Consider the following 142,891-nt stretch of genomic DNA (forward strand, 5'->3'; position numbering starts at 1 on the left):
CCTGTAGCAGCAGCCACGAGGGGAACTGCTGGTTCTAATCAGAACTTGTGGGTCAGGGCTGAGAAAACACACCAAAAGACTGTCGGGACAAGCCTAGGTCCTGTTAGAAGATACTGTCAACTTCCAAAGGACTGACCTCTACGGACTCCCTTGTCTTGGAAGCTCATCACGGCACACGGCACACACCTGAGATGAAAACATAGCACACTTTGTCCTGGTACAGGGGGTGTGGCCAGTGAGCAGGAAGCACCTCCCTCACTATGAACGTGCATGGTACTTTTCCTGGCTTGAACCATCTGTAGCTGTCCCCTACAAATTTTTTGTTTTTTTTAATGGCAAAGGCAGGCCCATCTCAAGACCCTGCCCCAGGCAAAAAGCTAGACCCAGAACTTTCAGTGTCTGTCTGTCTGTCCTCCTCTTTCCTTCCACAGGCTGCTGGACATTGTTGGGGTAAGCTGGCCTTGGCTGTGTGGACAGACCAAACAGGCTTAAGCTTTTCCCAGAAGCCCAGCCTACAGGGGAGCCCATCTTGGTAACTTCCAGACACCTAGGTTGAGCAATGGAAGATTAGGAAATGTAGGAATTCTGGCTTAGTGAAAAAGCTACAACCTGCTCCTTCTGGGAAAACAAAACAAAACAAAACAAAAACCCCAAAAAGCAAAAAAACAACACAACTGGCCAGGTCACAGTTCCCCATAGAGCAGAACCAGCCTCTCCTGCTGGCTCCCTGTCTCCTGTGTCCCAGCCGTGAAGCCACAGAGAAGCTGCTGACACCGCCAGGGTTCTGATCCGCAGGCCAACCTCTGTTCTGTGTTCCTGCTCTGCCGCCTGCTCAGCTTGGCCCCAGGCTCCCATTGCAGCTTGGGCTCCATGAACCCTCGTGGCAAACCAGCCACTTCTGTTGCTACCCTGTCACCTGAAGGGAATCCCTGGCTCTTCCTGACACAGATGAGCAAGGCGTGTTTACCTCCCTGCAGCCTTGGACCCAGAGCCACACTGACGCCTGTCTAACTGTGTCAGTAGTCGGGGTCCGTATTACTCAGCACACACAAGTGTCTCAGACCAGTAACTTTCTCCCACACCTATTCTCCTAGGCGATGCTGTGAATTCTCTCACATGAAGATGCTACTCACTATACCAGAAGGGGGACACAGTCCTGTCTGTCATCCCACGAACGGGTCACTTGAGATCTGTCCGTGACAGATGCAGTCAGTCTCAACGACAGCCATCTTGAATTGTATGCACCGTGACTACTTTTGGGTGGCCCTTCTCTGTTTCCCTAGCTTAGTTTCTCAGCAAACTGTAAATAGGTAAAAGGTCAGCATGGTATGTGTTGTTCTTGTGCACATGTGTGTGTGTGTGTGTGTGTTCATTTATGCATGCATAAATGCATGAGTGTGCATGTGTGTGTATGCAGGTAGAGGCCAGTGACTTCGGGTGTCTGCTTTATATTTTGAGGCAGGTTCTCTCACTGAACCCGGAGCTCATTGATTTGGCTAGGCTGCCCAACAGGCCACAGGCATCCTCCTGCCTCCACTGTCCTTTTGCTAGGATTGCAAGTGTGTGTACCACCGTGTGTGACGTTTCGTGTGGGTCTGGGAATTGAACTCTGGTCCTCACCCTTGCTCAGCAAAGCATTAACTGACTGAGTCATCTTCCCAGCCCTTTCAAACCAGGGCCCTTGTGGCAGGAACGTACCCTTCCTTCTCACCCAAACTACAACTGTTCACTTGGTGCTGCTGGATCCAGGACCCGCCTTTCTGGAGTAGATCCCCAAATCAATTGCACCCCTTTACAGCCCACTTCTTTTCTTTGCTCCCTTGGCACCCGCAGTCACCTCCTAACATTCTGGGGTGGGACCACGCAGAACAATACGATGTAACAGTGTTGCTGTCAAAATGAATAAAGAAACAATGTATGATTCAACATCCCGGCAAAGCCCTGGGCCCTGAGTGTGGAGGGCAGCTGAAAGGGGAGGGGCTAGGACAGCTCAGAGCTTAGCGGATTGGATAGAGAATGGCTCTTCCTGTACTTTGACACCCACCCTTAGAAGTGGGCAGAGGGCACTTCTGTTGTCCTGAGCTTTAAGCTCTTAGCCCCAGTGCCAGCCTCCGTCTCAGCAGGACACCCTCCACGAATCGAATCTTCCTACCTCCTGCAGAGACGGCCTTTGAGCGGCGGTGAAGAAGCATCAGACCACAGACCCATCTTTCCATTGCTCAGTTTTAAATATTTATTTAAAAGTCCAGAAGGGGATGGGAGAAACAGGACCCGCTGGGGGTTTGAACACACTGACATTTAGACGGAAGTGAAAGGACAACAGGGAATGCACACCAAGGGACAAGGAGACAGCAGGAGACACAGGGAACAGCACTCAGATGGGGATCGGAGGACAAAAAAGCACGTCTAGGCTTAGGGGACAGGCCAGGGCACACAGGCAGTATGCGGGGGAGGGCGGGTGGAGTGAGGTATTAAATAATTAAAACTGAATCCAATTCCCCCACAAGACACGATTTTAGAAACACACAAATATAGATCTTTCTTCTAAAAAAATAATTCCATAGTTATAATAACTTCAAAATCCAATTGGGGTCCTGACTTGTTTAGGTGACATGGAAGACAGATGGGGTTCCCATAATTGTTCCTTTCTTCCCCACCCACATTGTCGCTGATGGGAAAGAACACTGGGTTTCTACACAGCTGTGCAGTGACGGGAGAGCAGAAAGGTCGGCTGTACTTGCAAGGCCAGACTCCTGGGAGAGAAGACTGGGGGACATCACCTGGCTTCAGGGATGGCTCTCTACTTGGTCACCTTCAAGATCATCCCTAACCAAGAGGTCTTCTCTCAGGTTTTCTAAAGGGAACCAAGCCCCTCCAGAAGCAAGGAGGACCACGTCAAAATGCCCCCTCAAAAGACGTACCCTTCAAAGCCCAGAATTAGCAGAAATGTTTCTACTTCTGGTTTCTGGGAGGATTTTTGTTGTTGTTGTTTTTTGTTTTTTGGTGTTTTTTTTTTTTTCTTTTCATTTCTTTTCTTTTCTATCTTTCTTTCTTCTTTTTCTTTTTTTTTTTTTTTTTCAGCGGATTACACGGGCAGGCGGGGGATGCTAGTAACATTTTTAACTCCTCATTTGGAGGAGGGAAGGTAAGTGGGCAAGGCCCTGATTAGAAATTTTCTTTAAAGCCTGTGGCAACAAAAATAGTAGCACCTTCAGAATCTTAAATAAGTTTCTTTTTCTTCTTAAAGAAAATCACATACATTACAAGAGACAATTGTGAGCACCAGCGTTTTCACAGTGGGAGGTAACACAAGCCCCCCAGCCCAGGGGTCAGTGCCCTAGTCTAGGGGCCAGCACCCCAACCTGGGGGATCTGCCTGTCCACACCCCCAGCTTCTCTTGTTCTTCCTCACCTCTCCCAAGTGAAAAAATAGTAACACACCTTCTCTCTGCTTAAATAATATATATAGATAGATTTCTTTCTTTCCTTTTTCTCCTCTTTTTTTCCCCCATGTCTCCTTCCTAATATTGCACATTGAAAGCTCCCTAAGCAGGGACCATCTGGTAACATGCCCCCTTCCCTTGAGGTGGCATCAATGGTGGGGTCTTTGGGCAGTTGGGGAGTAGGGATGTCTACAGAGCTGGGCAGCAGGCCATGGGCTGGACTGGGCTGCAAACCTAGCTTGCTTCTGACTGGCTCTTTGGTTGGTTCTGGGATCCGTGGTTCGCCAGGACAGCCTCAGACCTGTTACCCCTTCTCAACTCCCACTAAGCAGATAACAGCAGGGACCTGCACCAGGGTCCTAAGACAAGGGCCTGCATCTCCTGGGACCTGGTGTCCCTCATCTCTTCCCTTTCCCCACAAGGCTTAGACAAGCCTAGAGGTCAGGGGTCAGAGGTCAGAGGAAGCATGCAGGTCCAACTTCCAGGCGGTACTGCTTCCCTGATGAGACAGGTGGGAGGTTGTCCACACCGACAATGGGCAGCTGCTGGGGGTCCTGGGTCCGGAAGGTGAACAGCGTCCGATGCCAGCGGCCATCTTGGACCTGGAAGCAGGCAGGAGACGACGGTAAAAGTGATTCTTGACATTTACAGATGCATCTCCCACCTTTCAGTTTCAGAAGCAACGGCTTGTAGGTGGCGTATCTGAGCACACTTCTGGCTTGGTTGCTTCCGGTTTATAAAGAAGTTATTTATTTATTTAGTATTTTTAGTTTTTTTTTTAAATATGTCTGAGGTGTGTCTGAGTGTAGGTTTGTACATGTGAGGACAGGTGCCCTTGAAGACCAGAAGATGATATCAGATTCCCTGGAGCCAGAGTTCAAGTGATTATCAACTGTCCAACATGGGTGTTAAGAACTGAACTCCGGTTGCGTGCCTATCTGCCTATCTCTCTGTCTACCAATCTATCTGTCCATCCACCCATATCTATCTGGGATCATAAGTGTGGACCATCACACTGACCTCAATTTTTTACTTTTATTTTTTTTTCTGGTCTTTTACTCTTTTAAGTAATATTGTGTAAAAATTCACCGTGTTTTAACTTTGGGGCACATTCCTATTTATTTCCCATTCTACAAGTAGAGTCTCCAGATCCAAGGACAGCCAGCCTTTCTGAATACACACTTCTTGGATTCATATTTACACAGCGCTGTCTTTTAACGTCCTTTTCTTGGTAGTTTCACGTGGGGAGCCAGTTTTCCCACATCCCGAATGACACTGTGTATCATTTTCATAAAGCTTTACTTTATGAAAGTAGTTTCACCTTTTATGGCTGCCTCCCTAACCCTTAGAACCTATCACGCTTAAGACATTTGAAAAAATGAGCCAAGGTATTCAAAGACAGAAAGCAAGCCGTGCGCTTGGTGGGGCAAAGAGAAGGAACACTCGAAGAGGCCTTTGCAAATAACAAATGTTCCTATTAACCTGAAGAACGTTTAACAGCACAGGCTTCCCCTAGAAGGCTCCCAGAGAGGTTGATCTAGGGAGCACTTGCCTGGGTTATGTGAGACCCTGGGTTCACTCCCAGCAACTTATGTGTGCACACACACACATGCACATACATATGCACATGGACGAGAACACAAAGAATGCCTAGAGAAGAAAGTGAGCAAATCCAATGTGGCTAAATAAAATCATTCTAATAAGATTGATTACATGATGATCCAAGCTGCAGACAGAATAGTCTAAAATTATGACACACCCATAAAGCAAGTTTCTCCTACTGACTCTGCATCGAGGGAAAAAATGAGGGGCTCCAAACAATTACCTTGCAGCCATCCATAGACACCTCTGGCCTGAACTGACCCCCAGCTTCGAAGACCTGTCCGTTCCAGGCACGGAAGCGCACGGCTTGCTCGGCAGAGGGGCGTGCTGATCCCTCCTGCCACACCGTCATGTTCAGGCAGTGGATTGTGATGTGTTGTGTCCCCTCAGAGCTGAGCAAGTGCAAGAAATTCATCTGGACCCGACTGACAGCAAACTCCACCTGTGGGGAAGATGCAGGTGGGAAGCTGCCTCCTGAGGCCCCGAGGTCCCTCACCTTTCTGGAGGGCACCGGAGTAGGCTTTCCTGTGTCATCTGCCCACCCGAAAAGCAGGAAAACTGAGTTCGGTGTGAACTGATCCTGTAGCCTAGTTGCTGCTCAGTCTTAGAACCAGAAGGCCAAGGGTCTTGCTGCTGTTTTCTCTGCTCCCCCAGGTAGATGGACTAAGGGCTCAGCCAAATCCAGAGGACAGCAAGGATTTTGCCCAAGCTGAGTGTGGAGGAAAAGCACAGAGCCTATGAAAGACTCGAAAGTTAACAGAGATGTGGCTGTGGGGAGGCAGGGCTTAGTGGAAGGTGGTTAGTTCATTGAAGATGTGCCCTTCAAGAAGCTATTAAGATCCAGCCTCTTTAGTCTTTTTTTTTCCCTTTCCTGACAGCCAGGGAGTAGGTAGCTTTTCTCTTCTATAGTCCTCACTACAGACCCCAGGGCAAAAGAGTCAACCCATCAGTATGAGACCAAAGAACCCCCACTCCCGTCGGGGTTGTGTCTCTGCTATTTTGTGACAGTAACGCAAAGCTAACTAAAGAAAGCTGTCATTGTTCCCGATGGAGGTGGCAATGCACTGGGTAACTGTCCAGTCAGTCCAGACACATCTCTGCTCTAGTAGGCTTGTGAGAACAGACGGGAATGACCGTGCCTCTCGGTTGCCGCTAGCCTGCTTCACTGTTGAGTCACCTGGCCTCACCCCAAAATGCTTAGCCAAGGGACAGACATGGTGTTCAGGCACTGAACAGGAGTTAAGGAGCACCCGTGCAAGAGTAACATGTGTTTCAGATAAACAGTCTTCTGAGTCTATGCCAGCAATTCACGATTCTCCGGGACTAACTACTCTGCTTTCGATCCGACACAGACTATTCCAAGAAGCTGGAGTCTTCAGCGCTGTGCAGTGTGAAAGAGTTTGCTAATCACCTATAAAGTTCTACACAAATTCTAAGTGAGTTAACTCAGTCTCAAGAGGTGGGTTTTCTCTCCGCCTTTTGAGAAGACAAGCAGGGTTCAGGGTGGTTACTGAAAGGTGGACAGAGCCTGTAGCAGTGGGGAGCGGTTGGTACCTTGGAGGACGTGATGGGCTTCAGGCACGTCTGCCCACCATGTGTAAAGTTGCAGGAGACTTCAATGGTGTCAGAGGAGCATCCGAGGTTGGGGTCCACCCAGTAGGTACCTGTAGCAGAGCAAGACAGAACTGTGTGTATCAGGAAGGAGGCTGGAGCGGGGGTGCGGTTCTGTAGGACCTGTTGTGGTGACTCAACAGGGCTGCAGTGGGGTGGGAAGTTAAGAGCAGGACAGGCACACATAGGGTATCTCAAGACATAGGCAGAGAAGGATGCCTTCAGGGAGAGCTGACATTCGGGAGTGTCTCATGCCCAGGCAACACCCCCGTGTCACCCCCATGCTGCATCTACTCTACAGAGTAGACAACTGGGCTCTCAGCTCCTCGAGATTCTTCAAGGCCCAGGTTTGCTTCCAGAAACTGCCCAGAGAGCTAGGGCCCAGGGCCACACTCTGGCCTCCCAACATCTGCACTCCTGCATACACCTGGCTTCTCTGCTGGGGTTCTTGGATGCCAAGAGCACAGCAACCAAGGAAGGGGTGTCTCAACATCTACTTGTAGCTCTGTGCACAACAGGGAGGGATAAGGGGACACTGTGGCTTGTCTCCACTCACAGATGAGAAGTTAGATGAGGTTAGAATACCTGCTGAACGAACTTTCTGGGGTTCTCCTAACCCTTAAAAGGTGTTTGGTTATTTTTTTTTGGGGGGGGGGGGTTGTTACTTTTTTCAAAGTTCTTATCTTAATCTCTGAATGGACCCAGCTTGTGGCACTGTGGGCTACAATCCTCTGTATAATAGCCTCAAAGCTTGAACCACAGATCTGGCAGACTGTGGAACAGAGGCTGTTTGCTAGCCAATAAATGACACTACGTGTCTATTTCTATGAGAACAGAAACTTGGCTGAGATGTGCCAAAGACCCCAACACTCCATGGACCTGAGCTCTTCTTGAAACTGTGTCACCCCAACATAGGCAGGAAGCCCCTCCTCAGCCTCACAGACCCCCTTACCATCTGTCATCCTCTGTTCACAGTCCATGAGGTCCCGGCAGACCCGCGCTGGGTTCTCCTTGGTGCCCAAGGGCGTCTTAATGCTCTGGATGAGGTTGCTGAGGTAGTGTAAGGTTTTGAAGATCTCCCCTCCCTGGTCTAGCACCAGCTGGTCCGGATAGCTGTACCCCTGCTTTGGAGAAACAGGGCAGTTGGCCCGTTAAGTGCTTGGGCCTTGCCCAAAGTCCCAGACACATTGCTTTAAAATCCTCACTGTCTGGGGGGAAATCTGGTGACCAGCCAGTTCATGGCTAACTTAGACTGGCTACTCCGCCTTATAACAGAAAAGGAGAGGGAGGGTCAGGGACATAATGAAGCAGGGACGATGGCTGATCCCTTGCCCCTGGTCTATGAAACCCACCAGTGCAGATAGGAGGTCTGAACTAGGGGGAGTGAGCTCCCCACCATGAGAAGGACATAAGGCAGCAAAGTGGGCTCTTATATTGGCTGGAGTAAAGAACAACCAAGACCCATCTCAGCCTGAAGCTGTGCAGCAGAGCTGACCACAAACCAGGGCCAGCAGTGCCCTGGGGCTCACGTGCTTCTGTGCAATTCCTGGGTGATCCTGAGAACATTCTGTGAGCTATGAACCAGATGTGCATTCATCCCTGACACAGGCCAGCACACACTAGACAGATCCAGAGGCTTCCGAGAAGTGCAAGGACACCGTGTCTGCATCCAGCCTGGTTCTGGCAGTGCAGGCTGAGGTACCACTTTGGACTGTGGTTCTATTTGAGCCTTAGCGATAATCTCCATCTGATTATGGAGACATCACTAAGAGACTGTCTCTGATGCTCTTGGTGCCAGCCATGGGCATGGCATTGACCTCTGTGACCTTTCTCATTCTCCTAGCACCAGAGGTCATGTGATCGAGATCCTGCCAGTACCTCCGATCTCACTGCTCCATGAACATCCATCCACGTCTGGAAAGCTGCCCCAAGGCCGTCTTGCTGCTGTGACAGACAAAAGACAAGGTATGTGCCCTGTACCCATCCCAGGGGAAGCCAGATTCTGAAACTAGGGGCCAGGGGTCCAAGCATCCTCTCTCTCACCCCACCACACTCACCCCCACCCCACCTCCTGTGACAGGGTCTTGACAAAGGCACACATCCTCTACTGAGCTCTCCCTTCCTTTGCAGAGTCAGTGTTGAATATGTCACTCCCTCCCACCAAGTGTCAATAGTTCCCAATAGTCTAGTAGCCTCAGGGCTTCTTTTTCATCCAGCCTTTCCTATTAGCACATCCCAGGGATGCTGTGCCCACCAGGAAGTAAAGGGGTCCAAATGCACCTGCATGCTTGACTCTCTGGACCCTGGGTCTGAGGAGGAGAGAGCCTGTCACTAACCCATGTGTGTGGAGGGCAAAGACAGACCCTGGGGGCTGGAGCTGGAGCAGCCAACTGGTTCACAGTTGGAGACCTGGATTAGCCTCTTGCTTGGGGCTCTTCCTGTAGCTCAAGGCCCATAGCTCAGCTTAATGGGTATCCTAGCGGCTCCAAGGCTCCAAGCCACGGTGGCCAGAGAAGGTTGAGCTGCATCTCCCTTACCCACCCACAACATCATCTCAGGGGGTCAAAAACAGTGGTGCCACTTACAAACTGGACAGGATGCCAAGGAGGACCCTGGAAAAGAAGGTGGAGTGTCAGTACTTGATAGGGACTTGTGCCAGAGGCTGGCTGGAGACTGAAGAAGCTATCCAGCAGGAGAAAGCCTGCCAGGCCGAAAGCCTGTGGGCATCTTGGATAGCTACTCCTTCTGAGTTGGAGCACTTCTTCTTGGAAGGATGAGGGGGCTCCTAGGGCTCTGAAGGAGTGATGGGGCCCTCCCTGGGGTGGTGGGGGTGGAAGGGTGGGGTGGTAGACGCTCTCCTTCTAGCCAAGCTTCCTGTAAGCTGGAGAGAAAACTCTAGTAATGTAGCTATCAGGAGTCATCACCCATGTCGGGGGGGACTTCTTGATGACACAGCTGCCTTTGAGCCGCTGATGTTCCCGTAAGTAACCCCGATAAGCACATTGGCACACTAAGTTAGACTGGGGTGGGAGGGCTTATATGCTCTGCCAATTTTCTATCTAAGGTGGACAGATGCTGGTCCACATCTGCCTCTCCTGTGCTCCCTACAAATCTGTAGGCAATGGAAGGCATATGGAGGCCATATGGCCTTGGGTCAGGGCATAGTCTGCCATAAAAACCTTGGTCTAGGGGCTGGAGAGATGGCTCAGAAGTTAAGACCCCTTGCTCTTGCTGGGGACCTGGGTTTGGTTCCCAGCCCTCATATGGTGGCTCCTGATCATCCATTACTCCAGTTCTAGGTGGTCTAGCTGCCTCTTCTGACCTCCAAAAGCACCAGACATCTTGCAGTACACTTAATATGCATGTAGGCTAAACAGTCACACACATGAAATTAAAAAAAAAAAATCTTTAAAAAACCAAAAGCAACCTGGGTCTCATTCAGGGGAACCCGTCTCCTGCCCTGGGAAACCAAAATACCCAGCGTGCAGATACCTACCGGTGGACCTGGCCGTCCCCTCGGACCAGGAGGACCCTGTGAAAAAAAGAGGAGTCAGCTCTGGACAGTTCTTTACCCAGGCCCAGAGATGATGTTCCCCTGGGAAAAAAAAGAATACAGGGGAGAAATATCCAGAGAGAGAGAGAATGGGGGGAGGGAGGGAGAGAAGGAGGGAGGGAGGAAGGAGGAGGGGGAGGGAGGGAGGGAGGGGGAAGAAGGGAGAGAGGGAGAGAAAGGAAAGCCTGAGAACACCCTCACTCCCCATTCCTGTCCCCAGTCTCAAATCCTCACACGCACTTTACTTACCCTTGGGCCTTGCAGTCCCTGGAGATAGAATTGAGGGGAGAGATAGTTAGGAGATGTGTTCTGAGCAGGGGCTCTCCACCCATTGCACCATACTACCGCCTGCCAGGTTGTCCACTCACCCAGTCCCCTTGGCTGCCTCTGTCACCTTTGGGACCCTGAAACAAACCGTAGCATTGGGTTAGGGCTCAGAGGGAAGTTCTAGTTCCCACATGGGGAAACTGAGGCTCAGACTAACAACACCGGGTCACAAAACACTTGGTCTCAGAGTACAGGAGACCCCCTTGCAGCTTCCCCTCTGCACATACCGGGAGTCCAGAAGGTCCCAGCATTCCGGGGGGCCCAATGATACCTTCCTTTCCCTAAAGGAGAGAGAGGCTATGAGTCCTCGATCTGGGCCTGGGGAACAGAGGGACAGGAGGGTGGCAGCTGAATGTCCCACAGGAATCTTAAGGATACCCCTTCAAGCAGGGTGGGCCATACATCTTCTGTATGCTGGCGTGGGCTCAGGCCATGCATCATCCCCTGAACTTTCCTGCATGCTTGGGTGGGGTCATTCCATGCATCTCCCGGGCCTTTTCTGCATGATAGGGTGGGCCACAGAGTGCGGAAGGGCAGGGTGGGGTAGTGGCGGGGGGGGGGACGGGGTGAGCAAGGGCATGAAGCTACAACAGCTGCATGTAGAGAGAGGGCTCTAAGAGCAAAGGAGCAGAAAGACACGTGGTGTGTGTTCAACCAGCTGGTGGCCAGCCTCAGAACAGGGGTGACAACCGAGCTGGGACAGGAAGGAAGAAGACTTACCATCAAGCCAGGAGGCCCCCGAGGGCCTTGGATGCCTTTGAAGCCAATGTCTCCAGGGGGGCCCTGTGAGAAGCAGAAAAGGGTTGTGCCTGGACAGTCTGGGGAGTACCTAGCAGCCTCCATGGTCCTGAGTTCTGGCTGGCCTGTGCCCTCTTAATTTTTATGAGATGCCCTGGGAAGAACAGTAGAGGCTCCTGTTTCTTAGGCAGGTACAAGCTATATGCCATCAGGGTGGTAGATCATGTACACCTCTGGTCCTAATGTTTACAGCAGTCTTCTTTACCTTATTGATCTATTCCCCTTTACAGATTGGGAAAGCAAGGCTTATACTGAGTCCTGTGCCTGAGGCACGGAGCCAGGAGGCTGGGCACACTTGCAGCTGGCTTCTGGCCCACCCTGGGAGGAGGGCAGAGTAAAGGCTCATACAGTGAGCCACCAGGGATAGCTGGGGGAGATGGGACACGGTACCTTGGGTCCAAAGAGGCCAGCCACTCCTGGGAAGCCCATCTCGCCGGAGTCACCCTGTGGGGACAGCGGGGCAAAATGGTATGAGTGGAACCAGGTGCCAGTCCAGCAGTGGAGTGGGCAGGCACCATGCCATGCCCTCAGCTCAGAGCCCCACGGCGTTGCTCTAAAGACAGCAGCTCCCGTCCCAAACCGTATGGGAGAAGCCAATCAGACCCACAGATGTTCCTGCCCACCCAAACAGCTCTGTAAAGCACAGTCTCCTGACAGAAACCCTCCGTGGATGGCTGCTCAGAAAAATTTTATACGATGAAGTTTTACTCCTTCCTTTGGGGCATGGCTTTATTTTTCTTGCCTTTTATAAAGCAGTAGCTGGGTGTGTTTATAAAGCAGTAGGTTGCTGCTGCTCTTTCTGAGAAAGCGCCCAGCCAGTCGTCACGATGCCCATTAACTGTAGGATTTGCTCGGATATTCTGAATCAAGCTGAGGAAGTTCTCTTCCATACCCACTTTGCTGAGGGTTCCTTTTTCCCCTCTCCCGGCTCAGAAACAAAGCTGCAATCTCGAGACATGCATTCCCCGCACCTACAGCTGGCTTTTCTCCTTCGGTCTGCAAACTGACTTAGTGTGAGTTATACTGACCCACTTCCCAATCCAAGCTTCACTTGGACTCAATGCGTTACCCTTCTTATGGAGTCTTTACTGATAGACACCACCTCTCAGTCTGACACTAGTAATATATGTATCCTACCTTCTTTTGTCTTGAGAAGCCTGGATAGACATATATGAATTTTATTGACTTTCTCGGAGATCCAATTTTGTATTTATGATCATCATCATGTGCTTTTGACGGCTTATATCATTTCTAATTGTCATAGATTCTTAGGTTGGACTCTGAAGCCGCCACTGTTTTAAATTGCTACAAACACTCCCTAGTGTAACCTGGGCGGTGTCCCACAAATTCTGGTGCACTGCCTTCTCACGTTCACTTGATTCGATATGCTGATTTGCCTTCTGATTCCTTCTTTGACCCAGGGATCATTTAGATGTCAGTTACATGGTTTCCAGGTAGGTAGGGCACAGCGAAAGTGTTTTACAGAAAGAATACTGTTCCTCGGACCCAGGATGCCAAGTTCTACTAATGAATTCTGATTCCCATTTTGAATGGGCTGCACAGGTTCCTTCTTCCAACCCCCTGACGCCTCCTTTCTGAGCAGGAGAAGATAAATGGTGTATGCCTCTGCCTTTGCTATCAGGTGAACAGGCAGCTTCTGTCCCCCATGCATACACTTATGAATATGTGTTTGTGTGTGCGTGTGCGCGTGCGCTGAGTGTATGTCTATGTGAGTGCATTGCACTTGTGGGTGCATGGTCATGTGTACGCCCCGAGTCTGACTCACCGGCTGGCCTTTGGAGCCTGGCTCGCCCTGGTTCCCAGGAAGCCCTGTTCCACCTTCTGTCCCTCGTTTTCCAGGGGGACCCAGTTGTCCGGGTAACCCACTCTCACCCTTCAGAAAACACATCAAAGCCATCAGTCAAAAGAATACATGGTTCCAAGGCCAGTGGAGGGGGGAGGGGTAATCTAGATCTAGGGTAGTAGAGCAGGGATTTCATGAGGTCTCAGGATGGCAGAGGAGACATGAGGATGGTGGGACAAGCTCAGACCTCTGATGGAAGATTGCCTCATGACTCTGGCTTCCTCTCTGTGCCCAGCAAAGTTCTCCATTCACTTCCTCCCCAGAAAGACATGTGGGCTTCGTCTCTAAGCTTGTCCCCCATCCCCACCTCCCTCACCCAATATAGAGGGTCCCAACCTTTCTTCAACTAGACTTAGGGAAGTCAAACACCATATCTGGGGTGTGGACCTAGGCTAGACAGAGAAGCATCCTGAGGGGCTAGAGCATCCCAGTGGCAAGCAACTTGTTGTCCCACAAAGATCCACAAGAGGGCGATCATAGTGTAGCTAAAGCGGAAGGTTACTAGGGTCCAGTAGGGGGCAGTATTTATTGTCACTTGAATAAACCATCCTTTAACCCTGGGTAAACTCGGAGGCAGGGATCCCCAAGAAATATCACACGGGTCTTAGGGCTTAGATGCTCCAAGAACCATTACAGCCAGGACCAGGGCAGAAAGGATAGATTAATGAGAGCTGACCTTGAATCCCGGAGGCCCCTGTGCTCCAGGCAAGCCAGCCACACCTGAACTTCCTCTTCTCCCAGCCGGACCCATGGGGCCAGGGTCCCCATCATTTCCCTGTTCTCCCTGTAAAGGGGAGGACACATTCTTTGATCGGGACCCCCAGGAATTGTAGAAGGAGGAAGAGGGAGGAGGTCATACTTGCCAAGGGGTAGGGCCTAGTGACCCAGGTGCTAACATCGAGGACAGTGATAAGAATCCCAATGGACGAAAGACCTATATGACACCCTGATTCTTTAGTCCCATGGCCTGTGCCCCGAGGCCTGCGTGTAGCCTGTGGAAGTCTCTAACACCAGATTCCACCCAGTGTCCTGCTCACCTGGAATCCTGGCCGACCATCCCTGCCTGGATTCCCATCTGGTCCAGCAATGCCCTCAGGGCCCTGTCTCCCCACCACGCCTCGGGGCCCGGGCAGCCCTTGAAGCCCCTGGAGGAACAGAAGAAGCCGGTCAAACCTCAGGAGAACGCAGAAAGTGGCAGAAAAGCTACGGTAACTCACCTGGGTCCCCCTCCGGCCTGATGTCCCCGCCTTGCCTGGCTTTCCCTTTGGGCCCTAAGAAAGCAAAAAGAAGAGACACACATTAGCAGGGCCCAGGAGCCCTGGAAGGAGGCACAGAGAGTGAGTGTGACACTCCCAGAGTCACCAGGGCCGTCTCTGCCGCTCTGGGTCCTGACTTGTTTCTTTGGCTCCCTTGTTGCTACGACTCTTCAAGGGCACAATATCTGTGCCCAGAGCTGGAAACCAGAGCCAGCCGGGCCATCGAATGTGGGTGTCCCTGAGGAGTGTGAGCCCAGGTTAGCCTAGTGAGGAAGGTTTTTCTCAGGCCTAGAGGAGGAAGCACAGGGGCCTGGGGTCCACAGCAAGGAGTGACTTCTCCACGACCATTTGTCTCTCCTTCCCCTTCATCCCTCAGCTGGCTTCTCTCTCTTCTCACTCCTTCACTGTAGCCCAGCAGAGGTGTGGGCTGAGTTCCTGGCCAGACCAACTTCTCCTCAGAGGCTGACCCCTTCCGGCCCTGCCTTTGCTGACTAGCCCAGGCCCCTGCCCCAGGGGCTCAGCCTCCTCACTGAAGCCCCCTCTTCTCACCTCTTCTCCTTTTGATCCTTTGGGTCCTGGGCGCCCCCGGGGTCCTGGATGCCCCTGCAAACCAAGGTGAGATAACTCAAGGCAGCCCCAGGCCTCTCTCCTGGGGAGGGCGGCCAGTCTCCGCCCGGAGGGGGATGGGTGATGAGGGGTTTGGGGATGCAGGCTCTAGGGAAGTCCCAGAGCTTCCCCGTGTCCTCCCACAGGGCAGATCCCTTTAACTTTAAAAGAGCTTGTTTCTGATGCTCCACCCTGCTTATAGCAGAAGACACAGGACTCACAGGCTGGCCCTGCTGGCCTGGGTCTCCACGGAGGCCTTGAAGTCCCTCTTGGCCCTGAAAGCGGAGGAGAGACAGGTGAGGCCCCACAGACATGGCCAGGGAGTTGATGTCCTTCCTGGCCATGCCACTAACCCTCTAAGTCCTGGCTTCCTTAGCTGCTAGGTAGGTGGACCAGCTAGGAAGGCTATCTCAAGATATAAATGGGGAAACTGAGTCAGTTCCCACCCCTCACCCCCAGAAGAAGTCATTACCCAGGACCGTGCTGGAAGAAAACTCAGCCAAGTTAGCTGTGTGGATTGTTTATATCCCCCAGAACCTTCAGGAAAGAATCCTCAGGGGAGTATGAGCCTTTCCTTCATGGTGTTAACCTGGCTTTACAATGGGGTGCTCTCTGCCCCTTATGGCCGGTGGAGAAAAGAAGGAAGAGGCCTGTGTCCAGTCCAGACTGGCTTCCCTTTTCCCACTATTTCTACCCTCCCCAAAGGTAGAGCTTTGTTACTTACAGGGTACCCTGGGTCGCCGGGCTCCCCACGGTCTCCTCGATCACCCACAGGACCCTGAATGACAGGGACAATGGATAAACATGAGCCAGACCTTCCGTGGGTTCTCAGCAGCCTAGCCCTGCCCAGCCTGTGCCCGATCACATTGAGAGGTCGGGGTGGGGGGACAGAAAGGGAGCTTACCCGATCTCCTGGTGGCCCGGGGGGGCCCTCAGTCTTGCCATCCTCGCCCTGCTCCCCCTGTGGACACCACAGAACCAGCGTTAGGCAAAGGCCACTCTGGGAGTTAGTAAACTTCAGGCTGGAAGGCACCGTCCTCAGGGATGGAGGCCAGCCTCTGTAGGCAGGCAGACTAGGAGACCAGAAGTCAAAAGAGCCACTGTAGGTAATAGTAGCAAGTGTCCACATGCCATATGGATGCTTAGGGCAGGCTGAAAAAGGAGCAGAGGCTACAGCGGAGACCTTGGGTCAAGGCAGGCCACCCTCAGGACCTGGTCCAACTGTAGGATGACCTCTTGGCAGCTCTGCAGATGGTTAAATGCAGCTGCACAGGGCAATGGGACCCCAAAGTCTCAAAAAACACGGTGTCACCTCTCCTGGGAAACCCTTCTGGACAAAAGACTCTAGCCAGGGTACGCTGAGAACCCCGTCGCCCACAGGATTGGAGAGTCATGAGGAACAGGAAGAGGGAAGAGGTCAGAACTCGGATTCACTCTGGCCAGTCTGATCGTTGGTGCCCCTACCCCCAGCCACCTGAGGTTCCCACAGGCAGCAGTTAAAGGCGAGTCAGGCCAGCCTGGGGCTACCCCAGAGAGGTGGCCTAGAGGGTGGGGCACTCTCCCTTCCTGCCCACACTTCTGATTAAACTGTGGATGGTGTCAGGGGACCAAAATCTCCAGTGGGCACCAGGGTTTACTAGACAGTTTTTGGTCAGGCATTTTTAGGTTCATTTTATATATTGTCTTACAGATTCTGCAGCGACCCTGGGATATTAGGATATTTCCCATTTTACAGAATAGGAAAACGAGGCTGAGGAACCTTGTGGCCTAGTTCTACGTCTCACCTCCTTCCTCTGGCCACCTGTATAGACGAAGACACCTATCTACAAGCGCAGGCTGGTTCACACTCTGGGTCGGGGTCTGGCTAGAGAAAATTGGGCTCAGTAGCACCCTCCCCCACTCCTCCTCCCAGCCCTGGCTAGTCGGTGGTTGGCTGTTCACTGTGGGGGTGGTCATGAGCCACACAACAACATTCGCACCAACAGTGAACTATGCATGTGGTAGTACCCCCGGTGCATTATGTCACCTGGAGACGTCATAACCCTCCACTGTATGCCAATCTATGTTGTGGGGATTACTTCTGACCCTGGGAGGTGGTACTTGGGGCTCTGTCTCCACCTGACCCTGGAGTTTATGTCATCCCTGGCAGGCTTACAATGGCTACGGAGAGCCGAGGGTCTGAGTGTGGTCCCTACAGCCTCACAGGGACCATGCCAGGGCCGGGGACACTGTAGATCTGCACTCATGTGGGCAGGAGGAGAGGCTTGAGGACAGCACACCAAGCCAGCGTGACTCACCACAGCGGGACTTAGTCAGTGGGAAGCTGAGTCGGCAAAAGAAAGGACTTTTGGGGAGGCCAGGGACAAGCCTGCTAGGAAGCCTTCCAGCCATGAGGAGAGAGAAGACGGGGAGGAGGGGATGGAGAGAAAGGAGAAGAGGAGGAGGAGAGGGAGGATGGGGAGGAGGAAAGACAGAGAACCCAGAGTTCCTGCTGCTGGGCTCCGCTGGAGGTGTGACCCAAAAGCCATCCTTCATACCTTCAGGTTCTCATGTGCTCCTTTCTGTGAACAGTGACACCCAGCCAAGCTTCCCCCCTGCACCCCTCCCTGTAGTTTCTCCCTATCCTAGAGCCCTACTGGAAGGCCATAGATCCCTGGGGCCCTCCTTCTGAGCCCTCTCCTTCTTCGGTGTTTCTCATCCCCATACTGAGTGAGCTCCCCATGCTCCAAACATGTAGAAATAACAGAGGCTTGGTCGTGACGCAACTATTCGTTTCTGCCAGGGGACCCTAGAGCCAGGAGTGCCATGTCCTGTTCCTGATGCCGCCCCATCCCCAGAGCCCCAGAGCTGACCTTGACTCTACTAGCTACTGCTTAAAGATGCAATACCTACCTTCTCGCCTTTGGGCCCGGGCGGCCCAAGAGGTCCCGTGATGCCCTTATGTCCCTGCAGACAAACAAAATGGAGGGAACCGAAGAGGATTTGAAGTCACATGAGAAAGATGAAAAAGGACAGGGACTCAGAGATGGGGACATGGGACAGTGTAAGAGGATCCCACCCCCATCCTGCCCTGGTTTTCCAGATAGGCCTGTGCCAACTTGGATAGTAGGGCCCTACTGTGGTGCCCTGCGGCAGAGTGGGGTCCAAAGAAGTAGAAAGCTACCTCAGAGTTATGGGGAAAGGACCTTCCTGCCATTGCTGGCCACTCTGAGCTGACACCCCCTTTCTAGCCCTCCCTTCGATTTCTTCTGTTCTTTCTTTCCTCCCCTCTCTCTTTCCCGTATGTCTCCTGCAGTCCCTGGGTCTGGCAAAGGCCACTAAGGCTGGGTGTGGCCTCCACTCCCCAAAAGCATGAAGTTGCCAGGCCTGTTTCCTAACTCTCCGAGGAGGCCCCATTCCTTTCTAACCAAGACTGTGCTTTCTGAGCCTTCATCTCCCGGCTGTGCTTGGCAGATCAGGGAGCACAGCGCTCCCTCTTTAGGGACCTGCACCCGACCTGCAGGAAGGACTCTAGACTTGGGGTGGGGACTGGCTCTTTCTCTCTCTGTCCCTCCATTCCTACCCTTGCCCCACTCTTATCTATGGGTCCAGGAGTCCCCTGAGGCTATGGGACCTGCATCTCCCCTCTTATGGGAAAGACTGAACTCTGCACGCAGAGATAAGGACATTTCCCTAAATGTGTGTCACTTACATTATAACCAGCCAATCCTGGCTCTCCTTGGGCTCCCATCCGTCCCGGAGCACCCTAGAGAGAAGACCCTTGTTGGTATACAGTATGTCTCCCACAGGAGAAACATGGTAGTGACTCCTCCCCTGGCCCCAGCCACTCAGTTCACTCTGCACCTATATGATGTCTTGAACCCAGACAGACAAGGAAGAAGGCAAGAGGCCCCCTCCCAGGCCCCCACCTCCCCAGCCTTCTCTTCCCTGTTCTCCTATGGTTTATGAAGATGAGACGTTTTTGTTGTTGTTGTTGTTGTTTTCAGACACTTAAAAGCATCTTGCGCTAAGCTGCTGTACTGCTCAAACTTCTGAGATTTCCAGTTAAGTAAGTATTAAGAAGGGGTTTTTCTGGGCTGGAGAGATAGATAGCTCAGTAGTTAAGTGCACTGACTGCTCTTCCAGAGGTCCTGAGTTCAAATCCCAGCAACCACATGGTGGCTCACAACCATCTGTAATGAGATCTGATGCCCTCTTCTGGTGTGTCTGGAGACATCTACAGTGTGCTTGTATTAAATAAATAAATAAATAAATTTTTAAATAAAAAAAGAAGGGGGTTTTCCCTACTTGGCTACCTCCAGCAGAATGCTACCATTACCGGAGTCTGGCGTCCCGGTAAAGCACTGTCTAATGGATGTTACTGTGAATCTTCCCAATTTTTATCCATGATATCACACATGTGGCAGGAAACCACCACAGCAGAAGCTCTCACACCACATAGAAGGAGACTGCTCTACTCGCTCAAAGATGCTACAACCCCTCCTCTGCTCCATGATGGAGTCTTCTCTCCCCTCGTGGGCTCTGCCTCAGGATAATCTAGCAGGTCCCTAGGACCTCTCTCCTGCAGCTCCTCATCCTGTACCCAGGGGTCTGGATCCTTCTCCACCCCTCAGCGTTTTTATCAACCAGTGTCCACAGAAAGCTCCAGGACCTACTGCAGCCTGTGGTTTGCAACATGTGTTTTGTCTGCCATGACTGTGTATATTCAAGGCTGTGGCTTTGGGCAGTTCCCAAAAGGATCCGTGTTAGAAATGAGGTGGCTGGGACGGGTAACCTAGGGATTCTGTAGCAGCGGGGTGGGTGGTTCTTACAGGGAAGCCAGTACTCCTCCCCAGTCTTCTCTTTCCTCAGCCCAGATCCTCACCGTCGGTCCTAGGGTGCCCCGGGATCCTTTAGGACCTGGGGTTCCAGGGGGCCCAGGGTCTCCAGGGATGCCCATCTCTCCCAGCTGTCCTTGGTAGCCCTTGGCACCCTGGAGAGAGAGAGAGAGAGAGAGAGAGAGAGAGAGAGAGAGAGAGAGAGAGAGAGAGAGAGAGAAGAGGGAGGTGATCAGCCCGTGGCTGCCCCGCCCAGTGCCCAGGGAGATGAGCTGGAGAGAGGTGTGACCCTTGAAGGCAGGGGACCTACCTTAGCTCCCCTCTGGCCCTTCTCACCCTGCTTGCCAGGTTTTCCTTCACGACCCTGAGGGAACACAGAGGCAAGTGCAGAAGAGATACAGTTCAAGACCAAGGGAACCAGAGCATCCAAGAAGCACTGGGAACCAGACACCCGCCTCCAAACCCGCAATGTCGTCCAGTCCCCGTGCTGTGCAGCCTTGGGCAGAACTTTACTTCCTGGTTGGTGTCTTGTTCTGTGCCATGGACACTGCACCTTAGGTGGCCCCACAGAGCTTAAGGTTTCAACTTGGTGACACTGGCACATTCACAGACAGTGTCACTCGCAACAGGAGTGTGGAGGTGGCTTCTCTAGGTCCGCACCACTGGCACGGGGATGTCCTGCTGTGTCCACCGTTGTCATAGGTGTGTGAAGCACAGGGTCCAGCCTTCTGCACTGAGACCCCCCCCCCTTTGACTGTCATTGTCCCACCCTGCTAGGGACTGCCTTTACTGACAGCCACCCTGTTTCCCAGAGGAGGGCTTGGCCCTGGGGCCACTGTGTGCAGTTGGCTTTGATGCAGGCACTTGGTCTCCTCCATTCCCAGTCTCTGCTGTCCACTCCCCGGGGGTCTCCTCACAGTGAGCATCACGCTGGGACCCTGATAACCTCCCCTCCCAGGTACGCAGGGCACGCCCTCTGTATGTGTAACGTGTGCTCTCAGTCTGCACATAGTTAGTCACAGGTCGAGTGGGCTCAGGGAAGCTCTCATCCGAGCTGGGATTGTCTGTGGGTGGATCTGAACACGTTAGTCCAGAGAAGAGGATTAAAAGAAAGATCCTCTTCAAATGGTTTTTAAATCTTAAAATGCTTACCCTATTTTTTTTTTTTAATTATTCAATTCTGTTCTCGTTCATTTGTCTTTTGTGTGAGGCAGGAAACGCGTGCCACGGGGAGGAGATGAGGCCCAGGGCAACCTGTGGCAGTCCGTTCTCTACCTTCACGAGGTGGGTTCCAGGGACTGAACTGCGGTTCCCAGGCTTGGCAGCAAGCACCTTTACCTGCTGAGCCCTCTCGCTGGACCGTTAATGCCACGTATTGGCGCCATGTTGAAAGACTATTTGGGAACTACTGGGTTAAAGAGATGCTTCCTCCATTCACCCGACGTGTCTGTTTCTCCCTTTTCAGCACACACTGGAGGACTTTAAATTATATGTACGACTCCTCCCATTTCTACCGCACAACAGCCTCGGAACAAGGCTGCTTTGTCAAAATGAAACCCTGGCCAACCTGTGACCCTCCCCACTGCTTCTTAGGCACAGTGTCCCGCCTCAGTGTGACTCTCAGAACTGGTACAGTGGGAGGGGTTGGAACCAGAGCACCCTGCTGTGGGGGGAGGGAAGTCCTGAGATCATAAGAGGCTGAGGCTGGGGCTAAAATCAAAGCCACCCGCTATGTCCTATCATAGGTAGGCACCAGTCAACAACTGCTGGGGACAAAGCAAAGAAACGCGTTTCTAGGCAGTTTGGTCATTGTCATCAGAGAAGATGTGGGAGGAATAAGATGGTGTATGGGCCGTCCCCTTGAGGATGAAGCATCGTCACATAGCGTGTGACTGTAGACACATTTCCAGAAAGGCCCTGGTGCCTTATAAAATGCAGTTTCCAAGTACTCAACCCGCGGAGCACGAAGCATTCCTTGGGCAGCCACGATGCCAAAGAAACCCAAATGCAGAGCTGGTGCCCACAGCCCAGTGTGCACGTAGGCCAGAGAGAGTCTGCCAACCTTGGCATATGAGAACTGCGAGGGACCATGGAACACGAATCTCTCACACTGTTGCTATGGCTACTGCAGCCATGTGACCAACGGCCGCCACCGCCACCACCAGCAGCTTCTACACACGCTCCCCTCCAAACTCCCCTATTTCTGTACATTGTTGTAAACACACTCATCGGACGGAGTATGTAGGGACACATGCCTGCGTGTGCACATGTGGTCAGAGGACACTGAGTGACTTCCTTTACTACTCTCACCCTTATTGCCTGGAGAGAAGGTGCCTCATTGAACCAGAAAGCTGTGCCTCGGCTATGCCAACTGGCCATCAAGCCCAGGATCAAAGTCCCATAGCACTGAGGTCGCCAGCACACACTGGTCACATCCAGATGTTCACAGGGATGCTGAAGATTCAAACTCAGGTCCTCATCCTTGTGGAGAAAACCCTTTATCCACCAGCCCACACCCCCTTTCTCTTTATAACCCAGAACACCGAGGCTGGGAGAAGGGCAGCTGTTTGCCTGACACGCTGCAGGGGGCGTTATTCAAGTCAGGAACCCGGGTCTGACCTTTGAACTCAGGTTCCGAGGACCTGCCCAGGTCGGCTGCTCGCCACTCACCAGCAGAACCACGTGCTCGCCGAGAAAGTGGCCGCGGGACTTTAGAACTCAAATTCACCTTGGCACACATTCTTTCTGAATTTTCAACACAGACTGAGGCCAGAGTGGGCTAGGAGCCGCGGCAAAGTCACACGCAAAGTGGCAAAGTCACACGCAAAGTCACACGAGGGAATCGTGAGGTAAGAACCATCCCCTCCAACCACATCCCCAGGGCTGAGGCAAGCATCAGTAGGCGGGTCTCACAGACACCCCTCCTGCACTCTTGGGCTGGGCAGTGACCTCATCCCCTTGCTTCTGAGGGCTATTAGCACTTCAGCTCTATTTTTAGGTAACAAATACTTTCCCACGGCCAGTACTGTTGCTGGTCAATCTGGATCCCAGACTGGTCATTTCAACGCTCAAGAGCTGTCAGGAACAGGCTCCAAGAAACAAGGGCTGCTGAGCCCACTTAATAGCAAGAACCTGTCAGTGGTGGGGTGGGCAGTGGGGAACTGTAGAGTTGGGCTAAGGCCAAGGCTGGCTCAAAGCGGACACCTGCAGGCCTGACCCTCTGTCTGGTGGCTTGCTGCAAGGTGGCAGGGTTCCAGAGCCCTGCTCCACACACACCCTTGGCTCCGATACACAGTAAAACTCAAAGCCATTAGCCAAATATCAGAATGCTATCTGTCCTTGTCCTCGCAGCTTGTACGGGCTCTGAATTCCAGTGAGTCTAAGCAGACAGACAGTACATACAGGGGTTCAAATCCTGGTTCTGCCATTTCTTACTGTGTGGCCTGGGTCAGGTTTCTTTAACTGCCTGAGTCTCCCAGCCTTCAAGGATGCTAGCTGATTAAAGAACAGCCTAGAAAGCACTAGGCATGCTGTCTGCAAACACTGAATCAAAATAGTTTCTCTCCTCTACCAGGGTCCCAGGGCCCTGGGAAGATACTCATGGAGTCTGTGGTCAAGATTGAATAAAGCTCTCCTAGGGTGAGGGGTAGAGCTGCCTTTTCAGTCATCAATGGGTGACCTCCCAGATGTCACATAAGGAAAACAAATGTAAATCACACAAGGTCCTGGCCTCCTTGGGGACTCTGAATGACCCTGAAAGACAGAGACCTAGTGCAGGGTCAGAGATGGCTTCCAAGGTCAGGAACTGTCTGTCTGTGAGGATGACTGAAGGGTATAAGATCAGGAGAGAAGGGAGAGTCTGTTCAAACAAGAGGGGCAGGTGCAAAGGCCCAGAGGCAGGGCAAGCTTGTCCCAGGAGACAAGAACTCAGGCTGGGTGTGGAGCTGGATCGGATGAAGTTACAGGGCCACAGGGAACGATTTCTGTCTGAGGGCACGGGGCCCGCAGGAAAGCTGAGTAGGGGAGGGACAAAGTAGAGACTCTCAGGAGGTCTGGACACGTATGAGCATCCTTTACCCAGAGTCCATTGCTGCACACTCACCCGGATGCCGGGGATGCCTGGGGGCCCTGGGAGCCCGTCCTCTCCTTTCAGCCCTTCCTGGCCCTTTTCACCATGCTCGCCATCAGGACCCGGGTCTCCCTTGTCCCCCTGGGTCAGAGGGCAGAAGGAGAGAGAGAACATCAGAAGCCAGGTCATCGAAAGCCCTACACCCCCGGCAGCTAGTTGCCGACATGCATTCAGTACTGGGAGTCAGCCTCATCAGAACCTTTCCCTGCGGGTGCTTCTCTAGTGTTTGCCACTTGTGGGGAAACTGAGGCAGAGCTAAGTCAAGCCAGTTGGCCCCAAGTGCCACCATTTGGGGTATGGCTAATCTGCAGCTGACACCAAGTCCTTGAAAGTGGGGTCCCCAAGGGAGGAGTTCTTGGGAGTAAGGAAGGTGTAGTAAGGACCCCCTGAGGCCGAGAACTCTAAGAGCTTTTCCTGCAAAGCCACTGCATGGGCTTCAGGAGCCCGAGGCTCATGCGTTTTGGGTTCTCCACAGCACTGGTTTTGCAGCAAGTCATGGCTGTGACCCTCGTGGATGTGCGCTCTGGCAATGTGACAGCCTCACCGTCTTTCCCTCATGCCCCTGGCAGAGCTGAGTTGCCTGAGCTCCTCCAGGGCAGTGCGGGCCACAGTCCCAGCAGTGTCTGCAGGGTCAGAGTGTCTATCAGAAGCCCACCTCCAAAGGGATGAAGGGCACGGGTCTTGCAGCATGTCGGTGTGGCCTAGATGTGACTGCTGCAGGTCCTAAGAAAGAGGGCAGAGGGTCCCATTCGGGGAAGGGGAGGGCAGGGAGTAGGCTTGGCAAGGGACAATGCTGACAACAGCATGCAGGGCTCGGAGCCGTGGGAGAGGAGCAGAAGGAATCTGGTTTGGCCTGACCAGGAAGAGAGACTCTGGATACAGACATGGTGGCTGGAGACCGGCCTATGGGGACATAAGACTGGCATGTAGAGTCATAGATACTTTCCAGCTTGGCCTGGGGGACAGCTGTAGGTGTCACATGACAGAGGACAGCTCGAACTGGGGGACAGGCCAGCTCAGAGCAGAGCTGGACACTAGGAAGGCTCGCACGGTCCCTTTCCACTGAGCTTGTCAGAGTCCGAGCACAGTCTGGCACAGAGGCCTGCTGGCCCAGACCCGGCTCTCACAGACTCCCCTGGCTCTAGGACCATGCTTCTGGCTTGTCACTCTGGCCACCTGCTGTCTCACTTGTAGGCTGGTTGCTCCAGGTAGCCAAGCTAGGTCTAGGCCCTGGCCAGAACCAGTGACTATTCATGGCTTGACTCCCACGCAGCTGGAAAGGGGTGTTGTGGGGCCTATGAGAATGAGATGTAAGGGAGTCTTCTGGAACCCATGATATCTACCAAGGCTCAGAGAGCCTTCTGGGTGGCCTCTCTCAATCCTCCCAGTACACAGATGGAAAAACTGAGCCCGAGGAGAAGCAGGGATCTGAGCTCAGGGGACAGAGTCTTCCTCATGCTCCAGTCACGATCCTTTAAGCATGCTCAGTAACTCTGTGGCTCCGGCCAGCTAGCTCATTTGTAAACGAGCTCCTGTATAGATGGAGTGTGCAAGACCGTGCATCTCACTCACACTGCCCGTGGCAGTGTGCGCCGAGGGTGTGCCACCTCTGCTGCTATCAACGAGAGTTTTTCAAGTGCTGCGTCCATTGAAAAGGGGGCTGACCGCACAAAGGTGACCCCTGGACAGGAAGTATAGGAAGAATTCTCTCCCAGGACCACTCAGGGATCGGGAAGGTGCTAAGCATCCGAGGGACCACTCTAGTCCAAGGACGGTGGTGTGAGTGACTTCATAAGCCAGAGGCAAGAGTTGAGCAAAGCAGAGGTAGAGAGACTTTGCAAAGCCTGGACCTGCCGTCCTTCCTCCCCTGGGGGTAGAGACTCCAGGAGAAACTTGGCCTTCTAGAAAGGGGTGAGGAGGCTGTAACGCCAGGCCTCGGTTTCTAGCTGAGGGACTGCTGGATCCGCCCGGATGTGTCAATTCGCAACAAGCCCTTTAGGTACACCATGATCGACATTTCTTGCGCGTGCACGCGCTCGCTCAGGTGTACACAAACACACACACAGAGTGCATGCAACGTTAGGTCTGTTGACCACTGGGGTGTGGCCAGCACGTGGCCAATGAGGGCTCTCAACAGTTCGCCCCTGCAGCTGTACCAGGAAGCAGCAGAGATGGGGCTAAGAGCAAGTGGGTAAATGGCCGACAGGGGGCGAGCTTTCACTTGCAAGGAAAACAAGCGCTGAGCAGGCGCCCAGGGGCCTGGCTCTGCTGTGGGGAAATTGAGACTCAGAACAGCGGAGGTGCTTTTGTGAGATGGGGGGAGGGGGAGGGAGGGGGGAGGTAAGAGGGAAGATACACGATAGGGGGAGTCTCTCTGGGGTTATGGTGTGACTGGGAACAAGGCTCGGAAGGAGACTGGGACAGACTGGGGGGTCTGAGGGTGCGGCTGTGCATACTTGTCACCTGTTTCTACTCATCACCGGGCCACCTGGAGCTCAGGTGAGACCTCACAGCTCCCACGGGGAGCAGCAGTGACCACGGAAGCACCTGCGATCAGCTAATCCTTCACTCCCAGCCAGACTCTGAATCCATGCCTCCTTGCCCTTCCCATGAGCCTCATTTTCCCCATTCTTCAGAATGGCTGCTGGGGGATACAGTTACTGTGCTGTGTGTCTACAGCAAGCCCTTTGACTTCTCTGAGTCTGTTTCGCCATCTGAAGATCGAACTCTGCTAGCATCAATGGGGGTGACTCACAGGGCTCTGGCACTCTCCATACAAGTTCCCCTGGAGTGCTGGGGGGACCTCTGGTGATGATCAGAACTTTTCAGATCTCTAAGGGTGTTTTGGGAGGGGGAGATATGAAAGCCCCGGGTAGAGCAAAGGCAGCCCTGGAACCCGGCTAATCCCCCGCCCACTGCCCTCTGCAGGGCACTGTGCTCCGTGGGAACTGGAGCAGGGTTAGAGGCCACTCCCAGATCCTGGCCCAAACAACTCACCTTCAGCCCATCTGGCCCCACAGGGCCAAGGTCTCCTTCCAGGCCTGGTTCTCCCTGGGAGAAAAAGATGGAGAGATATTACTGGGCAGGAGCGCAAGGGTCATTCCCTTCCCCTTAGGGGGGTGTCGGGGACCCACTGGCTCTCAGAAGCTGAACAAGTAGATTTCTGTGGGTCAGAAAAAGGGTCACAGAGCCTTTTGGACCGGGTACCCTGCCTCACTGTTTGGACTGGTGGGTAAAAATGGTTTCCGACAAATGCCAACCTCAGCATCACGGGTGCTTCCATGACCTCAAGTAGCAGCTTCTATAGGAATCCCTTTCTTATCTGGAAGACACGGCTACAGGGAAGGGGTGACCCACTCATGAGCGGCAGCCACCTGAGGCCTCCTGAGAGCTGGAGTGTGTGTTCCTGGAACCTCATCTCAGAAGATGAATGTAAGGCTAATTGGTAGACTTGGGTGGGCAAGTTCTAGAAAGATGCTAAGAAGGCCAAGGCCCCGTCTGATGCCCCTGCTGTTCCTCCCAGCCCTGCAAGAGCCCCAGGTCTCCAAACAGCTGCCAGCCTAAATTGGCCTCTCCCTCTGGTTTTGGAATTCAGAGCTATCCAGCAGTAGAGCTAGGAGGGGGCCCAGGTTGGCAAATGCAGGAATGGGAAAGGTGCAACAAGTGGGCAGATTGTGCCCGTGGCAGACATCAATAATCGATCCACTAGACCATCAGCTCCATTAGACAGGCTTCCTGTTACTCTGTATGCTCCCAGACTGAGAAATATGCTTAGTACACAGTGGATGTTGGGGGAATACTCATCTGCCTCTCGAGCATACTGGATCTAGATGGGGTTTTCTTAACACCGTTTTCTAAAGAGACTCAACTGATCAAGCTTTGTAGCCACGCATGGCTAGCGTTTCTGGACTCTAAGCTCTCTTATGCTGCCCTGGGGCCTTCCTTCTTACTTTGCCTTATTTGTGGAGTCTCTGGAGACTGGGCACGGGGAGCATGAGGCATTATAAGGAAGACAAGATGGAGGCTGAGGGCATGGGTGAGGACCTGGTGCCTTGAAGACTGACTGCACAAACTCATTCACTCTTGAGCCTTCCCTGACTCATCTGTAAGGTGCCAAGGATACCTGCTGTGTCCTCACATCTCCCAGGACTCTACGAAGAGCAGAGAGATGGACACTGGGGTCTCATGGGGCTTCTTAGAGCAAAGCAACCCTATTGGTTTCATTTGGAAAGGTAGAGGCTAAATGTAGAATAGGTTTGGAAGGAACGCATGGTTGAAGGGATGTATTTGGAGGTTAAATACTCGCTGTGGTGATGCTGGGTCCCCAGGGAGATCAGCCAAAGCTGTCAGAACTCCTGGACTGTTTCCACAGTTGGGGAATATGAGAGTTTTGGGGGTTGACCCAAGCCCTTCTCCTGCCCACTGCTCACAGGCGACATGGGGGTTCTAGAAGGAAAATGTACTTTACTTACCCGCTGCCCAATGAGACCTTGCTCCCCAGTGGGGCCCAGAGGTCCAAGGTCACCCTAGGAGAAGCCAAATACAATCCGTGTGGGTGTGTGCAGCCAGCCTTAACCTCTGCCAGACATTACTTCCAGCTCTGACTAGGACTGGAGAAGCCAGTCTTCTTGAGAACAATTGAGAAATTCTAACACTTAAGTCCAAACCCCTGCTCCAGGTTAAGGCCTGGCCATGGGATGGTCCTCCATTAGGCAGCTGAACCACCTTCAGCACCACCTTCATCGGCACCGTTACTACCAGCACTCAGAACACCAAATCAACCATCTCCATCACAGTCAGCATTATAATCACTATCATTGCCACTACCATCCCAACCATCACTACTACATTACCACCACCACCATCACTATTACCATCACAACCAGCAAGATCCTCCCCATCACCACTGCATGACCACCACCAGCAGCAGCATTACCACCATCACTGCCTCACCACCAACACCACCATTATTCCTTTCACCACCATCATTATCCCTACTACCATTATCACCATCCTTTAGCATCATGACTGCATTACCACCATCACCAAAACCATCATCACTACCAACACAATCATTACCATTCCCACCACCATCAATCTATCACCATCATCAGAAACACCAACATCACTGCATCACCACCATCACTGTATCACTACCACCATCACTGGATCACCATCACTGCATCACTACCATCACTTTATCAGTATCACCATCACTGCATCACTACCATCACTTTATCAGTATCACCATCACTGCATCACTACCATCACTGCATCAGTATCACCATCACTGCATCACTACCATCACTGCATCAGTATCACCATCACTGTATCACTACCATCACTGCATCAGTATCACCATCACTGCATCACTACCATCACTGCATCAGTATCACCATCACTGCATCACTACCATCACTGCATCAGTTTCACCATCACTGCATCACCATCACCGCCACCAACACTGCATTGGTATCACCATCACCGCATCACCATCACTACTACCAGCACTGCACCACCATGACCATCACCATCACTGTATCACCATCACCATCACTGTATCACCATCACCATCACTACACCACCATCACCATCACCATCACTGCATCAGTATCACCATCACTGCATCACCACCACCATCACTACATCACCATCACCATCACTACATCACCATGACCATCACCATCACTGTATCACCATCACCATCACTGCATCACCATCACTGCACCACCATCACCATCACCATCACTGCATCACCATCACCGCATCACCATCACTGCATCACCATCACTGCACCATCATCACCATCACCATCACTACATCACCATCACCATCACTACATTTACCATCACTGGACCACCATGACCATCACCATCACTGCATCACCATCACCATCACTACACCACCATCACCATCACCATCACTGCATCACCATCACTGCATCACCATCACTACACCACCATCACCATCACCATCACTCCATCAGTATCACCATCATCACCATTGTCACCTCCATCACTACCATTGGAGTTGGTCATGCTGTTCTAAACACATTCTCATCCGAATGAGCTGGGCCTTTGTAAACTCCCGAGGGAGCAGCGTTGTCCTTCAGAAGCTAGCCCAAATGACAGACTCGAGGTCAAGGTGGGTGGCATGGCTAGGACAGCCGTGGCTGCCGAGCATTGCTGATGAACACCAGCCATCCTTCCTCTTCCCTGATATTTGGTGAGAAACCAAACAAGGGGGAGCCAGAATGCTGTACCCTCCCCTGAAAGGTCTCCAATGAGTCCCCCTCTTTTGGAGACACGCATGCGTACCATGTTCCCTGCTGGTGTCTGGGCACTAGGAAGTGAAGCACGGTACTTTCTATGTGAGTGGTACTTTACACCTAGATGGGCTTTTTATTCCCCGGACGAAATGAGGCAGAGCTGAGTCAAGGCCGGGAGCTCCGAGCCTGGTCCAGCTCCTTTAGAATGACAGGGCACTGGACTATGGGACAGGAATGATTTACTTCCAGCCCTGTAGTCCTTTGGCAGGTGCCCCCGAGCCAGCATGGCTCCTAGGCTCTCAGATCCGCAGGGTGAGCCGGGTCCTCCTCCAATAGTAGAAGACAGATGGGGGTTCCCCAGGGCTGGGTATCAATAGGTGCCTGTGTCCTCACAGATAATGGGGTCACCTGTGCTGAAGTGCTGATGGTATCATGCAGACCAAGAGGGGCAGATGCCCCAATGGAGGAACCAAAGCAGGTGCCAGACAAAACACAGCTGGGCAGGGGACAGCGCAGGGGCTCTGAGCTGCTTGGGAACTCTACAGTGGGCATGTTAGGCCTGCTCCTTAGCCAAGACAGAGACCCCATTATCCCAAGCACAAGAAAGGTCTGTTTCTCCTCCAGGGAGAAGGCAAGGCTGCCAGCTGGGAACTGGTGTCAACAAGTCATTTTCCCATCTCTCATCTTGTCTCACCTTCATGCCGGAGTCCCCAGGAAGGCCAGGTTCTCCCACTGCACCCGGCGGCCCCTGCAAGAAAGAAGTCACTAGGACTCTTGGAGCAAGGGCTGGCCCCTTGCTTCGGGCAAGCGAAGGCCCAGAAAGTGCAAGGGGTGCGCTCAGGTCACACCGGGGAGCTGCAGAAGTGGGGTTAGGCTGCAGCTTCTGAATCTTGGCAGAACTATAGGGTTGGCTGCAGGCTGGCAGAGCCTCACACTGCCTAGCAGCTGGACCCTCTGCCTGCCCACGAGCGCGGTTTACCACACAGGAGCCTTTGGCAGATAGACAAGGAAAATCCAGGATTTGCACGAGGTTGTGGGGAGGAAAAGGCCAATGGTGGGGCAGGCCTAGGCCTGCTTCTTTCTGACACTGGGCCAGGGTGCTGAGGACGGGAAAGGGGGACTCTCAGCAGGCTGAGTTCATGATTGTGTAACAGGTGCAGTCTTAGCAAGGCAGGAGTTGGGGGGGAACCCCCAGGAAGGTCCTAGACCTCATCCTGTGCTGTGAGGCAGGCTCCCTGTCCCCCACCCTGTGTCCTGCATCGATGTGTTGTCTGTAGACTCTCTACCTTCCAGTCGGCAGCACCAACTTAACCATCTCTGTCGATCAGGACAGGGGTTGACTCCTGACCAGGAGGGCTGGGATGCCCCGGTGGCAGTAAAGGACGAACCAGGTCTCCTTGGCACTTACCTTGGGTCCCATCTCTCCTGGAGGACCAACTGGTCCCTGAGGTCCCTGAGAGCCCTGGAGACAGACAGACAGACGGACACGCAGTTAGGAGAAGACAGCCTGGGTTCCCCTATGGGGGGAGCTTTGGCGAGGCTGAGTCACACAGTCTGGCATAGTAACTAAGAGAGAAGAGCCACACACCGTACCTCCAACAATTTACAATTCCTCTTCCCCTGCATTCAAGGAAACCCCAGCGGGGCTGCCCCACCCCCACCTCACCCCCACCACAACATACAACTTTGGAACTTTGATCACTATGTTCTCTCCTGTCCTGCCCTCTCCCGTCCAGCCCCAACTAACTACTCCTGGCCTTCCAGAGTTCAGAGATCCTGGGCTTCCCGTCTGGCTCCCTGCAGCCTCCTTGAGGGGGTTCCTATGCTTCCCCCAAACCCATTCCTGGGGACATCTTCTGAAGGACAAGCTATATGTCAATGGCTCCCCTGCCCTTCACAAGGACCTCTCTACCCTCCTGCCTTCTGCCTTTCTGAGTGCTAAGTGTGCCACCCAGACATTTCTCGGGCCTTCTCCACAGCCACATAGCAAGTACAAGCCATTTAGTAACGGACCCAGTGGCCAAGCGGAGACTCACCCTAGAACTCAGAGCCAAGCCCTCCGCCCCTGCAGGCCAGGCCTAGCCCTGGCCTTTCTATCCTTCCCCATCTGTCTACCTGGCCAACAGTTCCTGCTACCATCAGACTGAAAACAGTCTTTCAGGGCATAGGTACTGGAGAGAGGGGATAGACACCTACCGGTTCTCCTGGGAGGCCCTTGGCACCTGGAGGGCCTGAGGGACCAGGAATGCCCTGTGGAAAAGTGCAGATAACCTTAGTCTTCTCAAAGCTTCTCCATTATGCTTCCCCCTAACCTCAGGCTAGTCCTGTGGTATATCCAGGCTCCCCACTCCACCCTTACGGCTGAGAGAGAAAGTCACCCGGAGGTTCCCGTGACGGTCAGTAATTCATGGTAATCTTTCCCGACCTGCCCCGAAGCCCCATATGGAGAATTTGCAGACTTGATGCTACTTACAAGGAAGCCTTTGGCACCTGAGTGGCCTCGCTCGCCAGCTGCACCCTGGAAGCACAGGGGCATCTTTAGAGGCACGTGTCACACAAATTGATGAGGGACAAGGGACCTACTATAGGTAGGGCCCGACATACCTGCTGTCCTGGCTGGCCAGGTCTGCCCCGAGGCCCTACGCGACCCTGTGGGAAGCAGAGCATAGCGGATTGTGAGGACCCCTTACATAAAGGAGGGGTCCCAAGAAGCCAAGTGTCCTCCTCAACACACGCCTGTGGACATACTTAAGATCTGACAAGGGGGTGGTTGCCACAGTCACCACAGAGGGACTGGGGTTGGAAAGCAAGGACCTTTCCTGTGGAAGGGGACAGTGGAATGCATATGTGCTCTCCCCAGTGGAGTGCGTGCTCTCTCTCTCCCTCCCCCTCTCACCCCACCCCCTCAGCAGCACAAGGCTGGACAGTGGCAAAATGAGTTCCTGGGAACAAGCCCTGATTCATTCTGGAGTGTGACACTTCAGGATCAAGAGTTTGGAGGAGCAATACAGGGATGTCTGTACCTTCAGGCCCTTGGACCCTTGCTCCCCAGCTGGTCCGTCAGGTCCTCGAGGGCCCTGGAAAAGGAAGAAGATTCCAGCACAGGGGACTGGACGGCAGGGGTCTCCCTTGGGCTGTGCACTAAGAGGATGAGACTGCCCAGAGCCTCTGGCTTTCCCTGCTCCTCCTCTTCCATACACAGTCTGAGGTAGGTCACCTGCCATGGCTTGGGTGGTTCCTCAGAGGTCACAGCCTATGGGAGTCAGCTGGAGACCCTAAATGCAATGGATGTATGGGTCATTCTGTCTAAAGGGTCCTGGGTGGCTGCCACCAGCTGACCTGTGTCACAGAAGCGGAGACTAGAGGTCGAAGCAGAGAAACCTGTGGCTGTGTTCCCAAAGCCAGGCCTTAGCTTCCTGCCTCCTACACCCTCCTTCATTCATGACTCAATTCTGGGGAGATGGAGGCAGGCAGGATGAGGGTATCCCAGGCAACAGACGGGGCGGGACTTGAGAGATATTTCTGGTTCTGGGCTCTGTGTGTGACAAAAGCTCACACCTCCCTGGAAGGGCACAGCCCTTGGAGCAGGGGCTCAGAGGCCCCAGGGATGCAGCCCACTGACCAACCTGCCTGGGACCAAAGCCTTTTTAGGGGAAAGGATGAGATTATATGGACAGGGGTCTGGCATGCAAATGAGGTTGACTGTGATTGGTAGTTGACAGCAGAGCAGAATCGGAACCCAAGCCAACCAGATGCCTGTTCATTCCCCCACGGTCTGCTGTCGCAGGAACCAGTAAGAGGGCCAGGACCTCTAAGCTTCCCTTCCAAGAAGGCTGTACAGGGTGGAGTATTGGAGAGTGCAACATCTCGAAGCCAGAGATGTAGAGAAAGGAGAGCCATCTCTCCTGTGCAAGGAGGAGGGAAGAGACAGTGGATACCAGCCACCATGGGTGCCCAGTCATTATCCAGGGGCATGGCACCAGCTAGCCTATCAAATCCCAGCTACCCTCCTTCCCGGTGTCTCAGGCAGGCCTTCCTAGGGCAGGCATGCTAGAGTTCCCATCGGAGCCATGTGATAGCCCCCACCAGGGACTACCGTGGGGTTGCCCTCCAGCTGGGTCCAGTCAGATTCAGGAGAGCCACTCCTGCCAGGGGCAGAGAACCCAGCATACCACAGCCTCCAGAGTAAGGGCTAAAGGCAAGAGAGGGAAGCCCAGCATCTGTGGCCACCCTAAGGACAAAGCTCTTGGGAAGCAACTGGGTCGGCACACCCAACCAAGCTGGCTCTGTTGCTGGCCCATTTTACAGAAGGAGAAGCAGAGGCCAAGGATGGGAAATCAGCAGGCCTTCCCTCTGTCACCAGACCCTCTCTCTAAACATAGAACGCACACCCTACATAGGCAGGAAAGACAACATAGTCTCTCAGATCTCCCATGGCACCCATGGGGAAACTGAGACCCAGAGAACAAAGCTTTGCAAAGGACATAGGACAAGCTTGGCCAGACCTCAGATTTCATAGGTGCAGTGGGTGCCTCTCTAGGTCCTCTGCCCCAAGGACAACCCCATGTCTTGAATACTCTACTAGGAGCCCGGCTTTCCTCAATTGGGATGCATACGTGCATTGGTGGAGGAGTCTCCTAGTTGCTGCTGGGAAGGGGTGTGGGGTCAGCTCACTCGTTGGTATGTGGACAACCCAGGCTGTCATAGTTCACTCTGCAGCTAGGTCAGGGGGCACCCAGAAATCCCTAGGCCTTGTCTCACTTAAGAGACCTAAAAGGAATGGGTACCAGGAGGGACCCTCGTGTCCAAAGCAATGTCGCATTTTCCTGCCACGAGATGGCTGCTCAGGCCAATGGGAGAATGGTATCAGAACCCCTCATGGCCCTTGGTAAGCAGCCTGGGCAGCCTGTACCATCCTGTTTCCTCTTCACCAGCAAGCCATACGCCCTGATACCTTCACACCAGGATAGGAGAGCGTTCCATGTACCCCCTTGTATCTGAAAAGCAGACTAAATTTGGTACGCCAAAGGGCCAGGTGCTCTGGGTTCAGATCTCGGCTCTACCTGTTCTACGGGTTCACGCCTGCACTCCAAGCATTAGGGAGGTTGAGGCAGAACCACAATGAGCTCTGCAGCCTGAGGCAAGCGTCCTAACCAATCTGTGTCGACATTTCCCTGGCAGGGTAATGCTGAAGGTTAAACGAGTCACTGTATGTGACAGACAGCACAAAGTATTGGTGAATCCCCTAGGCTCTTGTCTTAAAGCTTTATGGTTCCCCACTACCTTTAGTGCATAGATTTGACTGTTAAAACCCAGTGTCTGTGACCTATGCCTGGGTCACAAGGTCAAGCACGTGTCCGCCTGCAGTAGTGGCTCCCACAGTGGGAACAGTGGCCGAATGAGTGGAGAATGGCCGAGGTTTGTTTGTGCCCTTTGGACAGCCAGGTGTGGTGCTCAGACACGGGCCGGGAAGATGGCTCTGGTTCAGCCTCCAGCATCAGACTGTGGCTGTGCCTGGCCCCCTGGTCAGCGCTACGGAAATCACAAATCCCAGAGTTGGGTGGGCAACAAAAAGCAGAAATGTCCTTGCTTACCCGGTGCCCCTTGGCTCCCCTCATGCCCGGTGGGCCTCGAGATCCTGGAGGGCCCTGTGGGGAGGAGAGGGCAACTGGTTAGAAGCTCCTTCAGGGGTTCAGAGCATCGGTGGGGTAGGGAGTCAGCAGCCACAGGGCTGAGAAGCAGGCACTCTGGCCTGCTGGGAGAGGCTCCTGGTAAGTGTCAACCCTGGGTGTGGCTACTGTTCTGGGGGTCTGGGTGGTTAGAGCCTCTCTGGACAAACCATTTTCTCATCTCACAATCAGCAATGAGAGGTGACCCAACATGTGACAGGCAACTCCTCTCATTCCTGTGTCCTTTCTCTCCTAAGAGGGCACCTGAGTCGTGTTCCTCATTCCCAACACACACAGCCCTGGGTAGGTTTCCCCAACGTGAGGCATCAGGAGCCTTGGAGAAGAAAGAGGAGGAGGAAGAGAGGAGAAGGAGGAAGAGAAAGAGGAGGAGAAAGAAGGGAAGAAGAAGGAGGAGAAAGGAGAAGGAAGAAGGGGAGAGGAGGAAGAAGAGGAGGAAGAGGAAGAAGGGGAGAAGGAGGAAGAAGAGAAGGAGAAAGAGGAAGAAGGGAGAAGGATGAGGAGAAAGAGGAGGAGGAAGAAGGAGGAAGAGGAAGAAGGGGAGAAGGAGGAAGAAGAGAAGGAGAAAGAGGAAGAAGGGAGAAGGATGAGGAGAAAGAGGAGGAGGAAGAAGGAGGAGGAGCAAGAGGAAAAGGAGGAAGAGAAAAAAGAGGAAGAGGAAGAGAAGGAGGAGAAAGAGGAGGAGGAAGAAGAAGAGGAGGGAGAGGAGGGGGAGTCTGTTGGGTCAGGGTGGGGACAGAAATGGGGCAAGGCAGAGATGAAGGGTCAGGACTGAACTAGGTACAGTGGTTCACAACTGTACTCAGAGCATTAGAGTGGTTGAGGCAGAGCCCAGCCATATGTTCAAGACCAGCCCAGTTCAGTTTCTTAAACTGTGGTCTGAGACCCCATATGGGGTCATGTAACTGAACACGGAGGCTGAGAAATCTGGCAATAACGAGAGGTTTCTGAATGTATAATATGAACCAAAACTCAATTTAAAATGGAAACTGCGAGTCAGACATTTCAGGTCGTGCTCGCCTGTTTTATATCGTGTGGCTCCACAGCAGCCATGGCTGTGACCACACAACACATGTGCCATCTCAGCAAACGCTGCCTGGAATACTTGGGCTCAGACTTGAGATGACGGTCGTTCTGAACTGCAGTGTTGTGACTCATCTCTGCCCACACAGAAATCCGTCACTCCAATAAAGAAAAACAAAGACTTTACATACCCCCCATCACCCCATTCAACACGCAAGTATCAAGTGCCAAATTAACATATCTTTAGATTGTGTTAGAATGTTTGATTTTGAAAATTGCTTTGCTGACTTGAGTTCCATTTTTCTTTAAAAAAAAATCATTGAGCGAAGTTTGGTTTGGAATTAGAACAGCATTTCCAACAATTTCTGAATGGTCCCAGACACACGTCTGCCATTTTTTATTACATATTTATGCAAAGCAGAATTTTCAACATTGGTGATTAAATTTAAAACATCTGCCAATCACCTCAGAAAACTGGCGAGGATGCCCCGGGGTCTGGCAGTATCGGATGTTCGGCCAAGCTGTAATCCTCTATGTAAAAGTTAACAAGCATTCACATCTCAGCAGTATGCAAGCTTGCTTTCAGATTTAACAGATGGCCAAACGATTCAGATACTACTTAGTGTCAGTAGGTGTTTGGCCTGTAGAGCTATTTTATAAACCTATATACCCAGAGTTACATCAAAGTTTCTCGCCTGTGGGATGGTGAGCGGAAAGGGTTCAAGGCTCCCTGGCTTGACCTAGTCTGCGTTCTGGGCCAGCTGGGGCTTCACAGTGAGACTTTATCTAAAATACAAACAGGAAGGAAGGGAGGGAGGGAAGCAGGGAGGAGGGAAGACAGGAGGGAGGAGACAGGAAGAGGCAAGGAGGAAGGTGAGGGTGGTCAGAATGGCTACATAGCTGGGTCCCTTAAACTCGGGCACCTTGGCTGGGCTGGGTTCGCAGAGAACACAGAAAAACAACCATCTGTGCAGCCAGCTACGCCCTGTGAGGGAGGCAGGAGTCTTCTAGACAGGGGGCAGCCGCATCCCCTTGGATCTCAGTGAGCAGCGCAGCCCCATCTTGCTCCCCCCACAGCCCTGAGGTGCAGACATATTAGCACACAGACCCTCTGGGTCTGCCACTGCTGGGGCTATAGGCAAGGGCCAGCACTCAGCCTGACATACCCCAGCAACCCCAGGCTTGCACGGTTAAGCAGGCAGACTTGGCCGGCAGCTGGTGGGTATAGTAACAGGCTGTTTTGCAGAATGCTTTCTCGGAAGGAATATAGCACATCCTCCGAGGCCTCAGGAGCTAGGTTCCACATGAGCTAAGTTATTTGAAGGGCCCGAGGGAACAGCACCACAGAAGGGCACAGTTCCATGGCCACTGGCTGTGAGACCTAGGGCAAATTGCCTCACCTCAGCATCTACAGATAGAATGATGACAGTCCCTCCTCCCTCAGTCTGGTGGGCACTGAAGGAATCTAAAGGGTCCTAGGACCTGCCTCCCTCTATCCAGTCATTGGTCTGGGACTGAGCTCAGAGTGCAGAGTGAGGAAGTTAAATAATAGGTCAGGAAAACGCTCATCAGATGGGCCCGAAATGACACTTCAACGGTAGACACCATCACTGTGGCAAGCATTGTCCCACAAGTAGCCAGTGACATCTGTGAGGTGCTCAGGCATGACAGCACACAGAATACCTGCTGATTCTTATCGCCGTTGTCATGACTGCACGATGCCGGCTGACAGCTGGGGAAACTGAGAGGAAGCCTCAGGTATGAAGGTTCACACAGGCGTGTGTGTGTGTGTGTGTGTGTGTGTGTACGTAGGTACATAACTATGTACATACGTAACTATGTATGTATGTGTGGCAGTCAGAGGTCAATTCTGGATGTCTCCCTCTGTCCATCTCCACTTGATTTTTTGAGGCAGGGTCTCTCACTAAATGTCTAGCTTGCCAATTCAACTAGGCTTGTTGACCAGCTAAGCTGGCCAATCATACAGCCCCCAGGATTTTCCTATCTCCACCTCCCCCACCACTGGGGTTCCCCGTGATTACTACCACACTCAGCTTTTCACACAGATGTTGAGAGTCCAAATTCAGGTCCTGGTGTTTGCCCAGCAAGGACTTTGCCAAAATAACCATCTTCCCAGGCCCAGAGAAAGAATTTGATGGCAGACCCTAAGCACTCCTGGGCTCAGGCTTCAGTGGGCTACTCGCATGCCGGTGGGCTCTAACCATCCCAGCTCTGAACACAGGCTGCTGGACATTGGACTGGAAACTATCCTCTGCCTCCTGCTTCTTTCCACCATAGTCCCGCCCCCAAATCTCTAGCCAGAGTGGCTTTCTTCTTTCACACGTGTCTAGGTTTATCTTATTTGTATGAATCTGAATCCTTTCCTGCAGCTTCTCCTCGGTACCTAATGTAAGTCTCGTACGCAGCAGGTGCTCAATAAACACCCGCCAGTGGCTGAGAAGATGGTTTTGTTGATACTCCAATGGATAGACGCAATTTTTGGAATGGGGTCCATTTCCTGCCCTTTTTGTACCCCCAGGACAGACCATACACCCAGCACAAGCTGGTACGTATGTTAACCGGGGTAGAAATGGACTTAGCTTTTCTCTCTCCCTCAGCACAGAGACCTGGTACATGGGAAACCCCACCACCAGTTCATGCCATCAAAACCGCCCGCATCCTCTTGTTCAACACTACAGAGCTGGCTTTATGAGGACTCATCATTCCCAAATCTGTCTAGGGATGGGGCTGCTCCCCACCTCCAGTCCCCGCCTCCCAACTCTGATTGGCTCCAGGGATGAGCCTTGTCCTTGGTCTTAGTGAGTGCTCTGCATTTCATCTACTTCAAGTACTTATCCCAAACAACAGCAGCCTCTACCCACCCACCAGGGGTATACCCACCTCTGGGGATTCCAGGCCACATACCTCCTGCAGCCCTCTCTAATACTACTCCTCCCAGACTGCCTAGAGTCTCTGGAACCTTCCCATGGCCTCTGTCACCATACCAAGAAGCCTCAAAAACTCCTACAAAGGCACCCCCGGTTTATCAGATTTTCTATGACCTGACCGCTCCTGAGGATGGAGAGCTCTCTGCCCCATTGACATCTGTGTCCCCAATTCCAGAACCTGCAGAGATCACTCCCTGTCTTGACCGAGCATGCGACAGGTTAAGAAGGGTAGAAAGGATACAACCAAATGCTCCTGCGCATCACAGGTTGCTTCCGTAGGGAACCTCAGGCCCGGAGCTCCATTCAGCCTATAGTTCAGTTACTACTGCCTCAACACATGAGCAGAATGTGAGCTCTGAGAAAGCTGTAGTGTCTGCCTTGGGAACCGAGCCTGGGGCCAGCGGTTGGGTATCCACTCAGGTCTGAGACTTGAGGTCTGGACTCCATATGCTTGTGCTTAGGAGACACGAAAGATTTGTTTACCCAGGGTCCAGGCTCTCCAGGGTTCCCAACAGCACCAGGTGTCCCAGGATGGCCCTGCCAAGGAGGAAGGAAAATGACGAGTCAGCTGATAAGGTGCCATATCCTCTCTCTTTCAGCCCTGTGTCAGGGGATTGGTTCCAACCCAGGGTGAGGAGGTCAGAAGTCATGCCAGGCCAGGGATGCAGAGAGCTAGCCATCTTGGCTGTCTGGAGCATGTGATGTGTGGCAGAAACAGGAAAATCATCTGAGGCTGTGTTAGGAGGGGGAGAGGATGCAGACTTACTCCTTACCATCGACCCCTTGGGTCCAGGTGCGCCCGGGGGTCCCATCACTCCACGGTCTCCCTGTGATAGAGACAGCAGGGCACACAGGTTATGGCTGGGGCTGGGGTATTCTGGGTGAAGGAACCCAAAGGGAGGCAGGAACTTGACAACTGTCTACAGAGCCATTTCCGAGCTTACTCACTAGTAAGTTTCCGTGACAGTAAGCCTCAGCTTCCTACCAGGGTAATGTAAAGAATGTCCCTGGATCAGGATGGTCCCAATGAGAGATGGTCCCAATGAGAGATTGCACCACCCTTGGATGCCAACCCATACCATGTGGTTCTCATTAGGCCTAGTAGCCCCTGGACCGGGCTTGCTGAGACAGAAGCAGCCACAGCCACCTTTCTTTCTATTCATGGCACTCTCTCCCCTTGGCACACCGGATGGACAGACATCACTCATGTTCTCTAGAGCAATTCAAACAGGCCAGGGAGTCAAGGGTATCACACGAGGCTACAGCCATCCTGACTGAGTTTCTCCTCTTGGGGTGAAAATTAGCCATCCATTGAATGCCAACTCTGGTATGTATCAGACGCTTGAGAAGAAGAAACAGATCATCCCTATAATGCAAGACACCCAGCGGGGTGGAGAGATGATGAGGACATCTAGAAATGCATCCTGGGACAGGTGCAGGGCTGGGAGGCAGTGCCAAGGGGTGTCACCACCTGGTGACGGGAGGACTCCCAGCAAGTGACTGGAAAAGAGTGGATGTGAGGAAGTCGAGCAGCAGACGACCAGGGTTGACTTTGATGCCGCCTGATAAGCTATTAGCACTAAGGGACATAGAGTAAGAACTCCTGGGGCTCTCCCGTACAAACGTCGCAGCTTTTGGTGAATGGCTAACTGCTTTAAGACAGTGTTAGAGTTAGCGGAAGAGGAAGAGTGTAGGGAGGGTCTAGGAATCGAGGAAGAATGAAGCACCTGAGTCTGCAGACCTACCAGGCCTGCAATGATGAACCTGGTTCAAATCCCAGCTCTGACACTTACGATCTGGGTGGCCTTGAGCCAGCCACCCCTTCTGCTGGAATCTCATTGGCCTCGTCTCTAGGACAGAGCTTCGGGGGCTATAGAGGCAACCTGAAGCAGTGTCTACTGAAGAATAACCCAATCACTGCTACCCATGCTGGGTGATGCAGTGGGCAGCTGAGAGGTCCCGGTGTACACACATCAACTGGTGGCCATGCCAATCTCTGACTATGGGTATGGTTGAAGACAGGGGCTCTGGAATACAGGGACATGGGGTACAGAGACAGGGACATAGGCTCTTAGAGAACATAGGATGCCAGAACCAGAGGGAGGTAGTGCAATTTCTTATAGCCTCCAGCTCACTGGCCCTTGAGTTTCCTGATTCAAAAGTATAAGCTCTGAGGGTCTGTCTCCGACACCCCAACTTACCTTCTCCCCAACAATTCCAAGCTCTCCGACCAGCCCAACGAACCCCATAAGTCCCTGGGAATGAACACATCAGGAAAAACGAGTGAATCAGCGGCATGCTGAGTATTCAAGGTTTTCTCTCCCCTAGGGCCCAGCCCACCCATCACCCCCCCCATCCCCTCCCCCACCCCCATCAGCCCATGCCCAGTGACTCTTAAGGCTGGGACTGCCGTGGCTGAGCATAGCCTCTGGGCTGCTTCTCTCTGCACTCTGCCAGATGGTTCAGATTTGAGAGCCAAGCGGTGGGGCCGCTGCCAGCAAGCCTGGGAGCTGAGCATTCTTCCCGCGCCAGAAGCAGGCTGGGATCCCTACACGCTTGGAGAACTGGAGTGGAGGGGGCGGGGGTGAGCTGGGAAGAGGCCATCTGTCTCCATCTTTGGGGGCTCTGGGGCTGTTTCAGAGAGAAACAAACTTGTTGACTGGAACAGAAAAACCCTAAAAAACCCTAACAGCCTATAGCAGAGACGTGGGTGGAATCTAGGGAGTGAAGGTTTCTACTGAAGGGCTTTCCTTTGCTAAAAGCACATGTACTCAGACACACACACAGACACACATGGATACTTGTACACACACACAGTACAAACACAGACACACACGGAAAGAAACAGACATACACACGAACATGTACACATAAATATGCACACACACAGACACACACACACATATACATACATACCCTATACACAAACACACACATTTGCACACACACACACACACACACATATATACATACATACATACATACCCTATACACAAACACACACATGTGTACACACACACACATGCATATACACAGACACACAGACAGATACACATAGACATGCAAGGCACATACAAACACACACACACACACACACACACACACACACACACACACATATATATATATACACATATACCCATACACAAACACACACACACATATATATATACATACCCATACACAAACACACACACACTCCCCTTCTTTGACTCCTTTTTAAAACTCTTCTGTGTGTGATAAGTTGCTTTCTGGTTCCAGAGGCTTTTCTTAGAGGTCCTGCCGTCCCCCTGAACATGCCTATGTCTAGGGCAGCTGAACAGCCAAGAGTCCCCAAGGAGGTAAAGCAAACACTTGCTGGAACCCACCTTCTTTCTGGTTAGACACATTCTCAGAGGGTTCCAGTGTAGGCCAGGAAGGCAAAAAGAAACTTTGGGAGACCCCAGATGTACAGCCAGGCATTTGCCAGAAAATTAGGACATACAGGAGTGGGTGGGTTTGTCCTGTGAACTCTGTTCTCTGGGCCCCACTTCTGACCTGGGGCTGTTAGCAGCCCAGAGGCCTGGTGGTGCTCAATTAAGCTGGCAAGCCAGGCTACCTGCCAGGGAGCTGGGAGTGGGGGAGGTGCTACTCAGTTCACAAAGCCCATTTTTTCCTGCCTCCCACTTCCCAAACAGTTGTAAATGGTCAGCTCCCAGGGACTGTGAGCATCCTGTGGTAAGCAGCCAAGTGGGTGGAGGCGGGGACTCAGACAATGCCCCTCCCAGCGCTCTTGAACCTTTTCTCCACTGTAGGCCCCAAAGGTATGCATGGGAGTGGGCCAGCACCATCACTACCCACAGGATGGCCTCCTGGCCTGTCTCTGGACTGACTCAGAGGTGATCTAAAGGAGCTACAGTATGAGCTATGGGCTCATGGAGGAGAGCCAAGCACTCACTTTTGCAACAACTACAGAAACACAGGCACGGCAACTCATACCTGCAATCCTAGTACTTGAAAAGCTAGGGCATAAAATGAAGTTTAGGTCTAGCCTGAGCCATGTAGCAAGTACCAGGACAGACAGGGCTACAAAGTGAGTCCCTGTCTCAAAATTCAAAACCAAAACAACCAATAAATCAAATAAACTGGGGTCTTTCTAAGGTGACAGTGACATCAATATGGCTTGTAGTATGCCTAGCCCTGCACTTATTACTAGCATACAAACCCTGAGATAACTGGTCTACCTACATGTTACCTACAGAACTAGCAACCTAATAAAGGTCCCTCCCACCTCCTGATGGTTCTGACTGTTCGAAACTCTGATGCTCTTTAAGGGCTAAAACACCACCAGAACCCCCCACCAGAAAGTAGCCAGACAATTACTGTGGAGAGGAACCAGCCTGGAGTCAGAAATCGAATGGCTACTTTAAATTTATTATTTGTTGAGACCTAGAAGACATAAATCTCCAAGGAGAAGCCTAGAAGCCAGCCCAGCAGGGAATCTGAACGAGCCAACTAGCAAGTGCCTGTTGCCCCGGCCTCCAGAGCCCCACGGGGTGCCTTCCTGGGGGAGGGGTTTGGACTGGCAGTAAGTCACATGGAAGAGAAGCAGTGTTTCTCAGAGGCCCACAGGGCTTCCTCCTGAAAGGGTGGCCAGAGACGCAGCTCCGAAAGTCAAGGGCACAGTCTGCTCCTCTCTAACTGGTAAGATAGGGTGGCATTTTCTCTCCTCACAGCATTCTGTTGGGCATGGGAGAGAGGAGGTTCTAGCTTCTGAGAACCAGACAGCGGTGAGACCACATTGGGACCACCACTCCGGATAGGTGTTCACATGCTCCTTGTCCCTGGACAGGGCTCCGGGAAGGCAAGGCTCACACCTTCTTCCCAGCACCTAGGACTGGGGTCTGGCAAGCAGTCTGCGTTCACTCGTAGAAAAGTGCAAGGGTTCTGGGGAATCAAAGGACTTTTCAATTTTTGTCAGGGCAGACGCTGGGTGAAGAGTCAATTGGTTGCCAGTGATGTTTCCGTCAATGAGGCTTTAAAGAAGCTACTTAATTTCTCAAGGCCTCAGTTTCCTCATTTGCAAATTGGGAGTCCAGAACAGTCCCATCACAGAACTTTTGGAGGGGCCACAGAAGAGTGTGTCTAAGTGCTTGGCATGGAGCCTGGTACCTCATGGGTGAGCAGTAAATGAAGCCGTTACTGTGATTCCAAGCACGGCCTATGGTGTGAGCTTGGGGGATCTCTCCCCAGGAGCCTGTAGTTCTGCCAGGGACAGGAAACACCCACCCCTTTTCTATGGTCACATGTTATGGTGTCCTTTCGCGCTGTAGAGAAAATGCAGAGGCCAGTGTGGAGTCTCAGCTCAGACAGCCTTCCTTTCTGTAACTGTCTTAGTGAGCCAGGGCCGCCCCAGGCACGGTGCCTACACCTCTGAACCACAGCTCAGCCATTGCTCCGTCTGAGCATACGTTGACTCCATCTGTCCTCCCAAGTTTGTGACACAAACTGCCAGCATGGGCCAGAAACCAGAGTTCCTTAACCTGGGCACTCCCTTTAAGCGTCTAAGGTTGGAACACAGAACCGATGGAATCCAGGAACTTGAACAGAAAGGCTTGTGACTTTTATATGCATCGCTTTTCCTACTAAGATGTTGCATCGTCCTCTAAATACCGAATGCATATGCAACCAGCCCCAGTGGTATCTAACACGGGAGGTTCTCCATCTGGTCAGTCACTACAATCATTCCTACACAGATCTCGGGGCTTCACTGCACCTCAACGTGGCGGTCACTGGTAGGCGTCATTGTCGAGAGTATTAATGGGGAAGTCGATGCGTGTGTGCCACATCTAGACAGCTTTTAGCTTTTGTAAAACTGGTTGCCTTCCAAGTCCTCCACTTTAGATACTATTCACTTAAATCTATTCCAAGGAAGGGTCCACAGGCTTCCTTAGCTGGGCAATGGTATCTAAGGCACAGAAAACAGGGCCCTGGAGAAAGAGACTTCCAAACATTCCCTATGTCCCGAAGGTCCCAAGGTTCTAAATATCCATTTCCCCAGGGCTAACCATTAGCAAAACTATGAACTTGACTTGCTGTTTCTTTCAATCAGGAAATCCATCTAGGCAAGTTCCAGGCTTCCCACAGAACGTGCTCCAGTAACACTGAAAGATTTCAAACACGTTGGCCTCCCCTGGTTCTAATTCCCCACCCCCCCCCCCCCCCCCCCGCCAGCAGATGTCACAGGTCTTTTGAGGAAGCCTGTCACATGTGAGTCTCACACCATGGATGGCACTTCTGGCCACCACTGAATCGTTCTGGGTTCCCTGTAGCCTTCCTTCTTTGGCTTTCAAGGTTCCTAGAGGGTCCTCATTTAGAGGAGTAGGAAATACAGCTAACCCCATGTCTGGGCCCTCAAGCCAAGCTGGCAAGAGGCACTGAGGCCTGGAGAGAGGCCCCAAGGTAGCCATCCACCGCAGCCCCCAGAAGTGACTCTAACTGGCAGGGGAGGGTGAGGATCCTCAGACTTTCTTTGATTGACAAGTGGCAGCCTTTCTGCTGCAGACCTTGTTCTTATTTCCAGAACCCAGCGCCTCTGTTTTGAGTTTCTTTTTTACAACATTGGGAGCTTGGACCTTGAGCCTCTGAAGAGTGTATCTATTTCTCTGGATAAGGCAGTATTTCTCCCTAAGGCTGCATCCCCTCGTGGTGTGACAACCTCAACCACCCATTTTTTTTTCCCGTGGCTACTTTATAACTGTAGTCCTGCTACCATTATGGACTGTAATGAAAATATCCGACATACAAATTGTCTTAGGGTGATCCCTGTGAAAAGGTCACTTGATCCCCTGCCCCCAAAGGGCTCGTAACCTATAAAGGATGAAAATCACCGAGCTAAAAAAACACAGTTCTTTTAGGAGAACTCCGGTTTAACCCCAGTTCTAGTAGGTAAAATCACATCAACCATTTGAGCAAATGCATCAAAAATTAAAGAGGAAAGCCTTATTGTTCAGGAACCTCCTTTCTTTCAGAGTGTGCGAGAGGCCTGGCCCCAGAAGGTTTTCAGCCAGAGTGACTGCCAAGCAGTGACAGACTTCACTGTCAGCAGGCAAGCACTTCACAGGAAAGCCCACGCCACTAGCACCGCCACTAACTTACCTGTTCACCCACTGGCCCTGGCCGTCCAGGATCCCCTGGTTCTCCCTGCAAAGGAACAAAAACAGAAGACAAGTCAGGTCAGAAGGTGGGACACTGAAGCCACTCGAGGAAGTGCTAAGGGACAAGTGGTCTTAGGTGTCATCGGCCATGATGAATCAGATTTCCAATTCCGAAACTTTGACCTTGAAGATGCCAAACAGCAGCAACCAAGGAACACTACCACACCACTACAGTCTTCATTCCCTTTTAGCAAAGTTCCCCAGCATCCTGACTCCTTTCAGACACCAAGCAACCTAGTTAATTTTGTTGAGGTGGAAAGGGCTGTGAGGTCACAGAACCAGCTACAAAGAGGGCCAGACATGGGACCTTGGTCAACTTGACTGACACCCATTTCCATGTAGGCTGCCCTCTGTAGGAAGAGTATGAAAATGCAGGTAAAGATCATTAGGAAACTGAGGCTCCCTCCCAAGCTTCATCACCAGCACAGATATTCTTCAGTAGTCTTGTCTCTGAGCTGGGTTCAGCCTCCCAGCTTCTAGTACTTGGTGACTTGGGATGACTTTGCCTGGCAGCCATGGACTCTGCTGAACAGGTATTACTCAATATGTGGCTATAACAACCACAGTCCCTCCACAGGATGTGTAGATTCGTGGTCAACAGGTGTCCTGGGATGAATCTGCCTACCACAGAAATCCAACTGGTCTGTGGCAAGACCTCAGAGGGCAGGATGCAGGCTCACAAGGGCAGAAACTTAGAAACAAAATACAGCTCATGTGTCTGGGCCATAGTCTAGATGTCAGAAATGCTGGCAGAGCTGGGACAGACACATGGCCATTCACTCCCTTAGATGAAGGTTATCACCAGGGCCCAAGGGAACTGTTTCCCACCCTCCTCTTTCCAATATATCCATAGACTTAGCTTCCATGGAAGGGCCTTCCTAGAAAATGAGAGTTAATCTTTGGTATCAACCTGACTGGATTTGAAATGGGCATCAATACACATGTGTTTTTCTCTGACGGTATTTCTAGGGAGGTTTGTCTGAGACAGGAAAATTCATACTAACTTCGAGCCTCACAGTCCCAGGGGCTGGGCACCCAAGTGAATAAAAGCAAGAAAGGGGACAGCCACCTGGCCATGTTTGGTCTGTTGCTGTGTATTGTAATGCTAAGTGTGGGCCTCCAGGGCCTGGTTGCCCCAGAGATGAGAGTCTGCAGGTAGACCAAGGTGATGCTATGTGACCTTACCCCCAAGTTCTTTCTGATTGGTAAATCAAAACGCCTACAGCCTATAGCTGGGCAGAAGTGAGATAGGCGGGGCTTGGTGTTCCTGGACTTGAAGTTGAAGAAAACCACGAGGAGGGGGAGAAAAAGGAGGAGAGAAGAGAAAGATGCAGTGTGTTAGGAGTCAAGAAAGCGTGGCCACGAGAGCTGGCCAGTTGGAGTTAAGAGCAGCCCAGATGAAGCATACCAAGTGATAACCCCAGGTTATCTACAGGAAGGTAGGTTCTGATAGCAAACAGGACGGGTATCTGCCCAGCTCTAGTGCTGACTGAGTAAGGCTTATTGTAAATAATAGAAGTCGTGTGTCTTTTATCCAGGAACTGAATGATCAGCCCCGGATTGAGATCTAATATTGTACAGCAGCCACCATCCCCTGCTTTCTGATCCACACACTGTGGTTATCTGAGAGGAGGGAGCCTCAGTTGAGAAAATGCCTCCATAAGGCCAGGCTGTAGTCAGACCTGTAGAGCACTTTATTAACATTGACTGATAGGGAGTGTCCGGCATATTGTGGATGGGACCATCCTTGGGCTTGGTTGTCCTGGGTTCTGTAAGAAAGCAGGCTGAGCAAGGCATGAAGAGAAATCCAGTAAACACCCCCCTTCCAGGGCCTCTTCATCAGCTCCTGCCTTTAGGTTCCTGTCCTACTTGAGTGCCTGTCCTGACTTCCCTCTTTGATGAACAGGGATGTGGAAGTATAGGTCAGTTAAACCCCTTCCTCTCCAAATTGGTCAGGGCATTTCATCACAGTGTAGTGACCCCCCAATTAAGATGCTCCCTTAACTAGTTTTCTGATAAGAAAAGTAGTCCACTCCCTTACTGGGGTCAATACTTATTTTGATCATTAAAAAAATAATAATAAAAGGCCCACTAACAAACACAATGCATCTACCAGACACCAGAGGCTCAGAGGAGAAGACAGAAATTTCTGTCTACTCCCGTTAAACACTGTCAGACTCGGGCCTGCTCAGTATAGAAAGAAGGCAGGAGACTCCCCAGCTAATGTTCCCACTCACAGCCTGCCACAGTGTCCGGACCCTTGAACAATCCCCCTATATTGGACACCTAGTCTACTTCTTCCCCCACCCTGTAACCCTGGAATGAATGAGGACCACTTTTCCCCATCCCTTTTCATCAGCCATGAGATTCCATGCTTGTCCAAGGCTTTATATGTCAGACCCACCCCTACCCCCTACCCCCCCCCACACCCAGACATGCCTAAGTCTCCTCACCTTAGAGCCATCCGGGCCTGGCCTCCCAGGAAACCCCTTCCTTCCAGGCTGACCCTGCAACAGAGAGACACACGGGAAGAGAGCTGTCGGGGACAGTGCCGAGGGACCCTGGAGCACCTTAGATGTCTAGCACATGCTGGAGAGAACAGCCATGTAAAGATCTAATGGCACCAGGCACCCAGACACAGGAATTCAAAGATACTCTCTAGCTAGGTGGCCTCAGCATGGCTTCCTCATTCCCTGGACTGTTCTGTCATAAATAGGGACAATAACCTCTGCTTTCTATGGGAGAGGATAGGAAGAAGCACCTAGGCAAAGGGTAAGGTAGACTTCCTGGCTGTGGTCTTCCAAACATGGTCAGAGAACTCTGTGATCCCCGGGACCCTTTTAGGGGACTCAGGTGGGAAAGTCTGCCTCACAGTGGCTCTGGGATGTCTGTCACCTGCCTTCCTTACTCTCTCTGATGGATTGTTCAGAGACTGCGTGACTCATGGGGTCATAACAGACCAACACAGACACAGCAGTAAAAAGCCAGCTGACTTCAGCAGAGTGACACTGAAGAGCTTTGCAGTAATGGGAGCACCACACCACTTTTGTCCCACTGACTTGTTCTGATTTAGAAAACATAGCGATTTGGGACAAAAAAAAATTAAAAGATTTCTGCTTATGAGAACTGACTCATTAACTTCCACAGAATTAACGAACACGCCCAGAGTATGTTTGTTCTAATTATTTACACTAATAAGACATAACCCGCACTAGTAGATATTCTTGGCTGCTCCATCATTTCTGAATGTGAAGGGGAACTGAAACCAGAAACCTCACGGGCTGCCAGTCAACACCACGGCTGGGGGTGCAGGTGGAACAGGTAGGGGTCCTTCAAAGCAGCTGGATGCCAGGGAGAGAATGTGTGCCTCTGCTCTGGCAGACAACCCCACGTTCCAGCTGTAGGACCAAGGCTAGACATCTGCTCTTCAGCCTCCGTTGTTCCTCTCTGATATAACTGATCAAAGTGAGAGGTTTCTGGAAAAATACACGAGGAAACGGCCACAGAAAATCCAACAGATCTAAGAGGCAGGTAAGGCCATTGGCACCCGCCTTCAGTTTCTCTCCTTAGGTTCTGTGACTGGCCAGAGGCCACCCTGATGGCTGTTCTCCAGAGCACTAGGCAAATGATGTCCTGCCTCTGCACAATGGCTCAGCTCCAAGAAGCCCCACCTTCCCCTGGCCAGCACTCACCTCCAAGCCCGGGACTCCTGGTGGCCCCATGGGTCCTTCATCTCCCTAGAGTGGGGGAGGGGGCATAAGAAAAGAAGAAAGACAAAGGAGAAAGTTAAAGTGGGATTCTGGGAGAGTTCCTGCTGTAAGGAGAGAAATGCACAGTGTGTGGAGCCCTTGCGAGTGGCTGGCTCATGGCCTTGTTCCCATGGTTTGGGACATGGCCACCAGTCTCCACCTAAGGATCATATCACAAATCCCAGTGTCTCAGCTTTTCAAGAACAGTACCTCAAGCTCCAGCTCAGAGACAGATTCGGTTCTGAGCCCTGCTGTCTACTCCATAGCAGACACTGGCCCTGACGTATGCCTCAGTTTCCCCAGACTGAATCCTTGATGGTAGGCTTCAGCTGAGTCTTAGAGGTCAGGGGCGACATCTTGTTTTAAAGATGCCACACTACCCTGCACGCGGCCCTCAGGAGGGTACAGTGTCCTGGTGAATGGGCCCACAAGTCTAGAGCCTGGCTCAGCACGGGCTTTCCTGGGCAGCTGTGTAAGCACGAGAAGAGAAACCTTGGCTACAATTGTCTCTCTCTCCCTTCTCTTCCTTCTATCCCTATTCCTGGGCCGGACTCTCCAGCACTCGAAAGGTCACAACTGTCTCCAGCCTGATCCTTCTGGCAGCCGGGGCCTGACCACAAGCCCCTTAAAGCCACCCCTGCAGCAAGCATCTGCCGCTTCCAGGAAAGCAGCCCCACGCAGTGGCTTGAAGAGCCAGCATTGGGACTCTGCCAGACCCACAGCCAGCTTAGAGAAAGGCTCACATCAGCAAAGGCCCGCTTGTGGTTGCCCATTCTCCCATGGCTGTGCACCACAACGCCAATAGGCTGAAGCCAGCTCCTCCTGACTAGGTGCAGTTGAACTCTACTGACATACCATCCTGGTAAGGCATGGTACTTCCATGATACCCCAGTGCCTCCCAAGAGCATTTGTGAGAATAGCACAGGATCTGAGTATAAACTCTGGGCTGAGGCACAACTAGATTCTAGTCAAGACCCTGCCTGCCCCTAACATGGGGCCTGGCAGTCCTTTTGTTCCCTGGGTCTCCAAGGACCCACTTATGAAAGGGATCCAACATGTCCTATCCTCTCATTTTGAGACTGGTAAACTGTGAGAGGTGTGGATGGGAAGTCACTTGTCCCACCAAGCCAGAGAAGAACCCTAGGCAGGGTTGTAAGGGAACAGATGCTCTGGTGATGAATCTCAAGTGGCCATGGCCCCATTTGTGGCTTTGGTACCCTGGACAGAGCCAGCTAGGTGCTGGAACAGACTAGAGATGACAAAGAGGGACAGGAGGGAACAGAACCATCTCACCTCAGGCCCCAGCTGCCCAGGTGGTCCAGGCAGGCCTCGGGCTCCAGGCTTACCCTGGGAGAGAGAACAGAAATGTTACAGAGGTAGTATCTCCATTTACATTAGGTTGGGAGGACTCCAGATGCAGCATCCACCTTGAGCCCTGGGGCTTCTCCAGCCAAGGACCTTAGGTGGGAGAGGACTCACCTTCATTCCTTCAGGGCCATTGTCCCCTGGAGGACCAATGTCTCCTGGGAAACCCTGTGGGAAAGCAGAAGGCCAGGTTACCTGGGCTTCTGGTTGGCAGGTGCTCAAAACAAGCCCTGATTGGTGTCCACCCACCGCTACCACTAATTTTGTGTGACCTGGGGTAGGTCAGCTACACAGTCCCTTCTCTTCAAGCCTGACTTTTCAGAGGGGCCGAGAAAATGCAGAAGGCACTGAGTGTGGGGACACATTTCCTTAGTCTTAGCGCTGGAAGGAGAAGGCAGAGACAGGGTGATAAAGAGTCGTGGGCCATCCTAAGTTATAGAGTCTTCCTGCATGGTACTTGTTGAGAGAGAGGTGGAGGAACAGAGATACAAAAGACCATTCAGAAACACATAAGACTGTCACATATAATCATCTGTCTTGGAGAACAGAGTCCCAGGTTCTGGGGACAATGAACTCTGCATCAGCTGCCCTGCCTGAGAAGCCTTACCCATGAGCCACATTCACCCTTTGGGCCATGACTTGCCATGTTGGCTGAGCAGAGGTAAGGGCTAATATCTTTTATCAAGGCTCCTCCTTCCAGAAGCTAGAATTCCTAACGTCTCCTGCTCAGTGCTGTGACACACTCCCATCCTGACCTGCTTTGAGGAGGCTGTCCCCGCAGGTGACCATGCAGTAGACAGTTCAAGTCTGGGGCAGAGAGGCAGAGAGGGCTCCTTCCCCTGCATACTCCGGTGCCTCTCCTGGGGACCCCCTTCCTCACCCCAGAGGTTTGTTTCTACCAGAGCTGCTAGCCAGGGCAAAGTGCTCTTAGGACTAGCTGTCTAGTGGGCCAGTTTCCATAAGCCAATATGGAAACCTCTTCATGTTTTATGTGAAATACCTCTGTTAATTTGACCTAGAAACCCATTAGCTTAGGGCAGATAAAAATCAAGACCCTTCCTCCAACATGACTCTCAGTGGGTGACTAGTATGTTCCCTTCTTCTTTGTCTTCTGAGGTTGGTCTTTTCTTCTTCCTTTTAACTGTATACTACTAATTTCTGTTAGAATCCTTTTGTCTTTTTCCCCCTCTGGCAAAGCCACAAAATGGTCCTGAATATTTTTTTTTTTTGATAGTCTTATTAGGTAGCTCAGGCTAGCTTGGAACTTGCTATGTAGACCAAGTTGGTCCTGAACTCCCAAGAGATTCCTGAGAATGTGGGATTAAAGGTGTTTTTCACCACACTAGGCACACAGTCCTGACTTTGGAAACTGGCACATAAAGCTGACATTTCTTCAAAACGTGACCAAAATCCTGTCCTGTTATTCACTCCCTGTGTGAGGGGCAAGTTGCTCAGTCCCTCTGGCTTCAGCCTATAGAGTAGTTAGTAGATCAAACTCCTCACTGGGCAGTGCCAAGGCTGAAATGAGTGAAGGAAGCCAAGTGCTTAGACTGTCAGCGCACAGTAGGTACTCCTTACAGGCTTGCATTCACAGAGCTTGGTCCCTAATGCTGGGAAACCATCCCTGCCATGGGTTGCCATTTTCTTTGGGAACTGAGCAGCCAGGATGCTCATTCGGTTTTGGTGTTGAATAAAGGCATCCACTCAGTCGAGGGGTTGTGAGCAGAGGTTCCCTCAATGGTCCTAAGGATCAGGTGCTAGCCAGTAAAGATACCAGCATACTCATGGCTCCTGCCTTCCACATCAAGAGCCACTCCTGACTAAGGAACCAGCCAATCAAAGCAATGCAAAGGTAAGCTCGATGGACCCCACAGGGACCCTGAGAGCCAGAGTCAAGCCGAATTGCTACTGAACAGCGACCCTAAGGCTGTCCCTCCTGGGCTTCTGGCCTTGTTTTTCCCATCCATAAACAGAGACAGAGCTCTCCTGTTCCCCACCCACCCCTGCCATGCTGTGGCAGGTTCTCTTCCTCCACTCCTGGCCCACAAAGAGCCTCATCAGTCCGTGGTCAGGAGTGAGCGTTCCTCCTTCACTGGCTAGGCTGCCAGAACAGCCAGACTCCGAAGTCTTTTTTCCACAGTGAGCAGCAGATGGAGGAGAGGCCAAGTTCATTTGTCTAAAGATAGGGCTGTGTCCTGGCCAAAGTCAACAAAGTGGAGAGTCAGACTGTGGCTTTTAGGAAGCACGCCCTCATCCATTGGGGAAGACTATGAGTAATCTTTGGAAAGCTTGGGAGAGCCCGTAAGGCCAGGATCTTCCCTTGGCTGCAGGAATCTCATGGAAGAGCAGGATCCCGAGGCCAAGGAGCTCTGGATGGAGGATGGGAGCCATGGCCAGGGACTAGGTGGCAGGAAGCCTGAGGTAGACAGAAGCCCTGTTTGGGGTAGCATAATACTGTCAGAGGGGAGCAGGTTATGGAAGCCAGAGTGAGCGTCCACTTGGCATCTAGGGTTAGGCTTGAGATGTGTATGAGCACACGCTGCCGCCAGATGCTCTCCAGCCTCTCCCCCAACTTAGCTGGCATTACCACCCTTTCCTGTCTTATGTCCTCCAGCCAGCCCAAACCCAGCAGCTCCCCTCCTACTCTACCACGTCTAGGAGCACTGAGCCTCAAAAAGTGGTCAGGGCAAGAAGGGTTGAGAGGAGACCCCCTACAAATAGACCTGTAGCTGCCCAAGGGGGTGGACAGCAGCCCTGGAGGGCTTTGGTGATGGCTCAGTAGGAACCACAAGTGTTGGGTCAGCCACCACTGGGGAAGGGCTCTGTGATTAGCTTGGGTAGCCCCTGAGTGAGACGGGACGAGCCGAGCCGAGGAGAGAAGGAAAGCAGAGGTCACTGACCTATGATGCTCTCTTTGTTTTCCTTTCAGTTTTTTGAGATAGAGTCTAGCTACATAGCCTAGGCCAACCTTGAACTCCCAGTCATCCTCCTGCCTCCGCGCCCCACCCCATCCAAGTGCTGGGATCTTAGCACACATGACTGAGTCCGTTTCTAGCTTAGGCTTCATCTCATTTTCTATGTGATCCATACCAACTCCTTCACCATCTCTGGGCACAACACTAAGAGCCCTAGTCAGATGGAGAGAGACAGACAGACAGACACACAAACAGACAGACACAGACAGACATCACATACCTCGGGACCAGGAGGCCCAGGAAACCCAAGTGAGCCTTTGTCTCCAGTTTTGCCCTGTGGAAGACACAGAATCACTACACATACAGGATGGGCACGGCCCCACCTTCCCGAATATCCTATCCTAGGCTGAGGGCAGTTCACGTATTCCGGAACTACACGAGTGAAATTGCCTAGCTGGCTAAAAAACAGAGCAGTTGCTGCAATGGTTCCTGCTATGTGTCCCATCCGGGAGACCCGGGCAAGTCACTTCAACCTTCAGACTCTGGACTTCCACATCAAGAAAGGGAAGTCACCATCCCTGTCCACGGCTTGCTCCTGGAGTGTGGCCAGCTTGCATGCAAAGAAAGTGACGACATTTTAAAAAAGGTGTGGCTCAGTGACATGGGACGCATGGCATCAGTGGTGTCCCTGAGCATGTAGAGTTTAGTTCCAATTGGAGAGCAGTGGTGTGCTGGGCCTGGGACCTATCTAGTACCGAGTGTGACTCCTGCCCCTCAGTTTCGGAAACTCTATCCAGAAAATTGGCCTGGGGTCATGTGTGCCTCTCGTTGCTCACGCCCCAGGACTTCTGGAAGACTAAGGGAAGTCTTAGATGTGGGTGAATTCTATCCATAATCCATAAGCAGATGGAGGGGTACAAGCCTCAACAGCCCAAAGCTACATCAAGGTGGATGGATGATGAAGAAGAACTTACCAGAGGCCCTGGCTTCCCCCGGGCACCTGGGAGCCCTGGCAAACCGTGACTCCCCTGTGGAGAAAAAAAAAGCAAACTAGGTTATCTGAGGGTAACCATGCCGAGAGCATGCGCAGTATCCTCTTGCTAGCCCAGGCCTAGAAATTAGACCTTCAGGAAGGACAAGGGCCTCCCTCTTCCACTGAGCTCATACTTGCCTGTATCCCAACGCCTGGGTACCAGGATTGGGAGCTTCCTTGGCCTAATTACGGGACCCAAGGAATCTTGGTCCACATTGCCCTGCAGTGCACTTCAGGTCTCATGAGACCAGAGTCCAAGAGAAGAAAAGCCAGGCCTGCATGTTATGACACACACATAGAAAATGACTGGGTCGAGACGGGCCGGCTGGGAGGAAGGGACAGGCAGAGGAGCTGTTCTCAGCAGGCCACAGCCGGCCTCTGGAGATCAAGGGCATGCTGGTTCATCCCTTGTTCCTTCTGTCGGCACGGCTAGTCCCTTCCCTCTTCCTTCCCTCCCTCTGGCCAACTTGTCCTTAATTTTCACTGTCTGGAGTGCAGGACCCCAGCAGTGCTGTCAGCCAGTCTAGGGTCCTGTTCCTCAAGGCAATCAGTCTGCAGGAGGCCAAGCACAGGTCCCCAAACTAAGGAGAAAGAGTACTCTGAGCGAGCGACAGACATCGGCCCAGGACATCAGAGGCCACGTTCTGTCTGAGAAAGCAGAGAAGATAAAAACAAAAAGGTGTCTGATCAGAGTGGTGCAGAGGCCAGGAGCTCTGTCCAAAAAGCCTGGTGCTCCCAGGACAGTTCAGCGGCCCTGAAACACAGCCAGGGAGAAGAAAAGCAGGAAAGTATCAGAGGGGTCCAGAGACCTGGCTCCCGTGCCACTGGGTGGGGCACCAGGACTTGACCCTAAGAACAGCTGGAAACCACGGGCGGTATATGAACAGAACAAAGGTGTGGCCTCAAAAGGACAATCTGGGAGCAGTGAGGAAAGGCAGACTGAGATATGTAACAAGGGCCTGGAAACACACATCTAGAGGCCATTATGAGGTCCAAGGAGAAGTAACGGGTGGGTAGATGAGAAATGCCACTTGACAGACAGGCCTTGAGGATTGGAGGTAGGGCTGGAGGTCGCAAGTAACAATTACCTTGTCTCCTTGGAAACCAGGATCTCCCAATACACCCGGCACTCCTTGTTCACCCTGAATACACACCAGCAAAGAGATTAGGACAGGTCCATGCAACCCGGAGGCTCGCCCCCACCCCCATACCCCGAGCAGAGGACCCCAAGGAGCCTTGTGGAGGCTGTTCTTGTGGCCAGAAGTTCTAAAGGGGTCAAGGACCCATCCCCTAGGTAGAGCAAGGGGATCCCTCCCATTCGGAAGCTGCTCAGAGCACGCTGAAGGCCACCTGGCCCTTTCATAGAGAACACTGGGTTTCTCGTAGGACAATTTCTTTATCCTTCTGCCTCTTGAGCAGCCGATGATGTCAGTGCGAAAGGGTGAGAGCTACAGGGATGACAGCCCAGGCACTGCCCGCTGTGAGTTCTCATGTCTTCCTTCCGTACAAGCAGCCGGCTTCTAATTAAATGCTCAATCAGCGATCTCGGGAGACACCCGAGAGCTGGCTTCTTAAGACTGTGTGCAATGAGAGTCAAATGGGCCCTGGCTGAGCTCTGGGTGGGTTCCCTTCTAAGATGGATGGAGAATGTTTGGTGACAGGACTGGCAATGGGAGACCTCCTCTGCTCCTTCCTGGTCCAAATCTGGTAAGTAAGCGATGCCCAGGTCAGAGGGAAAGGCCTCCCTTTAGGGCGGGAGCCATCTTGACAGCGCTTCCTGGTAGCTTACTAGAGCGGCTCACGGAGGCCTCATCCAGCAGCAGGAAGAAGTAGAAATCTCAGAAGACTCTGTGATGTAGCACACAGATAGAGCGTCAGAACAAAATTGGGATTGAAAAAAAAAAGTTTCGGGCTGGAGAGATGGCTCAGCGGTTAAGAGCACTGACTGCTCTTCCAGGGGTTCTGAGCTCAAATCCCAGCAACCACATGGTGGCTCACAACCATCTGTAATGGGATCCGATGCCCTCTTCTGGTGTGTCTGAAGACAGCGACAGTGTACTTATATATAATAAATAAAATTATGAAAAAAAGAAAAAACATTTCTTCTTAAATTGCTTCTTTTTCTTTTTCTATTTGGAAAGTCTTGTGCAAGGTCATAGAATTGGGAAGATTCTCTGTGTGTGTGTGTGTGTGTGTGTGTGTGTGTGTGTGTGTGAGAGAGAGAGAGAGAGAGAGAGAGAGAGAGAGAGAGAGAGAGAGAGAGAGAGAGAGAGACCGGTGTTGCAAATGAAAACAATGGAGGAGTGCTTAAAAGTCATGGAGGAAGCCAAGCCATGACCCAGACAGCCTGGCTTAGGGCCAAGTGGGGACATGGAAGGAGGATACAGGGATGAATGACTGCTCCACGGTCCTCAGAGGATAGAGGCAGCATGCGTGTGGCCTCCAGATCCCAAGCCAGAGACCCTGACTCAGCCAAGAGGCAGGACAGCCCCCCCCCCCCCCATCGTCCAAAACAGCCTCCAGCGACTTCCTCCTCATTCGGTGCATTTCAGAGCTAAACATCAGAAGTGCCCCTGGTGGTACCAGCAGCCGTGACAAGGATGTGAAGGCACCATTGGTCCTTTCCATGTATCCTAGTCCTGCAAACTGGCAGGCAGTCCTGCAAAGCCCTCTGCGGTGATGGCGTCTACTCATGCCCTCTCTCCTTGGCCAGGGCTTCAGCTATTCCACGGAGCGGCTGTCCGGCGTCTCAGAGCAGACAGGATGCCTCATGACCCCCACAAACCCTTCACTTCCAGAGAAGGAAGAAGCATGGAAGGCCCGTACCAGGTGCTGCTTAGAAGGGCCACAACACAGGCTTATGCATGACAGGAGAAGACAGAGGTAGCAACAGGTAGAGTTGAAGCTGAAGTTGGCACCCAATCTCGATGGCTGCCCGAGGAGGCCTGAATAAAAACCATCTGGCTCTATGTATTTGGAGGTGGGGGGAGGCTGGGAAATTCCATTTCCTCAGAGCCCAGGGATTTGGATTTAGCTTCATCCCCAAGCACAGACTTTGATCTGATCAATATCTTCCCTACTCTGGGTTGCAGTTTCCACAGTTGTAATTTGAAGGTTCTAGAGTAAGTGACGTCTCAGAGCCTAATCCACTCCGACCTTGTGACTTTCATTCTGTTCATGGGTGGAACTCTCCGGGGACCCACGTGCCTCCAGAGGACTCAAGGACCCAGCCATCTGATATAGGCACAAGAGGCTGGTTGAGAAGGCACTGAACAGTGAGGCCATTCCCTGTGGATTCTTACGGTGCTGCCCCTAAACATGCCACGTGCGTTGGCTTTTCAGATTCAAACCAAAACTAATGGGAAAGGAAGAGATGCTGGCACATGGCAGAGCCCTCCAATATCCCTCCCCTCCCCGTATCTCCATCAGTCATTCTGATGCTTTGTGATCCAGGCTAGGTAATATCTGTCTCTGGGCCTTGGGACTCACAACAGGGTTTGGCACAGGGCTGAGACAGTGGAAGTTCAGTGGCTGGACTGTTCAGCACAGGCCTAGAAGTGACCTTCCCAGGGACAGTGGAGCATCAGTGGTGCTTTGAGGCTAGTCTGGGTTTCCATAATGCTTCAGCCTAGGTGCTGGATTCTCTAGGACTGGACCCTCAAACCCACACAGGGCTTTGGGTCCTCTGGGATCACCACCCTCCACTCTCTGAGTCGGTGACCCCTGTATGCCTGCTGTCCTGCTCTGTGTTTGAGTTTCACAGGCCAGCCTTGGCTTACCGTAGATCCTTGTCTACTGAACCCTCTTGTCCTGTCTGCCTCAACCCTCAGACCTCCACACCAAGAAGCCAGAAGAAGCCAGATGGAGGGTGCAGAGGACTGAGAAGGGAAGACTCAGTGGAAGGCAGAGGAGCCAAGCAGCAAGGAGTTCTGGGGCAGTGGCATTTGGATAACCCACAGGCAGTAAGGGAGAGTTCCGATCACCTTATCACCTTTCAGTCCGGGCTCCCCCACGCCGCCCATCAGTCCCTGCAAGACAGGTCAAGGCCACAGAGGTCAGAAACTGGCATGCTTCAAGACCCCGAGCTGCGTGCCCACCCTGGATCTCTGTGTTCTTATGAGCAAAGGGGGCAGGGAATGGCTACTTCTCAGGGCAAAGAGAAGCTGCAGGGAACCTCATCCCTGAACCAACCCCAGAGTAGGAAAGGCTGATGGTGAGGACATCGGCTATCCTTGGAGAGTCTCTTTCACTTGTGTGAACCAAGCTCACTGCTTGCCATGAGAGTTTATACGTCTCTGGCCATGCGTCCTACATCCCAGAAACACATTGGCCTCCCGATCAGCTTGTGGACTTAGTGTCCAATGAAGATGTCTGGCCTAAATGACACACATGCTGGCTAGCTCTCGGGCCAAAGAACTAAGCTTCCAGGCAGCCTCTCCCATCTTCCCTCCCAGTGACTTCCGTCTGGGGTTCCCAGTTAGGGTAGGGGCTGAACTTTTAGAAAGACCGCATTAACATACCTTCATGCCTTTCGGTCCTGGGTAGCCAACTGGACCCAATGCTCCCATGTCACCCTGGGAGTGGACAGAGAGGAAAGAATCATGAGAGGTGGCCCCTGGGGACAGAACTGGGATGGAGAATCCCCAAGGTCCAGGGGGCTGGACTGAAGATACAGTTCACACCCTAGGGCTGATCTTGGAATTAGAACTATTCTGCACTGATTGCTTTCCTGGCCAGCTACCATCCCTGAGTTTGGCCATGCCTCAGTAGCAGCCTCACTCCTCCCAGGACTTCTCAAAATACATCAAGACTTCTGTCCACACCATAAAGGACTCATTCTTGACTTCTCTGGACATTGGTCCTGTCTGCAAAATGGGGACAAGGATTTTCTGCACTAGGGCTACGGGAAGAGTTAACTGCAGGCTGATTCTTTGGGGTAAAGGATGAGAAAGACTTCCTGCTCCACAGGGCAGCTGACTATCTCTTCGCTTGGCAGCACTAACGGGGCAATCTGGATGCTCTGTATTGTTTACGGTCTCCAAGATGTTGGACTATAGATAGGGATTCAGCTTTGGATCAGGAATAACAGGATTCTTGGGCCTGGAAGATACAGTGACCCCAGTGGTGTCTTCCACAGGGGCTCCAGATGGCTGGTAGGACACTTCAGAAGCCAGTCAACATGTCCCTTTGATGCTTACTAGCATGAGACAGGAAGAGTGACAATACTTTGTGCCCTAGTGCTGTTCCAAGGAGTAGCCGAGTTAGCAGGTGAGAGGATGTGGTACTGTCTGGGGGCATTGTCACAACTTAAAAGAAATCACTGCCATCAAACAGATAGCGGTCATCCAGGGGGCACTAAAAGCCCCAGAGTACATAAAATAGGGTAACACAGTTCCGGACTCAAAGATGCTGAGATCGGGGAATCTAGGCTTAGCGTGAAGTGGGTGAATTTCCTTTCTTAAATTGTATCTTATGTTTTTAAAATTTTATTGTATGTACGTGAGTCCACTGTCGCTGTCTTCAGACACATCAGAAGAGGGCATCGGATCCCATTACAGATGGTTGTGAGCCACCATGTGGTTGCTGGGAATTGAACTCAGGACCTCTGGAAGAGCAGTCGGTGCTCTAACCACTGAGCCATCTCTCCAGTCCGATTTCCTCTCTCAAAGCCCACTCCTTTCTCTCAAATGTCACTCTTCTCCTTTGCCTCATTGCCACCCCCATGCATGACCATAACTTGGAGCTGTTCCAGGAAAAGAGCTGTTCATCTCAGCTAGTCCATCTCCCCCCACTGACCTAAGGACTGGCTCTGTGGCCTCAACCGACAAACTTGACCTCTCTTGGCATCGGTTCCCTACTGCCCTGCTTCAGGCTCTTGGCAAAGGTCCTGAGGTTGGGGACCAAGGCCAGCCCTGGATAACCAGGCTGTAGGATTTGACCTCCAGCTCCCGTTGGAGCTTCTCATACTCTGGAGTGAGAGGAGAAGCCCAGTAGAGGAGACTGCCAATGGAGAGCTGCAGGAAGGTTAGAGAGCCAGGACATGGGTCATGGGGAGGAGCTTTCAGACTAGACACGCCCATCCCTCCTGCTGGAACAGAGACTAGCTCTGACTGACCCCACTCAGGACTTCAGTTCCCACGTGGCTGGGTTCAGCCCTCCCTGCTGAGCCTCTGCATTCACTGCGAACCTTGCTTTCAGACCCCATCAAGGAGCTGGTCCAAGGGGGGGGGAGAGCACTTCGATCTAACAAGGACGGTCACACCCCAATAAGAGCACTGCAGGGCACCTAGCGAGAGCCCTCGGTTCTCCTGCACTCCATTGCTTTGCAAAACTCCAGCTTTTTACGCCATGGCTCATGCACCAAAGAGATCAAGAGCTCAAGATGCTGGTGCTACACCATGTCCAGCTCTGAAAGAAGGAGAGAGATGACCGTGGTCCCCTTGGAATGGTGGCCAGCGCAGACTCTGTGAGAGGCAGCTCCTCTCCGGGTCAGGAACTCAGGTTGGCTTTTCCTGCGACAGACTAACCTAAAGGTAGCCTGCAAGGGGGCTAGAATCACACAGGCTGGATGATGGGCGCGAGGGACATCCAAAGGCTTTGTGGGTGTTGGGGAAGGAGCCTGGAACAGACACTATGTATTCCCAAGGGGGAATACCTGGCAAAAGAACCCTACATGCAGAAGATTGCAACTGTGGAGAACCAGTGCTGGGGGCAGTAGCTGCACAAGCTAAGTCTTAGAAACACAGGGTTCCAGAGTGGCTACCAAGGGAAGGGAAGGGACACTGCAAGCCACTGTCCCCAGAGGGCATCTCATAGAGCCCGATTGCTGAGTGTTCTCATGAGAACAATGAGGACCCTTATGCCAGAGCCATTCCTAAACTCCAAGACACTGTTTCCCACCATCCCCTTCCTCTAAGGCCCCCACCAAGATCACAACTAACACAGCTGTAAGCAATTAAAGCCCCCCTGCTGTGAGCCCAATTCCAGGGGCAGCCGCCAAGCTCAATCCAGCCAGACTCTGGCTACACCGGCCGGCCCAGGGCTAGTAGTTCATGGCTGCTCATAAATGCAATCAGGAGAGCTGTCAGAGCTCTCCCTGCTCTGCAAGTACTGAAGGGGACGGAGGCAGGACCAGCCCTCAGGAGTTATCTGATTGTCCCAGTGTGAATCTGTGCCTACAAGTCCTGCAGGAGCCACAGAGAGCAAGATCCCAAGAGCATCTCAATCTGGGTTTGCAGGGGACTTTGGAGACCTGTGGGGGGTTGCAAGTCAGGATGCTCCCTCCTTCCCAGAAATCTCTCCTTCCACCTTACAGCTCCTGTAACTGCACCCCAGAACTGTTACCTCCCTGATGTAAACTACTAAGACTTTGTGTCTCACCGTGGAGGTCCTTCCCTCCAGGACTCAAAGCATCCAGTACGGTGGGATAGAGTCACAAACAGTATGTTGTTGAAGCTAGGCAGCTAGCCTTGAAGAAAATCAAGCCTTTTGGGGGCCCCAGGTTAGGGACAGGAAAGTAATCTGGGGGCTCTGATCCTACACCAAGAGCAACCCAGTGGTAGCGATAGAGTTTCAGTGGTGTGTACAGTCTGAGCCTTTGCTAAGGGGCTGTGTGACCTCAGGTAGGTGTGTTGCCCTCTCTGAGCCTGTTTTCTTACCTACCAGAAGGCAACGGGCTCCCTCTTCAGGGCTCGAGTGTGTACTCATTCAGTTCTGATCAGGGTCAGAAATACAGTAGGTGGTAACACCAGTTGACCAGGTTCCTAACGGACTCCCTGCACAGAGGATAGCACCCCCCGCCCCCGATCCATCCGTGACAGCAGTGTTTAGGGACAGCTCACAAGATCTTTTGTTCCCATTCAGTGCAGAAGCCAATAGTCCCTATGTCTCTCAGAACAGAAGAGCCGAGAGAAAATTCTGCGGAGCAGATTCTGACGTGAGCAGTGTCCCGGCATGCCAGGCGTGAGCTCTGATACCAAGACAGAAGCTTCTAAGTCCTCTGGCTTGGAGCCAGCAGGAAGCCACCGGTGGCAAGCGGGGACTGGGGACATCCGATACGTGTTATAAGCAGGACACGCCCCCACTCCCCAAAGAGTGGGCCAGGGCACTATACGACTTCCAGAATTCCAGCATAGCAGATATCTCACAAGCATGCAAGTAGACAGGCGCCCAGTGAGAGGTAGCCTAGTTTTGTGGCATGTCCCCTGCCTGGGCACCTGGGAAACGGGGACAGGTGGCAGGCTGCAAGAGAGGTGCTTCAGCCGACCCCACAGAGGGCAGAGTATGACTTGGTTTCTATTACAAGATGACCATCAAAACATAGACCCCCCCACCAAAGCATCTGAGCATCCACAGTTTAGAAAACCACGGGTGACTCAGTTTCTCATCCTCCTGGATGCCTCAAAACAGCGTCCCTTTCCTTTCCCCAGAAGTTCCTGGCTCAGAGTTTTACACTCAGAGTTCCAGGACCAGAGAGGGCACTCGATCCGGTCTTGGTGGGCTCAGGTCCAACCCAGTGATGCCCACCTAAGGTGCCCAGGTGAGAGATAATTCATTCTGGCAGAGAAGCGAATATGAAAATAAGGACAGTGGCCATAGGAGGACACGAGACAAGGGAGGCTGCAGGGAAGAGGCTGTCTGGAAATCACATGGGCACAAGGCTGCGCACTGCAGGCACACACCAGAGCTTGACCCAGAAGAGGGCAGGAAAGGGGCACTGGGCATAGAAACTGGGGGTTATAGCTTCCAAGCAAACCCCCACCATCTCCTGCTTGACCTGGGGCCCGTTTTCCTACCTTCCAAGAGACACTCTGAGAAGCAAAACAGAAAGCGAGGGGCCGAGTCAAATCTGAATGTCAGGTAAGTAGAATGACACTCTAGCACAAACGCGTCCTACACATTACATCTGGCATCCAAAGCCACCAGGGCAACCAACATTTTGTCTGGCTAATCCTGAGGCTGGAAGAAACCTGCCAAATACCAGAAGGTGCAGAGACAGGCAGTATAGTCTGAGGGAGGAACAGGGACAGAGGCAGTATAGTCTGAGGGAGGAACAGGGACAGAGGCAGAATAGTCTGCGCCCACAGAATCTGTTCATTCACTCAAACAGAACCTATTCTCCTCTCAGTTAGGTCCCAACCTAGAGGATGCTGGGACAATGCCAAATGGGAACATTTGCCAAAGATGACTATCGGGATGTGTGAATATCCCCAAAGATGGCTATCGGGATGTGTGAATATCCCCTCAGAAAAGTTTGGGACCAGTATTGCTCACACCGAAGGAGTCTGAAAAGAGAAGGCTTCTCAATGGACATTTGACCTCAGGAACAGCCTTTCCCAGGGTAACCTGGGCTGAAGACAGGACAGCAATGGAAAATGTGGGCTCTGCTCGGATGGAGTTTCTAACAGCTGAGGTGTTCACATTGGAGCCTAATGAGCAAGCATTTGAAGTGATCCCTTCAGAGCTTCGATAAAAACAGATACTAAGACTTTCAGCGTATGCTCAGATTCTCATGGCCCATACTGCCAAAGCAAGTAGTCAGCAAATTTCTGTTGAATGAACATCAGAGATGAGTGTCTGATTTAATACTTTCCCATCCCTAGCCAAGACAGACATCACTGTCGACTGTAGCGTCTTCAGCCAAGGATATGACTAGCTAACCGTAGCATTCCCAGCCAAGGCAGACATCACTAGGCAACTGTAATACCCTCTCCTACTAAGTTCCAATGTACAATGCTACCAGACTTGTAACAGAAAAATAAAAAATAGCTATTATTATGATGAGTTCTTCTGGAAGCCTTTTCATGTTCTAAATACTGCTTAAGTGTTAAGCTACGCACATTACCGATCAATCCGCCAAAGCAATTACTAGAATAATACTCAATATATAGGTAAAGAAACCAAAGGACAGGAGGGCAGGAAATGTATCTAGGACTTGGGATTATATGGATGAGTGAAGTAGGACTTGAACCCGGGCGATGGGGTTCCAGGGCCTAGACTGGATTATGTGCATCTGTGATCCCAGAACAAATAAGGACAAAGATCCTATGTGACAGAGGGTTTCTGAGGTTCATAGAGGCGAGACTGTCACTGAGGACCAGGGCCAAGAGGTCGACCTGACCCATGTCCTCTAACCAGGCTCTGTTCCCATCTGCCTGGGCAGAAGAGACAATCTGGGGGACTCAGGGCCCTCTTCTAAGGATAGACTACGCTGGGGAACGGGGTTCATCATACTCCTGTTAACCCCACCTCCAGCCTCCATCTGAACGAAATTCTCAGCACAGTTGCTGGAAGGAAGCCAGCCCTCCTGTCTGGTGGGGGGGGGCATCTTGTACCTGCTATTGCTACACCACAAGTTTCATAGGACTAGAGCAGAGGAGCACATTCGGGGGGGGGTCTCTGCGGTTATCTCCAGGCTTTGGCCTCTCACTGGCCCTTGGGGCTGATTCCAAGGCCAAGAATAGCTCTGGAGGTCCGGCAGCAAGTCCTTACACTGAATGGCAGAGCCACTTGCCAGGGCCCTTCCAGCCCAGAACAATCAGAGTCTCTGTCTCCTCCAGCTCCTCAGCCTCTTGGGCCTGGGCATCTCAGCAGGTAACAGTCATGCCAATAACACTATAGTCCACTGATTCATTATTTACAGAGAGCTGGAGCAGGCCACACCGTACCCACACCCCCTTTCATTCTCACAACGAGGAGTCTAAGAGGACTCCGGCCAACCCCCATTCCATCAATGACGAAACTAAAGCATAGAGATTCCAAGTGACATGGCCCAGGTCACATGACCAGGATGTGACCGAGGTGAGACTTGAACTTGGCCTTCCTGCTCCAAAGTCAATGCTTTAAGGAAAAGGGTGATGAAGGACTAGAGTCCCTGCTCCACTGCTAGCCACAGTCTTCCTCTGGGCCTGAGCCCTTCACAGGTTGAATGGCTTGCTATCACACTGACCTACTGGTCTGCAAATCAAGGGCCAGGCAACAAGCCTAAGAATGGTTGGCAGCCCTGTGCTCCGAGACTCATCTTCATCTAACTGATGAGGGAGAAGACTCCAGGGAGGTAGGAAAGTATCTGCTGTCACCGCATGCATGGCTCTGGCTTTACTCTTCTATTTCCTTGCTTCTCCTCCTCCTCATCTTCCTTATCCCCCTCATCCCTTTGAAGGCTTGATTGAAGAGGCCCCTTTTGACTCTCCTGCAAGGCCCTTTGCCTGCTCCTCACACCCTGGCTACCCCACCTTTGCCCAACTTGGTCCTAGGCACGTGTGTACTTACGATGAGCCCGAGCACTCCTGGTGGCCCTGGTAGACCAATGTCTCCCTGGAAATACAGAAATCAAGGTGGTTACTGCCCTGTCTCCCCTACACCACGCTTCATGCGGGTGCTGTGTGGGACCATTGGGAGCCGACTTCCCTCTTCCCGAGCACAGCCCCTTAAGTGGTCTTACAAGCTTACTGTCGGGTGTGTAGTACACTCCCCTCCACTATCTACCCCATCTGTAACTTCCAAGCCCAACCCCTTCCAGACTCTAGACGGAGAGGTCACAGCCGGGTGGGGCTGGACCAGGCCCTAAGCAGGTGGAGGTGTTTTTTTTCTCTTGGTGAGATTTTAGAGGTGAGTGGTATGCTTAAGGTCAGAGGCAAGCAATGGAGACATCACATGGAGGTCCTGTTGCCATTCCTGGGGTTTCCAAGGTGCTGAGGGTACAGCAGGGTCCAGAGGATGGGGCAATGTGAGACTGACCCTCCAACTCCAGGCCTCCAAAGCTTTATAAATGGACCATTTAATGTCCACACCAGGGGTGGGGGGGAACATGGGGGAAGAGCCTGGTTCAAGCTCAAAAGCATAAAGTCAGGAATAAAAACTGGTTCTGCCAACAGACTCATGGTGAGAAGTGCCAGCCTCCCGTCAGGGCTGTCCTTGTTCGTACAACTGCGGGACTACCGAAAGGGAAATACCAAGGTCTCTCAGCCATTCCACGGCAGAGCTGGTGTCAAGGCCAGAGGATTGTTCTATTCCTCAGGCCCCAAGGTAAAAGGTGTCTTCCCCAACCCAAGGGAACTGCAGGAAAGGTCGCTTCCGTTGGTTAGGACATTAATCTAGTAAGCCTAGACTGGGGGAAGGTCCTAGCTCTCTTGCAAACCCTTGAAAGGTATCTTGTTTCACCCAGAGACTCCACCTCTCTTTCCCCACCCCAGTTCTTCTGTTTTCCCCATGGGCTGTTCCTAATCTGCCAAGCTTCTCCATTCCTCCCAGCTCTCCCCAGCCAAGTGCAATGGACTAAAGGGGTAGCAGTGACACCAGGATGCGTGGCACCTTGGGGATGCCTGGCACCAATGACAACTGTCCACTACAATGGCTAAGGCCTCCCATCCTCTAAAGCGTGTGTTCTGACCTGCACTTTGGGAGGGAAACTGGGGTGTAGAGGTGTGAACTGGTTTCCCAGGGCGCACACACTCCAGGCTCCTGGTTCTAAGGCCACAGCCTTGTCCCCAGAACATCTGGCTAGGTCAGACTCAGGAGTATTTACGGAGTTGAAATGGACTGACGAACGTTAGGGTGCTGATGGAAAGCCATTGGGCAGGGCTGGGCCTGGCTGCCGGTAGAGAGCCCCAGGGAAAGATGAGGACCAGAACAGGTAGGTGAAAGGAAAAAAAAGATATCCGGTGGTGAGAAAATCTAATCTCCTCACGCAGGGTACCAATGTTGTGAAAAGATGACGTCTCAGTTTCAGCACCAATGTTAGGGGAAGGATGAAGAGAGTTGGGGGCATGTTGCCCATGGAGGTGTGGTGAGGCCTGGGGACAAGGGAGATGCCTTTGGGGGGGCCATGTTGGGAATCCCTTCCCCCTGAGGGACCAGCCACATAATCGTATAGTACATTATGGGGGAAGGGAAAGGGGAGAGGAGGGGCAAGGTGGGAGAGCAAGGGAGCAAGAGAGAGAGGAGGGGTCAAGCAGCCCCTTTTTATAGTGTCAGGTCACTGGGGCGGAGCATACCTGGCTATTGCCAGGTAACTGAGGGGTGGGGTTTACAGAATCCCAACAGTAGGTGTTCCTGAGAATATTGGCCACTGCACCCCAGACTGAGATATCTCACCCAGGGTCTGGAGCTAGAACAATAAGGGAAAATGGACACCCTAGGGGAGACCAATTTATCTCCTTGCAGCAAGCTGGGCCTCTGCATGTTTACAAACTGTAAACCTGAAGACCTATAAACCTGGCTCTGCCTCCAACAAAGCTGTTGCAAGGGCCTTTTACCAAAGCAATCCACCTATAAATGGTCTGGGGCTTCCTATGGTGGCAGTTCCATCAGACAGAAGCTCCAGAGACTGGGGACAGCCTGCAGCTCAGCAGGCAGGGACTCTCCAGGAGGGCACAGAGTACCCACAAAAGAAAGGGGTTCAGAGAAGTATTTCCATTTTTCCAAGGGCACTCATAGGGCAGGAAACAACCCAGGTCTGTCTGAACCCCAAACACAGGCTCTTGCAGTCCCCTGTACTCTGGCCCGTTAGCAAGCATGGAGGATACTTACAGGGTTCCCATCAAGTCCAGGGGGGCCTCTTTCCCCAAAGTCTCCAGGGAAGCCCTGAAGGAATGAGAGAGAAGAAATGTGGAGGTTAGTGTTCAAGACTGCAGTTTGGCGCTGAGCCACACCCCCAGCAGGATGCAAGGACAATATCTGAGCAGGCTCACTTCTCAATCTGGGGTTCTGAAGTCTTCCCTGCTATCCACAAACACTGGCACAATGGAACCAAGGGACAGGCCACAGCTGATCTGAGAGATGGGACAGGCACCACTCCCAGACCGGGGCAGGAAGTGACAGACCTAGACCACTGCAGATTGCCGAAGTTTGTACTGCATCTTCCTCAGAGCCTACTGGCCTCAGTTTCCCCACTGGTCAAAGGAAGGCTCTGTGGCTGTGCCGTGCACTTCAGAAGCCATACTGTGGAATTATCATCCCTATGTTACAAGCTAAGGCTGTGACCAGGAAAGTGGCAAGGTCACTCCAAGCCATACTGCAAGGGAGGATCGGCACTGTGGCCACCAGCCTGGGCAGGTCTGGCCCCTCAGCCCTTCTGTGACCTGACTAAGAAGCTCCACAGTCCTCAGGGAGCCAGGCAGCTGGAAAAACATCAGCTGTGGGGAGGCCTGGGGGATGGGGGTGGGGAATCCATTCCTACTTCAAAGGGAAAGGAGGGATTTAGCTAGAGCCTGTAAACTCCTTCCCCTCTTCCAGTTCCAACTGTGGCTTTCCCAAGATAAATGACAAGCGCGCAGCTCACATTTTCCTGACAGAAGGAATGAAAAGAAAGGCAGCCAGACTGTGATAACCCCTTCGGAGGAGCCTCAGGCTTTAGCTTGCTAGTACTTTCTGGATATCCAGCAAACATCCAGCAAGAACAAGAAAGAATAAGGAAGGAAGGAAGGAAGGAAGGAAGGAAGGAAGGAAGGAAGGAAGGAAGGAAGGAAGGAAGGAGTGAAGGAAGGAAGCCCTAGGAAACAGTCACATAGTCTGTACCACTGAGCAAGGACCCTGACTGTGTTTCTGAGCTAGTAGGAATGTGAGCATATAGGTCCTGTTCCTGAACTGGCACAGAACAGTGACATTCATTCCCCAGGACTCATGGGCTCATTCAGACCCCAGAAAATGCAGAGACATTTGATGGGACTGGGACCAGGTTGTCGTCTGGGTTGTTGTCTGGCGTGCAAGGCTGCACGTGTGTCTGATGTCCACCCCTGGGGAAACGGGACTCATCTTATTTCACTGACCAGGAATGCTGAGGCTCAGGCAGGAAGTCACTTGACCAAGTTGATAAAACCAGTCTGTGGCTCAGGTGAGCTTGGGTTCTGCTTCTGTCCAGGCTCACTCCTGTGAGTTCCAAATGGAGTAGCCTGGTCTAAGGAGTGACGGTGTCCACCTAGGACACAGGTGACTGGGTGCTGCCACGCACAGTCTTGTCTCTGTGGCATGCACCCAACCCACACAAGCTTCCTCTTCCTGTGTCCTAGGAGTCTCGGCTAGCTGACACTAGCCTTTTTTCCGAACGAGATCCGTTGACTCGTGCCACCTCTTGGGGCAGGAGCCATCTGCCAGGTGGGCTGTGGTATAGGACAGCTTTTGAAGGCACTGACTTTCTCTTTATGGTGGTTGTAGAGGCTGGGGCAGGGTGTGAGGGCAGTCACTCATGAAATGAAGACAAAATATAGCAGGGAACACCCTGGCCGGCTCCATAAGGTCCCAGTGGCAAGACCTGGGACTTGCTGGTTCTATACTCTAGGTTCAGGGTCTAGAGGAGACCAGGGCCACCCTGTCTTCTCCAGGCAGCTGTGTGATGGGCTGGGTAGACATTCACTGTGCTGATTGAGGGCTGATCCCAAAATATATGCTAGCCTAGCGTGATCTAGAGACAAGGCTGGCGAGGAAGAGAATGTATTGGTGTATCCTGGGCACAAGACCTGTGGTTTCTAGGTAGCAGCACACGGTGCCCCAAGCTGGCCCACTACTCTCCTCAGACCCAGCAGCCAGGCCAACAGCTCCAAACCACCATGGCTCTACCGCCAAGAAGACTCTAAGAAGCTGAGTTATGTCTGCTTTACTTCAGAGACTATTAAGACCAGGGAGGGTCTCAAGACACTGCCTTCTGAAGGTTGAGTTTAAACCTCAGTGAGGCCGTGTTGCAGTTCAGGAGCAGACTGGGCCAGCCTGTGAGTGACAGTAGACAAAGCCATGACAGTAACAACCAACCGCAGCAGACCCAGGAAAGGGACTCTGTGCCGACCCAATTTCAGACATCAAGAGATCCAGAGATGTTAAGAAACCTGTCCGAAGTCACACAGCTATCGGGTAGCATGGTTGGGATTTGAATCCAGGCAGTCTGGCCCCGGAGCTGGTTTATGTGGTGACGTCAAGCAGAAACAGAAGAACTAGAAGTTGAGCATCTCAAAGGGACATCACTGCTCCAGACAAATGCATATCAAATCCAGTTCTGCCTGAACATAGACAGTGGCCTAGGGGACCAACCCTTTTTCATCTCCGGTTTTCCACCACTGATGGAGTCTTGTGCCTTTTATTTTAAAAAGACTGTTAGGCAATGTTGAAGCTTCAAAGATTCGGGAACAATTAAAGGTGGCCTGAGACGGAGGAAGCCCACAGCTTAGGTGAATGAAAGTTTTCTGCACCCGTAGGAAACTGAGATTCAAAGCTCCTGCCACTCCACCCTCTAGCAGACGGCCATATCCAGCAGCTACCCAGGGCCTCTCTTCTTTGCCCAGTTGGCCATCCAGTGCCTACTGGCTGTGCCTTATGTATGCGTGATGAAGACACATTAGCTTATGGCAGCAGGCACTTCCTTCTTCCGGTGCCCCAACCCCTGACTGCAGCAGCCTGGCCCATGGCCCAAGGAATGAACTTGGCTCACTGCCGGACCCCGCTACGTGGCTCCTCCATTTCCCCAGGTCGGGCCCCTTTGGGTCTGAACGCCTTGCCTTACACTGTGAGCAGAACCAGGCCCCGGCGGAAGAAAATAGACTAAGGCAAGGTTCCGCCCTCCTCCCTCTGGATGGCAACAGCCCACAGGGCCAGAGGTGTGGACAGCAATGTGCCAAGGCCCAGACATCTAAAGGCATTCCAGCCAAGCTCCTGCCTCCAGAATCTACTTCTCTGCTACGGAGGATGGAGTCAGGGCCAGGGCAGCCTAAGCATTCAACAGATGACCTACTGAGCTTCCAGGCTCTGTCTCCTAGCCTGCAAACCAGCTACCCCTTCAAGTCCTCGGCAAGGCCAAGCTAAGCATCATTAACAAATCCGTGCCAAGCACAAATGCAACACTACACTACTAGTCAGGGGTGATATCCATCATAGGGCTATTCAACAGCCTCCAGGAGGAGCTATGAACCTAGAGAGGTGTAATAGCTAAATATTTAATTTCTGGAAGTCTCTCCACACGTCTAACTTGCATGTGTTCTACTGTACTTGAAATCAGCTGATAGGGAAGGCCCCCGAGGTCCCCAGACCCCTTGTTTCATGATGCAGATCATGTTCTACGCTGTCCTGTGAAAGAAACTAGAAAAATCACTTGAGTTGTGCTATCAAGGGAGAAAGATGGAAACAGGCAGGCAGAAGTCTCAAAGACTCACAGGCCACCAACACCTGGGACTCACATCTAATGAAAAGCCAGACCCTCCCCCTCATCTGTTCAGGCCTCAGTTTCCCCATGTGGGGATTATATACTCTCTCCTTCACTATCTGATGACTGGGAAAAGCCCGGGGCAGGAATTCCTGTGTGTCCTCAGGTAAGCTCTCAGCATCTCTGAGTCACACAGTGAGAGACAGAGCTGGGGCTGCCTTCCTCACTCTGTGTTGGCTCAGTTAGAGCAGCCAGGTCCAGGCCCATGTGCAGTACGGTGGGGGATAGGAGTCCCCAGAGCAGTGAAGACAGATCCAGAGAGAGAAAGAGAGAGAAAGAGAGAGAGAGAGAGAGAGAGAGAGAGAGAGAGAGAGAGAGAGAGAGAGAGGGAGAGAGAGAGAACGCTAGACAAGAAGACTCACTGTAGCCTCTTTCTAGAATCAATGAGAGAGTCTGGCTAGGTTATGGCTCAGCCATCTGCTGTGCATAACCCTGAACCAGCCGGGCCAGAAGTCCTGCCAACTCTACGCAACTGCCAACATTTTATACTTGGACCTTCTTCCAACATTACACACTCTCATTCTAGCACGAGAGGCAAAGCAGGGATAAGAGCTCTAGGCTCCACTGGAGGAGAGAGGAGTTGATGGGGAGAGACCCTGTGGGAAACACTTTGGGCTATCAAGGGTCTGAGGTTCGGATCCGGACTTTGCTACCAGTTTGCTGTGTGACCCTGGTCAAGTGGCTTGCATTGTCTAGCCAGTGGTCAGTTGAACTAGGTGACCGGGATCCTCAGGTTGGAAAGCAACCTGCAGGGTGGCAGCAGAGAGCTAAGCCACCAATCGGCCCTGTAAGAAAGTTGTCTTGGTGACAGTCAGTCACAAGGCCTTATTTAAAGGTCTATCTCTTAGAGCCTCAGTTTCCACTTCCGGAATCAATGGCTTTCCTAACAGAGTCTAGGACACCTACTTTTATGATATTGGTACTATTTGGTATTTCCAAGAGTCAGTCCCGGATGGCCCCTGCTCCAACTCTTCAGAGGCCGAAATGCCTTGGACACATTACTTAACCTCCCTGAGCCTTGCTTTTCCCTTTATGCCCTATAGATGTCTGGAGAAGAGGAAAACTAATTTCTTATGGCGACGAAGAGGCCTAAACTGAGCCAGTGGATTTGGGTGGGAGTCAACACTGAATCATTTCTGGGACTACTCTTGTGGCCTATCACACTTCCTAGTCTAGCCTCGCATGCGCATGAACGAAGACAGAATGGGTGACCTGATACTGTCTGACACCATGGAGACGATGTGCTGCCCAGGTGAAGACTCAGGTCCCCTGCGGGGTGCTAATACCTGCACAGAAGCCCGAGACATAAAGCCTTCCCCACAAGTCGCTGAAGCACATAGAGACAGAGGGGCCACCCAGAGCAGCAAGAACCCCAGGCAGCATCTCCGGCCAGCGCTTGCACCTGGTTACCCCGCCCTCCACCCAGAGCAGAGGCAGACAGTGCCAGGTCTCAGGGACCAGCAATGTAGCGCGGCTAGTGGGAGGTGGGGTACTTATCGAGTCTGCGTAATAGACACGGAAAATCTTTACCGGCCTACCCATCTCGCCCCTCTTGCCAGGAATGCCAGGGAGACCCTGTAGAGGAAAGAGAAGAGAGATTATCATCAAGCTCTAGGGGTCACCTACCACACCCATAAAAAAGCCCTGGGTAGTCTGGAATGTTTGCCCAGAACATGGCTCCAGCTGCATGTTCACTGCAGAGCTATGGGTTGGGGCGGCAGCGGGGGCGTGGCGGGGGGGCTCATAAACACCTACTGGGAAGACTCTAAAGAAAGCAGCCAGCACTCCTAGCATTCAGCAGGTGCTCACTAAGTGCACCTTCGTCTGCTTTCCTGTAATGCTCTGTATTTAGCTTAATGACAGGGTTACAACTGAACTTCCAAGTACAGGCTCTGGGGAGAAAGGAGCATGTATTAATGTCGCCCGCCCTAAAGGTCTGTGGGAAGCTCTTCCCTGACTTGGACACTTGGTCTGGAGGGCAGAGTATCTTGGGAAACCCTGAAGCCAATCTATATACATCCTCAGGGCCCAGGACAGAGTCAGGCATCCATGATGTCCCCTGTCCCTGCTGCCACCAACGTCAGCTACGATGCTTCTGCCCGGGATCCCTGGCCTGGCATCTGACACCTGGCTCTGTCCCCACCCTTCTACCAGACAAGCCTCACGACACTTTGTAAAGCAGCCAGGCGCCCGTGCCAGTGCACGCCTGTGCCAAAGGGAGGAGAGACTACTTGGAGCTCTGTGGGTGGCCTCTGTCTTAGCTACTCAACCCCTGTCACGGTGGCAGGAAAGTCATAAACAGTGGTAATCTATACGCATAGCTACGGTCAATAAACCTTTAATTACAAAACAGCCAACTGGCCATCCCTGCAGAACACTCTCCTCTGTTGAGCCCCTTGTCCACCGTCACTGCTCTAAGTACATAGAACACCAAATCTGGGGTCCCCCCTGCCTTGTCCCCGACCACCAGTGCTGTAACAGTCAAATATGCACATGCTGTTTCCTGGGCCTCGCCCTGCCTACGCGCGCCTCTCATGGATGCCATTTCCTGGTCCTCGCCCTGCCGAGGCGCGTCGCTCATGGATGACGTCAGCAGACAGTCTGCCACGCAGAGGAAGTCAAGGGCGACGGTGCACAGACAAACACACTTACCCGCTCTCCATCCGACCCTGGCAGGCCAAAGAGCCCCGGAAGCCCGATGTAACCCTAGAAAAGAGCAGGTGGGGATCAGAGAGGTTAAGCACGGGGTGCAGTTAGCCCAGCCTCCCTGCTGCCATCCCACGGCCCGGTCCTCTGTGGTGGCGACTCCAGGGGTCCTCGATGACATAGACCTTGAGGCAAGTGTATATGCCCGTGGACTGCATGGTGCTGTGTCCACGATGTAGTCCAAAGGCACATACGCTCACACCAGGGAGGGCAGCATAGGACGGCAGAGGCCCGGCACCCAGCTTGCGACCTGTGGAAGGAAGCTAGTACCCAGGTTAGATGCTGCAGGGCTGTCAGATCTGCCTGCCTTGCGGATGGGCCCTACAGTGCTTCCTCCTAGAGCTTGCCAAATACTGCCAGTCAGCATGGCCACCCCAGAGAGCTGACACCGTGCCAGGCCCATGGGTGCTTGCTCCTGAGTTAATTCTGCCAAGAACCCCAGAGACCAGAGGTGGTACCAATTTGTATTCGGCTAATTTGTGTTCAGCTCAAAGGCCACCCGGGCCCCAGTGGACTTAAGAACACGGGTTTGTCACCGTTTTATGTCGGTGGTCCAGAGCAAATGTACTTGATTTCCAGACCCCAAGCCTGAGTCCCCTGTGAGCCCCCAACCCGGCATCCCCTGCCTACCTCATGGCGTTAGAACCATGACACACACAGCCTACCTCCAGGGCTCTCCCTTCTAGTACCAAGAATGCAGGTCAGAGCAAGCTCATCTCCCTAGCGTTCCTCAGCATCTTGGTACACGGTCTCTCTCTTTGCCTCCCTTGTGCTCTGATAACTTTTCAAGGATGAGGATGCAGTTCAGGGCTCATGCCATTAGACGCTGCACCACAGCCCAACAATAATTATGCCTGCCAAGCTCAAGCTACCTGCTAGGCTCGGCTCGACGCTTTGCACACGCTAAGCACACGCACGAGTCCTAACTTGGACATTTGGTGAGAAAGTTGTCAACTGTAAAGTTCACACTCGAGAACCTCACAATCAAGTTGCAAAAAAAAAAAAAAAAAAGAAAGAAAAAGAAAGACCCCCCTCCATCTTATGGAATGTTCTGGGTTTATTATTATTTCTCATCGAGTTGGGCTGAATCCATAGCTATCCCTAGGACAAATGTACACGGGCTACAGACTCTACTCATGATGACATGGTGTCTTCACAACGCTCCTGGTGGGGGTTATTAAAATTCTAGACAGCTGAGTACATCTAGGTCCAGAGAGGTAAGGTGATCTTCCCCTGGTCACACAGCTGCAATATAGCAGAACTGGTCCCTGAATTCAAACTGTGGTTCCTAGGCTCACACCCCTAACCAGAGTGTCACAAACACTCATTTCAGGAAGACTGGTACCAGCTCTTCTTCCCCCGAATACCTCAGCACTCAGCTTGATCAACAACCACCATCTTAACCACTATGCCCTCCCTGCCTCTTCTGTAGAGACTCGTGGCTTGTGTTCACAGATTAATGTCCTTAGAGAAGCCTAGTGACCATCTGGGGTCAGTGACAGAGTCTGTCGCTGGGGTCTCTGAGTCAGTCATGAGGCAAGGCTGGTGTGGGTGGTGTTCCTTTACATACAAGAGGCAGAATGGGAAGGTGGCTGCCTTGGGCCCTGGGTACTTTTGATAGCATCTAGATGTTCCCTCTGTGGCCACTACTCAAGGGAGCCTCATGAGAGAGACCCAGAACCCCAGAACAAGAACTGCACTGACTCTGCATGTCCTGTATGTCTAAGGGACCTTGCCTTCCTGTGCTGTGCCCACCACCACAACTATTAGACTGTTGCAGAGACAAAGGCCAGTAATGGATCCATACTGGCCCTCCAATCTACCACAGCTCAGAAAAGGACATGTCACTGAGGATCTTCCCAGACTGGCAGCCATGTGATCTACTTGCTGAGCATTTCTTGAGAGACAGCAGACCCCACTTCAAGACACTTGAATCCAGTCTCGGCAGCAGCTTGGCAGAGCTACCCATGCCCTCCGAGGCCAATGTCCATTGTCTTTCTACCTCCATTTCCCTATTCAGCATACCCAGAACCTTCTCTACCTCCCTTCTGGGAGATCCCATAAGAAGTGTTACTTTGGCAGTTCTAGGCAGACGGAGTTTAATGATCGTCAAGGCTTAGCCCCATCCCTCTAACAGCCCTGGTCTCCCATCAACCCATAGACAGTCCAGTGATGTCTACTCAGGCTCCACCTGTATGGGACTAGCCCAGAAGTACTTACCCTGCTGCCTTTGGGGCCAGGGTCTCCTACAGGTCCAGGGAACCCCTGAAACAGAAATATGGAAGGCAAGGACACATGGAGACGCCTTCCCTGCTGCCAATGTCTCGGGGCCAGTCTTGTCTTGGGCTTCAGCTGTCCTTAAAAGCATCCATGTCATGGGTTGAACCAGAGGTAGCTCAGGGGGAGACTGGTCTTGGGAATGCCTTTTCTAAGCCCTAGTTCTCCTACAGAACCCCCTAACCTGCAGCATTGTGGCTGGGTCTAATCCCTAGCCAGCCCTTTCCTGAGGGCCTACCCCCAGGGGCAGTATATTGGCTCCCCATCCACAGCCTCCCTCTCCTGGAGGCACTGTGGCTACCACCATGGCCACAGCTTCCAGAGTATATACTGCACCTGCCTGCCAGGGTAACCTTTGGCCCCTGGACTGCCCTCAGGTCCTGGCTGCCCCTGCGAAGGAACAAGAGAAATGTTAGGGAAGATGAGGTCCTTCTTTGCTCGCTCAGGGTCCCGGTGTTTGGGAGAGCACCGACAATGGACAGAAAAAGGGGCAAGAATGTGAGGCAAAGGAGGAAGACTGGCAAGCAATGTCTGCTGGGCCTTAAGCCCACCTCTCTAGAAACTGGTCAGACCAGCTCTGGGGACAAATCTTTCTGCTCCAGGCTCAAAATAAGAAAGCACAGAAGAGGGTTGGCTGGCTGTCCCCTGGCAGGGCTGCTGTTTGAGTTGGGCCAGGAGGCCAGAATTCCTGCAAACCCCAAGGCGAATGGAAGGGATAATATCGCCTAACATTGCCGGGGACAGGCCAGCCATTCATGGTTCTAACCAGAGTCCAGGGGCTCCTGCCAGCCCTGGGCTGGGCTCGGCAGTGCAGACACTGACTCTTCTAGGATAGTGTGACTGACTGGGTTGGGGGGGGGTGTGATGGGTGGGGGAAATCCTAAGGCCTTGTTCTGGGGTCCCAGAGAATCTCTGTCCAGGGACGAGGCTGGTGCCAAGCAGGGACTGGAAGAAGGAATATCAGGCAGTACAGGGCAATGCAGGCAGATCTCACCTGTTCTCCAGGGTGCCCTGCTGCTCCAGGATGGCCCTTGTGTCCCTGTGGGGTGAAGAACCGTCATCAGGCAACAGGCTTTATGGTAGGGACATGGAGCACATCACCTGCACAGAGGCAGGTTTTATGGCATTCACAGAGTGCTCTGGGGACATCTTTTGTTAGAGCAGAGAATGGGGGTAGGGTGAGAGACTATGGGCCAGTGCTCCACATTCCCAACCCTGCCTTGGAAATCCAGAGACTTGGAGGCAGTCAGAAACAGGAGCCATTTGTCTGTCGCATAAGGAACAGAAACAAGGTCAAACCGGAACACACATGGTGGCTGATGGACCCAGTCCAGCTCATGTACAATACCGTGACCATGTCACCCAGAGGCACGGCCTCCTTCCTTGCTGGCTCTGCTCTTACTCCAAGGAACAGAAGGCTGCCCCGGTGCTTGGTGGCAGCTTTGACCCTTCACCTTCATTCAGCGATACCGCACTGCCGCCTGGCAGGCCGCTCACGCCAGGGCTCTGCTGTGGAGAGACACTGTCTCTGACTTACTGTGCAAGTTTGCGTGGGTGATCGACCGTCTGCGGGCCTCTAATGGGGGATTTGAAACTCTTAGGCCCCTTAGATTCTATCTTCTAACTCCAATTTCTAGGACCCCGAGAGTCTATGACAAGGGATAGCAGTCTGCAAGTCAGCACGGCCCCTGAAAAGCTCGTAGACGTAACTCCCCACTCCATTCCTTTCTGTTTTGTTTCTCTTTTCTTTCCCCTTTCCTTTTTTCCTTCCTCTCTCCATGCCTTCTCTCCCTCCCTCCCTCCCTCCCTCCTTCCCTCCTTCCTCTCCCCCTTCCATCTACTCTTCCTTTCTTTTAAGAGAGAGTCTCATGTAGCCTTCAGCTTGCCATGTAGCTAAGGATGACCCCAACCTTCTGATCCTCCTACCTCCCTTCCCAAGTGCTGGCATTACAGGCTTGTGCCACCACAGCTGGTTTATGGGTGCCGGGGGGGGGGGTCAAACCCAGGACTCTAACGTTCTGGACAAACACTCTACCCCAGCCCCCAAATGCACTTGATCGGCACACACACAAACACAACCTCACACAGGTACACGTCAGCATCCCGGACCCTGGAGATGCACAGGAAGTCACAGTCTTCATTATAAACAGAAGAGTCTGTCTGAGGGAGAGGCTTGGGCAGTTCGCCAGCATTTCTTCTGAATCGTCTCATGCCGAGAGACTACCGCCCACGAAATACATCTCACTCTAGAGCGAGACCTGCCCCTGGGGGAAAAATCCTCCATTGGGCCACAAGTAGGCAAGGTGGACCCCAGACCACAGCCAGCAGCTGGACAGAAAGACCTAACAGATTGACCCCTAACCAGGGCTGTTACCTCCTTGCTGGTTAAGTGGCCAGAGACAATGACTCTACCTCCCTGAACTTTGATTTCCTCAGAATTCTAAAAATGGGTGGTAAGAGCCAATGCCTGGGTGGTAAGGTCTGCGTGGGAAGTGCCAAGCGCGGTGTCTGGCACTCCTTTCAGCAGCCTTAGAAACACCAGCTACAGTTATGACTGTGGCCGTCATTTCTTCATTCATTCACTCATTCAACAGTGATGAAATGTGCGTGGGCCAGCAGGGTTTTCCACATTGGGGAAAAAAAAAAAAGAGCCAGGCAGCATCCTTTGCCTTGGGAGCTGACATTCCTAGAAAGAAAAGAAGCACAAAGGGTAACCGTGGGTGGCAGGAGATGGGGTGCCATGGGCCGGGAGTGTCTGCTTTGCAAGATGAATGAATATGTTTCGGGGATCAGCTTCTCAACAACTTGAATGTGCTGAACACCATCACCCATGCACTGAGAAACGGTTTGAAATGGCAAGTTTGATGCTATGTCTCGTTGCCATCAACGAGGGACGTTAGGATACAGAAGATGGCATACCCGAGGAGGGTAGTGACATCCCGGAAGGTGGAGCAGAGAGCGCAAAAAGACCCAAGGCAGAAATGCTCTCAGTGAGCTCAGAGAAGCCCAGAACTGCAGAAGAAAGGATAAGGGGAGTGGGCAGAGAAGCAGCTGGAGGTCAGAGCGATTAAGGCTGTGTCAGGAAGCCCTAGGGACAGGGAAAGAGGCTTGACAGAGTATGAGGTGAGCACTTTTTCTCCCACAAAAGCAGCAAGGTGAGCCATGGGCGCTTGGCTGTGAGATTGAGCTCTGACAATCACCCCTCTGAACTCTCTCTGCCAAGCCCTGCTTGCCCTAGAGGATCACTGTAAACAGCCCAGAGCCTCAGGGACCAACAGCAACAATGAAGGTAGTGTGAGGCTGGACTTCTAGCTCTCCCATACTCTACTGAAAACCAATCCCCAAGCATCACTCTCCCCTAAAGACAAGGGATGTTAAATCCCGGATGAGGTTTAAGCAAATCTATGCTCAGGAAAGAGCTGGATGGAGGTGAACCACAGAATCCACCACGCCTCACCCTGTGCCTTAAGCACGCATGCTCACAAACACCCTGGCTCACTTCTAGGAGGCAGGAACCACTTGGGATGCTTACAGTGAGTCAACGGAGGCTCGAGGAGGTAAGGGACCATCCTGAAGCCACACAGCTTCCTTGGAAGAGCATGTGGTTCATGGCCCAAATTCTTTAGATGTTAACCACCAATCACTATAGTTGGGAGCAGCCCAGAAGAAAGACAGGAAAGGTCCCCTTAAAGATTCAGGTCTCTGAGACAGAGCCAATGGGTCATGGTCACATCCTAGGGCAAAGGTCAGTAGCAGATAATAAAGTACCCACATTGGATGGGACTGGAGTCACCATTTTGACCACCTCTTGCTTTACTGGACTGACAAAGAAGCTGAGGTCCCAGAAGACGGTCCGGCAAGAAGCGGAGGCCAAGGTTAGACCGTTCTCCAGACTCTAGATCTGTGATGGGCTGCTGTCTCAGTCAGTGAATGCCAGAGGGCCTCAAGTGTGACTCCAAGCACATGCTTCTAGAGCCGGTGGGAACAGTACAGCCCAGCACAGTCAAGGTGCGAGGTGGGGTGCAGAGGGGGCTCCCTGGAAGGCCCTTCAGTGGTGTTTACCAAACAGTTTTAAATCACAGGGGACAGGAGACTCTAAACCATTATCTTCTCTTGGCCCTGGCAATTACGGGGGCCAGTCCATCCTGCAAGGTGGCCCCAGGGCAGTGATTTTGTGTGTGGGGGTGAAGGGTGCCAGGTGGGCGAAGGGAGGCAGAGGAGCCACAGAAGCGCTGGGGCCATGGTTGCCAGTCAGGCGGGCCTCCGCAGGCCCCGTGTTTATAATAAGGCACGCTCTCTATTTTGGTTTAGGAGCCAGATTAATCACTGCCTACAGGAGGCAAAGAGGAACCAGACATCACCTCACCCCTGCCGCAAACAGTGGGGTGCTATTTGGATTTCAGGCAAGGGGGAGGGGGTTCTGCCACTGCCTGGGGGTCTGGATAGCAAACAGTGTGTGTCAGACCCAGGTCGATCCCCCACCCACTCCCCAGGGGATCTCACTCTGCAGTCTTGCTCAGGACCCAAAGGGCCTGGCAATTACAGGGGTGTGGGGCAGCCCACAGAACTCACCTGCCACCCCAGCAGCCCACCCCCCACCAGCAAAGAGGAGCAACGAGGAAGAAACTGAATGAGACTAAGCCTCTCTGGGCCTCAGTTTCCCAAACTGATTTCTCAGCACGGCATATGGGCTCCAAAGTTAGAGGATACTGAAATCTGTGGATTGCCTAGAAATATCAGACAGCTCGCAGGACATCCAACCCACCCGGTGAGTTGAGGAAGGGAGGCCAGGAAGGTCGAATTTTTCATGTGGCTCATTCATTCATATATATAGTCTTCCTTCTGTCCTTCCTTCCTTCCTTCCTTCCTTCCTTCCTTCCTTCCTTCTTTCTTTCTTTCAACAAACATCTGCTGAGCCTCAGTCATGACCAAAACCCAGGGGACAGGCAGCAGTAGACATAACATTGAACAAAAGCAATGAGGTCACCACCTTTTAGAAGAGGGTAGGGGCACTAAGGGCACAAGGACAAGAATGTTGGTAAAAAAGAAAAATTGGGTGCCTGAGATCAAAAAGCTCAGCTGCGGGGAGGTTGTACGGTATCCTGAGTGGAACACTGGAAAGAAGGGCAGTGGGGCAGTGGGGCAGTGGGGCAGTGGGGCAGAGCAATAGAGATGGGGGTAGAAACGGTCTGAAACAGGAACGAGGCTGGTGGGAATGGGTCGCAAGAGCCCAGCTTGGAATTCGGTGTCACAACTGAGAGAACAGCTGGTTCTCAGAAAGGCAGGGGTCATCATCTTTGTCCTCCATCTTTATCCCATTTCCAAGGGCAGTGACCAACTGGGCGGGACAGGAGGACCAGTGACCCACAGAGGACCCTGGGGAAGCGATGTTGAAAAAAGAAATGAGTCTCAGCGTACCAACTTCCTTCCATTAGTCATGTCTGCCTGGCACAGAGTGCTAAGACTCAGAGGTCTATTATCAGCTCTTGGCAAGACAGATCAATTGATGATGTCGGCCAGAGGTACTGGAGAGAGGGAGGGGTGGGGCCGGGCAGATGGAGGCGCCCAGTGTGCGCTGAGGAAAAAAAACTCCGTCATGCAGTCGGGAATCCCAAGGAGGTTCAAAAGATGAGAAACGGGAAGAGAGTTTTTGAGAAGAGAAGCAAACAGTATTAATGACAGATGTGGAGAAGGGCAAGGGCATAGTAAAGAGCAACACGGGGAGGCAGAAGGCTGGAGACACTGGGGCTGAAGTAAGGGGCCATGCATGCCACGCCCACTCCTGCTCTGCTGTGGAGGGGCACGCTGGGGGCTGGGACTGCCCTGTGCTCTGCAGGACTAAGCAGGGCATCACCCTTGAGCAGCTCCAACCCTCCTGTCTTCTCGAGGTTAAGCATGGTTGGATCTTTGTTATCCTAGTACTAGGGACCCTGGCACAGAAGGATCACTGTAAGTTTTGAGGCCAGCCTGGACAGCAGAGTATGTCTGTGGACCTTTCTTTCAGTCTTAGGTGGGGAGCAGCGTCACATCCACAACAACAGCCAAAGGCAGCCAGGTCAGCCGCCAGACCTCATGCAGGGTGGGAAGGGCAGCTTATCTGGTGAGCCATGAAATAGCTAGAGAATTAATGATACCAGATGAGTAAGGATTCTTTAGCTGTTTCTCTTTCAGGACCACCATTACCATTCATTCATTCATTTATTTATCCAGCCAATACATATGGTGTCTGTCATGTGCCAGCCCTGTGTGAGTGTTGGGGCCAGAACATCCCATTAACCTTCACAACCATCCACTGGACAGTGGAAGCTCAGCATATAGAGGCGGCTTCCCTCCCCCACATTCACAGCCACAGGAGGCAGAGCTGGGGACTCCATCCCACTCCATTCAAATGAACCCTGTCATAAAGAAGCCTCCTTTGAATGGGAACTGAGTGGTCCTCTGCTCTTGGTTGAGACGCTGTCTCAGTCAGCCTGGCGGTAAGAAAAAGGGGCTCGAGAGGGTCAGAAGACCCAGGTTCAGACCACAGCCTTCTGCTTTAAGACATAAGGAAGATTTCTCTCTAAAGTTGGTGGCTCTGGGTCTTGGCTGCGTGTGGGACCTACTTGGGGCCTTTCAGCGGCTCTGTTGCCTGAATCTAGTGCCTAGCCTAGAACCCCCACAGTGGCACCAACACTAGGCAGTGTTGAGGACCACCATCATAGAAAATACCTCCTAGCTCTGATGACTTCACCTGTCACTCAACACCAGGGTCAAATGAGGGTTCAGAGCATAAGTCCCCATGTGCTAACAAGAAGTTGGGTCTTGGCCTTCTTAACTATGAAACAGGGATACCTTTGCCGGCTGGATGAGACTGCAGTGTATGTGTGTGTCTGTGCGTACATGATCAAATGTGTGCACACACACGTGCGTGCATGCATATGGAAGCCAGAGATCAACCTTACTCAAGGGACATCCTCCTTGATTTTATTTGATTTTAGAGACAGGATCTTACTATGTAGCCCTGGCTAACCTAGCGCTCTGTATGTAGACCAGGCTGGCCTCAAATCCGGAGAGCCACCTGTCCCTGTTTCTTAGGTACTGGGATTATAAGTGTGTGCCACCACACCCATCTTGTACTGTTGTTTGGGACAGGGCATCCAAGTGGGACCTGGAAGTTGCTGGTTAGTCCAGACTTACAGGACAATGGGTTCTGGGGTCTTTCCCGACTCCAGCACTGGGATACAAATCCATCCAACCGTGTTTGGCTTCTCACACAGTGCTACGAATTGAACTCAGGTTTTCAGGCTTTTCTGGCAAGCACTTTACTGACAAAGATGGCTCCAATCATGACTTCTGATGCTCTTAATTGCCACCCGTTTTCCACTGGCATTCCCAACCAGAACTCTCTTCTGTTCACTTGCTCCACAGCCTCTTCCTATTCTCCAATACATGCTTCTGCCCTTCAAGGCAGGTCAGCACATAGTGGGTGTTCAATACATTCTGAATGGATGAATGAATGAATGAATGAATGAATGAATGAATGGACCAAAATGTAATGCCACAGACAGATGACATTATCTCTGTTGACCTCTGTTCCTTCTCCTCAGGGTTCCCACGGAGAAGACATAGTCACGTTGGAGCAGCAGGGCTAAGTGGCCCTGCAGTCACCAGAGATAGGGAACTGACTGTAGGAATAAGCCCCGGAACAGAATAGCAAACCATTCACTCTCCTCTGTGACACCCCCTCTATTAGAGGGTCCCTGTCCCAGGGCCTGTGCTCTACACGTGGTGACATGGAGCCTTCCTGTTTTAGACCAACGCTTCTATTTTAGACCTGGTCTCTGGGCCAGGATTGCAGGGTAAATTTCCCAACCGCTGAAGATGCTCGCTTAATTCAGAAGATGTCCAACCCTGATTAGTGGAGCAGGGACTTTCAGCATCCCTGGCCATCTGCTAAACACAGGGAACCCCAGAATGCTAGGCAGGAGGAGGCACAAGCCTGTGTTTCCTCCACCTCCTCTACTGCCTCAATACTCCATCTAAAGGGAGACCACCACGGTCTGCTTTATGAGTCAGACATAGGGGCCTTTCCCACTCAAGGCTCCTCCACCAGAAAGCGCAAGAACATGGGCCAGGTACTAAGTAGCAGATGTACCGTGCCAGAAAACTGCTTTTCTGAGGCCAGGCTGGCCTCTAGCATTTAAGTTATAGACTGTTCTGCCACAGAAGGTAGTAGTGGAGGGAGTGACAGCTATGAGCTTCCAAATTCCCCGTGTAATGGAGACACTCAAATTAAGGAACAGCCTGGGGCCAGTAAACACCCTGGCTGTCCCATTGAAAACCAGATGACTAGTCTAGGGGGCAGACAGCTGGGGCCACATCTGGTAACCAGAGTAGAAATGAGCCCTGGGCCCACGTGACTGTTGGACATCTTCATGACCAAGAGAATCTTCCTCAAAAGTGATTGACCTCTGGCCTACGCTGTCTTTCCTGCCTGTCCAGGACACCTCCTGTATACAAGCTACATTATTACCAGGAAGAAGAACCAGAGTTATAAACCCAATGTCCACCCTGCTAGTGAGACAAGATTCAAGACTGAAAATAACAAAGATGGGTCGTGTGTCCCTGAACATAACAAAAATGGCCACATTGATCCCAAAGTCTGAGTGACTTCAAGGGGAGGTACAATTAATCTTGAAGGAGAGGGGGGTGCTGGCTGGGGACAAAGGAAGGAGTCCAAGGTGTCTGGAGATCCCAGCCTGGAAAGCTGCAGAAACCCATCAACATCATCCAAGAGCAGACCCAGGATGGCTGAAGAGGTGGTGCTTATAACAACCACGCTGGCATAACAACCACGTGGAACACACAAAGGCTGTGTGTCCTCTGCAGAATGTGTCCTGTAGCCCATCAGTGAGAGGAGACTCAGGCTCAAGAGTTAAGGATGGAACTCAGACCTTTCCTCTGAGTCGCACAGCAGTGAGGAACCAACCACAGTCTCTGTCCTCCTTACACAAGAGGAGAGACACTGAGCCCCAAGCTACTCAGCCAGTGGGACAGTTCAGACAGTGCTCTAACCATCCAAAGCATGCTTCAGGGGTACCCATCTTGGGGATACAGTGATCCAGAGTAACTTCTAATCACACCTCATTAATCCACAGCGGGGTTCACTTCCCACCAAGGGGGCTTCTAACCCTAGCAGGCTCAGGATTCAGGACCCTCTCATCTCTTGCCAATGGACTCCATGCCCAGGGAACACAGCTACAACCAGGAGGCATAGGTGGCCCACAATGCTTCTGCTAGAAGGCCAAGCTTGCTGGCAAGTCCTTGGCCAAGGCCAAGCACAGAACCAAGTCCTACCTTCCGTCCCAAGGGTCCTGGATTTCCGGAGAGCCCAGGCAAGCCCATGTTGCCCTGTAAGACACAGACCAGAGAGTCAGGGGAGAAACTGGACAGTGTGACCCCCACCGCGATGGCTGAAACTACTCCTGGAGGTTCAATAAGGCCTAGAAGTCTCAAGGAAGAAATGGCAGTCACTGGGCAAGATGGGATCAGGAGAATGGGTGGAGTATTCAGCCCCCCAAAATCCCTGAAACCACTCTCTCTCTCTCTCTTTCTCTCTCTCTCTCTCTCTCTCTCTCTCTCTATATATATATATATATATATGTGTGTGTGTGTGTGTGTGTGTGTGTGTGTGTGTGTGTGTTATGTTGAGGGTTTATGCAGAAACATCATATGGAGAGTGTGTTCTGATGTTAAGAGCATGGTTGAACGCACACTCTACCCTGTACTGACCTGATCAATGTCACCATCACTGGGGGCTGGAGGTCACCAAGCGAGGGGGGGGGGCTCTGCCATGCAGGGTCAAAGGAAAGACCCGTAGGTCACTGTGTAACGATATGCTGATCTGGAGTCTGTGCTTTCTTGTTTTCAATCTAGGTCTCTCTGCCCTGGGAGTTATTGAGAATTCGGGGAGTAAACACGGGCAGTGTCCTGGGACTGAGTCACTTAGTGCAGGTCTTCTGAAGTAATGAAGTAGTGAGCCTCCTGTGACAAGAAAAGATCAACAGGAGCCCGCCCCCCTTCTGAGTGAGTGAGTGTGTGTGTGTGTGTGTGTGTGTGTGTGTGTGTGTGTGTCTATACCTAATAGCTGGATACAGATACAGAGATATGAGTCCTAACCTTCCAGACACAGACAAAGCCAAGTAGACCTGAATGGCCTCCCCTAGACTCTAGAGTATGCTATGTGAAGCCTATGATTAGATGCTGGAGTTTGGGCCCTCTCTTCCTACTTGACCTCCAGGACTCTTGCTCAGCAAAGAGACTGCTGCTTTGGGAAGAGGGGAGGTCCTTTGACTTGAGTGTTTTCTCTTCCACAAGCAACCCATTTAGCTTCATAGCCTGAGGGAGCCAGGACATCCTGAGGCCCTGACTTTTCACCTCCCTCGCTCTGCAGACGTGAGGTCTCTCTGCTCCAGTGAGCATTCTCAAGGGCTTTGAAGGTCAGTTGGAAGTTTCCGGGGCACTGAACACCAAGAAGGTTATAAATGGCGGCATCAATCACCAAGGAAGTCCCACAGAAAGCTATGGAGCACTCGGTGAAAGGACATTTGCCAAGGGGTGTCCACAGAACAAATCTGTTCATTTGTTTGACCAGCCATAGCCTAGGGAGGTGGTGTTGGCAATGGTCACAGTCTCTGTGTTGGGATAGACCAAGACCCTAAAGGAAAACACCAAACCACTCCACTAGTCAGGGCTTCATGCATTCCGGGACCTGTGTAGTCTCTTCCCACAAGAGGGCTCCTGGGGAGGGTGGAGTATTGGGGCTTCTAAACCTACCTTCGCCCCATCGTGAGCCTGTCCTGGTGAGAGTCCTGGGTCCCCTTTCTGCCCCTGAAATAAAAACAAGTCCACCTTAGTCATCACATTGCCTTGAGCGTGTCCCCACACAGTGCGTGCACTGTCTTCTTTCCTAGTTGGCCCGTTTTCACTTACGTAAACGCTCCCCCTCAATTCTGTCATGCTCCTGTTCTAACGCCATCCATAGCTTCCCTCTGACTCCATGACTCCCGATTCCTTCCTGCTTCCCAGTTTTCTATGATCTGGTCCCAGACAGTGCAAGCCCCGCTCTCCTGTCACCAGCCAAGTCCATAAAGAAGGTGTCACCGTGTATCATGTCCACCCAGTCTGCTGTCACTCCTGACCTTCTCCACCCCACCTACTGTCACCAGGCTGCACCCAGACATGGCTCACACTACCTGCCACCAGGCCCTTGCTCAACTGAGGGGAACCACAGAACCAGACAGTGTTCTTTAAGATGCCCAACTCCCAGTCACTGTCAGGAACCAGTCTGTCCATGGGTTGCTTGCTGTTTTTCCTGTCCTAAGGGACACAGCCAAAGTCACCTAGACTCTAATTTTCCAGAAAGCTGATGTCTGCCTCTTCTATCACCAGGAGCCCACAAACAACACACCAGAGACCATTCCTAACTGCATACTGCACTACACTCCCACTCTAGACCGAGGCAGAGTATAGACAACCCCACCAGCCCAAAGTACATCTAAGGAAGCTGAGTCCAGAAGTAAGAGCTTTCAGGAATTCAGAATAAGACACACAGAACTGAGACCGGAGCCCTAAACCAGGACGCTCAGGTCTGTGAGAGCCCACCAGTGGGATGCGGGCAGAATACCAGAGAATGATAGTAATATGGAGTCTCCATTTGGAGCAAGCACCATTCATTCCTGGAATATGAGAGGGTTCTGCCACAAGGATCCTGGTCTCTTGGACCTGGGTCAGCATAAAAGCTGAAGACCTCACTGGCTGCATCTCACAGGGACAAAAGAAAGCTCTCACTTGCAGGAGAATGCCTGGAGATTTCAAGCCACCCTCATTCCTTCTCCCTAAGCTTTCTACCTCCTTGCCTTAGTGAGTTCAGAGTCAGAAGTCTTGGGTGGAAGCCCTGAGCCTGCCATGGGCTCACAGTAGGACCACAGGCCAAGGGTCTTCTCCTCTCTGAGCTTTGGTTTCCTCACTTTCATAACAGGGGACCGTGTAGCTTACATGCACACTCGCACACAGACTGGCTTCGAGGGTTTCTAGGCAGAAGGCCAGTGGGATAATGGCTGTGACACACAGGAAGGGTGACTTGGCCAACTCTATTTAACTTTCATTAAGTCTTTTCTCTGTGAGAACTCAGACCTCCCAAATCCTAACTTGGTCCACCTTCACCAGAAACCATGTCGTTCTGGGCTGGAAAGAACCTCTGCTTGCTCTTCTAGTGTGTGTACACTGAGGTAAAGTTCTACACGCTTTCACTGCTGCAAATGAATGACAGGGACTGGGGTTTAGAGAAGCCACCATAGCCTGGGCTAACCAGTGGGTAGGAAGTAGGTTGGCCAACATCAAAGCCTTTATTTACAGCCTGAGGTTCTTGGTTCTCCACCTCCAGCTATGCCATTATTCCTCCAGTCAGCTGCTTCAGTGGGAAGGCCAGCCCTTCTTGGAAGATTCCAGAATCTCAATTCTATCACTCTGAGGGCTCCCACCACAGGGGAGTGGGGTTTCTGTAGAACCCCACCTCCAGATGCACCTGACATTATGGTCATCCCTCTGAGCCACCCCCAACACTCTGTAAATCAGAAGCCCTGCTCCATGCCTTTTATGTTCACAGTGCCAGTCCTGGGCCAGGCTACCCAGCTGCCAAGGATTCCTGTGGCCAAAAATGGATAGAGATTCTCCCCACCCCACCATGCCCACCACGGTCTGCAGCCAGCAGAGGAGTTGGCACGCAAAGCTCACAGGAATAGGTCATTGTGAACTCTATTCTGCCATTTCACAGAGCACAAAGACGGATAGATACCCAAAGTCCTGGCTAGGCTCCTTAGTAATTGATGATTTTCCTATACAGTGTCAGCAAGAGTGTTTGGATATAATCTCTGTCCAAAGATGGACTAATATGGTGGACATTTATTAACACTCAATACAAGCCAGGCGTGGTACTGAACACCAGGAATGGTGTGGTAAAAAAAATAAGACTCAGGAGTCAGGCCCCTTGGGAAGAGACTCCAGAAAGAACAGTCACAATAGCCTAACCTTTAGTGGGTGTTCTTCTAATCCCTTCATACATACTAGTTCATTTAACCCTCAAATCTATAAAAGAGCCACATTCATGAGCCCCATTCTACAGAAGAGGAAAGGAAGTCAGAGCAAGGGTTTGCCGCTTACCCAAGGTTAGACAGCGAGTGGGAGGAATTTAGGGCCAGGAAGTCTGGCTGCAAGCTCTTTACATTTCAGCACAGTGCAGTGAAGATCTACACCCCAGTGCTAAGTGGAGGGCAGGGAGAAGGCTGAGAGTTTTGTCTAATAGTAGATAAATCCCTGAAAGGATTGCAAATAAGCCGAGGCTAAACAGAAGAGGACAAGGAGGGCCATCTCAAGGTATCCTGCCTAGACAAATGATGGCTTCTAGGATGGAGACTTTTCTGGTGTCTTCAGCCCTTTGACACCACAACAGCCTGTTGCCATCTGCAAAGTTCACACTTGACGTCACAAGACCCTGTTGTCATCTGCAAAGTTCACACTTGAGATCTGCACCAAAGAGGTTTTAAAAAGATCACAAATCGCCTGTTTTAAGTAAGTTTATAATTGTGTTGGCTTCATTCATTGTGCTCCTTGACCTTTTGTAGCCGGTGGGCCATGAGCTAAACACAGCTAGATGCCTACAAAAGGTGAGAGAAAAACAATAGACAATATTTTATAAATTCTTTGTGTGCTGAGGACAAGGGTTTGGACATTAGACCCAGTTATTCAGTTAACATGCCCATGTGACCTAAAGGAAGCCCCATGGTGACCAGGAACAAGGCATATGGTGGCCTCTGCTTGGACTAGTTCATGAAGCCTTAAAGCCAAGTAGAATGCATAAAAGGATAACACATGAATATTAGGTGTTAAGAATATGGTGGGAAGAGGACCTGTGCTGGGCTCCATCCCTTCAGGAAGAAGAGTAGAAAACTGAGGGCTCTCTGTGAGGCCTCAAAAAGACAACAAGACAGAGAAAGACTAAACCACAAAGGATCAAGAAATGCTAGGCTGGAAGAATCCCCTATAACTCCCTTGTGACTTCAAGTCTACAGTATAGGACCTGGCCCAGAGACAGCATCACAAAACACTTCATGAATAAGCAGGCAGGCTCTCAAGAGAAGCAGAAGCTACATCTGGCTATGTCCTGGGTCTTCCTCTGAAGATTTCCTCTGTGGTTATTACTGTTTCTCGGGTTCAGAAGTCCCAGCCAATGCAATAAAGCAGGAAAAAACAAATAGGAGGAGGAGTCGAAAGTATGCAAACCTTTGCAAACCACACGACTTCCTGCCTTGAATATTCAGAACTAAGTGACACTCAAGCAGAGCAGACAGTGTCTTCAGTAAAGAGAGAAAAGGCTGGGTCATACATGAGATATAAAAGTGCAAAAATAAGAAGCTCTCCCCAGTCACAGAAATCCAGCAGAAAGTCTAACAGCAACAAAACATTAAATTTCTACGTTTAAACTGAATAATGAATTCACAGGAATTATGCAATAAAAACTATAAAAGTTTGCTGAAAGATGTTTAAAAGCCTTGACCCAAACCAGGAGACATATCATGTGTGTAGTGGCTAGAAAAACTTATTATTTCAAAGATGCCAACTCTTCACAAATTAATATAGGCACTTAATTTCAGCCTTAGAACAACAGCAGCAACAACAACAAACAAGAATGACTTTTAAATGGGAATGGAAATAAAATTTATCTAATGGGAAAAAAATTGCTGGAAATGTTTGAAATGAAGCAAGGAGGGGACACACATAAACACATTACAAAGACAGTAAACATCATGTAAACTAACATTTCGCTAGCATGCAGACAGACACGAAACACAATAGAGTGACTTAAACCAGACCTTGGTTTACCTCCCAGCAAACACCAGAGCAAAGACTGCTGAAGAAATGGTTAACTGCGGTGGGAAAGCAACAATGAAGAGCTAGTTCACATCCCAACCCCACTAAGATTAATTCCAGATGGCTTAAGAAGTGCAAGTACAAATTATATTGTGGAATAACTAGAAATAAAGGTGGACACATCTGATTCTAACATGAACAAGGGAGGGGACAGAGAGAGGGAAGGAGGGAGGGAAAGAGGGAAGGAGGGAGGGAGGGAGAGAGAGAGGGAGGGAGGGAAGGAGGTAGAGAGACAGGGAGGGAGGGAAGGAGGGAGAGAGGGAAGGTTAGAGGGAGGGAGGGAGGGAGGGAGGGAGGGAGAGAGACAGGGAGGGAGGGAGGGAGAGACAGGGAGGGAAGGAGGGAGGGAGGGAGGGAGAGAGAGACAGGGAGGGAGGGAGGGAGAGAGACAGGGAGGAAGGGAGGGAGGGAGAGAGAGAGACAAGGAGGGAGGGAGGGAGGAAGGGAGAGAGGGAGGGAGAGAGACAGGGAGGGAGGGAGAGAGGGAGGGAGAGAGACAGGGAGGGAGGGAGAGAGGGAGGGAGAGAGACAGGGAGGGAGGGAGGGAGAGAGGGAGGGAGGGAGGGAGGGAGGGAGAGAGAGAAAGTGAAGAACCTGGGGCTGCAGCTCAATGACAGAGCACATGCTTAGCATGCATGTGACCGTGTGTTCAATCCCCAGTTCATCGAAAGTGGGGGCTAGGAAGATGGCTCGGCTATGAAGATGTTTGCTGTGGAAACTTGGAACCTAAGTCTGCTCTCCAGAGCTCATGTAAAGGTAGATGGAGGTGATTCCACAGTCATCGTCTCACCTCTAAATCACACTATGGCATGAATTCACGTGCACACACACACACACACACTCACACACTCACACAACTACATACATACATACATACGTACATACATACATATACACAAAACCATACACAATAATATCAAGAACAATAGATGAAAACTTTAAACATTTAAAAGGAAAGAACCACACTAGGCAGTAGATCCTTCTCCAAATCATGAGACTCACTATAAGTTCATTAAAAATGTTATTACCGTTAATGTGTCATGGATGTGCAAGTGTGCATGCACATGTGTATACATGTATGTGTAGACCACAGGATGGCCTCTGCTATGATTCTTTACATGTCCTCTATCTTTTGAGAGAGGTGGAGGTTGAGACTGAGCCTCTCAGTGGCCGGGATTTTAACGAGTAGCTCAGGCTGCCCGGCCTGCAAGCCCCAGATCCTTCTGACTCAGTTTCCCTAATATGAGGATTACAAATGTGTCTCATCACACCTGCTTTTTCCCCCTTAACACGGATTCTGGAGACTGGACTCAGATTCCTAGACATTTTGCTCAACTGGGCAACCTCTCCAGTCCTAGTATTGTAAATTTTTACAAATAGAATAAAGCTTCCACTTGTGAAAATCACCATCAATAGCCTTATGGGCAGTGACCGAACCAGGAAAATGCTTCTGAGAGAAGCTCTCATAAGTTTCATATGTATGCCAATAACATGACAACATCCCAAAACCCCCAGTAAAATAATTAGTAAGTGGTGAAACATATTTCAAATGGACATAAGGAAAACATGCCATAGATAATCAGCAAAAATAATGAACTGTCTTTTTTTTTTTTTCAGTGTCTTTCTCTAATGTTCTTCCAGCGTTAGCCCAACCTTCCCCAAAGGCAGTGGCTAAGACAGACATTAACAGCTAGCTAGGCAGCCTCAGCTTTTCTGTACAGGCATGTTAGAAATTATTTACATATGCTGCATGCATACACCTATCTATACTGTGACACACAGAAAACACACGTGGTTCGGTCCCGAGAACAATGCAGTAGGGGTGTGATCTATTATGATCCCTGTTTACAGAAATGGAAGCCAGGTCTGGAGCTTTTAAATAATTAGCCCGAAGTCACACATGCAGTGCAGGGTGAAACCAGAATTCAATAGGGCCCTCTGGCTCCTGAGTTCATGCTGGAAACTTTTTTATGAGCGTATCCTAGTACAATAATTAGATATTCCAACACTCAGGCATAGTCAGATTCTTCAAGATGTTACATGTATATTAACAGAAGTTAGTTTTGAACAGGGAACACAGTTACAGGGGAAAAAATGGGGTAAGAATACTGACAGGGTGCCTGCCACCAGCCATTAGAACACACTCAGGATTAAACATTCACAACAGGAAATGCTTGTGACGGAATGTAAAATGAGGAGGGCCAGACAGCAGCCTCGGTGAGGGAAAACCACATCCCGCAGGGGACACACACAGTATTAGACAAGCCCCAGAGTGGGAGGCTGGAGGCATCCTGTGGCTCTGCGCCCGGTCTTGGGGTCAGACTCTGGGAATCTCACCTTGCCACCTACTAGAAATGTGACCCTTGAGCCCTGGCTTTCCTCCTCTGTAAAATGGGAGTGGAATAGTAAGTTATGCTTTACAGAGTGAGGGCAGTTCTCTGAGACCCCTCCTCCTCCTGAACGTAGGACTCAGCCTTGACACTTTTGCTCCTGACCTCCCAGAACGATAAAGCCTTTTGTCTCTCCCTTCCCTTTTCTGTTCATTTTGACTTTGCCTCTCATCCTAGAGGCTGGTGGGGTATCTTTACCATACCAGTCAGAGTAAGGCAGGCTCTGTGCCACCACAGCTGTCAACAGCATAATAGGGTCTCAGTAAACCAAGGATGATGACTAGATAGATTGGCAGTCTTAGAGGAAGCTAACACCATGCTAAAGACAGAGCAAGCTACATGCAGGACCTGAGCAAGGCCAGCCTTGGGATTCCACCAGGTTACTTCTGGGGCCCGTGAGCAATGAGGACCCTCCAGACACACTCCTCTTCCTCCTCCTCCTTCTCCTCTTTTTACTCTCACCTCCCTCCTTCTCCCCCTCTCCTCTTCTTTCTCCTCTTCTTTTTCCTCCCCTTCTCCCCTCCCCCTCCCCTTTTTCCTTCTCCTCCCCTCCTTCTCCTCCTCTTTTTTCTCCCCCTCCTCCCTCCTCTTTTCTTCCTCCCCCCTGTCTCTCCTTCCCCCTTCTTTCCCCCTCCTCCCTCTCCTCCTCTTCCTCCTCCTCTTCCTCTTCTGTCTCTGCCAAGCCACCAGTTCCATCCAGATAGAAGGAACTCTACCTGGCCACACCACTTGATCAGAGACAGAACGAAGCCAAGCTCAGCAGACCGAGGTCTCTGACCCAGCTGCTCTTCCCTGAATCACTTCCACTCACTTGTGCCAAACACCCAGGTAAAGGCCACAGCCTCTGCCTTACAGTGTGTGGTGTTTAATGGGAGTCCCAGTGAGGAAGGCAGCTTTCACTTCATAATTTTCTCTGGAACTCACACCCTTGGTTACACCCAAGGATGAACACTCACATTCTGAAATGCCTAGGACCAGTCAGAAAGTGCTTGCACTGAGCCACTATCTTCCATATTAGATTGGCACAGAATAACTCAGCCAGTCAGTCCTTTCCACATATTCAAGCTCCATGTGGCAGGAAGATTTGCCTGCTAGGGACTCTAACTCCAACTCTAACCCTAACCTTAACCCAAACCCTAACCGTAACTCTAACCTTAATCCCTACTCCTACCCCTAACCCTAACAGCCCTGGATCAAGCCCTTCATTTGGGAGAAGCTTCTAGACTCTTGCCACACACACAAAACCGTGTAGGATAGACTAGGCTGCCTGCAGTGCTAAGAGGGTATCCAGGGCCAGCAGAGCATCCTCCTGCAAGCAAGGGACCAGTTAGGAGGGAGCAAGCTTAGGGCAAACCCAGCCGTTCAAATATCCCAATGGACCCCCGGACTCTGCCAAACAAAAATCTCCAAGGAAAACCTCGCTCCTCCTCACCCATTGGGACAAATTCCTGCATTGGGTGTTTATTGGCCCATGACTCAGTTTGTCCATCAGTAAAATGGGTAGAGTCCTCACACTTATCTTTCTCGTCAGGATGGGACGAAATGAGACAGGGAGTAAGGTACAAGCACAGTGCCTTCTGGGAGAAAGCAATGATCCACACCTGCTGCACACAGCACCTGCTGGGCATTGGATTCTTGAGGGCCCCACTGCCTGCCTTCCGAGAAGGTACCTCAGTCCAGCCTGACCTGACAGCCACAGACCTTGGCAGCCTGAGGCAGCTCCGTGCAAGGACTCAGGCATAAGGCGCTGGTCCTGTGCATCTGCCTGTCCAGGGAGTCCCATATGTAGTCTTTGTCTTCCGGTTCAAGAGAATCTGATGGGCCAGCCAAAGCCACTCTGGGAGTCTCGAGAGCTTGTTTTTAGAGGTCAGTCATTGCTTACTCTGCACGACCCAGGCCAGACAGTTAAAACTCTTTAATCCATTCACCTTTGCATTTGGCTTAGCAAAGAGTGACCCTGGACCCTGACCAGTGTTGTCCACCTGGCTACCCTGTGACCGGCATGGGTGGGAGGGATGGGCAGGAAGCCAGGGAGTCAGGAGACTCTGCTTTTCTTGGCCTACACTGGTGGGTAATTCACTTAACTCCATGCTGCATACGATCTCCCACCCCTACTCTTGGGCAGACCGTTCCAGAAACTTTTTTCCCTATGGCCCAAATACTATGCTGGACACTACTCCAGACAATGGCTTGACACCTTAATGTCTGCCCTCGGCAGAAGCTCAGTGGCTGGGGTTCTGTCCTCATGGAAGCCCCAGCTGTGACAGTCTTCTGAGAAACAAACCTTGTTTTCCAAGGGGGCCCCTAGGGGAGGTGGCAGCCTCTGCTGACCCCTGAGGCCACTCTCTCTCCAGCTCCGAGCTCTCCTGATTTTCAGGTATTTCCCAGGACCAGTCCTGGCTTGGCTGAAGGTTTGCAAGCACGATGTCTTCTCAGCTCTTCTAGCCTGAAGGCCATCACTCTAGCCAGTGACAGAGTCCCAGTGTCCCAGCTCCTTTCAGTCTCCATCTTTCTCCCCTACTCCAGCACCTGGGCTGCATCACACTCCAGTATGACTCCTCTCTCCAGGGTCAGCCAAATCCTCACCCCAATCCTATCCCCAGCCTCAGCAATCTTCTATCCATCCATCTGTACACGACTCTCCCAACTTAAGGCTGCCACACCTCCCCAAGGTCTATCTCCCAACCCATAAACCTATATCCTTGGGGGACATTCAATGTCAGTGCAATCTCTGGGAAGCACTAGGCTGCTTTCTTTCTGCCTGTTCTCACCTCAAGGGCTCCAGGTTTGAGCTGCCACCTCTGAAACTAACCACAGGCTAAACCCAGAGACTGTTAGCTTCATACTGCACAGACAGCCCCAGTATAGAGCAGGGTGCAGGGAGAAAGTAGAATGTCTCCAGTCTGGAAGGGAATTCTCCTCAAAGACCCTAAGCGTCTTCCAAAGGAGCGCCCCGACCCTTTGTCACCCCATGGCCACTGATATACTCACTTTGGCTCCAGGAGGGCCAGGTGGGCCTGGGTTTCCATACGGCCCAGGAGGACCCTGGAAGGAAAGGGAGAGGGGAAAAAAGAGATGAGGAGAAAGAACATCCCACTTCCGATAATCCTGCCCCCATGATCCTGCTGCCTTCTGTGTGAGCCCCTTCCTCAGCCCTGTCAGCTCCTCTGCTTCTCCCGAGAGAGGAGCCCTGAAGTTCTGGGGCTGCGTGGGCACGTCCATTGCCTTATCCCATCATCCCACCCACCTAGGTAGGTGCCAGCATTACCCTTGCTTTGAAGAGGCAGCATTCAGAGGGTACTTGGTTGGCTAAGCGCAGAGCGATCTTTGGCCTAACCTTTGCCCCTGGACATACACTGCCACAACAGCCTCAGGTCCAAGCCACATTAGCTTCTCTCCAACCTCCAGGTACTTTCTCTCCTTGGCCCCAGCTGTTCTCAGCATCTAACCAGAATGTCTAGCCTATCTACCCCTCAGAAACTAGACCCCCACCCTCAAGGCTTGACTCAGGGGCCATCTCCTTCAGAGAACCTTCTAGGTTTACTCTAACTGAAGTAGCCTCTCCCGTGAGACTTTAGCAGAACCTCCGCTGGAGGATGGGCATGGTCCCTCAGGGACAGAGACTCCCACAGAGGACCAGAGCCTTCCTTTTGACCGCAGGCTCAGTCGTAGCTAGAATCTGTGCTCTGACATTCAAGAGACCTGGTCAAGGTCACGCTACAGAGGGGTGACCTTGCAAGAGTGGACTCTGCAGAAGCTGGGTACAGGCTGGTTTTGCATACACTGTTCTACCCAACCCATCCCCCATGCCCCTCTGACAGCTAACTTCTCTCACATCTACTTCCCCATAGCAAGGGCCCATCCTCAGACTTCCAGCTCAGCAACACAAACTCCCAGAAGTGGGTCATGCCCCGGGTCCTTTGCTCAGAGGCAACAGTCAGGAGTGGATAGGATGGGAAATATGGCATATAGTGGGTCCATTTAGGCCAGGGCACCTCCCCCTTTATCAGTTTCTGAACTTGGACCCTTCCCCTCTCTAAGCACTGTGGGAAGGGTCTCCGGAGAGCTCTCAGCCAGGGGAATTTATAGTGCTCTGCGTGCCCTTCCTGTCCTCCTTCCAACAGTCTAAGGGTAGAGCAAGTTAGGACCTAGTCTAGGTTCTGAGCCTTACTCAGTCTGCACCCCGCCCCAAGCCCCCGTCTCCCTATCTTGTGAACACCCCAAACCTATGGTTCTCTAAGGAGTCAAGAAAAGCTCATGTGTTCAGCCCGCCAAGGTTCTGGGGGTGTAAGCAGAGTTCAGGCTCAATGGGGAACGTTGAAGAAGGTTCCTTGAGCACTGCCCCCACCAGCCCTGCCAGGACCAAGCGTGACTTAAAAGGTCAAGAGCAGCACCTCTTCTCCTCGATCTTGGCTGTGCCACATACACCGTCACAGCTGTCCCATCTGCCTCCTGTCAGCCACTGCCACATAGGCACATAATTGGTAGTGAACCAAGCAGACTAATCCCCAAAATGGAGTTTCTTGGAGCAGTGACTGGGGGCCTCAGGGATGTCCCATCCCTCCATAGGATTAAGGAGTCTACAGGGCCACAGGGCTCTGGGTAAGTTCAGGTAGGACCCTGTCCCACACAGGGCCCAGAACCACTGTGTGCACAGAGGCACCAGGATTGTTTAAGGAAGGATGCTCCAAGATACAGGACCTTGGTCCCATAGGTAGGGAAACTGAAGTCAGAAGGAGGGATGGACTAGAAACCCCTAAAGTTAACACAGCTCCCTGGTAGGAAGCTTTCTTAGTCACCGCTGCTAGACATCACGTAAGATGGATGGTCTATCTCCTACTGAGGCCAGGTGAGGACCCAGGTCACACTGATAGAAAAATCAGCACAATGGACACTCGGGAAGGTGAGGGGACTATTGAATCAAACTGCCTGGGCTCAGCCCTGCCCCTGGCATTTACTCTGGCTTTATCTGAAGGAGCCACGCCTTTGGGGGATCTCAGTTTTCTCCTTTGTGAAATAAGGAAACCTCTAGCACCTATTTCCCAGGGCAGTTGGGAAGGATGGTGGTATTGTGTTCGTGTGGGTTAGCCAACAGAGCTTTGGGAGCGTGACTGTCCCAGACAAACTGCTGAGGAGCTCTGTATGGGGAGTCTCAGCAGGAAAGGGGGTGGAATCTCTTCTGAACTGCACACTGAGACTTTGCACAGGAGAACCACCTAGGAGATGACGCTAAGGAAAGCCGGCTGGTGGTCAGGCAAAGCCTGGGAACAGGGATCAGCTATCGGGGACCTGGAATGCTGGGTCACAGTGCAAGATCCTGACACCTGTATCGTTCCTAACCCTGGGCATGTACCGCAGCAGGCTCTGCAGCCAAGAGAAAAGACAAATCAGATGGAAGGTTCCAGAATCCCGGGATCAGGGAGACACAGCCAGGTCTGGAAAGAAACAGGGCCCAAGTACTTAACTGAAACCAACTGCTGAGCTTAGAGCTAAAAATATGTTGCAGGCAGTTCCCAACTCTGGTGCTTGCCTGCCTGATATTGCTAGTCACACATTATCCATGAACAAGGATACCCACAGTAGCCTGCAGAAGCTACAGCTGGGGTGGGGCCACACGGGCAGCATAAATGACGGGCAGGTACCATGTATTGAAGTGGCTGACACTCATAGGTTTGTGCTTCCAACATCTACTGCAATCCAGCTGACCCCAAGCTCCACCCTCGGAGTTCAGCCCTTCTCTGGGGCCACAGAACTGTTCCTTCAGACCCACAAACCACTCTGAACAGTCAAAAGTGGGAGGAGGCACCCCAGAGTCTCATCCTCCCACACTGGGGTTTTCCAGATCAAGTATCTGCTTATGCGGATGGGCTTCAGAAGTCCCTGCCCTGCCCTAGGTCACCAGTAAGAGAACAAGATGTCATCATCGTCACACACCATCTCCATGCCCAAAAGACACAATGGGAAATGAGTACAGAAAAAGGCAGGGAAAGGTCTGGGGATCCCAGCAAGGTGGGGCATCATGGGTAATAGATTGCAAACTAAAGGGTCATCCAGATCCCCAGAGGACACCCAGCACACGTCACTTACCCGAGGACCTCGTGCACCCGGAGACCCAGGTAATCCTGGAAGCCCAGGGGGGCCCTTGAGGAAGAAGCAAGAATAATATAAGACAGCAGAAAATGCAGTCATCAGAAGTCCCACAGCTATGAAGAGGAATTCCCCGAGTTCTCCGCCTTTGGGGACTCATGTTTATTGGGCTTCTCAGGTTATCACCCCGTTAACTTGTTAGGATGTCTTCTCTTCCAGGAAGAATTCTCAACCCTTTCTCTCTTCTTTTCCTTTGGGGAAGTATTTGCCTGGAAGCCTGGCTCCCTCTGCACATGGCAGCCCCCTCAAAGGCTCTAACACAGAAAATGAGTCATCCTACCCCCAGGGCTCTGCCAAATGTCTGATAACACAAAACAGCAGGCAAACTCTGAGCTCAGCCAAGTCCTCGGCAGAGCCAGGGCGGAGAAGGGACTTAGCCAAGGTCACACCAAGCATCCTTGCACCACAGAAGGACATGAAGCACAAAGGTCACACGCTGAGGCTTTGGGACAGCTGGGCCTGAGTTCAAATGGCCTTGCTGCCACTCACAGCTGGTGGCATGGCCACTGAGTGCCTAGCCTGTGTGAGGGCAAAGGTCCTTGTAGGGTTACTTAAAGACAAGAGGCAGTGTATGCCTTATCTACCACAAAGCCTGCACTGAAATGCGCACGTGCTCCCGAGGGGTCCAGCATCATCAGCTTCCTAGGAACTTGCAACAAACCCCCATCATTCTCTCTGCCTCAGACATGTCCTTGCTCACCAATGTTTAATGGCTCCCCACTTTGCACTGAGAAAAGCCAGAAGTGACAGAGGGACATCTGCATGGTCTCATCTCAGGCCCCTTTTCAGAAAAGCAGGCAGGGGGACTGCTCACTTCAGTTGCATCCCTATATTTGCACAGCATGCTGGGACTTCCTTCTGCCTGGGGGGGGTCTCAGCTTCTCCCCTTAAAATGCATGTGGTAACTAATGACCCGTTTCTTCTTCCACCCCAAAGAAGAAAATGAGATTAGCAAACGTGCATTCGAGAGACTGAGCCCAGAACCCTCCAAAGAAGCCAGGCTTTCTAGGAGTGCGAGGCCTGGGAATTCATTTGTTTCAAATAACCATCCACAAGATTCCAGGTTCCCTGCCCAGAGTTAGAATCAGTGTTAAAAACTGAGTTCATTCTGGCTGGCAACTGACTACACCCTCACACCGGGCATCGCGGGTCGACTCGGCTCAGCTTGGCACAATGGCCTGTGAACACTCCGGGGCTTTCTGTCCCTGAGATTCATAGCCCAGATCCAGACAGTGAGATAGCGGCAGGTTAGTCACTGGTCACTGAACAGCCCTATGAGAGGGAGGAGGAGCACTATGTGGCCTCAGGCATGTCCCAACCTGCTCTGTCGTTGGGTGCCTCCAGCCCAGCTGACACTACCCTCCACGCAGTCTACATTGAGTTGGGACTGGGTCCAGACCATCCTCCTCCCCAGAGACACAGAGTGCAGCTTAGAGCTCACACAGGCACAGCACCCTGCCATTCAGAGGTGGCTTTATGCCAGCGGCTTTCACTTCCTCTCCAAGCCTGGGTTTCCATGGCTGCCCAATGGGGGATAATAATAGCCCCGTCGCCACGGATAATCTATAAAACGTGCTAATCCTCGTGCCTGGCATGAAGTTGATGCTCAAATAGCATGAGCTGTTATTTCTGCTAGGCACCCCCCCCCCCCGGGATTTCCCCATTCAGCAGTTTAAGCTACACACATCCCTTGCTACTGTTTTGGGGAGAGTAGTGTCTTTTTCAGTAGGCACTCCTCCTTGGCTCAATTTTCCCCAGGCAGGTGACGCACAACAGGAGGAAATGCACAGCTGTAGGTCTCCTGAGCCCTTCTAATGGGTTAAAAAAAAATCACAGAGACAGCATAGAGATACAAAGTATCTTGTCCAAGGCTACACAGCTAGCAGGGAACAGACGCTGGACAGGACCACTGGGTTTGATTTTTCACCTTGGGCAACTTCTTCACAGCCAGTGCCGGACAGCTGTCTCTAACTAACCACGTGACCTGTCCTAAACCCCTTCCCTTCTGTGGCCACCTGGAAAATGAACACACCCATCCTTCCAGGTACTGGCGTCTTCTCTGTTATAAGGGGGACTGGAGTTGGGTGAGTAATGAGACCATTCCCATTTGCCAGAAAGTCAAGCCCTGATGAGACTACAACTACGGAAGCCTGGAGGCATCCTTCTGACATTTTCAAATCTGACCTCATCTAACACATCTATTCAGCACACCCCAGGGCAACACAGCATCTATAGCTCATCTTGGTAAAGTCAGCCTATGGCCTGGCTCTTGACACAGCAATCCAGACCCCTATCTGAGACATAGCTACCACCTCCAGCGCACCAGCCAGGGACCTGGGCCACAGCCACCCAGCCTAGCTGCAGCCATGTGACTGGCGTACTCAGTGTTCACTTTGTTGGCTTGGGTTATGGTGGGTGCCCTGGCCCCTCTGCTTCATCTGAGCAAGTGCCTGCCTTTGCACAGTGGAAAACGTGGCTGTTTCTTTCCAGGCCCACAGCCTGAGCGGGGGAGCCCAATGAATCATGAGCTGGGGTGGGATTTTTCCACTCCACACTGGAAACAAGGAGGCCTCTGAGAGGGCCCGAGTTGGGGAGGGGCGGGGGCCGAAGGCCTGTCTCTGTCCGGGGAGTGCAGGAGGCCTGGGTCAGGGTGCATACACACACACAGAGCCATGGAAACATGAATTAGCCCTGTGGGTTTCCCCTGGTATTCTGACCTCCTGTAGTCAGTCCAAGGGGATCCTGCTCTTGAACAAGACACCCCCCCCCCCGCCTCCATCTTGCGCCAGATGCAGTTGAGTCCAGCACAAAAAGTCAGACCTGCTGGCCTCCTCCTCTCCCCCGGCAATCAGCAAATAGGGAGAAACTCTACAGGCCTGAGTCTAGGGGACTTGAGTACAGGCCTGCAAGTGTGGCTCTGTGCTGGGTGACCTAAACAATGACCTCCTGGTCCCTAGGACCCTCTTCTGTGTCTACCCCTTGGTGAGATCATAGGTGTCTGCAGAGCACCCAGCCTCTGTGCCAGGGTGTAATTTCTACTTGGGGAACCCAGCTGTGTGTCCAGTTGCAAAATGGAAGTGTGATAAGCCATTTTCTGAGTCCCTGTGTATACTCTGGGCAGATGCTCTTGGCCCCCAGAGCTCCTCTGCTTCCTGAGAGTCAACTCCCCAAAGCCTGCATCCCTGGCTCCTTCAGTCTCCTGGTGGGGCCCAGTCAACATGGAAACCTGCAAGGGGCGGCTTGCAAGGAAAATGGTACCTTTCCTTCTGTACACTCTTTGTCACTACTGTGTGATGAAGGCTGGGCTCCGGGATTCAGTTCTGAATGGATGCTGCTAGCACCTTTCCTGTTCCTTCCACCTGGAGGTCATCTGGGTTTAACAGGTAACGGCCATGGTTGCAAGCCCCTGTTAGCTTCTCCTATGCTGCCTAGACCTTTAAAACACCTCCCCCCACCCCCACCCCCACCCCCCCCCCAAACCTATGGAGCATGAAGTCTTACTACATCCCCAGTCCACAGATGCTACAGCTCAGAGAGGTTGAGTCAACTGCCAGAGTTCACACAGCACAAAGCAACTGGGAATTTTATCACCACCTGAGCTAAGAAATAAAAAGACTTTTTTTTTTTTTTTCAGGAATACAAAGCATGCGTGCTTCTTAAGTTCACACAACCCTGCCACTCCTTCGATGGGGGGGTTATGTTTGACCTAAAGGATCCTGGCCTAGGTCTTGGGACAACTCGGGCTTTGCAAGGATTAAATTCATGTCAGAGATCTCCACTGAGGACTGTCACTCATGTCTTGGCCTGGTCTCCCCAAGGACACAAGAATTAGCTGAGACCAGCAGGCTCCTGAGCATGTGGGTCCGTGCAGGTTTGTGAACTAGATCCTGGGCTTAGACAACGGCCCCCGCCTCTTTCTGCAGGTGACCTCACACCCCACCTGAGAACCATGACAACACGCCCACCATAGTCACTGCTCTCCAATGCTGATCCTAGAAGGAGCTCCAGCCCTCGAGAAGAGTGAAAGTTTCCCCAGTCACTGGTTCTCAAGGAGACAGTCCTACATGCTTCCTTCCTGTGACAGTTCCCTGAGCAACCTCTGCATGAGGGGTAGAAGCCACTCCCCATGCTACAGAGCCAGCTCAGAGGATGTATGGGGCAGAATCGGGATTTGAACCTGGATCTGCGCATCCCCATACCCAGGAAGCATAGCCCCCCCCTTGCTGTGCTCAGGTCCTGTAGATAGGAGGAATGAGAGGGTATGTGTTCATATCCCCACTACCCCCACTTCCACACCCCTCCACACACCCCCAAACACGGCCCTGTCTTCTCTCCACTCTGGCTTGGAGAGAGTGGTTGACTTCCTTCATTCGGTTGTGGTGAACCACACAGTCAGAGTCAGGACTCTCTGTCACAAGAGGGCAGGCAGTTCACCTCCTCCAGCCCCGTGCTCCTGGGCCCTTGAGTGCACAGCTCAGTTTTCGGAGCTGGCTGAACCGAGAGCACCCAGTTCGGGGTCAGATGGGTGCAAAGGTTCCTTTGTCCTGTTCCCCAGGTCCCGTGATCCCCGACTCCAGACTGCCCGAAACTTGAGCCGAGTGAGCGCTGACCTAACCACAGAGTAATGTACACAATTTCCATAAGCTTCGGAATATGGTTATAGTGAGCAGACTCTGTCCCCTTGGAGACGGGCTGGGTAAATATTATTCCCAATGATTATTAAAACTCATTAAGCATGTTTACAAGGCCCAGGAAGTCCCAGCATCTGCCACTGTCTCTGCATTGCAAGGTGCCTGACCCTCAAACCCAGAGCCCAGTAGGAGACCTGGCTCAGAGGAGGGGAGCCAACTGCTGCACAGTGGCCATTGCCAAGGTCAGAGCAGGGGCTTGAGCTTTCTGGAACCCCCACCCCACTACTCCCTGCCTGGACGAACTGGCCTTCAGCCACGGAAGGTCGTTGGCCCTGGATACAGTCCCAGGCAAGCCTCTGCATATGTTATGTCCTTTCTTTGTCTCTCCTGTCCCATAAGGTTTTTCCTCATCTTCAACTTCTTGACTAGGGCTGGATAATCAAGTCAGGATGCCAGCGAGGTTTGTGAAGCATATGGGCTTGAAGGGCAGGTGGGAATCTTGCAAAGTGGGGGTCTCGGTGAGTAGAGACCACCCGATAGCCACCCCACCCTCCAGGCGAGCTCAGTGGACTAGACTTTCCTATGACCCCTCCCACTCTGCAATATCAGTAACTACTAGATTTCATAAAAAGAACGCCGTGTGTGCCAAGCAAAACACATCCCAAGATACTCATCCATGACTGTCCACAGCTCCCGGACAGGCATACAGGCCAGTGGGGCCACAGGAGGGGCTGTTTGTCAGCTCACTCTGGTGACCTAGGTGTGTCATCTGTGGTATTCCTGAAGCCACGGGACTCTTGCATTGGGTTAGACATGAGGTAGCTGAAACCCAAGGACTTTTACCAAGTGAGCCCCAATGGCTCACAACTCTGCCCTTTGATATATAACTGCTAAGACAGTAAGGCCAAGGTGTTGGGGCCCAAACTAGTTCCCTGCCCCTGGTAGCCCTTTTCTCTCTCACCCTTACCAGGGGGCGCTCTCTTGAACCACACTACCCCACAGCCACCCACTTACACACCAAGTAGCATGCAGACCCTAAACAGTCTTACCGGTAAGCCACAGTCTCCCTTGGAGCCTGGAGGCCCCATAAGCATCAAGAAAGGTGTAGGTCCCGGCAGGTGGAAGAAGGGGAAGCTGCTGCTGGTGGGCTGGGGGCTGGAGGACAGGAGGTGGGCTGGGGTGAGGACCAGGGCTGGGGTGGACAGCTGGCTAGGTTTGGTTGTCAGGTCTCTTGGTGAGGCATCCCTGGCTGCCTTCCCAGAGCTGAAAGGTATGGCTTTCCGGGGGCTGCTCTTATGTCGGGTTTTCTTGGAGGCTTCCAGTCGTGTGAACTTCTTGTTTCCAGCAGAAGTCAAAGCAGAGTCAAGTGTGGGAGACATCGCTCTAGGCTTTCCAACACCCAAAGGAGGGAGGGCTGTAGCCGGTGTCTGAGAGCCCAGATAGGGAACAGGAGACTGGGACACAACAGTTTGCTGACGAGTTTTAGGGACATTGGTGTGGGCCAAGACAGGCTTGTTGGCCCAATTGGTCATCTTGGACTTAGATTTCACTACTGTGGGGATAGTGAACTTTTTAGATAAGCCAGTCGTAGGGTGCGGGGGCTGGGGACTGGGGGCTGGAGGTTGGGGTTTCATGAAAGTTTTCTGGGCAGGTTTCGCAGTGGGACTAGGGGTTTTGGAAGGCGCTAGTTGGGAGGGAAGGGGCGCTAGCTTCTGGGTGGGTGGAACAGGCTTTGTGAATGAAGAGGCTTTCTGCATTGCATGGGAACTTTTCATGGGGGTAACTGAAAGGGAAGAAACAGAAGGCATGATGGGGGGGCGTTTGGTAGGGCTAGTAGCTGTGATCGGTTGTGGCTGGGCAGGAGCTGAATGAAAAACCCTGGTGGAATTAGCCAGAGGAGCTGAAGGGGAGGGAGAACGTGTTTTTGTAGCTGACTGTTTGGCAGGCGTCAGTGGGGTCTGGGAAGAGCTGTGTTTGGAGACATCTGGGTGGACAATCCTCAGGGGCTTGGTGGCCACGGGAGGAGACATAGTCATTATGAGTTCCCTGCTTACAGGCCTGGCCCCTAGGGCTGCTGGGGTTCTGGTCAGGTTCCCCAGGCCAAGCAAGGCTGGTTCAGGATGCAAAGCAAAGGCTGGGCCAGAGTCCCAGGGAAAGAGAGCTCCCACCTGGGGACCGTACGTGTCCACCTGTCGGCAGCGCTCTCTCAGGTGGGCACAGTAATTGTGAGCGACCTGCGCCACAGGATGGATGCTGAACTGACACAGCGCACCTTCAAACTGGACGGCACGGTGGTTCATCTTCCCCAAGAGGAAGGAGCCCTGGGGGTCAAGCATGGAGTCCCTACGGGAAGGCAATGGCACAGGTACCCTGTGCTGCCCACAGGCTGTCACCAATGTGACAGTGCGGCCACGCAACTCCAGGGCCAGGTGGTGCCAGCGCCCGTCATGAACATCCAAGTTGAAGGCCACAGATTGCCGAGGCCCCAGGTGGACGAGTGTCCTGCCGGGGAGGAACTGCAGACCCAGCTGCAGCCTGTGTTTCCTGCTGCGGATGGCGAAGAGGAAGGCATGGTTCACACGGTGCGAACAGAGGCTCAACACCAACGCCAGCTCCCGCCCCAGGGTGGTGGGAAGGACACTGGCCGTGGGGGCCTGTAGCTTGGCCCGCTGTGTGAAGATGAAGCCAGATGGGAAAGGAATGACCCCTGGGGGTGCAGGGCTCCGGCCACCCCCAGCCTTCGTCCAGCTGAGGCCCAGCCGCTGGAGGACATCCACATCTGGGAGGGATAAGAGAAGATGGTAAGAGCCTGCTCCAGCCTGGGCTACAAGCAGCCACCTGGTAACCGGCTCATTTTCCTGCACAGAGCCTTACCTTCAAACTGGATAGCACAGGGGTTCATCTTTCCAGACACAGACCCGAGGTGTCACATTGTAACAATCTGTGACATACTGCAACATTGTATTCCCGGGTTGGACTTCATGCTGCTACCTGTCCATCCCATCTCTACTACCTCCTAAACCTGCCACCCTAGGGCCTCAGACTTCCCACCTGTCATATCATAGGACGTTGAGATGCCTTCATGGTGAAAGGACTTAGCAATAAGTACTTTCAAATGACAGTTGCTGCCACCAAAGATAGTGATGCTCACCAAATACCTCAGAGGCAGAGACGCCCTTCTCTACTTCCAGGAAGTTCCAGAAGCTCCAGTTAAGATGTTTGGAGAACCTAGCTGGTGTCACTACCTCCTCAGAGGCACACCTTTCCACCCTGGATCTCTGGCTGGAGCAGGCCTGAGGAGGTGAACTCTGCCCTCAGAGGGAGCTTAAACTTTACCGAGCCTACCTCCTGAGTGCCAGAGGGGAAATAGAAAACAAAACCAAGGTACCCATGCAATCTCCAGCCAAACACGCAGACATCCATTCCTGGTCTAGCCCATTCCCATCCTTAGTAATTACATTGATGGGGCTTCCCAAAGCAAAAGAAGGGTTTCAAAAGAAAGAACAAACTCGACTGTGCTCTCCATACATGCAAACTTGGTTCTCTCAACCATCTTGGAGGCAGAAAAACTCAATGCATCTCCAGTGTATGTCTGCATGAGATCTAACAATCTTCTGGGTACTTGAGAGACAAGTGTTCACACCATGTAGCCCCGTGTTCATGGAAAGACATTCTGACCCACTTCTCTGGGCTATACGATTGCCTTTAGCTAGTTGAACTGTCAGTAACTACAAAGGCTGTCTCCTGACCTTGACCTCTGCCAGGAGCCATCAAGTGCCTCTGGAACTGCAGCTACCTCTGACTTCCATCTGGGTTGAGGTCTGAGACATCAATGCTACACCTTTTCTCCTTATTGCTCCGTGCACAGAACACAGGCCACATTGGACACCAAATCCAACACATGATATCTAACTGGTCCTCAGCTTAAAACTATGAGCAGATGGATGGGTGGGTGGATGGATGGATGGATGGATGGGTGGAGAGAAAGACAGACATATGTACAGATGGGCAGAGATGGATAGACAGAAGGACGGGGCAGTGAAGAGCACCTACATGCTCATCCTCACTCAAACCCTGCTTGAATCTCTTCTCTCTGCCTATAAACCTCAGAGAGCATAATAGGTTCCCAATGTCCTAAGGATTCTGCACCCCCAAGGTGCTGTACCCATAGTTTCATGAAGACTCTTTTCTGTAGAAGCCAAGGGCCTTCTATGCCACCCATATCCCCTCCTTATGCTTTCTCAGACCCGTCAGTCCCCTACTCTAAGCTAAAGCAAAGCATAACTTATGATTCCCTTAGCAGATCTTACTGGTTTTAGTCACAAGACTGTCTTATGATAAAATCTATTCTCTATAAATAACCTCAAGCAGGAGGAGCCGCCTATCGGGGGAGGGGAGACACTTGCACATCCTTCCAGTGCTAGGGCATTTCTCGGGCCTGCCCTTGGCACACACCCTTACATCCTTCTCTACATGCGAGGCCCCCTGCTAAGTGACCAACCCCTGGAGAGACACAGCTGGCCAGGACAGGCATCACACTGGACTGCTGCTCCTCATTCATCCTCGGGCGGCTTTCAAAGTGGATGAACAGCCAGCCTCTGGGGAAACCCTGAAGCTGTTAAAGCGCCAACAGTGTGACTCCCGTTGTAGAAGACGATGCTCCCTGGACCTTTCAGATGAACGAAATCACAGGTGACAAGAACAAGGTTTAATGTGCTTACCAAGCTCGCACATCCGTGAATCCGTTTCTCTCAACCACCCTGAAGGCAAGACCTAGCCTAGCTACGCTACACACATGAATTAGAGCCAATGACCCTCGGGATTTTCCAGGCAAGGTTTCACTACGTGGCTCACACGAGCTTGGAGCTTGGGAACTTCCTGCCTCTTCCACAAGTGCCAGGATGGCAGTTGTGTGCCAACAGATTAGGCTTGCAACATGCTAACTCACCCAGGCTGCTGCGCAGCTCACAGCTGGGCTGGAACCTAGGGACCCACGCTCAGGGTCCCGGCCATTACCCCACACTGTCCTGAAGCTATTCGGATTGGTCAGAAGGTAAGGCAGAGCCCCATGCAGAATCCCACCGGGAGGAAGAGACAGGGGACACGGAATGAACCGAGGGCCTGCGCCAGGGTGCACGGGCCGGCCAGCTGGCCCCAGCAAGATGCCTTTATTACATAAACCTGGCTCGGTACAGCTCTGGTCGCTCCCACCCCCTGCCTGACTCAGGACTCTGGACAGCTGTTCCACAAGCTTGGAAAATATGACACACGAACAAATGTTGCTGGGCAGCAATGTCCCTTCCGGGCATGGCCCTTACCTCCCAGGGGCACAATTCCCACCCAGTGTCCAAATCGGGCTATGGGGACTCCTGAGGTGCCTGCTGCCTGCCCCAGAGAACACGGCAGGCACAAAGGAGGGAAGGACAATTAATTTAAGAGCTCTCATGTCCACTTGGCACAAAGATGGCAGAGTCTGAGTTTCTATGGGAAGTGAGGAGGTTAACCCATCGGTGCCTGGACAGCTCCCCGGGGGCAACAACAGCCAAGGGTATAGGGATGCCAGGCATGGGCAAAGACAAAGCTGCCTCGAAGGAGGTACTCAGATCAGACTCTTGGGAACATGAGGACAGTCCTGCATGCAACCCTTCTCACCTCTCACAGACTCCAAGGGGTTGGGCCTATGATTGGCTCCATTCTCTGGATGGGAAAACTGAGCCTAAGCACTCCAGCTAATGGTGTGGATGTCTGCAACCCGAGTTCTCGAATTCTCTTCCGCCCTCCTTTGTCTCCCACTGGACAAAGAAAAGAGAGAATTACCTTCAGGAGCTCCTTGGGTGGAGGCCAGATGACAGGCAGATGAGACCAAGATCCAGGTGAAGAGAAACCCCCTAGAGACAGACAGACACAAATGCATACAGCGTTAGCTTTTTTCCTCACACCCAGATCTGGCTAGGGAGCCAGGAGAAATAGCCTAGCTCAGTTCCCTTCCATCCTGGTCTCATCCTAGAGTCCAGAGTCAAGGCATAGCCTTCAAGGGCCAATAAGAGTGGTTCTTGATCCCAGGCCCCAGCCCAGGACCCCAGCTAGCTACCAACACAGATTAGCTCTTCACAGGAGGGTCCAAAGCCCTGTGGTAGATGTTGGGCTATCTAGAGTCCGACCCCTCTGCCCAGTCTCTCCATCTGGATTACAGCCTCAGAAGTTCAAGTCAAGCTCCCCCAGGCCCTACGCAATGGACCACAGAGCCAAACATAAAAGGCAGATGGAAAAATACAAAGTCTGCTTGGATGACCGGTGTCCTCAAGGTGCCAGGGAAAGAGGTGAGCCCCTTCTCAGGACTCAGGCAGCAGCTCACCACACTCGGTTACGATAGAAGAAAACAGGGGTTGGGGGCAGAGCCAAGCCAGGTGCCCCTAGTAGCAAACCTGGTTACCTATGACTTCCAGACTGTGTGACTCCCGACGATTCACTAAATCCTCCTGAACTCTTCCGGTCCTATGCAACACCTTTGCTTGCAAACCAGATGTGGGGATTAAATGCATTAATGTGGCTCATTAAATTAAATGTGGTGCATGCATCAAAGAGCTGCCCCGGCTCAGCCAGAGAAGCCCCTGACGCACACCAGTTGCTTTAACATCAATGTTACCCACCCCACAGCTGATCCAGGAGCGGTTAAACGTTCCCTCTGTGGCTACTGCCATAGCAGGCAGAGGTAAGGATTATATTTCACCTTCCTGTGGGAGCAACCACTGGGACACCCAAGCCACTCAGGGCATCTGATTCCCAGGAGGGTAGAGGAAAAGCTGGGGCACGTGGCCAGAGATGGCAGCGATGGCATCTGGGAGCTGAGCTGGGTGAGTGGTAAGGGCTCTGGATGGGGGCAGACTGGCTAGGTTCCTCTTCCAAGAGTAAAACCAGGCTGGTGTGCGCCTGCGGCACAGGGCAGTCCAGGAAAGCCCGGGCTGCTGTCTGCAACTCTCTGCTGCTCCTTTCTTGCCAGCTCTCCCGGCTTTCAAATCTTAGTAGGAGTTATTACGGGAAGCAAGCATGCGGTCGGCTCACTGTGTAACAAACACAGCATCCGGCTCACCCACCCGGAGAGTTCAGACACTGTGTGGATACAGATCACACAGGGACCGGTTTACAAAAGCACACATGACTCAGGTGTAGCCCGTGAGATGTAGGCTGGCACCTGTCACCCAATGGGGAGGGGGAAGTATTTGGAAAGAAAGGGGAGGAAGATTTTTCTATTGGCCTCTGTTATTTTTTCCCCCCTGAAAGAAGGCATGCTGTTTAAAGACATTGTAGGCTTTGTGTGTGTGTGCGGTAAGAAGTCTCACAACCACTCAAGGATAGCAGAATGAGAAAAAAAATGATGTCAGTGTCACCACACCTATGCTGATCGTCCTTGAGGGTCTCCGAAAGACAATGACCATTGAACACTTTCGAAAATATGGTTGGATTGAGTGTTCAGTGACTTGCAACCTGAGGGTGGCTGGGAGAAAAAGCTCTGGGATACTGACAGCCTTGCAGCCTTCTCCAGCAGGTCTCTGCCTCGGTGACAGTGAAGATGTCACATGTCTGTGTAGTGAATGGGATGGGGGGGGGGCACATGGTATCGCAGCAGGACTCTTGACTTGCAACTAGCTTCCTGAAACTTCCCTCCCTGGCTCTACCTTCTTCCAGACCCTTCCTTGCCCTTTGCAGTCTTTGGTCATTGCTCAGAAGTCTCCTCTTTCCTCGGGTCTCACTAACTGAAGATTACGGCCAATGGTCAAGAGTGCCCAGTCACACTGAGTTTGCCTTCTACCATGGCTGCTTTTCAAAAGCCACGGGCAGCCTCAGTGGTCCTGGAAGTGGCAACAGGCTATTTAGTTTCATTTGACAGAGAAGCCTGCACCCCAGCAAGGGGAGGTATTTCCCTTCCAAGGCACCTTGTGGATTTCCCACAGTACATCGCCATTCAGGAAGGTGTACTAAGAAGCAGTGGCCAGGCAGCATGGGGGAAGAACCAGCCCCTGCATCCAAGCTCAGACAGCTTCCCCACCAGGCCTGAATCCCAACGGTCCCCAGAAGTTCTACAGTCAAGTCGGGCTGAGCCCCCGACTCTTGGCACCTGTCCACATTCCTTGAGTCTGCCAACGCACATGCACCTGTCTTGGAAGTTTTCCAAATGACAGAGGGACACCAGGTGAGCAAGAGAACGCAGGAGAGTCACATGGGTCCTAGATCATCTCTGGCTGTAGCGATGGGCACCCTGGAAGCTAGATTAGAGTACACGACTAAGTTCTCGATGGTCAAAGGGAAGACTCTGGTGATAGAATCCTGTTGGTTGTTGTGCCTTTCAGCTGCCTAAGGCCAGACCTCAGAACACTGTCACAAATGCAGCTGATTTTCCGGGCTTGGGCTTTGGTGCACACTGGAGGCATTAACTTTGCAGTATCCAGTGCATCTCAGTGAGAGAAGGACCGTCTTTTTGAAGAGATGGTTAACAAGAGTCCAGAGAAAAGAGACTTACCCAAGGCCACACAGCCAGTCAAAACAGATCTATATTTTATTTGTCTTCCCTGGAGGAGAACGTGAATACTTTTAGAGACTTACGACCTGCTGGGGACCAGAGTTTCAGCTTTCTCAGCAGGGCTAGAGATACATCCAGGAGCCCCGGAGCCATCTATGTGAGTAAGCCCTAGCTAGCCTGGAAAGTAGGCTGCAGAAGGGAGGAGGCCCGGCAGTGTGACTACCGTTTCCAGTGCTGTTTAGGCTACTGTTAGTAATGCTGGTGGCCTCCCTGGCTTACGGGCTTTGCTTTCCCTGACTTCTGTTCATTACAGCTTCATAGACTATGGCTCAGCCATTGAGGGGTTCCAAGGTATCTGAAAGATCAACCCAGAAGGACAACTCTCAGATGTGAGCCACAAAGGACACAACTTCTGACCACGTAACCCTTCGGGGAGTAGCTAGGTCCTCCCCCATCCCCACCTTCCCCCCCCCCCCCGCAAGAGTCCAGTTGCTAGCCTGCCACACATGGATGGTTCTGTTCAGAGACTTGCTTAGAAGCTGCCTTCTATCTGGATGGCTTTCCCTCCATACCTGTTTCCCGGAAACACTGGAGACTGAGAAGTCCGCCCCAGAGTCAGCATTCAGAGAGGTCCAAGGTCCCCAAGCCCAGAAGATATAGGAACAGTCTGAGAATGGCCGTTGTGTGGATGCTGTCCCCAACTGCTCTACCATGGACTGAGTGATGTCGGAGCTGGCTGGCAAGGACATAAATCTGTCCCTGTTCCACCTGCCTCTGTGGCCTCAGCAGACCTTATGTGCCCATTACAGCCACACCCAGGTTCTTCTCCACACCTTCTACGTCCTCCATGAGAACACACACACACACACACACACACAGGTCATCCCTCTGGACAGGATACAGTCCAGAACTTTCCCATTGACTCACACCCATTCACAAAGTAGCAAGTACAGACACAAACAGCAGCTGTGGTTTACTGAACGCTTACTGTACGCCAGGCCATGTTCAGAACCCTTCCTGAGCATGTTTCTTTAACTTTCAAAAATCCTTGCAGGCTGCAAGGGCGGGAGGGCATCTTGTCTGATGTAAAAAGGGGAAGCAGAGAGGTGGTAAGCCTGGCCAAGGGCACGCCACGGTATAGAGGACTTGAACTCAAACTGCCGGTTGCTAGGTTCCTATGCTCGGCTCCAAAGTCTGTTTTCCACTGAAGTGAGCCCAGGGCTGTTTCCCTGCCATCCACAATTAGTCCTTCTGCATGTCAGACCAGGCCAGACCATGGGGACATCTAGAAGGTCCCTGGGCACCGAGATCAGGAAGAAAGTGCCAACAAGATATCAGGGAAGTATGTTGGGATGCAAGAGACAAAGGAAGGCATTGACAATAGGCTACCTCAAAGAAGGTCCCCGACCCCAGTGTTCACCCAAGAGCAGCAGGGCATAATGATGTTCAGGAGGAAAGACTTCTCAATGCAGAAGCAAGGAAGGACCAGAAGGAGCCAGGGTACGGCAAAGCTGGAAGGCCCACTGAAGCCAAGGTGGGTAGGCACTTGGGGATGTATGACCTGAAAGGCAGGGAGGCTTTGGTACTGCTGGCCTTCCTTAAGCTTCAGCCCAGCTATGGGGTGCTCCCTGGCACCACCACACTGCCCAACCACTGGCATCTGCACTGGCACAGGGTCTCCCGGAGAAAATGAGTCACCAGTGTACTCACTAGTGCCCTGTGTATACGAATGCGTGTGGTGGGGGGAGTGGGGGAATCTCAAACAGCCAGCTTTTTCCAAGACATGGAAAAGAAGTGTGGGGGGGGGCCTCATCACCCTGGATCCAGCTCAGAGGGGCGTTTCTTGAGAGGGTGGGCGGTACTACAACCCCAGCCAAACTCCCCGGGGAGCCCAAGAGTCCCAGTAGGATGGAAAGACAAGCCCTGTGCCTGAGCTGTAGTCCACAGGGCCCCTCTGGACCGCGTTCTCCCACACACACCCACACATGGTGACTGGATCTCTCTCTCTCTCTCTCTCTCTCTCTCCTCTCTCCCCCTCCCTCCCTCCCTCCCTCCCCCCCGCCCCCCCTTACAACTTCTGCACAAGCTGGGAATCCCAACCACGGGGTGCCAGCTGTGTGTGCGGGGCCCCGCCCTGGAGATTCCCAGCCCCTCTCTGGCCGCGGTTCCCTCATCTGTACAAGGAGGTTGGACTTGGTGATCTCCCAGGGCCTTTCCGCTCCCACAAGCTGGCTCTCACTCTTCCTCGCTGCTTGGGAGAGGGACAGAAACTGCAGGCTTCCCGGGAGAAGCTGAGAAGCCTGAGGTATGCAGACCGGACCAAAACACATTCAGAGAGGTTAGGAAACGCAGAAACGTGCAGAACCTGAGACTGAGCCAGGAGCAGACGCCCGGACCTGAAGACCTACAAACTTGACTCACGGGACAGTGGAACTAGAGCCCTGTAAGCTTGCGACCTGCAGACACCAAGACTCCCTTCTCATGCCCCTGCCCCTCTACCCTGCCCGCCACTCTGAGCGCTGCCACAAGGCTCCTCTTTGGATCGCTGATCTGGCTCTGCGCGGACAACCGCCCCCCCACCCCCGCGCTGGCCTTTGCCCCAAAGGAACCGTGCAGCTCGGCCTGGGGGGCTCAGCCCCTGTTAACCCTTGGCGTCCCGCCTGGCGGGGGCGCAGGAAACTACAGGAAGCTGACTTTCGTCTGCGAGCGCCTGGCGTGGCGGGGAACCCCAGACTTCTGTGCACATCCGAGGCGCAGTAAGCTGAATCAGGGACAACCCTGAGATTGTACTCACCCCCCGAGTCCTGCCGCCGCTGTGCCTCGGGCCCCCCGCTCCGGTCCCGTGCCCATGGCAGGCCCCTACTTCATGCTCCCGAACCCGGGGGGCAAGTGTGGGCGCGCCCCATGGGGCCGCCAGCCCCCCGCCGCGCCGCGCCAGACCGGCTCAAAGCGCGCTGCCGGCGCACCCCCAGCGCAGCCCTGCGCCCAGGGGCGCTGAAGCAGGCGGATAGCATGGCCCCAGCCCCGCGGTCGCCCGCGCCAGGCCCATGGTCCCAGGACTGCCGGAGCCGCGCTCGCCCCTGCCTCGCTCTTTTTCTGCTTCCACCGAAAAGGAAGAAGCAAGAAAAGGCAGAGAGATGATCAAACTTTTGGAGGCGGGCCACCAGCGGTCTCTGGAGGCAGAGCAAGGCCGAGCGAGCGCGCGCGGAGGGCGGTGGAAGCTGCCTCCCCGCCGGCCTGGGGGAGGAGAGGAAAAGGAAGGATTTGGGGGAAATGAAGGCGATTTAAAGTCTCGGCCCGCCGCAGCTCTCCACCTTCTTCTCCTCCCCGCGCCGGGCCGCCCTCTGCTGCCAGCTGCTGCCCCCTGCCGGACACAGCAAGGGATGCAGCGTCTGTCGCCTTGCGCGACCATCCACCTAGCCATCTGAGGGGGACACCGCCAACATCTCAAAATAGATGCATGGAAAAGGGGCTCCTCTAGGCTACTTAGGGATCGATCACAATTGAGATTAGGAACTTAGGAATAATGACACTGAAGGTCCTCTATAGCGGACGGTGGGAGACCAAAGGGGGGGGGGGGGAATTCTACTCCCGAAAGGGTTCTAGAGCTGCAGACACAACTGGGACCTTGACTTGGCATCTACATTTCCACATCTGTCTTGACTCGCAACTCTCAGCAGAGAGGTTGCAACCTAGAGCTCTGGGAAGACAGGGAAGACCGCTGTAGGTGAGGGCGTTGGATGTGTTCGGTCTTCCTGTACTTTCTCCGAGCAGAGACCCCCCCCACCCTCCACACACACCGGATCCCACGCGGCACCCTCTGACACCCAGGTAGATCCTCAAACTCACAAGTACGCCTCCACCCTGCGACTAAGTCTCTAGCTTCTGACCTCTATAAGGCGAGTCACACTCACTGACTGGCCATCACGTGCACACACACTCTCCCACGGGCACCCTCCAAACACTCGCACTCATTCACGCGCAGACACAGCCACGCACTGTTCTGAGCTCCCGCGGAACACCTTTGGATATCTGGATTCCTGGCGAGCTCAGACGCTCGGCTCCCAGAGGCTCACGCCCGCACACATGCACATGCACAGCGCACACACTCTCACATGCACAGTCCATGCAGGTCCCCGAGTGCACACCCCACCCCCCGACCCCTGCACACTACCCTCTGCAAACGGCAGCCAAAGGATTGCATATAGGACTTGCACCCTCTCCAGCACAAGCATCCACCTTTGCGCACTCGAAACGCCCAGCGCTCCAGGTCACTTACTGGGTCCCTAAGTGCGACGCTGGCCGGTCGGTTCTTAGGCGGGTGCCTAACATCTGTGGTCATGGGTCCCCGCAGCCCCGGGCGCGGGGGCGGGGGTGCAGTCCCCTTCCCTAAAGGCGCACGGGGCGCAACGGCGCCGGGAAGAGCATGGGAGCACGGGCCTGCGCCACCGGCCCGGTCCCCCTGTCCTGCAGCCGTGGCCACTTCGTGTGCTCCAGCTCCGGCTCGAGCTCCGGGTGCGGGGGGTGGCTCATAGGTGCTGGGGCCGCGACAGGCGCCGGCCCTTTTGAAGTCTCCGCTGGGGGCGGAGAGGGGGCGCTGAAGGCGGCCTTTTAAATCGCGGCTGCACGCGGGCACGGTCAAGCAGGGTGTCTGGTTTCAGCAAACTTTCGGAAAAGTCCCAAGTCGGAGTGGGGGAGGGCTCCACGGAGCTGTGCGAGGCATCCTGCAGGGGGCAGAGCACCCAGGGCCGGGGGCTTGGCGCACCCCTGCCACTAGTCTGAGTGCTTCACCTTCCTTTGCAAGAGCACCCAGACACTGCACAGACTGCCCGGGTCTGTGCCTGGAGAAAGGGGTGCGGGTCTTTCTTGAGTTTCCTAAGTTCACAGCTTCGGAGGTAAAGCACTCCCTGCCCAATCACAGCCGCTGTGTGTTGCTGGGCTGCATACTTTGTGCCAGGCACATCCTGTCTTTATTTACATTTTTTGGGTATTTTGTTCATGTTCTTTTTTTTTTTCTTCTTCTTTTTTGCCTTAGAGACTTTTAAAAGCACTGCATTTAAGTGTTGGGTATCTCGCTTACTTAGTGATACTTATCTCTATTACCGAGGGACTTGATGACCAGTAATATTTTACATCTTTCTTCCCCCCCCCCCCCCCGTATCCCGGCTGAGGGCTGCTGTGCTAAGGGAAAGGAGATAAAATATTGTCTACACTGAGCAGGATACTGTCTACACTGAGAAGCTTGATCAAGTTGGCAAGGGGTACAGGGGGGGCCACTGAACTCAGTACCTGACTTTTGTCCTGTGTAGGTCACAATGGTGACTCAGTCCACAGCCGCGCCTAAAAAGATCCTTGTTAGCCTTCCCCATTACATTTACATCTTACACACACACACACACACACACACACACACACACACACACACACACACAGAGAGAGAGAGAGAGAGAGAGAGAGAGAGAGAGAGAGGGAGCGTGTGTTCCCTGCCCCCATCTTGGGCAAGCTTGGCCCTTTCAAGACCTGCCCAGGCTTCCCTCTTGCCCATTGCTGCTGATGAACGTCCCTTTGTCCCTCTTCAATGCTCACCCTGAAGTAGCTGCTCCCCTCCCAGCCAGGCTCATCCCCACATCACGCCGCTGTCACTGTCCCTGTCCCGTTGCCTCTGTGTCCCCACAGCTAGCCTGGAATGTGGCACATAATCAGTGTGACAACACAAAGAAGCTGTAAAAAGGCCCTGACCGTACTCAGTGTGCAAGCCCCTGCTCTGGAAGTGAGCTATCGTTAAGGGACAGGAACAAAGAAATCACACGTCAGCCTGAACCCATATAAACTGTAAGACAAGTCGTGAAGAGCAATGTAGGGTAGAGAGGAACATCTGGATGTGCCACCTCACACCCACTTCAGCATGAGATGTCCTTGTCCTTGTCCTTGTCCTCTGCCAGTGGTACAAAGACAACAGAGATAATGCAAGAAGGCTGTGATGGGGGACTTTCAGCGAAGTGCATGGATCACCTGAATTGTCAAGCTGACTTAGAGGATAGCCAGAAAGCCAGGGATATACCAAGGAGGAGGTGGTGTTTAGATCCTGAAGGGTGTGAGATAGACCTACAGTTGTGGAGAAAGGGTATCTCCCGTGGAAGAATAGTAGAAGTATATAGTGGGTTGCAGACAGGTCTTGAAGATAGGGTGTGGCAAGGAAAGTCTCCAAGTCTCCTCCCTGTGAGGACACAGGTGTCCAGGCAAGAAGGGACCTTTCCTCAGAGATAGGTAGCTGACCAGTGGTAGCCCCAAGGCCTTTCCAAGTCTCTCCCTTGTGTAGTGTATAAATGCAATGCTGGTGTAGGGAACTGCTGGAAGCCCAGAAGGATTGAAATGTGTCCATCCATTCTTCATTCTCCCCATCCAGAATGTGGGTGCATGGAACCCGATCTTTCCAAGGTCTTTTGCGCTTGGGTAGATAGGACTGCTCCTCTGCCTCAGACTCAGTTCGGTAAACGGCAGTAAGGGCCTGCTGAACTTGACTGACTAGGCTTTAGGCTTCTGGGAGCCACAGTCAGCCAGAAGGAAGAGGGACAGTAGCCCTGGGACCGACAGAGAAGAGACCCTGCTCCCTGCTTCTTCATACCTATTCATTCTGCCACACAGATTACTGCCATGCAGCTGGTGACTAGGTGTACTACTGAGTGCCAAAGGTCACGAGCCATCACCCCTGTGAATGGGATAAGGCACTCGCAGCCAGCCCGCTGGTGGCATCTCTAAGTTCTGGAAATGGGGCAAATTGGCTGGCAGATATGTGTAGCAGCCGTGTCAGGGGTGAGGCAGAAGATAAGAACTCCTGGCTCATAGGTTCTTTCAAGGACTACATGCATGGCTCATTGAAGCATATTGGGTCTCAGACAAACTAGAACTCAACAGTGTCCATGGTGAGCACACAGTAGGCACTCTTTATATTCTCATAAAACAAACCACAGAGGAGAGACTACGGATCGCACTAGATTATGGGTTAAACTTTCTCCAAGGATCCACAGTGCACCAGGCGTGACTCTTACTCTTGCGGTGCTCCTGACCCGAGGAGGAGGCCAGCAAGGAGAAGATGGAGACACAGTTCAGAGTACCCTGCCTCTTAGCACACTGGATTGGGAAGAAAGCCATAGTAGCCCCCAGTCTTCTTAACCCTTTTCACCACGGGACATATCAGGGGTTCTTGCTTGTATATTTGGACCCATGCGGTCAGGAGTATGGGATGGATACACAACTCATGTCTGATAATAAAAGCCGTTTGTTCCTGGGTCCTCAATTATTAAGGGGATGGCTTGTGTGCCAGGCTCAGAGTCGGGCTCTGAGTTCAGGGGTGTCCCAGCTGCATCTCTGCTGGAAGGAGAGATCCCGTCTCCCTTTGATGAGAACTCGGTGAGTGGACCTGAAAAGCACTCTCTACATGTTCAGCATAGGACGTTATAATCGGAATGTGGCATATCTCCACAGGCTCATTTGGGCACTTGGTCCCTAATAGCACTATTTGGAGGAGAGATCAGAACCGTCAGGCGGTGGCAGCAGGAGGGAGGAAGTGAGTTTGAGGGTTGTCGCCAGGTCCCAGCCCTAATGGAGCCAGGTGCTCATGGCCCTGGGCCACTTCTGACATGGTACCTTTTGCCAAGATGGACTGTATGCCTCCAAACTGTAAGCCAAAAATATATCCCGCCACATTCTGCTATACTCTCCTGCCTGCGTCTCCCATCCCTCCCTCCCTTCCTAATCTCTACATGTACTGAAGAAGTACAGCAAAAGACAAAGCCAAGATAACTCCCTTTATAAGATACTCGTGGAAGTTGATTTTTTTTAAATTTGTCATGATAATGAGAGACAACTAATTTAGGGAGAGAAGAGGGAAGGTAAAAGGTACAGCTTTTAGATGGTTCAGCACGTTCAGGTGCCTGCTGCCAAGGCTGAGGATATGAGTTCAATCCCTGGACCCACAGAAGTAGACGAGCAAAACTGACTCCTGCAAATTGCCCTCTGACCTTTGCACACACTATGGCATGAGTGTGCTCACAACACACACACACATACACACACACACACAAAGTAAATTAAAATAGAATAATTTTTTTTTTTAAAAAGAGAGGCAAGAGAGCTCCTGTCCACGGTGTCAGGATGGCAGACCTGGCTGCAGCTGCAGCTCAACAGCGTGTGGATGAGCAGAGAGCAAGCCCACCATCTTCTCTGGAAAATACTGCACCACACCTTATGTGACAGAGGATGGTTGTCAGACTCTAAGATCTAGCTATCAGGGAGGGTGGAGCGCAGGGGGCTGTCCTGGCCTCAGGAAGCTTGGAGAGCAGGCTTCTCTGAGAAACTGAGGCCAGGAAAGAGCACCCGTGAGAAGGCAGTATAGCCTTCCAGTGTTGCTGTCCTATCCCTTCTCGGCATATGGGCCACAGTCATGTTCTGGCCTCTCAGTACCTCATACCTAGGGTAATGGGTTTCACTTGGAGCTGAACCCTAGGCCAAAGGGGGAGGGGAGGAGAGGAGAAGGGAAAGGGAAAAGGGGAGAAAGAGGGAGAGAAAGAAGAGGGAGAGGAAAAAGGGGAGAGAGAGGGGGAGAGGTAGAAGGGGAGAGGAGAAGGGGAGAGGAAGAAGAGAAAGGAGAGGGAGAAGAGAAGGGAGAGGGAGAAGGAGAATAAAAGAGAGAGAGGGAAAAGGGGAGAGGGGGAAAAAGAAAGGAAGATAGAGAGGGAGAGGGAGAAGGGGAGAGGAAGAAGGGGAGAGAGAGAGAGGAAGAAGGGTAAGGGAGAAGGGGAGAGGGAGAGGGAGAAGGAGAAGGAAAGAAGAGGGGGAAGGGGAGAGGAAGGGGGGAAGAGGCAGCCTACAGTACTGTCCCAAAGCTCCTCCAGGCAATAATGACCTCCACCCCTAGAATGTGGCTGTGCAGTTGCCTGGTGGTCTCTAAGGACATAGCCTCCAGCTGCGTAGACTCCAGGGACCATCATTCAGCAGCGTGAGAAGCCCAGACCCAAGCAGGTCCTGGCTGCTGTGTAGAACAGCTTTCCTCAGCACACAGTCCCACCCTCCTGTGTGAGCCCTGCAGGCCACTCCTGGGCTTGCATCCTGAGTCCCCATTCCAAGACTGGGGCCAGTATGCCCCAGATGAGGGCTCCCTGGGAGTTCAGAAGAGATCACAGGCTCAGAGACGGTGTGATCTTTCAAAGGTCACAAGAAAATGATGGTGGGGTTGGGCTGAGAGACAGGGCTGTCACATTTGACTCCTGAGGCAGAAGGCCAAGCCAGGTCCGTAACTTTCCATATCAGCTTGCTGCCTTGGGGGACACCACACTTCCAAGATGTAGGGAGCTATGGATAAGCCAACTTGTTGGCTATCCCTCAGAGGCTTTATATTAGGAATATAGTTGTGATGAGCTGCTTTTGCCTGGGTGGGCTGGGCTAAGTTACCCTCTATGAACAACTCTCTCCCAGGCCTGTCTTGCCAGACAGATTCCAACCTGCAGTAGTGAGCCACTGCTGAAGACTGGGTATGTGTCCCTCACCCTGTTCCAATGGTCTCTGTTCAAGGCCATGTCTCCCCTCCCCCAGCCCCCTTAACCTCTCCACAGTGAATGTAAGCCAGGAAAGAAGGTAGAGGTAGGTAGGAGAGGGAGGAGGCAGGCCAGAGGCTGAGGTCTACCATCCTAGATGACCTTGTAATAGGGGCAGGCATGACTTTGTCTCAGCTAACAGAACTCTAACTTTGTCTACACCATCCCCAGATCCTCATCCTTCAAGGAGATGGGTCCCTCCCAAACTCCCAGGGTTCAACACTACAGATAAAGACCCCATTTCCCTCTGCCATGGTGTTCTCCTTCTGACCAGTAAGTGGCTGTCTGGCTCCCGGTGCCTGAGGGTAGTTATAGATGCAAATTTCGGGCTTGCAAACATCCCCACCTGACAAACGGTCACAGCTCATGGAACGTGTCCTTTCTCGTTCGTCTTGGTGGGCTCAAGCTGTACTTCCCAGAGCCTGCAACCACCTTGTCATTATGAGGTGACAAGATCCTGAGGTACCTGAAAAACATGAACACACACGCTTCATTGAGGACCTCGCTCGTGCCCCCTGGATGTCTAATCTGTTCAGATTCTTTTTTTTTTTTTTTCTCTCAGAACAGCTATGACAGTGGATAACCAGGTCCCTATGACCAGGTACGCTTGGCAGCCGGTGGCTGTGGTTTCTTATTCCCGACACGCGGGCAAGGCAGTATTTCTGCTTATATAAGGGTGGTTCCAAGACCAGCCTTGAGATAAATGTTCCCCTTGTCCCAAGCTGAGAACACAGGAATCCTTCGCCTCCACCCCTCTGCCTCCCATCCGAGAAGCATGTTTTACAGAGGGCTCTCCAGCCCAGCATCACACATCAAATCCCCTTCAGGCTGACTGCGGAGAACCAGAGGTCTGACTGAATCCACAGAGGCCTGGCTGGCGCCTTGGCTGAACCACATGGAAATCCATCAAACCATCTTTTATGCAGACCAAATACTCTCGTGTCCACCAGCCACTCCTCATCTGACACCCTCTTTCCTATCTCCCATCATCCTTTACTGCAACTCCTGCCAAGTGACCACAGCGGCGCTCAAGGGTTTAGGTGTTGTCTAACACAGGCGAGCGAGATTTTACTTACCTCCTAAATGTATAGTCTACAGTTCTATTGGTACAATCCAACTATATACTGGCCTTGGACAGTCACACTATAATGTTTATACTAAACCATAACTACCAAGGACTTGAAGATCTTTGCCTTGTCTCCTTCAGGGATTAACGTCTTGCTCTCCCTGTGTAAGCATGATCCACCTTGTTAGCAGGTCTGGACTAATGTTTACTAAATATGGCTTAAGGACTTGTGTCTATGTGGCACAACCTCTGGTCAAAGTCAAAGACATTGACTCCTAGTGTCACTTTGTGACCAATATTGACTCCTAGTGTCACTTTGTAACCAATATCTGAGGAGGGTCAGGTGGTTTATGCCAGTGCAGGAGAAACAGAGCTGGTGCCGTGATTCACAGTTTTCATCTATAACCAAAATCCTCATTCAAACCCATCTGATGCTCCAGCCCACGATCTTAACCACTCCTGTCCAAACAAAGGATTTTCAAAAAGGACCTCATTTTCCACCATGGTACACAAAAAAGCCCAAAATGGGGTGACAGTGGGCTGATGTGTTTGTGTCTTTCTCTGCCCTAGCTTAGCACCCGTAGTGAAGACGGGTGGACTTGGGGCAAGTGGTAGGTTTTTTTATTTCTCTCCCACTGGGCCAGAAGGGTTTCCCAGCCTTGTTTTCTCAGAAATAAATCAGAAAAAAAGTTAATTAAAGGCACCTATAAAGCCCCTTGGTCATAAGGGCCACTCAGCGGGTGCTACTGCACAGGGCTGACAGCAACAGCACGGGCAGATAGATGTGGACAGTCCCCACTTGGACAGGACATCCTGCTAGACAGCGCACTGCAGACAAGAGGTGACTTTGAGAGGTGACTCTGTGCAGCCACACAGCAAGATGCTGACAGATCTGGAAAGAGGACCATCACCTGGTTCCCAAAGCCCCTGCCCGGGCCAGGGATACAGAAGCCATCCTCCGGCCCCAGGACAGAGAGAACTTGGCTTCAGTGGTCTGGTCCCCTTGTGACAGCAAAGGAGAGATCAGGAGCCAGTGAAGGGGCTTGCAGTACAGCAGGGGAGAGAGCCATCTGCGAGGATTATTTTTATCCTGCCCAGAGAGCCTGGCACCTCTGAATCTTCCAAGGGGTTATTCTTTTATCTCACAGTTGGAAATAAATGCTGCCTCCCCGTGTGACATGCCAATCTGAGCGCTGGATCTTCCTTGCTTCAGCTTCCACGGACAGCCCACGCACACACTTGAGTGCTGACTCTTCCAATCCCGACATCAGCAGAGCAGCGTAGGCCTCAAGTTACAGAAGGGAACCGGAAGCCTCCGTGAGTTCTGAAAGCGGCTTCAACAGTGTGAAACTCGGCTTAGGAGCCAGGGCGATGGCTCAGAGGGTAAAGATTTTTGCTTTGTAAGCATGAGGACCAGAGTTCAAATCCCAGACACCCACATAAAAAGTCAGGGATGGCTGCAAGCACCTGTAACCACAGCACTGGGGGTGCATGATTATAGACAGGCAGATACTAACTTCTTAGCCAAAATAGAAAGTGAAAGGGCCGTCTCAGGTCAACAAGGCAAAGAGTCTGTGCCTGCGTATACACATCTATGTACCTCACGTGTGCACACATGGAATGTATACCATGCACACACAGGCCGAAATAAATTCAGGGTTAAAAGCTACGAATAGTGCGATTCCTATACCAGAGGGCTAAGGCAGGAGGATTACTGCAAACTGGAGTATTGCCTGGGCTACGTAACAAGAATTTATCTTTAACATTTTTAACATAGCAACAAAAATAATGATGACAACTGTGATGATGATGGTGATGGTGGTGGTGGTGGTGGTGGTGGTGATGGTGATGGTGGTGGTGGTGGTGGTGATGGTGGTGGTGGTGGTAGTGGTGGTGATGGTGGTGGTGATGGTGGTGGTGATGGTGGTGATGGTGGTGGTAATGGTGATGGTGATGGTGGTGATAGTGGTGGTGATGGTGATGGTGATGGTGATGGTGGTGATGGTGGTGGTGGTGGTGGTGGTGGTGATGGTGGTGGTGATGGTGGTGATGATGGTGGTGATGGTGGTGATGGTGGTGATAATGGTGGTGATGGTGGTGGTAATGTTGATGGTGATGATGGTGGTGATGGTGGTAGTGGTGATGGTGGTACTGGTGGTGGTGATGGTGATAATAAGATCCTGCTGCTGATACAGTTCAGTTGGTAGAGCAATTTCCTCAAACATGTAAAGCCCTGTGTTTGATCCCCAACACTTCATAAGCCATGTATTAGCACATGGCTGTATCCCCAGCCCTCGGAGAGTGAAGGCAGGAAGATCAGAAGTTAGAGGTCATCCTCTGGTACACAGGGAGTGTGAAGACTGTGTGGGCTATAGGAGATCTCACCTCAAAGTACAAATAAAACAGACTCCGGCTTAGAGAAGAGCCTCTTTTCAGAGTGGGGTGGACTGAGTTGTAAGGGAGTCTGTGATGTAGCCTCTGTGGTCCCCAACATGGAGAATTTTGACCTTTTCCACCCGCTCCCCTCAGTTTTGCAGGAAGCCCAGACAGAGACAAGACCCGGACAAGTGGGTATAAAGTCAATACCATTCTCTTCCTCACCACCGACATTCTGTCAAATGGTGATACCATAACTATGTGTACTGTCCCTTCCCTCTCTGGGCCTCAGTTTCCCTGTTTGAAATCTGAGTAGGTTGGCCCAGGGAACCTCTGTGGGGCCTTCCTTCCTGCCCTGGCTGGCTATTTCTATGTCCCATTCATTCCGTCAACAAGTGTTTATTGAACCCTCCTCACTGCCTGACCCAGTAGGGAAATGAAGGCAGGGCTTTTCCAGAAGGTTCTCTGTTCAGGAGGTTTCAGCCACATACGCAAATTTCTTTGCACGTTCAAAAGGCAAATTATGGGAAACATGTTATTCACCAAAACACATTCTCTGCATCTCTCAGGGAAAAAAAAAAGCCTTCAGCGTCACCAAGGACTAAACTAACAGTGGAGAGAAACCCACCCTTGTTCCTCTGGGCACCTTTCCAGAGGCTCATGTCCCTCTGAAGAAAAGGGAAGCTGTCAGCCACCACGGGTCTCTGGGGTTTCGTGGGCCTATAAACAACCTGTGTTTGTCTCAGCCCTGCTGTCCTGAGAGAGTAGTCACAACGAAGAGAAACACAGTCTCCCTCTGTGTGCGCCTGTCCCCAGAGGGAGGAAAGCCATCATAAATATTTTTATCTTCCTGGTCACCCAGGGGGCACAGAGGAAGACTTTGATCCTCCAGGCCCTAGGTCACTCCTGTCCTCCAGGGACCCCAGGGTCAAAGCTAGCCTGGGCACCCCATATCCACCTCTAAATGATAAGTGGGCACTCTTATTACCAGACTCAGGAGGTGGTGGTATCAGAGGGATAACCATATAAAAACCATGGCTGACTTGGGCTGGTGGCAGAGCCTCTGTCAGCCATCGGGCTTCTTGATGGCCAAGAAAGGAAAGAAGACTAGAGATAGCGTTCGGGGTTAGAGGAAGGGCCAGGCAGAGGGAGGTTGTAGGTACCAGGGTCCCCATGTGGATCCACTTATCGGGACTACAGAGAAGGCTCTGACAGCACACAACCTAGGAAGCTGTGTTAGCAGACAGAGGACCAACTCCATCACCAGTTTTAAAGAAAGAAGCAGCAGTGGAGACATTTTGTGGACAATCACCAGCATAAGAGAGATTTAGGTTTGTTGGTTCTATGTCCTGTGTTTGTCTTTGAGCAAAAGATTTACTCATTTTATTTTATTTTATGTGTAAGAGCATTTTGTTTGCATGTGTGTATGTGGTGCTCGAGGAGGTCAGGACAGGGCATCAGATCACCTGCAAGTACAGTCCCAGATATTTGCAAACCATCATGAGGTGGCTGAAAACCGAACCCGTGCCATCTGCAAGAGCAACAAATGCTCTTAGCTACCCAGCCATCTTCCTGCCCCATTGCTCTGGCTTAATTTTGTTGTTTCTCTGTTTGTTTTGAGACAAAGTCACTAGTAGCAAAGGCTGGGTTCCAACTTGCTATCTAACGAGGATGGCTTTGAACTTCCATCCTCCTGCCTCAGCCTACCAAATGGTGAGATTAATAAGCACCTGCCACCAAGCCTGTTTTTCTGTGGTGCTGGAGAGGCATTAATCTACCAACTGAGCCATGTCTCCAACCCGCTGGGACCAGACTCTCTTGTTACAATTGCTGTCCATCTAGGGAAGACTGTGTTCTTTTTTTTTTTTTTTTTTTTGGAAATTTCTAGAAAGGAATACTTGCAGCAGGAAGTTAATCAGACTTGAGCTCCTGCTCGGGTCACCCAAGTGCAAGGTTCTGAGTCCTTGGTTCCTAGATCACCAAAGCCATAAAATTTTTGTGCTCTAGAGGACTAGGCTCCTCACACCTCTCGATGCCAGAACTCGAAGGCTCCAAAGCTCCCGGAATCCTACCTGGCACTGACTCTGAGCTTCTATGACTCCACACCTCAGAGGCAGAGATCTCCATGGTCCTTCGACTCCGAAGCCCGCTTAGGGGCAGGCGAGGACCTTGCACAAGGGGACATTCATACCTGACAGGGAGTCAGTGCCGAGGTGCCCCATGGGGCTGGCTCGCTGCTCCTCTGTCTGAGATGGGCAGTGTTCCACTGCCCCAAGCTTCCAGCTTGCCTTCTGACCTTTTCCTGGCTGTGTCCTCATTTGGCCCCCACTTAATCCTCCCCACCCAGCCCAGTTTGCCAAGTGTGGACAAGAAGCTTCAGCTCTTGGTGCCCATGTCCCCCTCCATCACTGTCCCTTTCCAGGGGGCAGAGGGGAAAAAAGCCAGTAAACATATTTATTCAAAACAGCGTGTCCCTGGGGACTGTGATTTGAAGACATGAGAGAAAGTGGCCTGGTTGCTGGATTCCCTCCTAAACTGCTTCATTCTAAAAAACGAAAACCAGCACGTAAATGGCCGTGTCAGGCTGTGATGGGTAATCTTGTCAGCTTGGCAGGATCCCAGAAGCCACGTGGCATATCTGGGGTCTGGGGGTGGGGTCTACGTCATGTTCACTGACTATGGGAAGCCCTGGTATTTTCCATGGATGGAGGTCTCAGACTGGTTAACACAGAGAACAGCAATCCAGGAGTCAGTTTCTGGCTCCTGGCTATGGATGCAGTGTGACCTGCTGGTTCAAGGTCTCTCTGCTATGCCTTCCCAGCCACAAGGGACTCTCAGACTGTGAGCCACCATACTCTCAGCAGGCACTGCGCTCTCAGACCGTGAGTCGACAGAAACCTTTCCTTCTTTAGGTTGCATTTGTCGGATAGATTGTCTCAGCGACAAGAAAAACAGCCAGTACACTGAGTGAGTCAGGTGCCCTGGACCTGCCCCTATGGACCTCATTTTAGGAGCTTCCCCTCCCAGCCAAGGAGAGACGAGAGACCTCTGCTTGTGAAATGGGATGGCTGCTTTCTGTTGCAGCCTTCCTCTCTCTCCTCATCCATGGGTTCAACATGCATATAGGTTAAAAAGAAGAAGAAGAAGGAGAAGGAGAAGAAGGAGAAGGAGGAGGAGGAGAAGGAGGAGGAGGAGGAGGAGGAGGAGGAGGAGAAGAAGAAGAAGAAGAAGAAGAAGAAGAAGAAGAAGAAGAAGAAGAAGAAGAAGAAGAAGAAGAAGAAGAAAAAGAAGAAGAAGAAGAAGAAGAAGAAGAAGAAGAAGAAGAAGAAGAAGAAGAAGAAGAAGAAGAAGAAGAAGAACAGGAGGAGGAGGAGGAAGAAGAAGAAGAAGAGGAGGAGGAAGAAGAGAAAGAGGAAGAAGAAGAAGAGGAGAAGGAAGAAGAAAAATCTCAACTTATTTGCTTGTGTAGGAAATAAGGCTTTCTACCATGTCCTCTGAATAAGCCAAGACCCACCTCCTCTGGTTTGTTTTTAAACTGTTAATTTGATGCAACCTACAAACACCAGAGAAGAAGTTTCAATGGGGAGTTGGACAGATCAGGCAGGCCCGTGAACATGCACTGGGTAGAATTATGTGGATTATTGACTGACCTAGGAAGAGCCACCGTGAGTGTGGGCAGCACTGAACTGAAAAGGTGGCATGAGCTGGTGACAGACTGACTAGCAAGCTGGCTGCGTGGACACTTCTGTCCTCTCTGCTCTTGGCTGTGGATGTGATGTGACCAGCCGAGTTCCTACCTTGACGCCACTTCAGTAATGGTTTGTAACCTGGAAGTAAAAACCAGACAGACCCGTCCCTCCCTTAAGTTTCTTTCGGTTGGGGTTTTTTGTCAAGATAGCAAACGTAAAACTGGAGCACCAGCTAGTCACTGCATAGGCGGGGACGTCAGACAGAGCCACAGTGAGACTCTCATGTCACGTCCTCTTCCTTAGCTTTGCAAAGATCCTGAGGTCTTCTGCATTCTGGACTCCCTGGTGGCTCTTGGGTACTTGTGTTCATATGTCTCTGTGCCCAAAGGCATGGTGACACATTTTGGACACAGGGCTTTTAACTGAAACTGAATCAATGGCACATTTGGGACTCCCAATCTGGGGAGGGGTCCCCAATCCTCACCTGTCTAAGGCTCTACTATTTTTACCTTCTACCCAATTTCTAAACATATTCTGCCTCCCTCTTCCCCTATGAGACACCTAGCTCCTCACTGGGCTCACAGAAGGCTAACCCCAAGCAGCTCAAGTCTTCAGTTTCATCAAGGCTTCGGTGACCCGATCACTTGGAGGGCTGACCCCTTGCCTCAATAGGGAACAAGAAAGATGCACATAAGACAGTGTGAATGCACACACATGTGCGCACGCGTATGCCTGCACGCACACACATGCACAAGCGCACAGATACCCGCAGAGCGTTTGATAGGATCTTGCAAGATTTTTTTAGAGTGCCTTCTGGTTTCCTCCCCTGGAGAAGAGACACTGAGCCGGAGTTTGTTCATGGAATCAACACAAGGAGATGAGTTCTGACCCTGTGTCCCCTGGGGATTTCCAGCTATATAGGACAGTATAGGGGAACCTGGAGCATTTGGTGTTTGTGAGGGGATGATGCACTGTGTTTGCATCCTTCAGAGGAGGTCCTAACAACTGCTAGGGAGAGAGAAGCCACACCTCTAGAGAATATATGCCAAATGTGCAAAAGGCACATAGTGCAGATCCAATGGTCTCTATGGCCATGACCGCTGGCTGGAGTTCCTAAAATCCGGTCCCTGGCAATATCTGTCTCCGTTGGACTCTCGGAGCAGCCATCTCTTGCCAGCTGAACCTCCAGAACCAAGTGTGAAAATAGCAAGTGACAGGAAGAGGCCTGGGGTGCTCAAAGGCTCTCCTAGGAAGCTGGCCACAAGCTCGGAGGAGCTTCCATGCCTCCTGTCCCTCCCGTGGAACTGGCCTGGCCCTGCATACTTGCCTGCTCACATGTAGGTGCCCTGTGGGACACAGGTATCCCCTCCTCTCCTAGAACACACGATCAGCAGATAGACCTACCTGACCACCTCCAGGGACGTGTGGTTGTGGTCCATTGCTAATTAAGCTAACTGGGCAATGGAGGCCCCAAACATCTTCCAGCCACATCTCTTGGAGGTTACCCTAAGCTCTTGTTCTAACCCAGGATCTAGGCTGGGGGGGCGGGGGCTCTGGTTACAGGATCTTATTTATCTCGTTGATTCTTGGTCTTTTCATCCTGTGTCAGTCATAGGCCTTGTGGCCGTGAAAGGCCTAGAAGCGCTCCCAGACTCACCAGCTGCTGGGCAGACAAATGGCATTGGAAAGCAGGATGCCTCCCGTAGCCAGCAAATAGAGACCGTCTCCTCGAAAAAGTGCTTCTTGCAGAGGTCTGGGTGCAGGTACTTACTGGTGCTGGGGTGCCCAGGCCCTTGTTCCAAAGCCTGCCCAGGCCAGACCTCAAAGCCCCTTTCATGGGCCTGTTCCACACCCCACTGGGGCAGCCCAGACAAACCCGCCAGTGTTGGGAGTATTTTTCTATTTCCAGATGGATTTGTTTGCCGGCTCCATCTAGGGCCTCCCGTGGAAGTGTGGGAGCCAAGGCCCAGCGCCAGGTTAATATTAGGAGGTGCAGGAGAAAGGCAGCCCACTACTGTCCACAGGACTCCACTAGTCCCCACACACCCTCCCAGGGATGGCTGTGAGGCATTTAAGGGGGTCTGGCATCCAGACTAGCCATGGGAGCAAAAATACTCTTCTTATCCCAAGGAAGCCCCTGGGTGTCTCATTTTAGGCTGGGGGCCAGAATGGAGTCCCCAGGTGATCTGCGGAGCTGAGCTGGCAAAGGGATTTTGGAATTCTACTTCTCAGTCAACGTTGCTGGACACCTATGATTTTCAGGCAACACCATGGATACAGACATTGCTGTGGCGGTGGAAATCTCGGTCTCCTAGGGGCAAAAGGACTGTGCAGTGACCACACAGTAGGCACGGTAGAAGAGAAGGGCCAGGATAGACAGCAGAAAACACTCACCATCTTCTCTTTCCTCCCCCCTTCCCTCACGCTTTCCCCTTCCTCTCTCCCTAACCTCCTCCTTCCCTAACACCCTCTCTCCTTCCTTAAGGTAGGAGACCCTAGGACCTTTGCACATGCTAAACAGGTGCTCTACCCCTGACCTATATTACTAACCTCTTTTTATCTTTTAAAAAGTACTGATGGGGGGGCATTGAGAGAGAGATTGAGAGAGAGATAGAGAGAGGGGGGAGAGGGATGCACACATTCATTGGAGATGGGGTGTTATGGGGGTTCATTTTCTCCTTCCTTGTTGAATAAGGCAGGGTCTCTCTTGTTTCTGCCGTGGTGGCCACTATCTGTGTCTTCTCCCCACACATTGCAGGCATGCTGGACCACCACATCCAGCCTTTGCTGTAGGTTCTAGGGGTGACACACAGTTGTCAGGCTTGTTCGGAGAGTGCTTTTGCCTACCGAGCCATCTCTCTGGCCCTCATCTTACTTTAAAATAAAATTATTTTATTTGACGCAAACTCTTGCTAAATTACCTAGGCCGGCCTTAAACTTGTAATTCTCCTGCCTCATCCTCCCAAGCAGCTGAGACTTCAGACTCCCGCCTTAAAGCCCAGGAACACCTCATTTTTCAAAAGGTTAAAAAAAAAAAAAAAAATAGAACAGTGACCATCCCAGTAAACCATGGCAGAGCAATGCAGACTGTGCTGGGACTTTAGCCACCTTGATGTTGACCTTGGGTTTGTGTGTGAAGTTTGGAGCATGGAGAACTCATTATTGTAGTGAGCAAAGCTCTGTGAGCCAATGGTCTCCAAAGACCAAGAAACGTGATCGCAGAAGCCTGACCCAGCCCCTTGGGTCCAAAAGATCCAGTCCAGATGGAGAGAAGAAATGTCTCTTCTAGCTATTGGTCTCTGCCTGGATCCTTAATGCTGAGGTCCAGGCACAAGATAAATTAATACACAGAAAGCACCAGAAGGCCATAGCGTAAGGGTAGTAAAGATGGAGGTCCTTCAAGGACTGGTTGAAACACTTGGGAAGGGTGATCTGAAGTCACGATCCTGTTGAGTATTAGTGATTGTCACTGGCCAAACTGTCCACACTGGGCCTTGGCTGTGGCCTCAGGGGAGATTTCAGCTCTTGGAAGGCAGGGAAGAAAGTCAAATCACCAGTGGCGAGGGTGGGAAGGAAAGGATTAAAATGGGGAGGAGCAGGTGTGTTGTGAGCAGGACCCAGTGACTTGCAGAAACTAGCAGGGAAACACCTCTGGCCTAGTTAGGAAGCTGGGCCAGAATCCAGGGCCAAATGAGACATACAGATGTTGTCACACTCATGATTCTGGCCAGTGACACGCTAAGGGAACATTCAACACTCGAGGGACAAAACCCAAGGAGCCTGTGAACAATGAGGTTGTCACTGTTCCTGCCAGCCACTGAAAAGTAGTAAGGGAACTTCTCAGTGGGAAATAGCCCAAAAATGGCACTGGCAAGGGAACAGGTAGACTTTCTGATAAAACACCCTGAGACCAGGGCAATGGAAAGATCTCACCCTGTGGCCTGTGGGGAGAATGAAGCAAGCATGTGACTCGGGAACACGTGGTTGGAACACATGATAGGAGGCTTACCAGGAGCTGATGTCCTAGGTACCCATAACTACTACAGTCTCACTGTCACTTCATTGCCTGCTATCCAAATGAACAAGAGGTCAGGAACAAAGGCAGCCAGGACCTCATGCCCGGACAGACAGCAGAAGATAAAGATGCTATCTTAGTTAGGGTTCTGTGGTGGTCTGACTACTATTTGGACGTGTGTCCTTCTTGAAGTAGGTGTGGCCTTGTTGGAGGAAATATGTCACTTTGGGCATGGGCTTTAAGACCCTCACCCTAACTGCCTGGAAGTCAGTCTTCTCCCAGCAGCCCCCAGATGAAGATACAGAACTCTTAGCTTCTCCTGCAACATCCCTGCCTAGATGCTGCCTCACTCCCACCATGACGATACTTGGCTGAACCTCTGAACCCATAACACAGACTCAATTAAACGTTGTCCTTATAAGAGTTGACTTGGTCATGGTGTCTGTTCACAGCAGTAAAACCCTATCTAAGGCAGGTTCCCACTGCTGTGTTGAAACTCCATGACCAAAAGCAACTTAAGAGAGGAAACACTTTGTTAGGTTATACTTCACATCACAGCCCATCACCAAAGGAAGTTAGGGAAGGAACTCAAGGCAGGAACCTAGAGGCAGATACCTAAGCAGAAACCACGAAAAGGTACCCATTGGCATGGTCCTCACAGCTTGCTCAGTTTGCTTTCTTATGTACCCAAGGACCACCTACCCAGAAGTGTCACCACTCACAGCTATTCAACATTAATCATTAATCAAGAAAACATCCCAGACTTGTCTACAGGCCAAACTTAAGGAGTCATTTTCCTAATAAGATTCCCTCTCCCCAGATGTATTTACATTTGTGTCAAGTTAACAGAACCAAGCAACACACATGCCAATGAGGAAGTCTATCCTGAGAAGGGAACACTCTTCAACGCCAGACAGACAACAAAGGGCAGAGAGTGAACGGGGCACGGATAGAACGGATATGTTTCCGGGCTGCTTCAACTGGGTTATGACTACCCATGTTAAGTGTATGGGTTGTTTTGTGAAGGTGTCTCTGGATGAGACAGACATTTCAGCCATAGGCTTCCCTGCAGCCTCTTCCCCTCCCCCATGTAGATGGATGGTACCCAGTGTGTTCAAAGCTGAAGAGAAGCAAAATGGAGGAAGATCTCCCACTCACCCACCCTTAGCAGCACACACACATCATGCTCCCATGCTGCTGTCCTGGGGTTGACTCTATTCATTAGCGACTCTCAAGCCTTTGAACTCAGATTGAATTCCCTGACATTCATGGGTCCAAATGTCTTATAACCCCCCCTTTCATTTGTCCATCTGTTTTCCTCCACTCAGAATCCCATACCACTTAATGAGTCAGAGTGTCCCAAGAAACATGTCACAATGTCACACACACACTCATGAACACACACACACACACACACACACACACACACACACACACACACTGAGAGTGAGCAAGCAAGTAAGAGAGAGAGAGATAGGCTTATCCAGGGATATTTCCATTGATGATAGACCAATAATGGTAGACCAATACTCAAAACAACCTCAAGGGTCCTGTTGCCCATGGTCACTGTGATCTTAGTTCGCCTATGTACATGCATTCTATGATATGATGATCTCTCTCTCTCTCTCTCTCTCTCTCTCTCTCTCTCTCTCTCTCTCTCTCTCTGTGTGTGTGTGTGTGTGTGTGTGTGTGCTTGTGTGTGTGTGTGTGTGCTTGTGTGGACACACCCTACTAGCTCTGTTTCTGTGGAACCCATTACTGATCCAAGAAGTTACATAGGGGTAGAAAATAACCAAAATAGTTGTTCAAACATGTCCCCCAGTTGGCCCCAGGCTTCCTCTCTCCCAACTGTCTTACAGTCCATCTGGTTCCATTTGTGCAATGTTCCTAGCTGGCCACAAGAGCATTCAAGTTGATGAGCCCTGGAAAGGTGCCTTCCACGTCCTCTGGACTCTCCAGAAGGAAAGAACTACACAGGGAGGAGAGAGTCATTTTGTTCCCTCCGTACTGAGACCCTGATGTGTGTCAGGGCCCTGCCAGCATCCTGAGACTCCTGAACTCTCAGTGCAATCTCTATTGGAGCCTGAGAGGAACACAAGAGTTTGCTGGCTGAGTAAATGTCTGCCAGAGATGCTCAGGCTAGAGCAACAAACCCTGATCCCTGGCCTCGAATTCTATGTGGAACAGAAACAAACAAGGAAGCCTTTAAACCTATAGGATATAACCGCTCTTCAAAGGGAAACAGAGCAGGTGGGTGGAGCACACATGATGAGGGTGAGAACGATGCCGAAGTCTTTGTGTGCTATGTGTAAAAGTCAAGTACTAGTCAGGCACTGTAGGACAAGGCTGCCACTCCTGCACCTCGGAGATACAGGCAAGAACATCAGCTATTCAAGACCATCCCTGGCTATAAAAAGAGTTTGAGTCCAGCTTGAATTGTCGGAGACCCTGTCTTAGAAGACCAAAACCCAACTCAACTGCAATTGGTCCAGCTTCATGGGTAGCTTCATACTTTTGGCTCGTGTGGGTTTCAAGTTAAGGAAAGTCTTAGAAGAGGGGCGTGTGGCTGCTATATGGTGCCTAGGACCTGAGCTTTACAAGTGGCTGCGCTTGGTCTACATCTTAGGTCTTGAATGACTTAGAAGTGTTTTCTTTTGCATATAGTAGGCACCCCGATGTTCTTGTTCTATCTCTCAGGAATTGTGACATGCTATTTTGTGTGGCTGGCAGGACTTATCAATGGGTCCAGTTTAGGGATTTGGATCTTTGTTTTTATGGATCATTGTGGGTAGTAGGAAAACAGTAATAAGTTATTGCAAGGGAGAGGAGAAACAGGAAAGCCAGGCAAGGACCCAGGGACAAAGACACAGAAGCCAGAGGAGACCTGAATTCCTGGCAGCCTTCTTTGGAGACAGAGAAAAGAACCTGGAGGGTGAAGGCAGCCTTTGGGATCTGCAGCAAGAGAAAAGCGAGTCTCTCTGTACATCCTTCGTTTAAGCACTGAAGTCTCTTAAATTGCCAACCTCCAGGACCACAGAGAATGAACGTATGCTATCTGTTGGAAGCCATGAAGATTGTAGTCACTTTCTTCTAATGCACTGTTCCTGCTACCTTAGTGAGTAACTGAAGAATGGACGGAGGCAGGCCTGCTGGCCAGAGCTCCTGCCTGAGACTCCTGTCTCACTTGGCTTTGCCATAGCATGGTAGAGCTCAGAGTAGTTGGATTGTCTGTAAAGTTGCCAGGCTTCAATAAGTAGTGTTCCTGCCAAAACAAGCAGAGAGAAAAGGGGAAGGGACCTTAAGTGATGCCTCCTCAGAAGTCCCATGGTGTCATATCCATTAGATGGTATCAGACTCACAGTCACAAGCCCATCCAGATGTAAAGATACAAAGGAGTTTGATAGGAGGAGCAGAGAACTCATAGCCATATCTTCTTCTTCTGTTCCCATGAGGTTCGGAAAAGATGCTGAAGGAAGGCTCTCAGAAGCAGGCCTTGAGGGGGGATGGGACAAAGCAGGAATCTGCTCTTAGTAGAAGAAGCAGACGCTGGATGCCCGGAGAAGTTGAGGATGCAGACCAATGGCCAGCAATTTCAGTTTTCTGTGGAACAGGACCAATGGGACTCAGGGGGTTTAGAAACCCAGCCTGAGGGTCAATACAGTCTTGAAAAAAAATTTCAAGAAGGTGTCCTTGTCAGGGTTATCATCTGTGATGAAAAACCATGACCAGAAACAACTTGGAGAGAAAAGGGTTTATTTATTTGGTTCTCACTTCCATAATATTGTTCATCACTGAAGAAAGACAAGAATTCAAGCAGGGTAGATACCCTGAGGCAAGAGCTGATGCAGAGGCCATGAAGGGGAGCTGCTTACTGGCTTGCTCCCCATGGTTTGCTTAGCCTGCTTTCTTGTAGAACCCAGGACTACCAGTCCAGGGATGGCACCACCCATAATGAACTGGGCCTTCCCTCATCAATCAGTATTTAAGAAAACATCTTATAGGCTTGCCTAAATTTCCATCTTATGGAAGTATTTTCTTTTTTTCTTTTCAAAGATTTATTTACTTATTTTGTATGAGTACACTCACTGTCCCTCCCTTCAGACACACAGAAGAGGGCAGCAGATCCCATTACAGATGGTTGTGAGCCACCTGTGGTTGCTGGGAATTGAACTCAGGACCTCTGGAAGAGCAGTCAGAGCTCTTAACCACTGAGCCATCTCTCCAGCCCAGGTAGTATTTTCTTAAGTGATGCCTTAAGCTGTGTGAAGTTGACATAAAACTATCCAGCATAGAAGGGAATTATGAGTAGGGGGAGGGATACCCTTTTATCCTAGAAGATTGATGGCTGGTGTCCACTTCTCAATGCAGCCCTAAGTGCTGGGACCCTGAGCTTGTTGTCGCTGTCAGGTCTTGAAGGCCAACTCTGCCCTAGACACAAACCTCATCATGGGGTCTGGGATCAGCACTCTTGTCTCATCTCTGTCCCCAACCCTTCCCCGATGACAGCCTTCCACCAGCCTACCAGATAAAGTCTTGTTAATTAAGCAAAGACTCCACGAATACATTCTGCTTGGAGACAAACAGAGTCAGCAGGAACAGAGCGAGCCAGTGGTAACTGGAGTCAGATGCCCAGGCCTGCCCAGCCACCTGCATTTGGGGCCTCAATCAAAGCTTTCTCTTCCCTGCAGCCACAGTGGGAAGTGGAAGGAGGACTCAGTCAGCCAGAACCGATGAGGCAGGAGTGAACCTTTCTCTGACTCTGGCTTGACAGGGCTAAGGGGCGGGCCCATACTAGGAAGTCAAGACCCTCCTTGATTACATCCTCAGTAATTAACATCAATTACATCATCAGTAATTAACCAGGGAGAAACAAAAGGAAGAAGAGCTTCTGCCCGATGCATGGAAAAGATATTAAGATGTTTCCAAGGTCTTGGGTTCAGATGTTGGTCCCACCTCGGACTCATTTGCTGTAGATTCTGTAACCTTTCTGAGCCCCAGTTTCCTCGTCTGTAAAACAAAGATGATCACACTCACCTAACAGACTTGCCAGGAGAATTTCAAAGGTCTCCAAAGAGGGCCGATGATATAGTAGGATATAGTAGGCTATACATTTAAGTCCTTGGCACAGGCCAAGCATAACCAAAAGGCTATAGGGGTCTCCATGTGTTTCACTGTTGAAAAAAATTTAGGGGAGCATTTCACAGATGTGGAAATAGAGCCACAGAGTGAATAAGCCACCAAAGGTCACACAGTTGTAAAGTGTAGAGCCAGGCTATTGAGGGTGGTTTTTCCATTCATGGGGTGACTGTTCCCTCTACCTACTGAGTAGCCAGCAGCTATGGGTGGTGGTGGGGGTGGTGAGGTAATTCCCTCTTCCCAGAGCCCGGCATGAAGCTGGGTTCATAGATGGAGACAAGAAAAATGGGTGTGATATCAACAATGTCACTCTTGTGAGACCCTTTAGTGCGGCCCTAGCGCTGGGAAGGCTGGATGACTGGATTCTGGCACCACTATTGACTGAGCCTAAGTCTCAGTTTTCCTAGCTGTCTAGGGGTGGTATCCATGTGCAAAGAATCCATGGGGACCAGGTTCTCCTAAAACCTAGGTACCCAGAGCCACAGAGGCTCGGGCCCCTTTTGCAGAAAGGTTGGTGTGTTCAAAGGAGGCCAGAATATACCCAGTGACTTTGCAAATGCAAGGCATTGTAACTTAAAATTTTCCCATCATTGACAGAGAAACAGCTGTATCATCAGAGAGAGAGAGAGAGAGAGAGAGAGAGAGAGAGAGAGAGAGAGAGAGAGAGAATACTGGTTGTCAGCCCTGATCATTGCCATCAGCCCATGTATGTGTGTTCGAGTGTGTGTATGTGAATGTGTGTGTATGTGTGTGCATGTGTGTTTGTGTGTGTGCATGTGCACGTGTGTGCATGTGTGTATGTGTGTATGTGTGAGTGTGTATGTATGTGTGTGTGTGTGTTTTGTAGGCCAGAGTTCAAAGTCAAGTCAGTGTCTCCTCCCATCTTTCTCTTTTCTTTTACACTTGCTAATGTGCATTCTCTGCCACTGCATGGAAGTGGGGGTTAGATAAATAATTTGGAGGAATTGGATCTCTCCTTCCATCCTATGGGTCCTGGGGTCAAACTCAGATCTTCAGGCTCAGCAGCAAATGCTTTCACCCAGTAAGCCTTTTTTGCCAGTCCTCCACTGGATGCAGGGTCCTCTCATTGGACCTGATCAGAACTCATTGATTTGGGTAGGTTGGTTGGCCGATGAATTCCAGGGGGTCTGTTGGCTTGTCCCCACGTTCCCAGTGCTAGGTGACAGACATGTTCTGTGCAACTGTTCTTACATGGGTGCCGAGCATCCAAACCCCATGGCCTTGTCCTTCTATGGCAGGCACTTTACCACACTGGCCATTTTCCTGGGCTGTATTTTAACTAATTTTCTCAGGCTAACCAGAAGTTTACTATGCCACTAAGGATGACCTTGAACTCTAAATTTTTCGGCTTCCACTTGCCAAGTGCAGGGAGTCAAGTGGACTTCACAATGCTTCTTGATTTATGTGGTGCTGGGGTTTGAGCTTAGGGCTTCCTGCATGCTAGGCAAACACTGCACTGCAACCCAGGCCCATTTACGATCATTTATCTCCAGTTGTGCCAGATTTTATAGTAAGACGCTGGCTTGCAAGGACCAGGCTACCCCAGCAGGCAGAAAATAGTTAACCAGGCTCCTTGGAGAGACTGGTAACTTGAGTCCCATCTTCCAGAAATGGAGGCAAAGGCCAAGGCAGAAGTGGGGCTGCAAGAGGAGATAGGGCCTGGGACCGTGTGCCCAGGAGCTAAACAGCCAGAGCTTTCACCAGAGGGCTTTCTTCTCCTGCCTTCCAGAGCAACCGTTTATAGATACAGTGAAATCAGATCAGTCTGGAGGGCCGAGATGGGAATGAGGAGGGGGGAGCAGGCTGGTTGAGGGAGAGTAACACTAGCTCTCTCCATGGCTCTCCATCAACTCTGCGTTTGACCTTCTCCAGCATCTCAGAGATGTTAAGAACCTTAGCAGGGTCACACAGCATAGCAGGGGCTAGGCTTTCTGAACATGTAGCTCCCTAACTTCAGAGATTCCTCTGTGACACTGCTCCTCAAC

At 51.9% G+C, this 142,891-nt stretch overlaps 1 protein-coding gene across 1 annotated transcript; it reads right to left on the reverse strand.

The window, feature by feature from the left end:
- Positions 1–3,897: 3,897 nt before the first annotated feature.
- COL27A1 (collagen type XXVII alpha 1 chain) lies at positions 3,898–117,860 on the reverse strand (the record flags this gene model as incomplete). The annotated part of the gene is made up of 61 exons (XM_080940188.1): positions 3,898–4,044; positions 5,268–5,486; positions 6,599–6,708; positions 7,608–7,776; positions 8,534–8,599; positions 9,241–9,267; positions 10,152–10,187; positions 10,458–10,475; positions 10,577–10,612; positions 10,763–10,816; positions 11,256–11,318; positions 11,724–11,777; positions 13,120–13,227; positions 13,874–13,981; positions 14,235–14,342; positions 14,415–14,468; positions 15,003–15,056; positions 15,281–15,334; positions 15,784–15,837; positions 15,964–16,020; positions 17,952–18,005; positions 18,751–18,804; positions 19,924–20,031; positions 20,187–20,240; positions 23,979–24,086; positions 27,003–27,056; positions 28,478–28,531; positions 30,968–31,021; positions 31,682–31,735; positions 32,470–32,523; positions 32,747–32,791; positions 32,878–32,922; positions 33,297–33,350; positions 35,868–35,921; positions 40,415–40,468; positions 40,705–40,758; positions 42,133–42,186; positions 47,069–47,113; positions 49,581–49,634; positions 50,820–50,864; positions 52,170–52,223; positions 52,356–52,409; positions 55,437–55,490; positions 56,131–56,184; positions 57,278–57,331; positions 60,173–60,217; positions 60,710–60,763; positions 67,461–67,505; positions 69,720–69,773; positions 74,905–74,949; positions 76,027–76,080; positions 78,301–78,345; positions 78,694–78,747; positions 79,352–79,396; positions 87,694–87,747; positions 89,173–89,226; positions 98,706–98,759; positions 101,802–101,855; positions 107,542–109,271; positions 112,310–112,380; positions 117,805–117,860. 61 exons carry the CDS (start codon positions 117,858–117,860, stop codon positions 3,898–3,900), a joined length of 5,532 nt encoding a protein of 1,843 aa, XP_080796314.1.
- Positions 117,861–142,891: the final 25,031 nt, after the last annotated feature.

Source organism: Micromys minutus (assembly GCF_963924665.1).
Source record: "Micromys minutus genome assembly, chromosome: 28".
NCBI lineage: Eukaryota > Metazoa > Chordata > Mammalia > Rodentia > Muridae > Micromys > Micromys minutus.